This window comes from Pan paniscus, chromosome 14 (assembly GCF_029289425.2).
Source record: "Pan paniscus chromosome 14, NHGRI_mPanPan1-v2.0_pri, whole genome shotgun sequence".
Taxonomy (NCBI): Eukaryota; Metazoa; Chordata; class Mammalia; order Primates; family Hominidae; genus Pan; species Pan paniscus.
This window is the reverse complement of record NC_073263.2, coordinates 55981679-56125857: the sequence shown is the minus strand read 5'-3', so window position 1 is coordinate 56125857 and position 144179 is coordinate 55981679.

The window sequence follows — 144179 nt, the reverse complement described above, 5'->3', positions numbered from 1 at the left end:
ATCCCTTCAGGAGCAGGCTCACAAAATGGTGAAGCTTGTGAGTTCTGGAACCAAACTCAAATCTAGATACCAAGGTTTGAATCTGGGCTACAGCCATTACTAGTCATGTGAATTTGGTTTTGCTGTTTAAATGCTTTCTGCCATGGTTTATTCTGTTGTAAATAAGGATGATGATAATACATACCTTATAGGTGAGTATTATATTAATAAGAAAAAATCAGTTAGGACAGTCATGGCCTATTTTAAGTGACAAATAAATGTTGGCAAATGTCAAAAATGTGAATGTTTAGTATACACAGATAGCTGTGAAACTACATATTCCTTAGACTGAAATTGCCAACAGCATAAAGCGTTCTCTTAATATTCATAGTTTTATTTATTGTAAACACATCCTAGTAATATTCTCTTTAGTTAGTTTTACCTGTTTATAGATGAATTAGAAACTCCTATGTACGTTTTTGAAAAATCAATGAATACTTACCAAGTTGTTTTAAGTGTGTGCCATTTTAAGGTCTAATTATATGAATTATACTGACTAGTATAAATGTGGGCGTCTGTTCCTGTCTTCTCATAACATATTAAGGACTTTTAATTTAAATCTAGCAGTTTGCAATTAATTTAGCTCTTATATTTTCATGAAGCTTTTATCTATTTAGAGTTAAAACATGTACTCTACATATGTTTACTTATTTTCAAATTCCAAAAGCCACATTTTAAAACACCATAAAATATACTTTTTATTTCTGGTTGCTTAATTATATTGTTCTATATTACTGGAAAAAAATAGTAAGAATAAACTAATTTTTTATCACTTCCCAATGATTAAATCATATACTCTTTAATTTTTCCTCATTCTTCATTTAAATGTCATATAATAATTTTGTTTATTTTGAAAAAATTCTAAAAGAGTGACAATAATTTTAAGGCATTTCTAAAATTGGTGGCAGTATTTAGAATATAATGTTACTAATTATTAATGTTTTCACTCAGTGTTGGTTTCTGAGGTTTATGGATACTTCTTGTGTTTATGATAAATGTTTTATTCAATGAAATATGATATGATAAATAATTGTAATGGATACTGTTTAACATTCAATTAATATTAGTTTACTAAAATTACTATGTGCTGTATTTTATGCTTTCATACCAATTTTTAAGTTTTGTACTCATATGTGCATTCCATATTTACCCTGGTTACTTATGTTACTGAACAGAATGTGTATAAAGTTTAATCTCAGGAATAAAAAGTACTTATTATTATTATTTAGCATCTCTATATCTAATATGCAAGCAAGCCTATGTTATCCATGGTCTTAGCCTAAGTTTTAAAATTTAGTTAGAGAGCATAGCCATGTAGCAGTAAAAACCGAATGACCTGGGGCCCAGCAACCCATTTAATCCTCACAAGTAAGCTATGCAGAAAACAAGCCATGCATTCATTTTACTATTTAGGATTTGGGAAAACTGAGGCACAGAGAAGTTCAGTGAATTTTAAATCTCAACCCAGTAGACAAAGTGCATTTATTCAATTGAACAATAAGAGATAGTTTTTTTAAAAAGTTTTAAGCAGAAAATATCCAACAAGAAAGCAAAAGTTAATATTAGTACAAGAGTAATTACAATATAAGTCCATGAGGTGTATTAGTTTCTTAGGACTGCCATGACAAAGTGCCACAACCTTAGCAAAACAACAGAAATTTATTCCCTCACAATTCTGGAAGCTCAAAGTCTGAAATCAAGGTGTCAACAGGGTGGTGCTCCCTCCAAAGGGTGTAGGAGAGAATTCCTTTCTTTCCTCTCCTAGGTTCCCATGGATTCAGGCATTCCTTGACTCATGGCCATATCACTCCAATTGTCTCTTTTATACATGTCTTCTCATCTATGTATCTGGCTCTGGAGTTCCTGAGGCTCTCTCTTATTAGGGTACATATGGTTGCATTTGGGGCCCACCCGGATAATTCAGTATAAGCTCCTCCTTTCAAGAGCTTTAGTTTAATCACATCTTTGGCCACACAAAGTAATATTCAATCTTTTGCCACATAAGGTACACAGATTCTGGGGATTAGGAAAGCAGCATGTCTTTTTGGGGGCCACCCTTTACAATATGGAATAATCACATCAATCAAAAAAGACAAGAATCCAAGAATAATCCAAGCATATCTTAATAATCAAAGAATATCTTGTCTATAAGAAATTCACTGAACTAAAAAGCATATAAAACTCTGAAACTAAATTGTTAAAGCCAGATATTACAGGCAATGTGAACCTGAAAATAATTCAATATAAAAATTTTAATGTAAAATAATATATAACATAAGCCAAAATTATCATGAGTAGTAACAATTTAAATACTAATAGAGAATAGATAAAAAAAGTTATAAAAATTTAAAACCCCCAATTTTATATAGCCCTTAATTTTGTAAAGAAGAACTAAAAAATTAGGGAAAAAGACCAAATAAACTATTGTAGCTGGATATTTTAAATGTACCTCTCCCAAAGATATGCCAAACACATAATATAAAAGAAATATATATATATGTGTGTGTGTATATATATATAATTAGAATAATGTGATTAATATGCTTAAAACCAGAAAATAAGTAAAATAATGAAATTTTCTTATTTTGACCTATCTGCACATTAAAAATTAATACCTAACATGATTCTCAGTGGAAAACTGTTAGAAATACTTTCTTTAGAATATGAAACATGATAAGCATCTTCACTATTGTAATTACTGATAAGCACAGGATAGAAATTCATAGCCAACAAGATTATTAAAAGACAAGCTATATTAGTTATGAGGATTGGTAGGGAAAAAGCAAAGTGCTGTTATTTGAAGATTTGATTATCTGCATAAAGAAATAATAAATCAAAAGACATTTATAGAATTATGGAAAAAATTAGTAGATTTATTGTATGCAAGATTAACCTACAAAGACATCTGTGTTTACTATCAATGGTCACTAAAAAGTATAATAGAAAATAAAATATTATTATTCATAACATCACAAAAATAGATAGTAAAGATGAGTGGTTTTTCTTACCAAATACTAAAGAAAACTGCAATGCCATGCTTCAAACACAGCAGTGATGTTGAGTAGTGCAGAATCTTAGGAGTTTAGTGGACTGAATGGTGACCTGCCCCCAAATACATGTCATGTCCAAATCCCTGGACCTGTAAATATTACCTCATAGGGTAAAATAGTTAATATTATCTTACATGGCAAAAGATGTGTTTTAGATGCTAGATTATCAGGGTAGGCTCTCCATGCCATCACAAGTGAGAGCAACGCAGAGTGAAATTTTATGCACAGACTCACAGAGGAGAAAACAATATGAAGATGGAGGAGCAAGCCATGTGGCCAAGAGTGAAGGAAATCAACAGCAACAAGAAGCTGTAAAAGGCAAGAAATATAGAATCCCCTAGAGCTTCCAGAGGGAGAGTGCCTCTGCCAGCACCTTGGTTTCAGATCTCTGGGCCTCCAGAACTGTGAGATAATAAATGTCTCTTAAGTGACCTTTTTGGTGCTAATTTGTTACAGCTGCTACAGGAAAAGAGTAAATATTTCAATACCAAACATTGTTCTAGAGGAATACAATATTAAAGATAAATTTTCTTATTTTGTACTGGGTTTTCTGGAATTTGGTCTTAAAACTGATTAAATGTCCCTATTTCCAGTGATAAAGAGGAAACTAGTAGCCCAAGGTAAGGTATTACAATAGAAATATACAGGATATCACCATTAAATTATTCTAACCAAATATATATATTTATATATCTATATATTTACATATAAAATATGTTTGTATATAAAAATATATCTATATATACAAATATATATAGTATGTGTGTATGTGTATGTATATATAAAATTTTGGATTACCATTTTTTTCCTACCTTAGAATATTTTTATTTAAAGTAATGAGCACAATGTGATTAGCTGGTTGCTCTAGGGGAGAAATTCGGGGTAAAAAAGACAGCACATCAGAATCTCAGCACAAGCTCTGAATAAATGACCTAAAATCTTTTGTATCTTCCCTGAAAGAAACCCTATTTCCTGCAGCTGCAGGATGGAGATTCTGAAATATAAACACAGAGTCTCATCCTGAGAGTGGATGGATCACAAAACAAATTGAATTCTCAACCATCTCAACAGGATGTCTTCTGTTAAACTGAGGCCACTGATAGGAAAGGAATGGGATCCTGAAAATTGCACTGAGGAAATATAGTCAGATTCTGGTAAAGCTGGAGACATCAACTCCCTAGATTCTGCTGAATTTTCCTTTTCGGTAGTAGAAGTCTTTCCATCACTCCTGCCTGAAAAGATTAACCCTGCTTTGCCTGGAGAAATTGTAATAGCCTCCCTTGAGGTTGTTGCCTTTCAAGGCACTGCTGATTATTCTCAGCATCTCTCTTTGGGTGAAGCAAAAAGTGAGACCTCTCTTTGGTTGAAGCAAAACATGAGCATACTGTACACTAAAAGAACTGCATGATTTTTTTCCAGTGTATAGAGACAGAAATCTGGGGAATATGTGTGAGAATACATATTAAGAATGAAGGATAATGGTGGAACATAAAGTTGGATCAAGATGAATTTATTGCTATGGGTCAACTGAGCAAGAGCATTCTATTTTGTAGATTGAAGGGTTAAAAAAGCTCTAACAGTTTGATTGGTTGTCTGAAACATGGAACACATGGTGTTAAGTCTGCAGGCACCCAAAATACAAGAGTGGTGAAGGCTTAGGGGCTTTTACCTAGATTTCAGAGGATGGATGGGAAAGCCTGGGTACCCAGGCAGAAGCCTGCCTCAGGGGCAGAGCTCTTGCAGAGTCTACTAAGGCAATGCCAAGCAGAAATGTGGAGTTGGAGCCCCTACATAGGGTCCCTACTAGGGGACTGCCCAGTGGATCTGTGGAAACAGGGCCAAAGCCCTCCCGATCCTAGAATTATAGAGCCACCAGCAGCTTGAAACCTGGACAAGCTGCAGGCATTGGACTTCAACCCATGAGAGAAGTAAAGACATGGGAATGGGACTGCCTGAGGCCCTGAGAGTCTACCCCTTGCACCAGTGTCCCTAGGATGCAGGACATGGAGTCAGTGGGGAGCTTTAAGATTTAATGTCTGCCCTGCTGGGTTTCAGATTTGTGTGGGGCCTGCTAGCCCTTTCGTTTGGCAGATTTCTTCCTTTTGGAATGGGAATGTTTACCCAATGCCTGTACCACCATTGTATCTTGGAAATAAACAACTTGTTTTTGATTTTATAGGCTTATAGCTGGAGGGAACTTGCCTTGAGTCTCAGATGAAACATTGGATTTCAAAGTAGTAAGTTGATGCTTGAACAAGTTAAGACTCTTAGGAACTACTGAGATAGAATCATTGTATTTTGTATGTGAGAAGGACATGAGATTTGGGTGGTGGCATTGGCTAGGGGCAGAATGCTGTAGTTTGGTTTGTTGGACCCCTCTAAACCTCATGTTGAAATTTGATCCCTAATGCTGGAGGAGGGACCTAAAGGGAGGTGTTTGTGCATGGGAGCAGATTCGTCATGAATGGCTTGATACCATCCTTGTGGTAATGAGTGAGTTCCCATTATATTAGTTTCTGCAAGGCCTGATTGCTAAAAAGAATCAGGCACCTCCCTCCCCTCTATTTCTTCTTCTCACCATGTGATCTCTACAAGTTGCTCCCCTTCACCTTCTGCTATAAGTGGAAGCAACTTGAAGCCCTCGCCAGAAATAGATGTTGGTGTCATGCTTCTTGTACAGCCTGCAGAAACATGAGCCATATAATCCTATTTTTGTTATAAATTACCCAGCCTCAGGTATTCCTTTATAGAAAAATAAATGGACTAAGACTTTGGTCATTGACATTAATTTTAGGAGATCCAAATGACACTGTGGTCCATTATTCTGAAAAGAGGCGTATGCAGGTCAGATGATTAATGGACTTTTAGCTCAGATCCATCCCATAGTGGTCTAGTGGATCCCCAAACCCATTATATGGTTATTTTTCCAGTTCTAGAATGTATAATTGGAATATGTATACTCAGAAACGAGTATACTCCATACGGCAGACTGCATACATTGGTTCTGTGGATTGAGGGTATTATGGTAGGAAAAGTCATGAAGCAAGAGACATACTCATAACTACTGTTGGAAATTTAAAAATTTGATAGCATGTTTATATATTTAACAATTAAATATTTTAAATTATCCAACAATGTATTTAGAGCTATTTATTACAAGTAAATAAGGGTGTGGTCAAAGCTTGTGTTACATGACACTAAGTAATACACTATTCAAAAAACTGGAAAGGTTAAAAATAAAACTAAACCAATATGGGATTGGTTAAACATGGGAGTAGTTAAATAATATATGAGAGCTATTGAAAGAAAAGCTTATAAATTATTTGTAGAGATACTAACAAGAAAAAAAGCCAATAGGTTTTATTTTTATTCTATAAAACAGATTATAAACTACAATATGTAGAGTATACACATATGTGCAACGTACATTGAAAATTATTGAATGTACAGAGTAAAATTCCGATAGTTGTTTTCTCTTACATACATTTAATAAGAACCTGTTTTCTTTTGTAATAGGGGCACAGTTGGAAGAACTGGTTATTTTCCCAGGGCTTTGACTGGAATAGCCTTGTGAGAGGTTCATCAAGTCCAATTTAGGAGAGCTTTTGTGGACAATGATTCTTACTGCACTTTATGTGAGTAATCAGGCCAAGTATATGGGACTGAAGCTTATTTTGCAGGTAATTTGGTGATGGTGTGATTTGTCTTTGGTGCAAGTGGGAGACCATAGGGAGAAATGTTGTGTTTCAGAAGAAAACTTTTTATTAGATTAACCTTTGATTCCTCAGTGGCCACATGGTCCCTCATGGTATGGAGCTGCCAACAACACCCCTCCTCAGTGTGAAGCAGCCAGAATGAGCCACAACTGGATTCCTAATGATTGAGGAACTGATAAATAGAAAGGAGGGACTGAAACTGGGCCAATAATCCCATAGGCTGTTCTTTTTGATAAACATAGAAAATGAACCTTCTGCTGTTAAAGCTTGAAACTTGCATTTGTTTTACCTGTGTTCCTTCCTCAGGAAAGGACCTTCAGGCCTCTCAAAAAAAGTGTCAAACAACTGAAACTCACCAGGTCACGGCACCAGATGCCTCTTTGCCCCTCCCTAATTGTTGTTTTCTTAAACATGGTTACATTACTTCCCTGCTGTATAAACTCCTAGTTTTAGTCAGTTAGGAAGATGGATTTCAGACTGAGCTGCTGTCTCCTCAGCTGCAGCACCTGATTAAAGAAAGCCTTCTTCCTTGGCAATACGTGTCATCTCAGCGATTGGCTTTCTGCGTAGTCAGCAGCAGGACCTACACCAAGCACCTGGTGTTTCGTTAACATGTTCTTGCCAGAAAAATAAGGCCAAGAGCAGGTACAGCTTACACTTATAAATGATTAATATATCCATGAAAAATGTCTTAAAAAAGAAGAAAAGTTGTATTACCTTGAGCTTAAAGATTTCATAATAAGTTATTCATGGATACATGGATTTGTCACAGGAAATGTGGGAAAAGAGATTTTGTAAAAGAAAGGGAAGCAAATTAAAGGGTAAAAATACAACAAGAAGGTAAAGAAGGATGCCAAGTGAAAAACAATGGAAACAACAAATTAGTACAGAATTTAAAAGATACTCTATTGAAATAGAAGAGAGTAAAAAAAAGCTCTAGCTATTTACATAAAGTATAGAACATGGACAAATAAAGATGCTAGTTTTTAATACATTACAAAAAAATAGCTTTGATTAGTATGTGAGTTTGGGGAATAGTTGTCAGCAGTTGCTCAGTAATCTCAGTAATTTCTAAGTTCTAGTGGGTGAATGTTTTGCAATCCAGTAAACCCCCTGATATCAATGGGGTTTTCCAATCATAAGTAGATGAGATAGCAGGTTATAGTAAATGAGGATAATTGGCAATCTATTTTGAGTTATAATTAATCCTTATGCTGACTGAAGAGGTTGTGAGTAAACCAGGAACTGGAGATGTTTAGCATAGTAATAACAATTTCAACCAAGTCTCTGGCATAAATTCAAATTAAGGGAAACAAATAATATTCATGCCTGAGGTAGCTAAGCTTATGCCAAAGTACCAACATCTCTTCAGCAAAAGCAAAGTGAGAATGAAAATAAATAATTAACAATAAAATTTTAATTATAGAAATTCACTAATTTGGGGTCAAGAAAGGGCTTATGAGTTCACCCAATATAGAACTATGAACCAATGTAATTTATTTTGCCATTAATACAAGAGACCTTTAATCAGCAAAATACATGTTTCCTTAAAAACATCTCCTTGAAATATAGAACAATTAAAAATATAAGCTTAATAGAAAAATAAAAAATTTTCAGAGTTGCGCTATTTCTACAATGTTCTATCTGATTTTTAAGTGAAGAATAAAAATCAGTACTAACATGTATTTCCAAAAGAAAAATCCAAAAATATATCTACTAAAAGTTGTTAATTTTGAGAGATGACAATGTGCTAGCAGCCCTGGCTCACTCTTGGCGGCTCAGCCTCAGCTGCGCTGTGGGGGCCCCTCTCTGGGGTTGGCCGAGGCCAGAGCCAGTTTCCTCTGCTCACGGGGAGGTGTGGAGGGAGAGGTGCAGGCAGGAGTTGGGGCTGTGCATGGCGCTCGTGGGCTGGTGCAGGTGCCAGGTGGGCGCGGGCTTGGCGGACCCCGCACTCAGCACGGCCAGCTGGTGCCTGCTGGGCTTGACTGGGGGATGAGCTCCCTCTGGGCTGCTGGAGTGCCTGGGCTAGGTGCCACAAAGTCCCATGGCAAGTGCCATCGAGAGGTGAAGCCGGCTGGGCTTCTGGGTCAGGTGGGGACTTGGATAACTTTTCTGTCTAGTTAATGCATTGTAAATGCACCAATCAGCACTCTGTGTCTAGCTAAAGGATTGTAAACACACCAATCAGCACTCTGTGTCTAGCTAATCTGGTGGGGACTTGGAGAACTTTTGTGTCTAGCTAAAGGATTGTAAACGCACCAATCAGCACTCTGTGTGTAGCTAAAGTTTTGTAAATGCACCAATCAGCGCTCTGTGTCTAGCTAATCTGGTAGAGACTTGGAGAACTTTTGTGTCTGGCTGAAGGATTGTAAACGTACCAATCAGCACTCTGTGTCTTGCTAAAGGATTGTAAATGCACCAATCAGCACTCTGTCAAAATGGACCAATCAGCTCTCTGTGAAACGGACCAATCAGCTCTCTGTAAAATGGAACAATCAGCTCTCTGTAAAATGGAACAATCAGCTCTCTGTAAAATGGAACAATCAGCAGGATGTGGGAGGGGCCAGATAAGAGAATAAAAGCAGGCCACCTGGGACAGCAGCGGCAACCTCCTCGGGTCACCTTCCACAGTGTGGAAGCTTTGTTCTTTCACTCTTTGCAATAAATCTTGCTGCTGCTCACTGTTTGGGTCCACACCACCTTTATGAACTGTAACACTCACTGTGAAGGGCTGCAGCTTCACTCCTGAAGCCAGCGAGACCCCAAACCCACCAGGAGGGACGAACAACTCCGGACAGGAGAAACAAACAACTCCGGACATGCCACCTTTATGAACTGTAACACTCACCACGAAGGTCTGCAGCTTCGCTCCTGAGGTCAGCGAGACCACGAACCCACCAGAAGGAAGGAACAACTCCAGATGCGTCGCCTTTAAGAGCTGTAACACCCACCGTGAAGGTCTGCAGCTTCACTCCTGAAGTCAGCGAGACCACAAACCCACCAGAAGGAAAAAACTCTGGACACATCTGAAGGAACAAACTCCAGACACACCATCTTTAAGAACTGTAACACTGTGAGGGTCTGCGGCTTCATTCTTGAAGTCAGCAAGACCAAGAACCAGACACAATTCCGGACACAATTTGACCCAGGGGAAAACCAGTTTTATATATTTTTAAAATATGTTTATGTCTTAATATTATATGAGGAATTTCTATGGACTAGAAAAGAAAGCCTGGGCCAACATTCTAATGATGATTAACCTTGACAACATAGTAAAGAAAATCCATGATTTGTGTTAAGACAGAGCTGATTACAATTTTATCATTTACTCTGTAATAAAGTTTGCAAAGTTACTTCGTTTCTTTGAAACATGTTTTCCTGTTTCTAAAATGTTGATAAGATGCCTAACAATAGGGGTATTTTGAAGACTGCATTAAATTATATAGCAAATATAACAATCTAGTTGTTGAGCAGTCCACTGTGGACTCAGTTGTCAGTTCCAGGGAAGGACTCTTGGTATCAGAGTTCCCAAGGAAAACACTACATGATTAATCACTGGTTGGACCAAGGCTTTACTTACATGTAGAGGCAGAACAACATCTGCTCCAATAGTCTGCACTGGTCCATCAGGGCTAGTGGGTTCCCTGGGAGCCCAAGCAGGGCGATTTGCTTACAAGTACACCTCTAGTGCTGCAGTGGAAGAAATCTCTCCCACTCTGTGGAATATAAAATACTGAAAGCTAGGGGTAAGTCAGAAGCCCCGAGGTACGTGCTTAAGCAGAACAAGGGAGTGCACATTGAGCTTGAAACAGGGAAAGATATTCCTGCTCAAGGTGATAAGTTCATCACAGACTATGTATCACTTGATAATGAAGTGTACCAGGACCAAGACCCATTCTTCTATGGCTGATTGGGGATGAAAAGATACATAAGACTGCCTTTCCTGGCACAGGAGTTCTGCCTATATGGAGTAATTATTCAAAATGCAAATTATAATCATCATCATTTTCTGAAAGCAAAACACCAACTTCACTCCAATATAATCTTAAAGCTTCTTCAGTCCCTCTTCTATATATCCCAACAAGGAGCAATTTTTTTTTTCCTAATGAGCTCAACTTCCATGCCTGCAGCCAAGCCCCACCAAAATCTCTTGATATCTGTTTTATGAAGTCTATCTTTAGTCTTAAACAAACTTCTTATTGCAACTTTTTGCAACTTTTCGAAGTTTAAAAACCTATTTTTTTGTCTGTCTCTTCACTCTGGTTTTACCACTTATCTTTTCTGAAACACTGTTGTTTAATATGAGGAAATCTATAAAACAGAAAGTCTGTCAAACAAAAATTGGGAGGATAGAAATAAAAATTCTCATCCAGAAGTCATCTTAGTCACTCTTCTGTTATTATCTTATTTGAAGTAGTTGGCTCTTCCTAGCCATGTTATGGTTTATTTCATGGAAATCTTACTTGCTCAATACTTTTTATGTGTGTTTGAAAAATCTGATTTGAAAAATTCAGCATTTATACTGAATTAGCTTTGCAAGTTATAGATTAGCAAAAGAAAGGATTAGCGGTTCACGATGACATCATAAAATTTGAGTGAAATGAATGCAAATGTCTTGGACAAACTGGGCTTTCATGTACATGATTTGCTTTATAATGTGTCTATAGAAGAATGTGGCTAGGCACGGTAGCACGTGCCTGTAATCCCGGCACTTTGGGAGGCTGGGGCGGGTGGATTGCCTGAGTTCAGCAGTTTGAGACCAGCCTGGGAAACATAGTAAAACCCTGACTGACTATATCAAAAAATACTAAAAATTAGCCAGGCATGGTGGTGCATGCCTGTGGTCCCAGCTCTTCAGGAGGCTGAAGCAGGAGGATTTCTTCAGCTTGGGAGGCAGAGGTTGCAGTAAGCCAAGATCATGCCTGAACTCCAAACTGGGCGACAGAGTAAGATCCCGTCTAACAACAACCATAACAACAGCAAAAGAATGTGTAATCTCTTATGCTGTTCTGTTCTGGTGCATTCCATTTTGTTTTACGTTGTCTAATCGTGTAGGAAAGGCTGTGTCTTATGGAAGCATATGATTCAGCAAACTTGTACTAGAGGTCTTGGTGAATTTGTGGAAGTGGACATGTTAAAATGAGAATAACTGAAGTATCAACATTTTGAGATATCAGTTAGTTTGTGGTGCCTTTTCAATGATGCCAGCAATGTCAGAATCCAACTTGTAGCACAGGCAATATGAATTAAATTCCAAAGACAGATACATTATGAAAGGGAAAAGTCTTTCAGAATTATTAAGCACACTAATTCTACAAGAGTATCCCTGGAAAGGGTGGGGAATATTTATTATTGTAAAATTTCTGCTTTTAAAATTATTTTCTAATGCCTGAATAGGCAGTTATCTTGCTCTTTCCTTTTCAAAAGCATTCCTATGTGTACAATGTCATAGTTGTTAATAATATACTTTCTTGTGATAGCACTTTATTCTTGTCTCACAGTGTTAATTAGCTTTACAAGTCAGTTTTCTTGAGGCAGGAGCAGTGAATAATACCAATTCATTCAATAAATACTTTTGATGAAGGAATGAATACATGGATAGTAAATATGCAAATAATGCGGAGGTAAATACACAAAAAATAGAAAAGTTAACCAAAAGCCAATAGTCCAATTAATACTGTTTTTCCAACATTTGCCTTATTGAGGTATTATGTTAAAGAACATGAGGTGCAGGGAACAGTGGAAAACACACGAATAATGAAGGTTATCAGACCTCACTCCAAACACTGGCTCTGCCACTTGCTGATTTTGTGATACTAGGGTAATTATTAATTCTTTGGTGTTGTCAATTCTCTCATTGGTATGATGTGTAGACTAGCATAGATCTCATTTTTCTCCAATGGGAATTTGATAACATTAAGGTACTTTAAATTTCTCTCTCAAAAACTATTGTTTATGTATGAACATATAGTAGATGTTAAATAAAGGTAAGTCTTTTTACTACTAATTTATCAATTGCTCTATAACTCCTCATTATGGGGATGGCATGATAGATGGACATGATTGTTATACAGAGCATTAGGACCTACTAAAAATGTAAGTTTCTCTATTAATTTGTTCAATTACATAGTAGACTATTAACTAAATCTATTTACTATATTCATTTTAATTCATATTTTCCTTATCAAGATTATGTTTATATTTTAAGTGATACAATATTTTTGAATTGTTTATTGCCAGAAACATTTCTACTTTCTACATTTTTAAATCAACTATTATTATTATTATTATTATTTTTTTTTTTTTTTTTTTTGAGACGGAGTCTCGCTCTGTCGCCCAGGCTGGAGTGCAGTGGCGCAATCTCGGCTCACTGCAAGCTCCGCCTCCCGGGTTCACGCCATTCTCCTGCCTCAGCCTCCCGAGTAGCTGGGACTACAGGCGCCCGCTACCACGCCCGGCTAATTTTTTGTATTTTTAGTAGAGACGGGGTTTCACCGTGTTAGCCAGGATGGTCTCGATCTCCTGACCTCGTGATCCGCCCGCCTCGGCCTCCCAAAGAACTATTATTATTGTTTCAACTTTTTTATAGAGATGGAGTCTCACTACATTGGCCAGGTTGATCTTAAATTCCTGGCCTCAAGCAGTCCTCCCAACATGTTGGGATTACAAGTGTGAGCCACCACACCCTGCCGTATCATTTTTAAGAGAAATGACATTTTCATGAAGTTATGAAGTTGCATATGACAGTTTAGAGAATGAGGTAATTTTTACAAGTAAAGTCATTAAAATTGTTAATTTGTAGTTTCACAACCTGTGGCAATTGTAGATTCTTTACTGCTGCTTACATTGTAGATCTATGCTTAATGACTGAAGCATCATCACCTAGAAACACGCTAAGAAAATTGTGACCACCAGAAAGTGTTCTTGACATCCTATCATGATTCATTCAAAGTTGTTCTTCCAACAATCAGATTAAGAGATTAAACAGATTAAACTATGAATCACTGAGAATTTTAGTAATCAGATAAACTTATTCTTCAATTGCTGCTGGCAATATGTAAGAGATAGAAAGTTGATTTAATTTTAAGCATGAAGATAAGTGAAAATGGGAAACAATAGAAAGTATCCTTATTTTACCCAATTGTCTAATTATGCATTATTAAAATGATAGTGCTGATAGGTCTAATTTTTTCTGTCCTCAGTGCTACAATTCTATTAGGTGCCTCCAAAATATTTAGCCTAGATTACATCATTACCTTCTAATATCTCTTACCTTTATTAATGACTTTTTCCACCTGACCCCAGTGCACTTCAGCTTAGAGGAATGCCCCATTTCCCATAATAACTATTAAAGTACCTTCACATTAATTTTAAGGCACTGAGTGTCTGACCTCTGCTTACCTCTTCATGCTTCTCACCTAACTTGTATCTGAATCCCAGTTCCCATAAGCCGTATACTAAACTTACTTTATTTCTTTGTATGCACTGTGCTTTCTCTCTGCCTCAAGTCTTCCCATGCTTCTGCTGTGACATTCTTCCCTTCTCAAATTAACCTGGCTACATTCAGATGTCATCTTAGACATCATTTTCTGCACTAGGTGCTAACCCTTGCTTGACCCCATAATTCTGAAACAGATGTTGTTCTTAAAAGCTCCCACAAAACACTGTTTACACTACTGTGTAATTGTCTGTTTAATTATCTGCACCTCTTACCACACAGTAAAAAATTGTATTCACCCTTGACTCTCAAGTCAACAGCATAATGCCTGGCACATTAGTAAAAAAATAGCCATTGAATGAATGAACTCATGAAGGGGCTTTTGGTTTACTTATTTTGGAGGGACAAGAAAACTTTTAAATGGAATGTATTTTTTATTTTTATTGTTAGTTCTACAAAACAATGTAAAAGCAGCTAAATATTGATAGCAATGGGAGGCAGATAAATTCCTAGGCAGACAAGCATGGGTCCCCAGAGAAACCTGACCTTCAAGCCAAAGACAGTCTGAAGTCTGAACACCAAACTACCAGTTCTGGATAGAGTCTGTAAACTGGAGTGAGAACTTCCATTCCTGTTTGGTGTGCTGATTGGTCCTGGACGAAGGTCCTGGGCCAAGACTTCACTTCAGCCCTTGATTAGTTCTTTACACTGTTGTACCTCTTTCTGAATGGTGTTTTTTCCCCAAGCCTACCCATCAGCACACATTTCCCCATTCTAAGTTCATAAAAACCTTGGACTCAGCCTTGCAGCCAGCAACCCTCTTTTGAGTACCCACTTGATGCTATGAGCTTTCTTTATGTTGCTCAATAAAATTCAGCTCTGACTTACTCATTCTCCAGTGTCTGTGTACCTCATTTCTCTTGGTCATGAAACAAGAACTCGGAACTCAACAAACTGCAAGAGTGGTAACGCTCTCTCCCACTTGCCAAACTACAGGAGTGAAGAAGCCACAAAAATAACACTTTACTGATTATACTTTAAAAAAACTCAGCTGTCTTTGTTGATATTAAATAATTCCTGGGCTCCAAAATCATTTACAAGTAATAAAGCAAGCCAGAAACAGTAAAATAGCATGGTGTTCAAATTCAACAAATCTGGACTATATTTGTAACCTTTATGTGAAGAACAAAAGTGGATAAATGAAGTTGCCCATGATCACACAAAGAATAAAATTGTTTCACGTTACAAAAATTAAGAAAATTTCAGAAATTAGAGGTAAAAACTTCTGTGGAATACACGGTTGTGATGGAGAGAGGTTCAGAAAAGAAGGGATTGTTTTTGAATGCCTTTTAATGGATTACAATTGGGGCCAGATCCCCGACAACACCTGTCCCCTCACCACCAACTTTCCTAGGCAACTGGTTTACCAAGATGAACCTTGGAGGCTTCATAGGGGAGTAGAGATAAAGAATGGGGCAATATATAATAAGAATGAATAAAACTCAACAGAATACATTGTGTGGAAACAGTCAGGTTCCCTCACTAAATACCCACAAGGTGGGTGAGATTATTTCCTGCTGTTCTTACTCCCAATTTTTTCCACTCTTTCTGTCTTCTCACAATAGAGGAGGGGATTTCCTGTTGTGGAAATAGAATGGGTTTAGAGAATAACTGCCAGAAACTAACAATCTGTGAAGAAGAGCACCAACTACAAAACAGAAAGTACAAATTATCTTGCCACTTGACAAACCAGGTCCATCCACCCTTAAGAAATGTTTCTCCTTTTTAAAAAACTTTTTTAGTAATTAAAAAAATTTATTATTATTATTATCTTTTAAACTTTTATTTTAGGTTCGGGGGAACATGTGCAGGTTTGTTACATAGATAAATTTGTGTCACAGTTTGTTGTACAGATTATTTCATCACCCATGTGCTAATCCCAGTACCCAGTAATTATTTTTTCTGATCCTCTCCCTTCTCATGCCCTTCTCCCTCAGGTAGGCCCCAGTGTCTACTGTTTCCCTCTTTGTGTCCGTGACTTCATCATTTAGCTCCTACTCATAGATGAGAATATGTGGCATTTGATTTGCTGTTCCTGCATTAGTTTGGTAAGTTTGATGGCCTCCATCCATGTTCTTGCAAAGAATAAGATCTCATTCTTTTTTATGGCTGCATAGTATTCCATGGTGTGTATGTACCACATTTTCTTTACCCAATCTGCCTTTGATGGGCATTTAGGTTGATTTCATGTCTTGGCTATTGTGAATAGTGTTGCAATGAACATTTGCCTGTTGTGTCTTTATGGTAAAACAATGTATTTCCTTTAGGTATATACCCATTAAAGGGATTACTGGGTCAAATGGTAGTTCTGTTTTCAGCTCTTTGAGGAATCACTGCACTACTTTCCACAATGGTTGAACTAATTTACACTTCCACCAAGAGAGTGTAAACATTCTCTTTTCTCCACTGCCTTGCTTTGCTAGGATTAGTTATTATTTGACTTTTTAATATAGCCATTCTGACTGGTGTGAGATGGTATCTCATTGTGGTTTTGATTTGCATTTCTCTAATGATTAGTGATATTAAACTTTTTTCCATATGCTTGCTGGATACATGTAAGTCTTCTTTTGAAAAGTGTTCATGTCCTTTGCCCAATTGTAATTAGGTTGTTTTTTTTTTTGTCTTACAAATGTGTTAATTGCTATAGATGCTGGATATTACACCTTTGTCAGATGCATAGTTTGCAAATATTTTCTCCCATTCTGTGTGGTTGTCTGTTTACTCTGTTGAACTTTCTTTTGCTGTGCAGAAGCTCTTTAGTTTAATTAGATCCCATTAGTCAATTATGCTTTTCTTATGATTAATTTTGGCATCTTCATCATGAAATATTTTCCAGTTCTTATGTCCAGAAAGGTATTGCTTAGGTTGTCTTTCAGGATATTTATAGTTTTGGGTTTTACATTTGAGGCTTTAATTCATCTTGAGTTGATTTTTGTATATGGTGTAAGGAAGAGGTCCATTTTCAATCTTCTGCATATGGCTAGCCAGTTACTTCAGTATTTATTGAGTAGGAAGTTCTTTCTGTATTGCTCGTTTTTGTCAACTTTGTCAAAAATCAGATTGTTGTAGGTGTGCAGCCCTATTTCTGGGCTCTCTATTCTGTTCCATTGGTTTATCTGTCTGGTTCTATAGCAGTACCATGCTATTTTCATTGCTGAAGTAGCCCTGTAGTATAGTTTGAAGTTGGGTAACATGCTGCCTCCAGCTTTGTTCTTTTTGCTTCAGATTTCCTTCAATATTCAGGCTCTTTTTTTGGTTCCATATAAATTTTAAAATAGATTTTTTAAACTCTGTGAAGAATGTCAATGGTAGTTTGATAGGAATGATATTGAATCTGTAAACTGTTTTGGGCCATATCATCATTTTAATGATACTGATTCTTCTAAACTATGAACATGGAATGTTTTTCCATTGGTTTATGTCATCTCTGATTTCTTAGAGCAATGTTTTGTAATTATTGTAGTGATATTTTACCTCCCTGGTTAGCTGTATTCCTAGGTATTTTATTCTTTTTTGTGGCAATTGTGAATGGAATTGTGCTCCTTATTTGGCCCTTGGCTTGACAGTTGTTGGTTTATAGGAATGTTAGTGATATTTTGTACATTGATTTTGTATCCTGAAGTTGTTTATTAGCAGCTGAAGTTGTTTATTAGCAGAAGGATATTTTGGGCTGAAACTATGGGGTCTTTTTGATATAGAATCATGTCATCTACCAACAGGGATAGTTTGACATCCTCTTTTCCTATTTGGATTTCCAGGATTTCCAATACCATGTTGAATAGGAGTGGTGAGAGAGGGCATGCTCATCTTATGCCAGTTTTCAAGGGGAATGCTTCTAGCTTTTGCTTATTCAGTATGATATTGGCTGTGGGTTTGTCATAATAAGAAGACTCATTATTTTTAGGCATATTCCTTCAATACCTAGGTTTTTTTTTAGAGTTTTAACATGAAGTGATGTTGAATGTTATCAAAAGCCTTTTCAACATCTATTGAAATAATCGTGGTTTTTGTCTTTAGGTCTGTTTATGTGATAAATCACATTTATTGATTTGCATATGTTGAACCAACCTTGCATCCCAGTGATCGTGGTAGATAGCTTTTTGATGTGCTGCTGTATTCAGTTTGCCAGTATTTTGTTGAAGATATTTTGCATCAGTGTTCATCAAAGTTATTGGCCCAAAGTTTTCTTTTTCTATTGTGTCTCTGTCAGGTTTTGGTATACAAATGATTTTGGCCTCACAGAATGAGTTGGGGATGAATCCCTCCATCTGAATGTTTTGAAATAGTTTCAATAAGAATGGCATGAGCTGTTCTTTGTACATCCAGTAGAATTCAGCTGTAAATCCATCTGGTCCCAGGCTTTTTTTGGCTGGTAGGCTATTTTTTACTGATTCAATTTTGAAGCTCATTATTGGTATGTTCAGGGAATCAATTTTTTCCTGGCTCAGTCTTGGGAGGGTATATATGTCTAAGAATTTATTCATCTCTTCTAGGTTTTCTAGTTTGTGTGCACAGAGGTATTTGTAGTAGTCTTTGAGGATTATTTGTATTTCTGTAGGGTCAGTGGTAACATCTCCTTTGTCATTTCTAATTTTTTATTTCAATATTCTCTCTTTTCTTCTTTATTAGTGTAGCTAGTGGCCTATCTTATTTATTTTTTCAAAAATCGAACTCCTGGATTCCTTGATCTTTTGGATGGTTTTTTGAGTCTCATTTTTTTTTTAGTTTGGCTCTGATTTTGATTATTTCTTGTCTTCTGCTACCTTTGGGGTTGGTTTGCTCACCCTTAAGAAATTGTCAACTTTCTAGATACTTAATTTTAAAAAGTCATCAGACATTTTGAAGTGAAAGACTCTAAATAAAGGGAGAAGATAGTGCAAACTGTGAGAAACATTAAGCAGAGAGCATTTCAAAGAAAGTTTAATTATCAGAGGGATAATATAATATATTGCATTGTGAAAAAGAATGAGCTTCTACAAAAAGAAATGATAGAAAATAAGAAATATTAATCAGCACTTAAAATCATGAAAGCTGAAATTTGATAAAATTAGCGACAGGTTGCAAGTTGAAGTTTATCTCCCAAAGAGTATAATAAAGTGAAGAGTTGAGAAGATAGAAATTTTAGAAAATTAAGGAAGCATTCACAAAGTTAGAGGAAATTTCCAATAAAATATTACAAAAATATTTACTGGAACTCGAGGACATAAAACTCAAGATAGAAAAAGGCTTCCAAGTTCAAATATTACAAAATAAAAACAAATGCAGGATTTAATATAATTTTTAAAGTTTAGATATCCAAGAATAAGCAGCCAATTCCAGAATTTTCCAGGGTAAAAACAAGATCATGATAAAAGAATCAAGTACAGTGTTAAATTCCTCAACAACATTGAGAATCAAGTTTGATCCCCCCTCCCTCCCTCCCTCCCTCCCTCCCTCCCTCCCTCCCTCCCTCCCTCCCTCCCTCCCTCCCTCCCTCCCTCCCTTCCTTCCTCCTTCTTCCTTCTCTCTCACTCTGAAACTGCAGTATGGGAATCAGGTTTGACTGGAGCACTGCCTTCATAAGTCTGAGGTGAAATTATTTTAATCTTAAAACCTTAAAACTACAGAAACCTTAAACCTAGGAAAAGAAAGAAATAAAGCTAATTTCAGGAAAATGAATTATCAAAAATTTATTCCCTAGTACCCTTCTTGAAAAACTCTTAAAAGATGGCTTGACAAAAAGTGAGATTAAATGAATAGAAATAAATCTAGGGGTTCTCAAAAATAATATGTGGGACTATACAACTGTAATAATAACAAAGAATCAATAGATAATATCAAAATAATATTAATGACTGACTATAGGAACATTGAAATTATAAATAAATAGAAAAGTAAAAGCCAGCCACTCTCTTGAACAATTTTTTAAAAGGGTTGAAAGCAGTGGACTGAAAAGCAGAATCCAATTTCCTTGTGTGAAAGAGGGGAATGGAGAACCGAAATAATGCTCTGTTATAAGCTTTTAAACAAAAGTTTGCATTTAAAATATATACGTGTTAATATAAAAAATAAAAATTAATTACAAATAAAATCATTCTTGTCATTTTTCCTTTAGTATTCAAAAGAGTCAGAAATAATATAAAGACATGATGCTTTCTAAAGAAAACTTCAAAATCCATGAAAGTAATTACAGTCCCAGTACTCCATACCTTTAAAACACAGCAAGTAGCTAGGCACAGTGGCTTATGCTTGTAGTCCCAGCACTTTGGAAGGTCGAGGCAGGAGCATCACTTGAGTCCAGGAGTTCAAGACCAGTCAGGCCAAATATAGCAAGAGCCCATTTCTAAAAAAAGAAAAAAAAATGCAGCATGTTAACAAATAGTAAAAGTTAAAATTTCCAGAATGTTGTTTTCTGTGATGTAGTTGTTGATTAATAAAGCTTACACGACTTCTTTTGTTGAATATATTAATAAAATTCCTTTGACTCAGGTATTTTACTTTTGATATAAGAATTCCATTAACTCCTGAGAAAACTGTAAATTCAATTAACATTTAAAACTATATATTGAATGGATTTTGAATATAGCAAAAGTAATCTTGAATTTTATCTGTTAATTGTGCATAAAAACCTAACATTTTCAACATTAACTTCAATGACTTTGATGCAGCAGTGGACTGTCTGGAGCGGCTGCTGCAAAGATTCCAGCTGCATTGGGGGGAGCCGCGGCCATGGCTGTACATTCTGTGGAGTCCGTGGGAGCTGGGAACAGGCGGGAGCCCTGCCCCTTTCAGAGTTGGCAGGGTAGGAGCCGGGTCCATGCTCCCAGTCACAGTTGCAGCCACCCGGCCATGGCTGCGGATCCAGGCATCCCTGTGCTCTTGGGGGCCTGGGAAGCCCCTCTGCCCTGCAGGCTTGAAAGTGCCTGCTCCCACTGCCTGGCCTCTCCCAGCTCCCAGAACCCACTTCGATTCTGGAGCAAAGTTGTGGCCAACCTTGGGTGCTGTCCAGGTGTGCACACACTTGGGGTGGTGCTGACACACCACCCTCCTGTTGCCTCGGCTACCTCTGGATTTTGGGCAGCAATGAGCATGGGAGAGAGGCTGAAGTGGCCTGAGGGCAGCTCAGCATAGGCCTGCAGGTTCCCCTCCACGGGGAATGGCCTGGGCACTGGGGATGGCAGGCTGATGGTGGCGGGAGGCAGACAGGCTCCTGGACAGAAAAGCACAGGTCACTGGTGAAGCCCCAACTTCAGGCTTGAGAAGACCTGGAGCTGGGAGCTAGGCTGCCAGTTCCATGAACCAAAGTGAGAAGATATGGTGCTTTTTCAGGGCCCACCCATAGCCTCCCATAGACAAATCAGCATGTACTTCCTCCCATTTAAAGCCCATAATAACCCTGGACTCAGCCAGATTCAGGTAGATGATGGAACATCCTGCCTGTGGAGAAGAGCTACCTACTGTGGGCCTCCTCTCTGCTGAGAGCTGTACACTCATCAGGAGGACCTGCCTGCAGAAAGGAGCTATCCAGTCTCAGACTCCTCTCTAGGGAGGGCTACACACTTGATGCAATCTCCTCTCTGCTGAGAGCTGCACTCATCAGGACAATCTTCCTGAAGAAAGAGAGAACTACTTTGGGTCTCCTGAGAGCTGTACTGTTGCTTAATAAAGCACCTCTTTGCCTTGCTCACCCTCCAATTGTTCATGTACCTCACTCTTCCTGGATGTGGGACAAGAAATTGGGACCTGCCAGACTGAAAGAGCTGTAACACAAACAGGGCTGAAACACCTCCCTGCCTCATCACATTACAGGCAATGAGAAAAATAAGAGAGGAGGAGAGAAGAGCTGCAGCCCTTCAGGGAGCCCAGACTTAGGAGCTCCCTAAGCCAGGGCAGTGACGCTGTCTTTGGGGCTCTGCAGTTCCTTGTATCTCCAAGTTTCTGGGCACCACTGCATTCCCTGGTGCTGGCACCAGTGCTGGTGCCTGTAGCTGCCTGCCCCACCACAGCCAGCGTGCCTGGCTGTGCACAGTGGCCAGACCCCACACTTGCTTGCTCACATACCCCCTCATTCTGTGCCTGGCTTACCTTTGGCAGGCATGGGATCTAGGTTGGTAGTGAAAGCCAAGCACAGTCTGCCAGCCCATGTGGGCAGAACAAGCCCAGCGGGCCCAAGCAAAACTTGGGCAAAGGGGCCACTGGCCACAGACATTTCCAGCTGGTAAAGCAACATCCTAAGGATCCCGTGACAACTTGAGACAGGCTTATATTTTAAAATCTCATTTCTACATAATTCAACATAGTTAAAATTCTAAACTTGTCATTATATATATTTATATATACACACACATATATATGTATGTATGTATATAAATTATATATATACACACACATATATATGTATGTATATAAATTATATATATACACACACATCTAAAGGAGAGTATAATGGAGAGAATTTAGTAATTTAAAAATGTAAACAGCAGTGTAAATCAGGAACACCAGTAATACATGTTTTCTAAACCAAGGTAAATTTTAAGCCACATGCTCTTCTGCTCCTAGAGGGACATTTATAATATTCTTAATAACAAGACAGAATAATTCCACTTTTCACAGCAAAGAAGCATTCTATAAAAGACTGTGCCACATATATTTCAGGGTTCATTGCCTGAAAGTGGAATGTAACAAAGTGCAATATCTTGAGGCAAATTTATTCAAACCAAAGGAAACTTATACTTCCTCCATTGCATTAATGTCTTTTATCAAAGAACAAGTTGAATCAACTGTCTCCCACTTCAACCCTCCAACTGCTGATTTTAGGTTCCACACAGGGTGAAATATTTTGATTACAGTGAGGGCTACTTATATCACAACACTACCACAAATAATAATGGCTTATTTCCTTATGTGTGTGACAGAGACAAAGAATAATTTTGGGTGGTGAATTGCTTTAATAAATGGCTCATAGAAACAGATGTCATAGAAGTCACCTTACCTTGGGCAACTTTTTTCCCTCCACCATTACTTCTACAAACTAAGCTGGAGAAATATCCATTTAATTATCCATTGTAACCCATCAAACCACTTTGTACTAAGAAATTGTTTGTGAACTTTAGAGAAACTTAAGTTGTTATTGTTATTGCCTTTTGATTGTTATAGCAGAAGAAAAATACAAATTAATGATTTAATATAATAACACATATGACAAACTATTTCACCCTTCTAGCATTATTGCTAAAAAAAATAATGGCTATGGAGATGTTGGTATACCATTCTATGTAGTTTGTATTTTATCCTGTTATTTTTGTCAGGAGCTAATAGAATAGAAAGGACTAGGATTTGAGTTCATATATCACTAATTTTCTCTGAAATATCTATTCCCTCTTTTTTCCTTCAGTAACAGAAAACCCCTGCCCACACCCTAGCCTTTTAAAGTGGGTTATTGGCTGAAAAGTCAGAAGACTATTTCTTTGCCTCTCTTTACCCAGATATATTTATGAAATTAGATTTGTGACAATGGGATATGAGCAAAAATTGACATGTATAAGTTTCAAACGATGGCCTTAAAAAGCAGTTGCTCACCTCCACTCCCTTTCCCCCTTCCTAAAGACCGTAATGTTATGCTGGTCATAGTGAATCAACTATAATCATGTATATGAATCCCATTCCTGAGAAGAATGCAGAGCAAGAAGACAAGGAATTTATGTCCCTTGGTTAATTCTGGAAGGAAAAGCCTGACTTTTTCTGGACTATTCACCAACTCCCGAATTGTTGTGTAAGAAAGATATTAATATCTACTTTCTTAAACCTCTATATTTGGAGGGGTAGGCTATTGGTTACAGAAACTTAGTGCATACCCTGTGCATAAAAAAAAAACAAAACTAGCAATAAGATGCATGGGGAATAAAATCCTAACCTATGTGACACTGGCTTCATAACCAGGGACTGGGAAGCAATAAAAGAAACAGCACAGAATGGAAATCTTCTGATCCTGTTCACGTTGTGGGGAGCATTAAGTAAAATAACCTCCTATGACAATTGGAATGCAGGTCACATTTACACAGAATCTGTAGCTCTAGAAATGGCTAGAAATATATTAGACCATCATTCTTATTTTTCCACAGCCTCACCAGCATCTATTGTTTCCTGACTTTTTAATAATTCCCATTCTGATTGGCATGAGATGGTATCTCATTGTGGTTTTGATTTACATTTCTCTAATGACCAGTGATGATGAGCTTTTTTTCATATGTTTGTTGGCCACATAAATGTCTTCTTTTGAGAAGTGTCCGTTCATATCTTTTGCCTACTTTTTGATGGCATTGTTTGTTTTTTTCTTGTAAATTTGTTTCAGTTCCTTGTAGATTCTGGATATTAGACCTTTGTCATATGAGTAGATTGCAAAACTTTTCTCCCATTCTGTAGGTTACCTGTTCACTCTAATGATAGTTTATTTTGCTGTGCAGAAGCTCTTACACTGTTGGTGAGAGTGTAAATTAGTTCAACCATTGTGGAAGACAGTGTGGCGATTCCTCAAGGATCTAGAACCAGAAATACCATTTGACCCAGCAATCCCATTACTGGGTACATATCCAAAGGATTATAAATCATTCTACTATAGAGACACATGCACATGTATGTTTATTGCGACACTATTTACAATAGCAAAGACCTGGAACCAACGCAAATGCCCATCAATGATAGACTGGATAAAGAAAATGTGGCACATATACACCATGGAATATTATGCAGCCATAAAACAGAATGAGATTATGTCCTTTCCAGGGACATGGATGAAGCTAGAAGCCATCATTCTAAGCAAACTAACACAGGAACAGAAAACCAAACACTCATGTTCTCACTCATAAGTGGGCATTAACAATGAGAACACATGGACACAGGGAGAGGAACAACACACACTGGGGCCTGCCAGGGGGTGGAGGGCAAGGGGAGGGAGAGCATTAGGACAAATACCTAATGCAAGCAGAGCTTAAAACCTAGATGACAGGTTGATAGGTGCGGCAAACCACCATGGCACATGTATACCTATGTAACAAACCTGCACATTCTGCACATGTATCCTGACACTTAAAGGGAAAAAATATATATTAGAATATCTCTGTTTGTTGCTTTTAATTCTGTAGCTCTTAACAAGGTAACATGATAAATATGAGCTCAGAAAGGAATTAATTTCAAGCAGAAAGAGCAAGGAATATTGTCCTACTGTAGAGACTTCTTTCTGATCATATCAATATAAACTGACCAAGGATTAAATTATGTGGGGTTTTTCAGTGTTGTAATGACCACCACTGCTTAACCTCCAACAGCATGACAATTGAGGCCTCAAGCTTGTTTCAGAGTTTCCATTTAAATGTCCCTTGTTACCCAGTGCTAATGGGAATTAGCCTAGTGGCAAGTATTAGATTCATGTTGTTCCATTTTTAAGAATATATTGGTAGAGATCACATTAAGGTAATCACAAATAGCCTGAAGGAGAAGGATATTCTGGAACATAGAGATGCAAACCATGTAAAAACCATGTCTAGAAGTATTTGTCTATAGGTACTGGTACAAGAAACTAACTGGAAGCATAAAAAAAATCCTACAAAGTTGAAGCATGTGGTCAAAGAAACCACATCCTGGCTAGAAAACGTCTATGTCCTTTCAAGCCCCAAAGAAAAATTAGTACTATAAATTCTGTGCCAGCACAAAGCTGGGCAGGCCTTAGTAGGGCATACCTTCCAATACCAACATTAGTAATGGCCATAGAAAATAATAAATGAGGAGATCCTTCCAAAGGGCAGAGCCCAGGACCATGAATCCAAAGCAGAGAAAGTTATGTCCAGCATGCAAAAATTAAAGTGGCAGATGGACTTAGGAGTTGCCAAAGAATGATCTTCACAATTTTTGCCAAGTACAATTTGATAACTACTATAGAAGAATGATTATTATGTATTCTTCATTCCTCTTTTTCTGAATGAATAATGTCATTATTCTGCTCCTACTCTACTGTTATATATTGAGCATATAGGCGAGCAAATAAATCCATGTGTTTACGTACAAGTTGCTGTAACACAAGGAGCCACATTTGATGTACTGGAAAGACGCTCATTCAGAGATCCGGGACTGACTTTGAGCTGGGTACAGAATAGGATTTTGAGCTATTTTCCTAGAGCGTGTCAGTATTTTGGGGGATATGTTTTGTGCATGAGAAAAAGGATACTCATCTTTTCATGATTTTTTCTAGCTGATGGAATGGCCATCAGCTAGAGACAGTATTCCTTAACTTTGCTAGCATTCGAGTTTTGCTGTGTGATTAAGTTCTGATCAAAAGTAAAGAGCAGATATGTGTGCAAATTATAGGTCAGGTCTTAATAGGGAGCTGCCTAATCTCCATGCTCTTTTTCTCTCTTCCTGTTGTCAGGAATAAAGGCATGGTGATATGAATGAAGAGGCACCCTAAGGAACAGTGAACAGCAAAGTACTTAGGACCAAAGTTGCTAGATTGCCCTGGAGCAGAAAAACCTATCTTCCCTATTGTTGGAAAAAGAAATGAATTTTTATCTTATATCTTCTTACTAATATATGAGAGAATAAATATGAGCAGATTTACAATTTAGAATTATACCCTTATTATTCTAGAATGTTATCTGTGGCCTGCATGACAGACTAGAAAGAGATCGAGGGTCCAATTAGATGTGTAGAAATAGTCCTTGTAAGAAGAGATGGCATAAAAATGTAACACAATGGCAATAGCAATAAAGATGGTGAATCTGCTTTGACAGATGTTTGAGAAGTAAAAGTGACCACACACCTTAAACTAATTAAATATGAAAATAGAGAAATGGAGTAAGTCTTAGATAAGTCCTCAATTTTTCAGTTAATGCCTGTGATATGCTAGGAACTTGGTTATTTGCTGTGAGTAAAGAAACGAAAAAGCCCCATTAAAGAAATGTATAACTTTGCTTAGAAGACAAGAACATTTTATTTTTTGTATATGTTTCTATGTGTGTATACATGTGTATGGGTATATGTGTGTGTATATACAGGTAATATTTGTTTAATTATAAGTGAAGAACAGTCTGTAATGGCTATCAGCTTTCAGGAGAGAAAGCCATCTTATTACAGAAGGGGACTTCATAAAGAATATTCTCCTTAGCCAATCATAAAATGATGAATCAAATTTAGATAGAAAACAGATGGAAAAGATAAACTAGCCATATGATTAGTGGTTAATTTTAGCCATTTAGAAAGCCCAGTTCTGTTCAGTTCAGACTTAAAGAAGAAAAGAACCCCCACAAAAGCCCCAGTTTGAAAACTTGTATTTGTCAGAGATTGACCATTTTTTAATCCATGAGTTATTTCTTTTAAATAGTTTATACAGATAAAAAATTATTTTTCTTGTTAACATATATAAGCATGCACACAAACGTATTAACTAGAATAATTTGTATATATTTCTATTCTATTATATATTTCATATAACATATCCTATTACATAATACATAGTACATATTTCATTTCTGAATATTTAAATTCTTAAATTTTATAACCACATAGGTTAAAAAAGTAAATTTCTTCAGATGACTGGTTTAGGTTTATTTTAACATTTGGCACGATGCTTACCACGGTGTGGACCATTACCAAAGATCTTTAAATATCAAACTGTCGACGTGTTTCTTTATTCTGCTTCCATCGGGATAGTGAAAGATTCTTTACATTGTATTTTAAAGACTTAATAATGTAATGATGTATGCAATTTATTGAATGCTTATTACATGTCAGATCTTGTTCTAATAACATTATGTTCATTCATTTAAGAAAGAAAGACAAAGAAGAGTGGGAAGAAGGAAGGAATGAAGGAAGGAGGGAGGGAAGGAATAAGGAGGGAGAGTGGGAGAAAACAAAGCAAGGGAAGGGAAGGGAGGAAGGAGGGAAGATAGGTAGGTAAAGGTGTGTTTCATAAGATTATCTCATAAGATTCTAAGATTTTGGGATGACTATGCATTCTTCAATGTTTGCAGTAATCACACAATTGACATTGCTGACATGTGTATTCTGAAATCCCCAAAAGAGAAACACATTCATTGTTCTATTATTTTTATCATCTTTCCTATGAATTCACTATGTCTTTAGAGTATGTGTAGATAACCCAGTCTCTTAGTAATTCCCCTCCCAACTCAGCACCTCCATCTGTATTCTCTCTGTATTCACCCTCTACTTCTACCACTCTATTTTCTTCACTATTTTTCTCTCTCCTACCAGTTATGTTCTGCCTATAAAAATATAAAATCCTTCTATATCTCCACTTCTGTAGCACAACTTTGTCCCCAACCCCTTTCCCATAAGGTATTATTAGCCTGCTAAACCAGGATAAGGATTCTAAGGCAAATCAGACAATGTCAGCATATTCTACAGAGGCTTTGAGAAAAGGAAAAGAGACCAATGAACATTTACGAGTTAAATTTTGTATTATTCCTAACACAATTATAAGCGTGCTATGCAAAAACTTCTGGAAATAAAACTCTTTTTATAACTTGAGGATTTAGTGTCCAGGGCATTCATAACATTAAAATCGTCTGACTGTAGAAAGTTGTTAATAAATCCCTGAAGGTATATCCCATATTCTGGGAAACCGAGCACATACAATAGCAAGCAGTGTAATTCTATCTGGTTCCAGTAATTGCACCAATTTGTTTGAAAGATAGAAATGTGCCCTTTACTCTAAGAAAAACAAAATTGAACATCTATACTCAGTGCCTGTAGCCGATTGACTTTGTTCTGGGGAAGATCTTTTCAAAATCTAATATTGCCCAAAGATATCAGCACTGTCCACTTTGCTTCTGTAAATGCTCAGTCATTTGCTAAGTTTTTCTTTTGTTCAGTAGAATTCCTTCATCATTTGCTAATTTAACAAACATTTATTGCATCTCGATTCTCAAGTGTATTAATCCATTCTCACGCTGCCATGAAGAAATACCCGAAACTGTGTGATTTATAAAGAAAAGTGGTTTAATTGACTCACAGTTTTGCATGGATGGTAGCCCTCAGGAAACTTATAATCATGGCAGAAGACACCTCTTCACAGGATAGCAGGAGAAAGAATAAGTGCCAAGCAGAAGGGGAAGGCCCTTGTAAAACCATCAGCTCTAATGAGAACTCAGCCACTATCACGAGAACACCATGGGGGTAACCACCCCCATAATTCAATTATCGCCACCTGGTCCCACCCTTGGCACATGGGGATTATTACAATTCAAGGTGAGATTTGGGTGGGGATACAGAGAAAAACCCTATCAAGAATGTTCTAGACATTATACCTGCTTCTAGGAATACTAATGTATATTAGATAACACGGCTTTGTTTCCTGTAAATTTATGATCTTTACATGTGTAAATATATATGGATCACAGCATGAAACAAGAGGCTCAATAGAAGTATATTCAGGGTAGGAAGAGAAACAAAAAGGAAACACTGGGCTGGGCGAAGTGGCTCACGCCTGTAGTCCCAGCACTTTGGTAGGCCGAGGTGGGCGGATCACAAGGTCAGGAAATCGAGACCATCCTGGCTAACACAGTGAAACCCCATCTCTGCTAAAAATACGAAAACAAAATTAGCCGGGCGTGGTGGCAGGTGCCTGTAGTCCCAGCTACTTGGGAGGCTGAGACAGGAGAATGGCCTGAACCCCGGAGGCGGAGCTTGCAGAGAGACGAGCCTGGGCGACAGAGCGAGACTCCATCTCAAAGCAAAAACAAACAAACAAACAACAACAAAAAACTAAACAAAGAAAGAAACAAAAAAACAAAGAACACTGAGTTCAATCCATGAAATGCAAGAAGACTACAGAATGCTAAATTTTGAAGTTTAGTAGATATTTGACAAGTGAAAATCATAGGAGGTCATTCTCAGTAGAGAGAATATCATCAGACAGTGTACATGTAAACCAGCATAATATATAGGGGAACTGCAAGTCTAACTAGAGCACATAGTCTCAGCTGTTAGAGGATATCAGACAGTTTTGTAAGGAATCTTTACTTTGATTTAATTTTGGTTAAGCCATTTTACATTACTCCCAACACTTTGAATTTTGAATTCATCTTACTTTCTAGGTGTCATGTATTAATATTAACAATTTTCTCATTATGGATCCAAAAGAAGATGAACCCATGGAAATTCCTTAGAGAATTCTATGTTTTTGTCATTCTTTTTCTTTTATGTTTTAAGCAAATAAATATTTATTGCTTACTACAATCCAGCCATTATATGTATTTCTTCATATATCGTATTGGAGCCAAAAACATATGAAAATATCATAGTGCAATCATTGATAATTTGTTTATTTTCTACTGAGCTAACAAACACAAAAGAATACAATTTAAAATCTCAAATTTCAATGTTAACAGATTACAATAAATATAGGACAATGTTTCATTAAGATGTGATCTCACCTTACATATGAATTTATCCATATTTTCAAAGTATTTCAATGGAATTAGACATGGATTGCATATCCTTGAAAACTAGGCATATCTAAAACATTTTGAGGGTATTAATAAAAATGTTTCAAACTTATAATAAATGCGTACACAATCCCTCATGTTTACATAGATAGGTTATAGAGAAACAATAGATAAATAGATGGATAGCTGGATAGATAGATGTAAATATAAATACATAGATATCCAGATAGTTGAGACTATTAGTTATCTGTCCATACAGCTTATTTTTATTTTTGTTTATCTATTTTCTTTGAGACAGGGTCTCACTCTGTTGCCCAGTCTAGAGTGAAGCAGAGTGATCATGGCTCACTGCAGCTTCAACCTCCTGGGCTCAGCCTTCTGAGTAACTAGGTCTACAGACATATGCCACCAAGAACCAGGTGATTTTTTTTTTTCTTTTTGTAAAGATGGTGTCTTGCTTTATCCCAGAGGCTGGTCTCAGACTCCTGATCTTAAAGAGTCTGCCAGCTTTGGCCTCACAAAGTGCTGAGATTACTATACTTTTAATAATAAAACCTCCTGAAATTTAGATGGATGCCATCCAGCTAGAAATATACTGTACTTTCCAGTCTTCTTCCAGCTACGTACAACCACATGCCCCAGTTCAGGCCAGTGTGAAGTTAGCAGCCATGCCCTTTAAAAAGCCCATGTACCCTCATACCCTACACTTCCACTTTCCTCCTTTTTCATATCCAAGATGTGGAAAAGAATGTGATTAGCCAGTGTTAGCCAAGCAGAGAAAAACAGCAGGGTTTGTGGGGAGGGTGAAACAACACAATATAGGGGACTTGCGACCTGGAGGATGACCAGGAGAAGCTGTGTTCATCATCTCTATAGAGTAGCTCAGCATTTTATTTTCTACAGCTTTATTGAAATATAATTTACAGAAATGAAATTCACCCTTTCATTGTACAGTTTGATAAGCTTTGATAAATGCACGCAATTGTGCAACCACCATCAACATCAAGTTTTGGAACACTCCCATCACCCTAAAAAGTTTCCTTATGTCCCTTTGTAGTAAATCCCTTCCCTCAGCCCAGCTTCAGGCAACTGCTGCTACATCCCTAGTTTTGTCTTTCATAAAATCTCATATGAATAGTATCATACTGTATGTAACATGATGTTTTTAAGATCTATCCATATTGTTTCACCTATAACTATTTTGTTCCTTTTTGCTGTTGTGTAGATTCCATTGTATGAATATATCCACTCCCCTTTTTTTAATCCATTCACCAGATGATTGGCATTTGGGTTGTGTCCATTTGGAGGCTATTAATAATGATTTTATGGAGATTTGTGAGCAAGTCTTGGTAGAAACACATGCTTCGTTTCTTTTTGATAGGTAACTAAGAGAAATTTCTGGGTCACATTGTAAATATATGTTTACATTTTCGCTATCTGACAAACAGTTTTCCGAAGTAGTTGCAGCATTTCACATTCCCTATAGCAATATATGAAAACTTCAGTTTTTCTAGTTTGCCAGCTTTGGTATTATAAATCTTGTGTGTGTGTGTGTGTGTGTGTGTGTGTGTGTGTGTGTGTGTGGCTGTTCTTATGTGTTTGTAGTGCTATTTCATCATGGTTTTAATTTATACCTCCCTAATGACTACTGATTTTGAGCCATTTTTATATACTCATGGCTCTTCAAATCTTTTTTTGCTGGGTATGGTGGCTCCTGCCTATAATCCCAGCTACTAGGGAGGCCAAGGTGAGAGGATCGATTGAGTTCAGGAGTTAGAGTCTGTAGTGAGGGTAACAGTGTGACACTTCCATCTCTAGAACACAAAAATAAAAGTGAATTTTTAAAATTCTTTGATCAATTTTAAAATTGGGTTGTCTTCTTTTTTTTTTTTTTCTTTTTTGAGACGGAGTCTTGCTCTGTCACCCAGGATGGAGTGCAGTGGCGCGATCTCGGCTCACTGCAAGCTCCGCCTCCCGAGTTCACGCCATTCTCCTGCCACAGCCTCCCGAGTAGCTGGGACTACAAGTGCCTGCCACCATGCCTGGCTAATTTTGTTTTTGTGTTTTTAGTAGAGACATGGTTTCACCGTGTTAGCCAGGATGGTCTCGATTTCCTAAACTTGTGATCCGCCCACATCGGCCTCCCAAAGTTCTGGGATTAAAGGCGTAAGCCACCTCGTCCGGCCAAAATTGAGTTGTCTTCTTATTAAACTGTAAGTACTTTTCACATAAAAAAAATCTTTTGCCATATTCATAGATATATAGTCAGAGATATATGTCTGTTATATGACATAGTAATATACATACATATAGGTAGATATAGAAACATCTATATACTACTACAATGGAATTGTCAGATACTTTCTCCCAATATAAAGCTTGTCTCTTCATATACTTGCATCTTTAAATCAGCAAGGGTTTTAAGTTTTGAGAAAGTTCTCTTTATCTGACCACCTCTACCTTTTATTTTAGGAAGAAATAAAATCCCTCTTTTGTTAAAACTTCATTTATTTTAGTCTTATTGGATGTCTTTTCTTCACTCTACATTGGTGATATCTTAAAATCATGACATCAGTAAGTTTTCCCCTCAGAAAAAGACAATATTCCTAATATTTTATGAACATCTCCAACAGGATGTTCATTAGGTATATCCCCACCAATCCGCTAAAAACTTCCAGCTTCTCCCCTTTGCTTTCATATGCTTTTGTAAATGATTTCTTTAATGAATTTTGTTTGAAAACAACCAAATTAATTTTCTTCCTCATTGCAATATATTGGGAACATTAGTTTTACACAGATCTGAAATATATCCTGTTTTTAATTCCCACTGACACCAGCATCGCATCATCTAACATTGCCTTACCTCAAATGTGCATCCTTGGCTAAGTCTGTTATCTTGTCCTGATATATGACTACTTCTCAGGGCATCCCAGATAGTATTGTTTGGTTGGTCTTGTGAAACCACAATTAAACCACATGACTCATGTTAATAGGATTTAAACACTACTCATAGCCTGTAAAATTAAATTTGAATTACCCCTATAAGCATTGTGTTTAAGCATCTGTTCTATGTCTCATATTGAAACACTTCTTTTTGAGTCGTGTGGTACCACATATTCTTGTTTTCTTTGTTCTCTTACATGAATGGCAACTCCTTTTCAATCTTTTTTCATTTTACACACTCTGTCTAAATCATCTACTTTATTCTCATGACATTTAGTTTATCAATATGCTAAAAGTTTCAAATAAATATCTCTAGCCTGATCCTCTAGAAGGGCACACATTTGGTTGCCTACTTGCCATTCCTATGTCAATTTCTTATCAATATGTAAGAACTAAGTTGACCAAAAAGAGCATTTTTCTTTTTCTTTGATATGTTTGTTTCCCTCTCCAAGTGATTCTTACTGCAGTAAATAATACCACCAACTTACCATTTTCTGAAACCAGAAACCCATATTTATTGTTGGTTTTATTCTTCTATCTCAGCCCCCAAAGCCCATTTATCAGTACATTTATTTTCATATATGCTGCCACCAATCTGCTTTAGATAATCATCTCTTCTTGCTTAAACTATGACAGCACCTTTTTAACTATCATATATTTTTTCATTCTTCTCATCCTTCAAACCATTCTTTACTGGGCAACTACAGGGATGATACTGTATTTGGAGCATGTCAATTCCTATTTGTAATTTGTCAATGGCTTCATTATACATGGAATAAAATTAAAAATCTCCAACACAGTTTTAAAAGCCCTGTGTGATCTTGGTCCTGCTACCCTCCTCTTCCTCATTTTACTTTTTTTTTTTTTTTGAGTTGGAGTCTCGCCCTGTTGTCCAGGTTGGAATGGAGTGGCATGATCTCGGCTCACTGCAACCTCTGCCTCCCAGGTTCAAGAGATTCTCCTGCCTCTGCCTCCTGAGTAGCTGGGACTACAGGCATGTGCCACCAAGCCTGGCTAATTTTTTGTACTTTTAGTAGAGACAGGATTTCACTGTGTTAGCCAGGATGGTCTCCATCTCCTGACCTCGTGATCTGCCCACCTCGGCCTCCCAAAGTGCTGGGACTACAGGCGTAAGCCACCACACTCGGCCTTCTTCCTCATCTTATGCTGTTCTTGCAGGCTGCTCTAATTCCCTCTGCTATACCATGCTTTGACCAAATCCAGGACCTTCACACTTGCATTTACTTCTACACAGAGTCCCATTTCACCCATAATCCCATAATAAGTCCTTCAACACTCACCATAAATAATTCATTATCAGAGAAACATTCCATGAAAGCATAATAAGATAGTCAACCCTTTCTTAATTTTTAATTCTTATTTTAAGTCCCTAGTTGATTCCCTTTTCAGCCCTTATTATAATGTACAATTATTTAATATATTTATTAATATGTATTTACTTGCTTGCTTTATTATCCTTGCTAAACATAAACTCTCTGAGCACATGGATTTGGCCAGTAACCTTCTTGGTTCCACAGCATGGGCATGGAAGTCAATACAGTACATGAAAAATAGTAGGTATTTGGATATATCTAATAAATGGATAAAACTCTCATTCATCTGTCTGGTCTACTTGATATTCATCAGCATATTTAAAGGTATTTTATTTCTAATGTTTGGTTTTACTCTTCTTATTTTCCTTGAAATCCTATTATACTTTCTTTTAATTTTAATTTAATTTTATTCTTAGAGAAAATTCTCATTCTGTTACCTAGGCTAAAGTACTGTGGTGTGATCATATAGCTCAGTGCAGTCTCAAACTCCTGGGCTCAAGCAATCCTCCCACCTCAGCCTCCCAAATAGGTAGGACTACAGGCATCACCACCAACCACACCCAGTTGGTAGAGATGGAGTTTCACTATATTGTCCAGGGTGGTCTTGAACTCCTGGCCTCAAGTGCTCCTCCCACAAAGTATTGGGATTACAGGCATGAACCACACCATTCCTGGCTCCTATTATATTTTCAGAGCTCCACAGGAACCTTGTTCATAATGTCTTTCTTGAGATACTGCTGTCCCTTTCCCCAAAAGCCAATTACCCAACTAGTTAAAAAGCAATCAATTCAATAAACTGGTCATAATTTATTTCTCTGTGAAATTTCACAGAATTCTGATAAGGCATCTTTTCCTAAGGAACTCTTATAAAACATTGCTCTGGGGATTAGGTTTGTGTCTTATAAATTTTATATTTTTAAATTCTATATCAGAGTGGTATGCTGTTCAACATTTGTTAAGAGTAATTCCTAACTTGGAATATTTGTATTAAAAAAATCCTTCTAAATGTTAACTACTAACACATTAATAAGTTATGTTGGCTGTGAGTCAGGCATACGATACATTGCAAAGACTCTTGAGATTTACTATTACTGTTTTGTTTGTTAGTATCAATAAAAAACATGAACAATTATGTTCTTTATGTGTTGTATGGGTATATATATAAATATATATAAATAAATATATATAAATATATATATATAAATATATATAAATATATAAATATATATATATATATATATATCTCAGAATGCTGATTATGCTTAGACTTCTACCAAGGCTAATAACTACAATCCTTCATAGTGTGAAGTAAAATGAATTCATGGTTGAATAATTTGATCCAAAAATCTAGATTTTATATGTATATATAATCTAGCGTCATTAGAGAGAAAGTCTCGGTTGAAAGAAATCCTACTTCTGCAGAATTCTTGAGGTTAAACCTACGGTTATTGGAGGGGTTTGAATGTCTATGGATGTGCGTTATGTTTGTGTGGGTTGCATCTTTTTAGGGAACTGGGGTATTGGAAACTCATCCAGGATATGTACTCATCAATACAACATAACCTTGAAAGTGGTAGGGATACTGATTTGAGGTTAACATGAAACGTAAACATTATTATAAAGAAAAGTTACCCTTTTCTTTATTATGTAAACATAATTTTCTTTTATTGTTTTCTTTTTTAAAAAATAAATAGGGCACTCCTAAGAACTTTAAATACAAATAGAGGGTGGATTCAACTCATAAAATAGTATGCTGCTTAATAACACGGATCTAGTAAAAAAAAATTTATTTTGTACATGAAAACCCATTTAGGAGACAGAGCTAATAAATCTTTACATTATAAATTATGATTTTACCGGGATCCACATTTATGATTAGTTGAGGGCAACATAAATTCTAGCTTTTCCTACACAAAAATACTGTAGCCAGCTGTCATGGTAAACTAAAATTTCTGAGGAATGCCATAAGTCAGAAAAGAGTGATCACTTTTTTATGAGGTAATATTAGGCAAAGTCTGCATAAAAATTATGCTATATTGAAAGAGCCAGTCCTGAGATCTCAGAATGCTAATTATGTTGAGTCTTCTACCAAGGCTAATAACTACAACCCTTCATCATATGCAGTAAAATGAATTCATGGTTGAATAATTTGATCCAAAAATCTGAATAAAGTCTTAACTGTCTCTCAATTGCAAGTTTGCTATTTAATTTAATTGTTTCACTTTGGCTTATTCTGTTTATTCATTAGGACTTTCTTTCCTGATTTCATATGGCAATTACTAATTATATCTAACCTGTTGACTTCTAGTATTAAATTCTTTATTAGTTCTAGTTTTCTTCTAAGCTGGGGCATCATTAATTCTCTTATATTCTGTATGCTGTTTTTTTGTGAGTTTTCTTTATAAGCATCACCAGAAAACATGAATAATTATGATTCCCATGATTTCCATTGGTATGTTTAAAGCAAAATCTACTCAATAGAGAGACTAGGCTGAGGAAAATATAATATATATAATTGTTTTGTAACAATTTGGCAAGTTTATTATCTACCTTTGTTACTTCTAAAAATACATTGTAAGTATAAGAGTTCTGTATCTGTCCATGTAGTTCACAACTATGGTTGGAGTTTAAGTGAGAAGCCAAATGTGAAAGAAGTCTAAATATTCAGAAAGGAAGAAAAAACTCTAATATTTGAATATGTCCAGAAAACAAGTGCCTTCTCTTATTCTCCGTGGACATTTTTAATCTTCCTTTTATGGATTCATATAGTTTTGATGTTATAATTTTTATTATATTCTCATATTTGTTTAAGCCTTTAATATTCAAATTTAACATAGTAAATTTGTTTTCAGGAATTTATCAATATTTCCATTTTATAATCATAGCCTGCCTTGTATGACTTTACAACCTCCCCTAGACTCTTCACTTCAATCAGGTCAAGACTGCTGAAACATCAGACATATTGCTTTTCCAAAGCAATCTGTCTTCTATCTGTAGTTTTCAGAATTAAATTGTTAATCTAGTGCAAGAGAGAGATAGTTTCCAGAAAGAAGAGAGTGCAGTGGCAGAATAACTGAGAGGGAGAGGCAGAGGGCTTGGGCTTTCTGTGTCTGCATCTGATGACTACACAGGGAGGACAGACAGCAAGGGGAAGAACACCACAGACCCCTATTGCTCATCTAGTGAGCATGCAGCTAGAAAATCGGGGGAGCGGAATGAAGAGAGATGGCCTAAGCATATGGGAACTCATGGTTTTGTTTCCAAATATACTGATTTGGAATTTAAACCAGGTAATTTAAACATTATACAGAGCATTAAGTACTTAGATTTTAAAAGAGGGAAGAATTGAAATAATTAGAAGTAAAACCTTTGAATTTAGACCTAATTTTAAATTCCATTTCAACTTCTTGATTTGCAAAAGACTATTCCTTTGCTAACTTGTAAAATGTAAATAGTAATAGTTCTTCACGTGGTTGTTGGCAGCAAATGGGGTGACAGTAATTTCTGCCTAGAACAAACATAGGAAACTCTTATGAAGGAAGCATCACTATCATTTTGATGTAGTGAAAAGGTACTTTGATATTAGATATATTAACTGAGCAAAATCTATGGTGTAGATGTCCCTCCCCCACCGCCAGGCTTTTCTAATGAAAAGAAGCTTATCTATTGCAGAGTATTTTGTTAAAAGTCTAGGAGGACATCATCTTTACACTGCAATATTTTTTCTAAATATTGCACATGGGAAATAACAAAATGCTGAAGAAGAGGAACTGGGTCTTTGTCTACTTTGCCTTTTCTATTAGTTAGTGTTAAAAAAAGGAAGAGATGACACATGAGAAAGAAGAGTGTTTATTTAAAAAGGAACTGCATAGGTTAGTGCCATAATCTGGGCTGCAAGGGTTAGAGCTGCTAGCGCCCATAGGCATGACGGTATAAAGGGAGTGACCATCGACTAGGCATTACATTTTGTAATGTCTCCTGGCTTGTGGAAAAAGAGGCAGAACAAAAAGTAGACTCTACCATACCATCCAAAAATTGAGTTCCTTGGTATTTGCTAAAATGAGTTAAATTCTTATATCCACACAAAACCTGCACACAGATATTTATGGTAGCTTTATTCATAATTGCTAAAACTTAGAAGCAACCAAAATATCCTTAATTAGGTGAGTGGATAAATAAATTGTGGTCCATCAAGACAATAGAATATTATTCAGTGCTAAAAGGAAATCAGGTATTGAGTCACAAAAATACATGGAGAATATTTATTTGCATATTACTAAAAGCCATTCTGCAAATGCTGTATATTATATGATTCCAATTATATGCTACTCTGGTAAAGGAAAGTCTATGGAGGTAGTAAACTGATAAGTTATTGGTAGCACTTAGGGGAGGGAGAGATGAATAAGTGGAGTGGGGGAATTTTTAGAACAGTGAGACTACTCTGTGTGATATTGTAATGGTGGACACATGTCATTATACATTTGTGGAAATCACATAGAATTTACACCAAGATTGAACACTAATGTAAACTATGAGCATTGGATGATAATGATGTCTCAATGTACATGCATTGATTGTAACAAGGTACCTTTGTGGTTCAAGATCTTGATGGTGGGAGAGGTTGTGTTTTTGGAAGACAGAAGGTATATGGGAACTCTGAGTACTTTCTGCTCAACAGCTATGAACCTAAAATTGATCTAAATAATAAAGTCAATTTAAAAAATGTAACTAAGCTCACTGTCCTCCATCCCTCTAATCTCTTGCCTGTTTACCTGTGAGCTAAAAAATAAGAAGTACTTAGGGTAAAAGTGCCCTGTTAACATAATCCATGGAGTCCAACCAATCAGATCAGAGGGCAGGAGGAGATGGAGAAGGAACAAACCTGGAGGGATAAATGGAAGACATCTAGCTTAGACTTGTTATGAATGTTTCAACTACTACCAGATTTCTTAACACTGTTTTAGAAACAACATTTGGAATTATCAGGAAGTTTGAGCGTTCTCTTAGAGTTTGTTGGGAAAACTTGATATATGCTAAGTGTCCTTGATGCCTCTTGTTAAAAAAAAATAAAAACAGAAAATACCACTGGATTATACGTATCATATTTAAATATATCCTATCAGAATAAGAAAAATATTGATACATATTATAGCATAATAGATAGAGTTCTAACAAATATTAAATGACTAGTAATATTTGGATAAAATAGAATTTTCAAGAGAATAACATAAAATAAATCCTAGGAATGGTGACCTAAGATGAACTTAGTATCCTTAAAAGAGTATAGTATAGTGACGAGGAACATGGATGTGACCGACGAATAGTATGAAAAACAGATTTGAAAATTTCTAGCTAGATAATTCAGATAATTTTTTTTCCTCTTAAAAAGAAATAAGTAATAAATTATCTACCTTAGAGATATTATAGTGAAGCTTAATATATAAAAAATAACTCACCACAATGGTTATAAAAACCATCATTAAATATTGATTATACTACTCCTACTACTAAAATTATTAATATTAATATAATTAGATTTGTTTTTATCAGTCTGATGTACTGTTATTTTTCTAAATGATCATGTATTTCTGCATTAGAACATGGTTAATGTCGTTGTAAAAAATAAGGGTCTGTGTTGATCTTTCTGAGTATGTTTTCAGTGTTTAACTTATGGGAAGAGCACATTTAGTGTCTTAAAGATAGTATTGGCTAGTCAGTACCTGGGGAAAGCTGATATTTATTATCTGTTTTATCACATGCAAGGGAAACATTGCTACTAAAATCTTTATATTGCTGCCAGTATATTGGCACTGTAGTGAGAGTAGCTGAGAAAGAGAGCTTAATCCAAGGTCGTCTACTTAAATTACATTTGTGCTGAAGAACTCATTGCTAAAGAGAGAACCAAAAACAAAGATAATTTGACATTTGACAATCAGTACCAAAGCATGAAGTATAGAAAACCTGTAGCTTTAGGGATTGAAAAGTATCTAGAATTTTAGCCATAGCGATCAAAATACTTTAGTACACATTATTTAATTATGATACCAACATTTTTATTATGATTAGTTTTCTGAAGACATTACTATTTCAAGATAATAACAGTCTCAAAATTATATAAATCCCAAGAATCAAGTTTTATTATAATTAGCAAAAAATATCAATCATAAATGAATTATAATGCAGGTATCAGTTAACTAATTTAGTATTCTTCTTACATAACAATAACACTCTAGAGAATGTGAAGAATTGTCATTCATTCAAATTTTTTCTGGGATACTTAAGCCTTTTGTGGATGTGTAAGCTACTGGGATATGGACATTTATCTTTGATTGAAGCAGCTTTTCCAGAAAACAGGTACATCAGTAGCAGTGTTTGAAAGAAGAGAATGTACTCAGGTCAGAAGCAAGAAACCAAACAAGGAATGTTCATTGTGTCAAACATTTTCTCTAGAGACAAATGAAAAGGGTACTGACCAAACCTGTTACACTGATCTCAATTGTTGACTGATATATCGTTCTATTTAAGCTAGAATATAAGAAATATTCTGCATTTAAATATAATGTGTTCTAGATTCCAAAGGAAAGGAAAATCCATGAATAATGTATATATACATATAAAAAAGCATTCTCAGAAGAGACAAGAAAAAAAAATGATGTTCAATCATCTGTAGGCTGAAACTGCAACTTCGTTCCGTGAAGTTTTGACAGGGTGGAGTGACAAGAATATTGAAAAAATGTGAAATCTTAAATTGTAAAACTGAAAATAGGAAAAAATTCCTTTAAGTTCATTATTCTTTTATGGAAGTAGAAAAACAAAATGAGGATTACTAGCTCGGATTGTTTCAAACAATGTCAGTTTCACAACATTTTATTATTTTGGGGATTTTGTTAAATATTTTATTTTTATAGGGATTTTAGAATTTAACACAGACTTTGAGCAATGAAGGGCCATGCTAGATCCATGATCTATACAATATCACATTACATAAAGTATTTTAAATTGGGGAGGAGGGAGAGCAGTGCAACCAAATACTTAAAAGCCATGTGAAGTTTCAACCCAGTGATAGAGGATGGACATCACATTATCTTCAGTGTTAATGTTTTGGCTTTGAGAAAATAAATATGCCACCAGAAACTAATTTTAGTGAATCCACTAGCATGGGTTATGATTCAAGGAAGAGTTGGATTAATTTTCTAGTATATAGAAATAGCCTAGAAAGAAATAAAAGGCAGTACAGGAAAATGTGGCAGCAGAATTGGATCTCAGTATTTGCCAATTTTGTCTTTGGCATTAAAGGAACATTTCAGAGAAGAGAGCTCCTAGTTGTTATTAATGTTTGTGTTCTCTTTCACTCTTTACAAATATACGGGGAGACTTTCTTTGTCTTGAGGAACAATAGTCCACTTACTTCAGTAAGAATGAGGGCATCACTGTTTGGTCTATGTGGGAATGCCACAAGCCACAGTCAAAAGCCGCCTGCATTTGATACTGAAGGCCTCTACTTTGTCTAAATCAGAAAGTCTTTCTGTTGATAATGGGTGACTGAGAATCATAAACCAATGATTAAATATATTAGAACATGTAAATCCATTAAGCCATGTTCTTTTGTTTCTCTGAAAGTGATTTTGTTTTAAATCACAGTCCACTACACATCTTTTCAAGCTATGTGTTTCTCACTTATTAGCAATTTTATATCTTAAAAATACAGTGAACAATATTCTCTAAGTGGAAGTTATTCTTTCATAGAAGTCCTGAAACAAAAAGGCATTTGTTCAGATTCTTGTTGGACTATGAGGGAGTGATGAAGTTGGGCCGGTATAAATATAACTAATGCAATCCCTGTTTCCCATACTGAGATCACCCTGATGACTTTCCATTTTCTCTTCATGTTGTATTTTTTCACACATTTCTTACCTGACTTGTAGGGTGGCTAATCAACAAAACCACCCAAAAATAAATTCATAAAAGGTGAAATAAGACATTTTTGGCTTGTAAAAAGTATCTAAAGGTTAGTACCGAGCTTTGCATGAGTTGTTCTTCCCATAGCCAGAAAAATGCCACAAAGTGATAAATGGAATAACATATCAGAAATAAGCTATTTTTAAAATGTTAAAAAATAGGAAAGATATTTATCAAGTCCTAGAAAGTAAAAGGTTAAACAGTCATAAGATTGGGATGAGATGGAGAGGATAAAGACAGTAATCAAGTAGAAGGAAAAATCGAGCTTTCCCTATACTCTTTTTGTTTCCTATGGGTTGTTTCAAGGAAAGGACATAGAAAGAGAATATTGCTGATATTGAATACTGATGTCTAATTTATCAAATCCACAGAGTAAGTTAGTCAATAATTTTTTATGTTTTTTCCTTTATGCAAGATTGCAGTGTACATTTTGCTTAGTCTGTTAAATGAATAGGAAGAACAGAAGGCAAAAATAGTATATCGAATTTTCATTTGGAGTCACTAGATGCCCAAGGATTTCAATTAGTTAGATTTTCATTTTGGAGGGCAGCATTTCTGTCTTGAAGTTTTATTCACTGGAAAGATTTATCCTGTGATTCTTTTCATTCTTCTTCAAAAGGCAACATTTTAAAAATTACTTTCTTTTCTACTATAATTTTACTTTAATAAAATGAATCAAAGTATTAAAGTGTTGTTGCCTTTCCATTTTGTTTGCATTCATGAGAAGAAAAGAAATAAAAGGACACATTTTATAGTCCCCACGATTGGATAAATAATTTGAAATATAATTCGGAAATATAGGAAAAAAATTACTAGGCAGAAAAAATTCTGAGACTAGAAACAACATTATTTCTTGAAGTGAAAAGTAAGGTCTGCAACAATTGATGTGATCTTCCTAAAAAGAATCTATTAGCCATGTTGAGGGAAAACTACAGAAAAATTCTCCAAGGCAATGCAAGGAAGCTTGAATATTGCCTCAAGGATGACTTCCTTGGTGAAGCTTACCTGAATATACTATGAAGAAAACAAGAAGCCCATATTCTATTTTTTAATAATAGTTCAATGTTAGAAATAAGACGTAAAATACAGACTAGTTAAACTAATTCAGTTCTTACTAGCTAGTCTATATAAATGGAAACAAACCAGAATTCACTATGCATTAAGGTTGCTAGTTCCATGAGCTTATTAAGATTGTTACAATGTGACAGATATTGAAATAAAAACAACAAAATAAGGCTTTTAGGAGTTGGATGGTAGTAGTGTTCTTTCAGAGGAAAATGTTCAGAAGAGATGATATCATGCATAAGCTTGATTGATTTTTGCTGAAATATATTATTTTTCTATATTTATATTTATATTGACTAAAACAGACATTGATGATTTGTGGTATCAGTACCTCCAGATAGAACAAAGTTAAGATAATGGCAGTACTAGCTGTAAGTATTATAGGATAGAACTCTAGAAGTCAAATAAAAGATACATTATTATTTAAGTGCAGGACTTTTAAAGAGACTAGAATAACTGTAAAAAGAAATTTTGATTTAATGTATTTGGGGATTAGTGAATTTATAATTGTGGTTAAGTGAGAAGGTGCTTGAAAATAAAGGGAATCGTAGGGAATTAAGAAAAAATTCAGGGGATTATGCCAGTAGTTAGTCTTTTGGACAGTAGGCAAGGATATATGAGTAAAATGGATTCTTATGTATAGCAATTGGTTTTGTAATTTCCTTCATCTCTCCCTGAATGTGGAGTTCTACTGAATAAGGCAGTTAGCAGGAAGCCATCCACCATTCTCTCTACTTATAAGAGAAAGTAAAAAGAACAAAATTATTGATAGGTTTATTGACACTACCTGACTTAGTCAAGGAGAGTTAATGTACATTCAGAAAACTCTGACCTGGAAATAGGTTTTTGTTAGATTTCAGAAACAATTTATCTGAAATGGCCCTTTGACTGATTTACAGAAGGAGATCTGGGTCTGGTTTATCTCTACTGTGAATATTTGGTTGGTCTGATTAGCTGGTGGAGCATAAGAATGAATGAAGATCTGGCATTTATGTAGATAAATCATCTGAACTTTTTTAGGGAAAAAGGGGGAAAAGGAAAATAAAGGGGAAAAAGTTATGTAGTGAGAAACAAAATTAAATATTGTGGATTATGCTGATATGCAATCTACAGTTGCACAAGTTGGCTAGCACACAGGATCCTTTAGAACAGCAGAGGATCTGCAAAATATTTTGAAGGAGCTAATTTATTAATTTTTTCAAAAAAATTCAGTCACACTATAGTTATAAAATATTTGAAACAATTGGGTTCTGGTCCAACTATTACTCTAGACTAACTAGTTGTGCCATGTAACTTCCCTGACTATTTCCGCCTTAGTATATTCACAGATACTTATGAGTAAAACAGATTTTTATGTATAGCAATTGGTTTTGCAATTTCCTTCATCTCTCCCTTAGTATACTTTTTTGCTTGCTTGAAGTGACTACTGCAAGAACCAGATAAAATAATGTATGTTAACTTTGAAATATGTAAAAATATCATGTATTAATTATTCATGTTCTTTAAGTGTTATCGATATTATTTCTTATAGTCCTCTCACTTTACAAACAAGGGTATATCAATGAGTAGCTACAGAAAAAAATACATTTTCTTCTCATAAGGAGCATGTGATGTTCTGATATTTTTAAGTTTAAGTATCTGTGAACTAAGTATCTGAATATGTTGGCCAGTTGAAGATGAGTAAAAAAGTGAAAGCAATACATATATAGTTTTCCTCAAAGACACATTTTGTGATTTATCTTTATTGATAAATTTAGTTTTAATTTAATTGATGTTTTTAATAACTTTTTTATTTTGGAATAATTTTAGTATTATAGGAAAGTAGCAAAGATAATTCACATAGTGTCCATAACCTTCTTGCCCTTTCCTCTTAATATTAACATCTCACATTACCATGGTACATTTGTCAAAACCAATACACCAACATAGATATATTACTATTCACTAAACTTCAGGATTTATTTGGATTTTATTATTATATTCTTCACTAACACACCTTTTCTGTTCCAGGATTCATTCCAGGATACCACATTGAATTTACAGTTAATTAATTTCAATCATGTAGTGTGTTTTAATCACACAATTATATCAGAATGTACTTGTTAATACTCCTGCGGATTACTATTATTTATAATTTTTGTTATGAAAAATATAAATATCAGAGAAGCTGAACACAGTTGCATTCTTGAAGCAATCTGCTCTTTCTCCCATTGTTTTTTCAATCTGACCTTGGGTGGAAATCTAAGACCAGTTCCATAATGTTTTGTTTCCCTTTCATTCTCAAAATCAGTCTCCTTTTAACAACTGAAATACATAATCCAGTATACTTGTAAAAGCCTTGAATGTTGTTCAGATTACACTGTCTGCCTTTCTTCCCTTTACGGTTGGCTTCAGGCTTGGAAGCGTGCCATGGAAAGTGGATCATGTCATCAGGGTGATGTTTTTAATCCTGGGGGTTGGTTAGAATGAAGGGAGTTTAAAATGAGGCTGTGTTAAGAAAAATTTTCCCAAACTTGAAACCAGTGCTAAAAGATGGGCAATATGTCATTTTAAGATCATATGGGGGCATTGTTTAATACGCTTATTTGATAATTATCCAAGGGAATGCACTTTGACTCAATATTGACTTTTGTAAACTAAGTTCCACACTTAGTGAAGTTCCATGTTAATTTATATATTTTTGTATAAGAAATGATAACCCAAGAGGTAACTGTTGTTCCAGACACAGTCCGCCAGCTTTGTAAATAACAGAGTAATCTTATTTGAATATTTCTTTATTAAATTGCCTACAAACCTCATGTGTTTAAATATTCTTTGAACTAGGTATGCCATCCTATTGGTTTCTTCATTAATTACTTTCTCTTTGACAAATGTTTGTTTTGCATTTGTTTGACTCATATTTTTCTAACATTTTGAAAATCAGACTTTAAGAGGTAAAAGGACCCTGTTTTTCAGGAGAGCTGCTATTTTTTTTTTTTTCTTTAAGATTCTCTTTTGGCAGCTTCTTACTTCAGCCCCTTGGCAAATGATGCCTGTCCTCTAAAAGGTTGCTTTACACTTTTCTCCACTTACGGCTTCTAGAGAACCCATCCAGGTCTTCTGTTAGAGTTCCACTACCTCTGCAGATTCAAGTAACCATATATGCATCCTTTCCCCACCCCTACTACAGCACAGCTAGAACTGAATGTAGTTCGTAAGCAAACTGTTCCAACTATAGCCTTTCTTTTTTACCCCTCCCCAAATGAGGATGAGATATCAGGCCCCATAAGTCCCAAACCACACAGAATGCTTTTTTAACTCGTAGTCTACCTGAAATCTCCCCACTTAGCTTGAAATGAGAAGGGAACAGCCCCCTTCTTTTTTATTTTCTTCTTCTCCCATGGGGGCTTGTTATATTAGCATCTCTCTCTGAAGAGATTTCCTGTTTTTTTAGCGTACACTCTTTTATAAAGTAGTTCTTGCCACCTTTTCTTTTTCCATATTTCTTTGCCTATTCTTCACACTTGTACACATACAGTCTGTCCCTTTGCATGTATAGTTTCAAATCAGCTAGTCCAGTACTGTAAAAATGTTGTTGATATTCTGTATGGAAAGTTATAAATTTATTTTTGATAATAAGAATCTTCATACTTTTAAGCAGTCCTGTTTATGAACATGGCATGTTTTTCCATTCATTTAGATCTTTCATGTACTTCAGTATAACTTCATAATTTTTAATAAAAGTCTTACATATCATTTAGTAGCTTCATTCCTGTGTGCTTTATAGTTTTAGGTTTATATGGAATCTTTCAAAATTAACTCTCTCACTTAAACATAATCGTAAATTATTCTGACATTGAAATATTAATTTATGCTGAAGAACTTTGCTGTTAACTGCTTTATTTCTAATAATTTCTAGATTCTCTAAGATTTTTCTGTCATTCATAGATAATAATAAATTTGTTTTTTTAATTCTTGTACCATGCATTTATTTTTTCAGATTTATTAAAATTGGCCAGAATCTGCTACCCATCCCCTCCCTTCAAAGTTAAAGGGAAATTATGCTACTGAGTATCATTGTATTTCTGATTCTATTAAAAATATGTCTGAAATATTACCTGTAAATTAAATGACACTTTGAGTTTGTTTATTGTTATGTTTGCTTCATTTCCTTAATCAATTAAAGATTAATTTTTAACCTGTTTTGCTAAGGCAAAATTTTTTACCTTACTTTTTGCTAAGGTAAATTTTTCTTTTGATCACAAATGAGTTTTATTAGGAGTATTTTTTTCTAAGTTTTAAAATATGATCATATGCTTTTTCTTTAAATATCAATTTACATTGTGATGAATATTGTATTAAATTAATCACTGTTTTTACATTAATACACTTTACATTCTTGCAATGGAGTTTTATTGTCTTATGCATAGATATATTGATAAATAGGATTGAACAAAATGTAAAAATAATTGTGAGAGGAAAATGAGTTTAGGATAGCTGGCTTTTTAGAATATTGTGTTCTATACAAATTCTCTCACAACTCAGTCTCCCTCCGTTGTTGCATTAAATATATATCTTTTACTTTAAAAATATATATTTACTTCAAATGCATAAAACCATTCTATATAATAGATAACCTACTTTTATTCAAGCACTTGAGATTGACATAGGTCAAACACTCAATACTTGGATTTTAAACTTGGATATTGATTATGGATTAGCCGTTTAGATCATTTTCTTTAATTGCCTCAATTGGAATAACATTATGTCTTTTTCTCTATGGATATCAGGGAATTAAAAGATTCAGACAAGTTATAAATATACAATGCAGTTGCATTATGAAGGCAGAATTTTATGATTATGTTAATTAATGAAATATACTGTCAGTAAGTTTGACCAGCTTCGCTGAATGCAGCAGCGTTTGCCAGGGATAGCATGACCATATTAGCAGCCTTGCTACCCACTCATTATCTAAAATATAAGGTTTGAATATGATTCATACAATTAATTGTCAATTCATTCCAAGTTATTTTTATTTATATATAATGTTAACAGAAGTATAACTGTTCTACCTATAAATTTTCTCTGAAACTCTTAGCATGTCGCAAAGAATCTTGCACATTTTGGACGTTCGATAAATACTTGTTGAATGTTTGGCATGCTTCTTTCCTTTGTTCTTATTAATAGTTAGCATCCATATTAATTGACCATCTACTTAGACAAATAGCCTTTAGGGAAAATTTTAGGTAAATAAAATTTACACTAGAAATGAGAAAATTCAGAATTAACAAAATATTACATAAAAAATACAAAAGTTTTTTTCAGAGAGGATATACATTATTCTAACATGTGAGTTTATTGTTATAAAAATAGAAATGTTGGATAATAAGCATTAAGTGATGGTCACTGAAATCATTAGGTAATACATTTTCTATTTTGTTCTGTCTTCATTTGTTAGGTATTTGTTTTCGTAGTAGAGAACAATATATGTTGTACCTCCTGATTATTATTGACAATGAAGCAGGTCATGCCCAGGCAAATGTCTATTAATATCCTTCTGTATATCCAATATCACTGTAAAATGAAACAAAACAATAAAAAATATAAGGTGGATTAGCCCCAGTTCCTGACAAACTAATCCAATTTCTAACTTTTAACATTGGATTTCACAGCTTTCACAGAGAATACTTGAACTGGTTCATCAAAAATCATCTGTGCTACTGTAGCCAGGAGATATTTACAGTGTTACAAAGAAACTAGCAAACAGAACCTTCTGATAAAAATCTAAGTGGGGCATAACCCTTCACATGGTTAGAATCTATGGCAGTTCAAAAGGAAAAAAGAAAAACTGAGAGCTATCAACACTATCAACACACACACACACACACACACACACACCATTCTCACACACTTTGCTCCTTCCTCTATCCCAAATAAAAATACAAAAACAAACACAAATCAGAATGACAGGTGGCTAGTAATTTACAGTTTTGAGTAGTAAATATTTTCAGTACTCTGGAACCCTGAATGCAAATAAATGATAACATGCTAAATGAAATAGTGTCTAATAAAACATATCTATCTCGTGTTATTATGCACATGTTGAAATTAATTTGTGCCCATGAATACAAAACGTTGAAAATGTATAGATTAAATTAACAATTGTTTATCAGGTGGGTAATATTAACCAACTTTCTGAACAAAAATCAAGTCAGATCACTATTTTATACCATATGTAAAAATAAATCCCATAAAGAGTAAAATCCAAATTAAAAAAAAATGTTTAGAATGATATTTTGTAAAATGGGAGAAAGAAAAAAAAATCAATAACTCTTGGAGTGTAAAAAATTTTAAATGTCCAATGGGAGAACAAGCCAGAAAAATATAGAGTAACTAGGAGAAAGTGTCTGAAACATATTCAGGAAAAAAAGAAGTGGAATGATATTTTAAAATACCAATAGTTACTACAAATTCATAAGTAAAAGACCATAACCAAATAGAAAAGATGATAAAGGCTATCACAAGAATATAAAGAGTAAAAGCGATTGTCGTTTTAAATGTTCAATAAGTACTATATATGAAAATATGTTCAACCATGTTATTTATCAGGGAAAAGCTAATCAATGGTAAATAATTTCCATAGATCACATGGGAAAATAGATAAAAGATTAGTAACACCAATGCTGGTGACAGTGGTCAAGATGACTCTCATACATTTCTGATTAATGTGCTAATTACAAAGATCTTCTAGAAAATAATCTGGCAGAATCTAAAATTGAAATATTCCATTAGACTCAGCAATCTCACCTTGTAATAAAAATATGGAAAAACATCTCTAACATATAAAGACATGTATTTAAGCATATTTTCTGCAGAATTCATTGAAGTGACAAAAATAAAAACATCCTAAGTACTCATTAATAGAAGAATAGCTAAATAAATGATAGCATTATCCACAAATATCTGGTACTATACAGATGTTAAAGAAAAAATAGATTTATACATACATATGCATTTAAAAGAAGCAAAATGCAGGGTAATATATATCATAAATGGCATGTTTGTGAAATTAAACTTCTATACATGTATAGTTTAATGGACACAGAAAATTATTATATTTGGCAATATGCATCATATACAGTTAATATGTTCTCAATGTGAAGTGGAAGAGGAGGGATTGAGCGCTGAGTTTTATTGTTTACTTATTTTTGTTATTCATTGAAATAAGAATATTATGCTTTGGTAGTTTGAAAGGATAGTCCAACAGAACATAATTTTTACTGAAATATTCATACAATTTTTATGCCTAAATATTGTAGGATACAAGGCCTACTTTCTTGGGCAAAAGAGAGAAAATTTTTCATTCTCTACTTCGCAATTAATTCAATATCAGTCCAAGAGCTGATATTGAACTTCACCAATGTTTATGAAATCTCTTAAAATGCTAGGGAACCTTCAGAGGCAAGTAATGCTTCCTTTAAGGGCATTTTAGCTATTTGGATGCGAGTTAACAGATTGTAGCTGTTGGAACATTGTGATCTAGTCTGAGTGATAAAGTGAAGTACTATAGTTCATGGCAATAAATGCCAACTGCAGTGACTTTATCAGTCAACTAATATTAAGAACACATTTGAGGGCATACTATCATTTCTTAGTACTTGACATCCAGGCACAAAATATTTTCTAATGTTTATTAGCACCATATCACTTGATAAAAGAAGGTGGCTTTGGTGGTTTCAAAAGTGCTTTAACCAGGCCTATAGCACACAGCTGCCTTTGACAATACAGACCTTCAGATTTTGTAGATCTATAAAACGTTTAAATTGAGTTGTGTGCATTTACAGAATATTCCAATGTCCTTGCAACCTTATAAAATAGTGAGACATCTGCATTAAAATAATTTTCATTTAATTGTCCCCAGAATAGAAATTAAAATCATTAGAATATTTAAAATAATCAAATAAAATAGTAATCGTATAAAATTGACCATTCTGATTAGATGTTACTATTTATATTGCCATCGGTTAATAAAATTCAAAATCATTCAACAGCAAGAGAAAATACATACAAGTCTCATTAAATTTAAACAAATCCCATAGGACAAAAGAGAAAATACTTTGAAAAATATGTGCTTGTCAAAGCTGTATGGTCAGAAGCTTAATTGAAAATAAACATTGACAATGATGTCATAAAATAGTTTTGGATCCTTATTCAGTTTAGATATTGACTTTAGAAAAGTGCTTCCTTCAGAATCTTCCTGTATATATTTTGTCTTTTTTGCACCACTTTTATCAATTACTAAACATCTTCTATTGAGTGTAAATTGTTGAATATATGCTTTGGTGAGTTAAAACAGCTTTCCATGCAATATTTCCCTCTGGGCTTCTGATTTCTCTTATTCCTATTTTTTTCTTCTCTTTCTTTTTTTTCTTACAGCCTTATTGAAGTATAACTGAAATACAAAGAGCTACACATATTTAATGTTTGCAATTTGATAAGTTTGAACCAATGCAAACATCTATGATGCCATTACCACAATCAAAGTAATAGAAATAGCCAACACCTCCAAAAGTTTTCTTGCGGTCCCCCCTCATCTTTGTAAGAACACAATGTGAGATCTACGTTCTTGACAAATTTTGAAGTGCACAACACTGTATAATTAACTATATATTGTAGGTACTGCAGACCTCTAGAACTTACGACTCTAGCATACTTGAGACTTTGTGTCCATTAAACAACAATTCCCCATTTCCTTTACCTCCCAACATCTGGCAACCACTGTCTACTGTTGGTTTCTCTGCTTCTATGAGTTTGACTATGCTAGATGCCTCATTAAAATGGAATCCTCCATTGTTCATCTTTCTGTGTCTGGCTTACTTTACTTAGCATATTGTCCTCCAGGTTCATTAATGCTGTGGCAAGTGCCATAATTTCTTTTTTTTTTAAAGAGTGAATAATATTCTGTTGGATGTATATGCCACATTTTCTTTCATCATTCATCTGCTTTTGTATACTTTCAATTCTTTCCACCAATATTTGCAGCAAAGTTAACTCAAATCTCTCTCAGTGGCTGACAGTGTTTATTTTCATCTGTTTTTGTGCCACAGATAAGAATTTTACCCTATAAAGTTTATTCATTCAAATCATTTTTGTTGATTTCTGTAAATTTGTCCCATATTTATATTCTCTCAGTTGTATACTTGTATTCCAGTTTTACTTGTTTCCCAGTTTCCTTGCTTGTTGGTATGTACTCTACATTTCATGGAGAAGATATAGTTTAACTTACATACTCTTCCTTTATTTGTGTTTGCTTGCTTGCATGTTGTAAAATATACTCAGGTAATCATAAATAATTATGTAGATAGGGAGTATAAACCATGTACAGAGCATAAAAATGTTCTTAAATAAGTTCCTTTTATCAGTTTATTCATCATATTGTAGAATGACAGTTCAAATGCAGGTGCAGTTCTTTAGCTATCAAAAATGTTAGTGTCCCCATTTCTGGTTTGAATGAAAAAAGTAAAAAATCCTAAAAAATGTGCTCTGATTAATTTCCCTAAAGGCTGTTGCCTCCTTTTGTGTTTCGACCATAATTTATTTTGCTTTGTTTCTAAGATATCCAGATTGATACACCAATTAATATTTATATATTTCAACCAATCTGTATAACTAAAAGCCCAAGGCTATTCTGAAAGAGTCCACTAGGAATCCGTTTTACTTGTCTAGTTATAAGATACATGCATTTCAGTTTAATCAATTTACAAATGCATTTCTGAGGCTACAAGAATAAAATACGGCCTCTAGTCATTGCTTCTCAATAAAATAAACCCTCAGGGCAAGTTGCCAGTTGACATTGTGGTTAAGAAAAAGTTTCAGAAGCATCAGCCTCCAAGTAATAAGCACATAAAAAACTGTAATATACACCCATATCACAGAATTATCTTGATTTATGTAAGTAGCACAGGCAGAATTACCTAGGGGAATGTGCAGCACAATTGAAGTGGAAAATGCTAAATCTCAAATTGGGTCTCACAGTAGTTTGCAGCAGAGATGTGTTGCTCAAGAGGGTCATAAACTGACTTTAATGGAAGTCAGTAATTTGTCTACTGCATGTTGAACCATCTAATTGTTGTTTATGTTGATGTAATTGCTATGATGAAAGTGGGGAATAGGGTCCAAAACATATTTTCAAAGTATTAGTTCTCTGAATTTAGAGTGATATTTGATTAAATAAAAAATAAATAATAAATTGATTTGACTGGCTAGTAAATCACTTTTTAAAAAATATTTTGCACTATAGAATATGCTTTATACTAAGAGACAACAGAGAGAGAGAACAATGGTAAATGATGATTACGGCTATTTAGAAGGCTGATTACCACTGATAGGTCTTTTCTTTATTCTTTCCTGATTCCTTACCCATAATTTAGGTTCACTTAAAAATATTTTATGTGATGCTATTGAATCAAAATTATGACTATGAAAAATGAGATTGCATGCATGGAAAGCTGAATAGGAAATATGACAATATTACAGCAGCAATCTCCTTTTCAACATCACCATCAAAAATGCTTATGAAATGTGAACTTCAATATAATAATTAGATAAAGCCAATAGTAATAAGAAAAACCAGAAATGAATGATATTCACACAATGAAATTAACCAAATTGTTTGTACAACTGGAATCATATACCAATTTTTAAGAATTTTTAAGAATTTAAGAATAAATCTTTAAGAAAATCCCTCAGACATAAGTTCAGAAGACAAAATTCTGTTCTATTATTTCAAGATGTCTAATTCCATGAGACACAATGTTGAATTTGTAGCCTCAATAGTTATATAATAGTCATGAAGCTCTTTGCTTTTAGTAATAAATCATGGAATTAAATAAGACAAAGTATATAATGAGTACAAGAAGATCAACATAAACAATCATTTAAAAAGACTAATAAATTACTCTGACTTTGAAATAAGTAATTTACAATGCATAAGGATAAATCTTCAAATAATATAATCCATGACATTTATATGTATATTAAAATTATTTATATACAGAAATACATGAAATGATTTATTTAAATATTTGCATTTAAGTAGAAGATAATTTCTTTACACAATAAAACTCAAGAAATAGGACTGCAATCATATTCCAAATTAAAGTGAAAACAATACAATATATATATACACACACGTACATATACATATATATACACATATATACATACATATACATATATACATATATACACACATATATACATATATACACACACACCTATATATATAAACTTTTAGGTTCAGGGGTACATGTGCAGGTTAGTTATATAAAAAATGGTGTGTCAAACCTGAGAAAAACAAGCAATGGGGAAAGCATTCCCTATTTAATAAATGGTGCTGGGAAAACTGGCTAGCCATATGTAGAAAGCTGAAACTGGATCCCTTCCTTACACCTTATACAAAAATCAATTCAAGATGGATTAAAGGCTTAAACGTTAGACCTAAAACCATAAAAACCCTAGAAGAAAACCTAGGCATTACCATTCAGGACATAGGCATGGGCAAGGACTTCATGTCTAAAACACCAAAAGCAATGGCAACAAAAGCCAAAATTGACAAATGGGATCTAATTAAACTAAAGAGCTTCTGCACAGCAAAAGAAACTACCATTAGAGTGAACAGGCAACCTACAAAATGGGAGAAAATTTTCGCAACCTACTCATCTGACAAAGGGCTAATATCCAGAATCTACAATGAACTCAAACAAATTTACAAGAAAAAAACAAACAACCCCATCAAAAAGTGGGCAAATGACATGAACAGACACTTCTCAAAGGAAAACATTTGTGCAGCCAAAAAACACATGAAAAAATGCTCACCATCACTGGCCATCAGAGAAATGCAAATCAAAACCACAGTGAGATACCATCTCACACCAGTTAGAATGGCAATCATTAACAAGTCAGGAAACAACAGGGGCTGGAGAGGATGTGGAGAAATAGGAATGCTTTTACACTGTTGGTGGGACTGTAAACTAGTTCAACCATTGTGGAAGTCAGTGTGGCGATTCCTCAGGGATCTAGAACTAGAAATACCATTTGACCCAGCCATCCCATTACTGGGTATATACCCAAAGGACTATAAATCATGCTGCTATAAAGACACATGCACACGTATGTTTATTGCGGCATTATTCACAATAGCAAAGACTTGGAACCAACCCAAATGTCCAACAATGATAGACTGGATTAAGAAAATGTGGCACATATACACCACGGAATACTATGCAGCCATAAAAAATGATGAGTTCATGTCCTTTGTAGTGACATGGATGAAATTGGAAGTCATCATTCTCAGTAAACTATCGCAAGAACAAAAAACCAAACACCGCATATTCTCACTCATAGGTGGGAGTTGAACAGTGAGAACACATGGACACAGGAAGGGGAACATCACACTCTGGGGACTGTTGTGGGGTGGGTGGGGGAGGGATAGCTTTGGGAGATATACCTAATGCTAGATGACGAGTTAGTGGGTGCAGCGCACCAGCATGGCACATGTATACATATGTAACTAACCTGCACATTATGCACATGTACCCTAAAACTTAAAGTATAATAATAATAAATTTAAAAATAATAATAAAAATAAATAAATAAATAAAAAATGGTGTGTCATAGGAGTTTGGTGTACAAACTATTTCATCACCCAGGTAATAATCATATACCTCATAGATCATTTTTTGATCATTACCCTTTTCCCACCCACCAATCTCAAGTAGGGTCCAGTCTACTCTTCCCTTCTTTGTGTCTGGGCATACTCAAAGTTTAGCTCCCACTTGTAAGTGAGAACATGTGGGATTTGGTTTTCTGTCCTGTGGTAGTTCACTTAGGATGATGGCCTCTAGCTTCATCCATGTTTCTGCAAAGCACATGATCTTTTTTATGGATGATTACTATTCCATGATGTATATGTAAGAGTTTCAAAATTGAATTAGTAATAAAAAGCTTACCAACCAGAAAAAGCCCAGGACCAGATGGATTCAAGTTGAATTCTACCAGACGTATAAGGAAGAGCTGGTACCGTTCCTACTGAAACTATTACAAAAACCAAGGAGGAAGAACTACACCATAACACACTCTATGAGGCCAGCATCATTCTAATACCAAAACCTGGCAGAAACACAACGGGAAAACTCTAGGCCAATATCCTTGATGAACATAGATGCAAAAATCCTCAGCGAAATTCTTGCAAACAAAATCTGGCAGCACATTGAAATCAATATTTAAAGGACATATTCTTGAGCTGCATTGCAATAAAATTACATTTCAATTGTTAACAATTAACCATAAATCCAAAAGTTATTGAACAATATATATAGCTGAATAGATCAACAGCTTAAAGAACATTTAAAATATTTTAATATAGAATTATATTAGTTTGTTCTCACACTGCTATGAAAAAAATACTGAAGATGGGGCAATTTATAAAGCAAAGAGGTTTAATTGACTCACAGTTCCACATAGTTGGGGAGGCCTCAGGAAACTTACAATCATGGCAGAAGGGGAAAAAACTCCTCCTTCTTCACATGATGGCAGGAGAGAGAAGTGCAGAGTGAAGAGGGGGAAAGTCCCTTATAAAACCATCGGATCTTGTGAGAGCTCATTCACTGTCATGAGAACAGCATGGGGGAAATGCCCCTATGATCTAAACACCTCCCACGATGTCCTTCCCCCAACACATGGGGATTACAATTCATATTACAATTCAAAATGAGATTTGGGTGGGGACACAGAGATCTCAATAATCCTTCAAAACTGTTGGGCTTAATTTTTAGTGAGCCTGAACTTTTAAAGTGTTCATAATACCTACCCGTTTAAACATTTCAAAAACATTGGTGGAAAAAAGTGTACCAGATTTATGAAATGATCACAATTTCAACTTTAGTGAGGGGCAAAAAAAAAGCAGTTGCTCACCCATCTTGTTTATCTGTAGAGTCTAAAGTTTTGAACAGTGAGGACTGTGACTTGAACTACTACTATTACTCTTCCTCCTACTCTTAGGGGGATGCCCCTGGCTGCTGTATGGAGGATAGTATGAGTGTAAGTGAAGGGCAGGGCAATGATGAAGCTGTTGAGGTCATGTTGTCTGGGAAGAAGATAGTAATGGTAGAGATCATAAATATGATTTGGTACTAGATATATTTTAAAGAAAATGCTAAATTTTATTCCCTGAGTAAATGTATATAAGGTTTTCGAGAAATAAAGAGCTAATGGCTTTCCATGGCTTGTAGAATAAAATCTAATTTTCTTAGCTCTGGGGTACACATGATTAGAACTCACTTAACTGGTCAAAATTAGCTTCTTTTTTGGAACTGGTAAATTAAACAACAAGTTTGTGTTATTCACTTCTCAGATTGCAGTCTTAAATCTTTCCCCACCTGGAAGCCTTTGGCATAACACTTATCAAATGTTTTTTTCAGTTCTAGCTAGTTCTATGCTAGCTGTTTTTGTTGTTAAATCATCTCATAGATCTCAGCTTAAACGTGCTCTTTAATGAAGACTTGTCACTTCCTCTCCTCCTTCACTCTCTATCAAAATTGCTCTCCATTGCAACACATTTTTTTAAATTTTCTTTGTAGAACTTTTTAAAAATTTTAAAATCATTTTAAAATCATTTTTGTATTGGTTTGATTTTTTTACCTTATTTGGTCTGCTTTATCAAAGTTCCAGAAGTTTCATGAAAGCAGGGACTAATTCTGAATTAATTTCAAATGTCAGTTGAGCACCTGTTAAGGGCTTGTCTGTAATTTGCCCTCAAAAGAGACATAAATTAATGAATAAGCCCACAGAAATTGAAAAAAGTGAATATCTATTCCTGATCAATTAAAATAGTTAATTAGTAACAATTAATAATAGCAATTAATGAAACTCCTTTAAGTGATAGAGAAGCTTTATCTTAATATCATAATTATCTGTGAAAATGTAGAAATGTACCAAACAATATCGGGATGTGACAACAATGCCCTCAGTTGGCTAATTTTCACTGTTCCCTCCGAGACACCCTTTGCTCTGTGCCCTTCAAAGCCAACCCAAATGAACAATATCAAGGATTTATTTATCTTCAGGCTTCCTCATGGTTTTATACAAAGGTCAATACCAGCAGAATTTCTAGAGAAGGGAAAAAAGTTAAGTTGGCGTATATATTACCTTGGTTCCCTCCATTTAGAGTTATTGTAGTCTGATTGCATTTCTCAACATAACTCTGTCTCCAGGTCCAAGTGACTGTGCTCTTGAGAGGTGACAGCGTGCTGGCAGTCCTCAGAGCCCTCGCTTGCTCTCGGCACCTCCCCTGCCTGGGCTCCCACTTTGGCGGCATTTGAGGAGCCCTTCAGTCCCCCACTGCACTGTGGGAGCCCCTTTCTGGGCTGGCCAAGGCCGGAGCCCACTCCCTCAGCTTGCAGGGAGGTGTGGAGGGAGAGACACGAGCGGGAACCGGGGCTGTGTGCAGCACTTGCGGGCCAGCTGGAGTTCCGGGTGGGCGTGGGCTTGGTGGGCCCCGCACTCGGAGCAGCCAGCCAGCCCTGCTGACCCCGGGCAATGGGGGACTTAGCACCCGGGCCAGTGGCTGCGGAGGGTGTACTGAGTCCCCCAGCAGTGCTAGCCCACCGGCACTGTGCTCGATTTCTCGCCGGGCCTTGCCTGCCTTCCCACGGGACCGGGCTCGAGACCTGCAGCCCGCCATGCCTGAGCCTCCCACCCACTCCATGGGCTCCTATGCGGCCGGAGCCTCCCCGACAAGCGCCACCCCCTGCTCCAGGGCGCCCAGTCCCATCGACCACCCAAGGGCTGAGGAATGCGAGCGCACGGCGCAGGACTGGCAGGCAGCTCCACCTGCAGCCCCGGTGCGGGATCCACTAGGTGAAGCCAGCTGGGCTCCTGAGTCTGGTGGGGACGTGGAGAGTCTTTATATCTAGCTCAGGAATTGTAAACATACCAATCAGCACCCTGTGTTTAGCTCAAGGTTTGCGAATGCACCAATTGACACCCTGTATCTAGCTGCTCTGGTGGGGCCTTGGAGAACCTGTGTGTGGGAACTCTGTATCTAACTAATCTGATGGGGAGGTGGAGAACCTTTGCATCTAGCTCAGGGATTGTAAAGGCACCAATCAGCGCCCTGACAAAACAGGCCACTCGGCTGTACCAATCAGTAGGATGTGGGTGGGGCCAGATAAGAGAATAAAAGCAGGCTGCCCGAGCCAGCATTGGCAACCCCCTCCGGTCCCCTTCCACACTGTGGAAGCTTTGTTCTTTTGCTCTTTGTAATAAATCTTGTTACTGCTCACTCTTTGGGTCAACGCTGCTTTTATGAGCTGTAACACTCACCGCGAAGATCTGCAGCTTCACTCCCGAGCCCAGCAAGACCACGAGCCCACCGGGAGGAATAAACAACTCCAGACGCGCCACCTTAAGAGCTGTAACACTCACCGCGAAGGTCTGCAGCTTCACTCCTGAGCCAGCGAGACCACGAACCCACCAGAAGGAAGAAACTCTGAACACATCTGAACATCAGAAAGGACAGACTCCAGACGCGCCACCTTAAGAGCTGTAACACTCACCGCGAGGGTCTGCGGCTTCATTCTTGAAGTCAGTGAGACCAAGAACCCACCAATTCTGGACACACTCTCACTTTTGTCCTTAGTAGTAGTAGTACTTATAGTATATAAGCACCCCATTCTTACCAGACTTGCTGTTTCACTGTATCTTGTTTTGCTACACCTCATCCATCTATTTGTAAGTAGTCTCTGAATTAATCCTTGCTAAATACTCAATTTCAGTTGCCATTTTTTTTTTTCTCCTGTCAGGACCCCAATTGAAAAGCCACTATTAAGGCTGCGCATGATGGCTTATGTCTGTAATCCCAGCACTTTGGTTTGGGAGGCTGAGGCAAGAGGATTGCTTGAGCCCAGGGGTTTGAGCTCAGTCTGGGCAAACAGTAAGTCTCTACCTCTATTGAAAGAGAGAGAGAGAGAAAGAAGGAAGGAAGGAAGTGAGGGAAGGGAGAGGGAACTATTAAAACTAGTAAATACTGAATTTTATGAAACTTCTAGAGATGAACAGTGCTATGTAGATATCAGAAATAAAGGTATAACTGTTGGAAATAGAAATAAGAACATTATATGTAGATAGAAATATTAAACATGAGTGAATTTTCAAAAACCTTATAACTAAAAAAAATCAATCAATCCAGTATGAAAATACACACACACAATAATAGAAAGCTTTTCCTGTGTATTTTTCAACTTCTATTGAGTGCTTCATAGAAGATATGTACTTTTCTAAGCCCTTTGCATGATATAAACTCATCTAATCCATACCACAATTTAATGAGGTGGTTATTATTATTATATTACCTTAATTTTACAGATGAGTTAAATTATACTCAGAGATTATGTGATTTTTGCCTGAGTGAAAAGCAGGAGAACCAAGATTTGAACTTAGTCTGAGGTTTGGGTGGTTTAAACTCTTAGCCTCTACCCTATAGAGCTTCCTGCTACAACCCCTGGTATAAAAAATAAAACAACTAGAAAATAGAAGGGAAAAAATGCTCGCAAAATAGTATCTATAATAAAATAAACAAATGTAAACCTACAAAGAAATATAACATCACTTTGAAAAAAATTGCAAAATTTTATCTAGGGAAACTTTCAAAAATATAAATAAATTAAAAGGTTTAGCATGTTACTAACTGAAAAACTCATTTTATAAAGAGTTTAATTATTTCCAATTTATTTGGTAAATTAAGACCAAGTCAATTCAGGTTCACCAAAGGAAATTTTCATCCCGAATTTGACAAATGATTTTCAAGTTCAGAATAGTGGACAAAAGTATATATCAAACAATATGAGGAAAAAAAGTGTAAAAAAAAGCTTGCCAGATAATAAAGTATATACAAAGATATAATAATTAAACTATGATACACATGAAAGAAAAACAATAAAAAGAAATAGATCATGGTATGTTTTAGTATTTAATAAAGAAAACTTCAATCTTTGGTTTATTTTCAACAAAAGTTGCTGCATTGATAGCTCATCTATATCAAAGCTAATAAAGTTGGATACTTAAATAGTTTTTTAAAGTCTGAAAGTTAAATATGAAATGTACAAATCAATAAAACTAGATTATTAATATGATTTATCAGTGCAATGGACTTGGCTGAAGCAATAAATTACACATACAGACACTATATATGTTATTTATAAATCTAAACATTACATATAATATTTTGCAACCAGCACACTTGGTAAACAATAGAAATGGATATGACAGATAAAGGGTTAATTTTCATGGGCTATGAATGAATGGTTTTAAAAATTTGAAGACAAACTTCCTAAAATAAAGATGATAGGTAACATTCATAACCAATTCAGAAAATTAGATTTAAATATCAAATGTCTAGACCATAAACACTGTACTTAACTAGTAGGCAAATACATGCAAATTAAAATGAGATACTTCTTTTATACACAAGTGGCGAAAATCAAAGATAATGACATTACACCTTTAGCAAGAGAATAACAAGTTTTTTCTTCTAATAACACATACATAACAAAGTTGTCTTCATCTGCACTATATCTAAAGTGAGGCACTGAAAGAAAAAAACATTTCTAATAGTACTTTACTGTAAAGGACAATATCAAATATAAAAACAAAACTTCTTTTAATACCAAAACCCATGTTCTTAAGCATTATCTTTTGTAATGTTTATAATTTTTCCAGAAAATTTTATTAGAATGCTTCAAAATATTAGCAGTGCTTATATTCAGAGTATAGGGGGGATGATAATTGGTGAAATATAAATATGTATCTCATATTATATTTATAAAAATTTAAAGCTACAAAATGTATTTTTTTCTAAATATTATAAATATAATTAAGTAAAATAAAGAGTAGAATTTATCATGGATATATTTTCAATCATTAGATGGTAGAAATATGGGTTTTTATTTTTGGTGGAAATATGAGTTTTAATTTTTGATCCTTTAAATGTTGCTTTAAAATTTTTTCATAAACATAATATTTTAAAACATGTTTAAAGAAAACTTGTACATTAAACAATTTGTTTCTTAATTTAAAATTATAGGTTAATGTGTAGGAGTCACTATAAATACCCAAGTACAGGCATATGCCTAAGACAGTTTCTATTTGAGTTTAAATTTCCGAGAGCTGTTTGAATCATTTTGGCTGCAACCTCAAGCACAGGAGTAGGACAAGGAGAAGCAGCAAGAGCTCCACATGCTATTTATTGACCTTTGCAAGAGCAGTGACACCATCAGGTGAACTGAGATCTGGCAGCTTCTAAGCATGTTTCCATCACAGAATTACACCAAGATTGTAAGGTTTCATTAAGACGGGTTTGACAGCTGTCTTAACTACAGGAATCCTTCTATCACCTTCGTCTTTCATGTTTGAGCCTCATTCCTCTCCTCACCCTTCCATGGATCTTTAGCTTGGAATTTAAGCCTTTGAACTAATAATGTTCATTTTATTTCCCCCGTCGTATATCTTCTAACTATAGAACAAGAAACTGCTATTAGAGCAGTCATCTCCTGAGTCTCCAAATATTGTATCAAAAACCTTGACACCAAGTACTTTTCCTCCTTTCCTCAGTAATATTCCAACACTTTTCCAAAGTCCAGAAGTAAACTACCTGTTTGACTTTCATTGTGATTTTGATAACCTTAATACCTGACTCCTAAAATAGTAGTATAGCACAATAATTAAAGTATTTAATGCAAGACTCACTAAGGCTGAAAACATTTGTGATTATTGTTACTTTAAATATGTTGGACAATCTCACATTAAATACAAACAAAAAACGGCAACAAATAAGCTAATAAAAAGAGACTACTTATCATTACACTTTCTCTTATACCTCCCTGATTTTTATTTATGCCTTTTCAGTCACATTTCTCAAGAATAGTCTTTACTTCCGTGTTTATTTCTTACATACATACTCGGTGGGCTACTTCAACAAAGACTGATTTATTCCCTTACTTTAATTAAACCAGTCCTTGGAAAAGTTAACCGAAAGGAGCTTTTTAAAATTTTTTCTTTCATGTGACATCACTGTAGAATTGAATAAAGTAGGACGTTCCTTCCTTCCTTAAACCCACTCTTTGCCTGCACTCTGACACTTCCCCTTTCATTCCAGTTACTCATTAGCACATTCACAGAGTTGTCCTCTCTATAATCTCTTAGTATTAGACCTTTAACTCTTCACTTCTCTCTCATAAAGCAGTGTCTTTTAAGCCCACAAATATAATTTCTACATATAATTAAAGGTCTGCAATTTTAATTTTAGCTGAACTTTCTTCCCCAAGCTTCAGATTCATATTTCCAATGTCCTCTTGATCTCACAACTTGAGTCCCTCAAAATGTCTCCAAAGTAAACAGTCAAGAATAGAGATTATGATCCGTCCACTTTCTTTTCCAGAACCAATTCTTTTCCAGTATTTCTTGTCACAATAAAAGGCACATGCTCTTAGATGAACCAGGAACCAAAGAGTTATCATTAACTTTTCCTTCACTCCCCCACATCTAATCTATAACATTTTCCATTAATTATATTTTCTAATTACATGTTGAATCCATCTAATTGTTTCCATCCCTGATATTAAACTCAAATCAATTATGCCTTATATGTGCAATATTTCAGTAGCCTCACAATCATTTTAACCTTGCGTCTGCTCATGTCCTATTTTCACTTAGATATAATGCTGTTCTTACAAAGGCACCTGCAGTCATTTAAAGTTGCTACTTATAGTAGTGCAGATTGTTTTCTGAATGGCTTTTGAAGTTGTGTTTTTTAAATGTTACAGACAATAGAGTAAGTTAACTACTTAACACAATAAATGTTTTACACATATTCCCATTGTGTATACCTATTTATTTTATACAAAGTTTCCTAAGAAGACTTTCATTAAAATGTTACATTTCAGTAAATGCAACATGAATAACTTGTGAATATATATTTTTATTATCTATTTTGGTTTCATAAAATTAATGAGACTGTTATATTTACATAATTTTTAATTTTGGCAGATGTTAATAAAATAAAAATTTAAACTTCCTGTGACTTAATTTTCCTTTATTATGTGTAAATAATATGTTAAAAATAAATGTTATCCAAATTCATTTTCTTTGATTTAAAACCTATGAAATTCAAAAGATAGGATGATAACATTCATTAAATAGATTGATTCAATTTCCTTTAGCCAAATGTACCAGAATGTGGTACATTAATACATTATTCAATTGCTCTATTAATAAAATAGATAAATACATGATAAAATGAATCTACAATATGCTATGTCTTATAGTAGATATATTTTATTCAGTTATGACATAGCATATAGTAGATACAATTGGTTGAGACATAGTCCTTCTTCTAACAGAGCTTAGCTTCATGAAAAAGACAGGAAAAAAATATGATAGCTAGTAATAAGTATGAAGACAAAATACTCTAAATGTTTATGGAAGAAATTCCAGTCATTTGAGTTTAAACAAGGATTAATGGAAGAAAAGACATTTAGAGAAAAAAAGAGCTAATAAAATGAGAAAGATCATACCAGGTTAGATATGATCAATTCAATTAAATCTGATTTTTGGGAGGACTAGGGAAAATGTTTGAAAATTAATGTTATACATAAGAAATGGATAATAGTTTGCTTTGATGCTAATAAAAAGTTGAAGGAGAAAGCCAGTGTGGGATGAAGCTGGAAATTTTAAGGTTGAACGAAATATTGGCTTTGATTTATGAATTAGACAAGTTGAATTTGATTTGTAAATGACTCTTAAATAGAGACTTGGAAAAAATTGTAGCAAAATGCAACTTTCTTTTTAAAAGGTGATGATAGTTCTATGCCATTCTTAAAACGAGAAGAAAAGTAAAATTATAGTATTAAGTTTAAACAGAAACATACTGAACAGTACCAGAATTATAAGAGGTAATTGCTTATCAATCATGAACACTAATAGATCTCTCTTGAAGAAATCTGAGCTAATCATAATCTTCAAATTTTAAGCCAATGTGTAAATTCTTTTTTTTTTAGTAAACAAATATTTATTTTATATATAAAATGTTTACAAAATGGTGTTTTTCTAGTCCCTGGTGACACTAGAGTGAACGAAACAAACAATATTCTCTGCCATCACAAAGTATACATTCTATTCAGTGAGATAGAAAATAAACACAAGTAAAACAAAGAATGTTGGGTTATGGCAGTGATGGATAATGTTATTTGTCAACTTGACTGTGCCACAGTATGTCCTGGTTAAACATTATTTCTGGAAAAATCTGTTAGGGTATTCCTGGATGAGATTAATAGTTAAATCTGTGGACTCAATAATGGAGATTGCCCTTCCTAATATGACTGAACATTATATGCAATCCATTGAGGTCCAGAATAGAATAAAAAGACAGAGGGAGGATGACGAGGATTTGTACCATTGGCTCCACTTGCTCTCAGGTCTTTGAACTTGGAATGAAATTACACCCCCAGCTTTTCTTAGTCTCCAACCTACAGATGGCAGATATAAAAATTATCAGCCTCCTTACTCATGAAGGTCAATTCCTCATTATAAATCTCTCCGTCTGTCTCTGTTCTTGGCCAATAGAAGAAGACAAACAACACACATACACACAACATACACACACGTGTGTGTGTGTATGTAAATATATATATGATTGAAGTAGCAGAGATGAAGACAAGTAGCAGATCAGGTTATTTTATGGGCATATTAGGCAGTAGTCAGATGACCAGCCTCTAGAATTCATTATGGCCTAAAGTTCTAAAGACTGTCTACTGAAACATACGAGAGATGAGAAAGAAACAGAAAAAGGGAATAAAAAAATGAAAAAGAAAAAAGAAAATAAAATATAAAAAATCAGATGAATGTAACCAAACCCTGAAAATGCTTGTAATAATTTGAAATAAAAATGAAGGGTATTTAAAGGCTAAGAGAGTCACTAACTGTATTAGTTCAATTTCATGCTGCTATGAACCAATACCAGAGACCGGGTAATTTATAAAGGAAAGAGATTTAATTGATTCACAGTTCAGCATGATTAGGGAGGCCTCAGGAAACTTATAATCATGGCAGAAGTAGAAGCAAACATGTCCTTATTCACATGGCAGTAGGGAGAGAGAAGTGCAGAATGAAGCTGCAAAAAAGCTCCTTGTAAAACCATCAGGTCTCATGAGAACTCACTATCATAAGAACAGCATGGGGCAACTACTCCCATGATCTAGTCACTGCCCACAAGGTCCCTCCTCCAACACATGGAGATTACAATTCAGATTACAATTCAAGATGAGATTTATTTGGGGACACAGAGCCAGACCACATCACTAACACTTCAAATGCTGCTGATAATCAAGTAGAATGAACACTGAGAAATGGACATTGGATGTAGCAATTTCGCAGTGATTGTTGCCCTGGTCAAGAGTTTCAGTGGAGCAGTGGGAACAAACACCTTACTGTAATGGATTCAGGAGAGAATAAAAGGAGAGTAAGATCATCTGCAATGAAAATGTGAGAAATGAGACATTAATGGTGGAGAAAGCATAGTCAAGAGGACTTACTGGTTTATTGTTTTAGTTTTTGAAACTGCATGATGTATCAGAATATTTGCATGTTTACATGACTGGTTCAGGAAAAATAAATAATTCAATGCAGAGTACACAGGGTAAACTTGCCAGAGCATTATGCTAAGGTAGATCAGAAAGGAGAAATAAAGTGAAAAGTGGAGAGATTGGTCTAAGCAAGAAGCATGAGTACTTTATCTGTAGAAGTAGGAGAGAATGTAAGGCATATAGACAAAAACGTAAGAAGGTAAGTAGAAAATTGTGAATTTTTTTGTGGTTACATCAATTATCTCAGTTAAAGAAGATACCATGTTATCAGCAAAGCATATTAATGAAAAGGATGTAATATGGTATGAAATAGTCATGTAGGAGAGTAAAAGGAACATATATATGCATAAAAACGTACATATGTAGATATGCATTTAAATATATATTTATATTTATATAAACGTGCATAAACATATGTAGGGATCAAGGAAGATAAATATACATTTAATTATATATGCATGTATATATATGTATGTATGTGTATAAACAAATATTAAAACTGGTGCATATGTATGATATATTGTATTAGTCTATTTTCATACTGCTATGAGAAAATACCCAAGACCAAGTAATTTATAAAGAAAAAGAATTTTAATGGACCCACAGTTCCACGTGGCTGGGGAGGTGTCACAATCATGGCAGAATGTGGAGGAGGAGCAAGGGCGTGTCTTATATGGTGGAACACAAGAAAGCATGTGAAAGGGAACTACCCTTTATAAAAGCAGCAGATCTCATGAGACTTATTCACTATCATGAGAACAGCATGCGAAAAACCTGCCACCATGATTCAATTACCTCCCAAAAATGTCCCTCCCACAACACCTGGTCATTATGGGAGCTACAATTAAAGATGAAATTTGGGTGGGGACACAGCCAAACCATATTACTCCTCCCCTCCAAAATCTCATGTCCTCACATTTCAAAAACAATTATGACTTCCCAACAGTCCCCCAAAGTCTTAACTCATTTAAGAATTAACTCAAAAGTCCACAGTCCAAGTCTAATCTGAGACAAAGCAAGTCCCTTTCACCTATGAGCCTGCAAAATCAAAATAAAGTGAGTTATTTCCTAGACACAATGGAGTACGGGCATTGGTTAAACATGCACATTCCAAATGGAAGAAACTGGCCAAAACCAAGTGGCTACAGGCCCCATGCAATTCTGAATTTCAGTTGGGCAGTCTAATCTTAAAGCTCCAGAATGATCTCCTATGACTCCATGTCACACATCCAGGTCACACTGATGCAAAAGGTGGGCTCCCATGTTCTTGGACAGCTCTGCCTCTGTAGCTTTGCAGGGTACAGCTCACCTCTTGGCTGTTTTCACGGGCTGGCTTTGAGTGTCTGTGGCTTTTCCAGGTGAATAGTGCAAGCTGTCAGTGGATCTACCATTCTGGATTTGGAGGATGGTGGCCCTTTTCTCACAGTTTCACTAGGTAGTGCCCCAGTGGGGACTCTGTGTGGGGGTTCCAACCTCACATTTCTCTTCTATACTGCCACAGTAGAGGTTCTCCATGAGGGCTCTGCCCCTGCAGTAAAAGTCTGCCTGGACATCCAGGCATTTCCATACGTACTCTGAATCCTAGGCAGAGGTTCCCAAACCTAAATTCTTGACTTCTGTGTACCCACAGGCTCAACACCACGTGGAAGCCACAAAGGCTGCTGTGAAGGTTTCTGACATGCCTGAAGACATTTTCCCCTTCTTGGTGATTAACATTTGGCTCTTCATTACTTATGCAAATTTCTGCAGCCTGCTTGAATTTCTCTGCAGAAATAGTTTTCTTTCATATTCCATTGTCAGCCTGTAAATTTTCTCTGCTTCCTCTTGAATGCTTTGCTGCTTAGAAATGTCTCCTACCAGCTACCTTAAATCATCTTTCTCAAGTTCAAAGCTCCCCCCATCTCTAGGGCAGTAGCAAAATGCCACCAGTATCTTTGCATAAGCAAGAGTGACCTTTACTCCAGTTCCCAAGAAGTTCCTCATCTCCATCTGAGACTACCTCACCCTGGAGTTTATTGTTCATATCACTACCAGCATTTTGATCAAAGCCATTTAACAAGTTTCTAAGGAGTTTCAAACTTTTCTATATTTTCCTATCTTCTTCTGAGCCCTCCAAATTGTTCCAACCTCTGCCTGTTACCCAGTTCCAAAGTCACTTTCACATTTTTGGGTATCCTTATGGCAGCACCCCACTCTACTAGTACCAATTTACTCTATTAGTCCATTTTCATACTGCTATGAAGAAACACATGAGAACGGGTAATTTATAAAGCAAAAGAGGTTTAATGGACTCACAGTTCCACATGGCTTGGGTGGCCTCACAATCATGGCAGAAAGTGAAGGGGAAGCAAGGGCATATCTTACATGGCAGCAGAGAAGAAAGCATGTGCAGGGGAACTACCCTTTATAAAACCAGCAGAGCTCATGAGACTTATTCACTATTACAAGAACAGCATGGAAAAACTCATCACCATGATTCAATTACCTCCCACCAGTTCCCTTCCATGACATATGGGCATGATGGGAACTACAGTTCAAGATGAAATTTTCGTGGGGGCACAGACAAGCCATATCTTATGTATTTTGATATGTACAAATATACGTAAACTTGATTATTTTGTTTCGCTGGTACTACTTTTAAATGCTATTTTATTGTGGTCAGAAAAGATACTTGGTATGATTTCAATCTTCTAAAATTTGTTAAGACTTGTTTTATGATGAAATACATAATTGATCTCAGAAAACATTTCATGTGTCTTTAAGCGAATATATGTTTTTCTGCTGCTGGGTGAAAAGTTTTGTATATATCTGTTAGGTCTATTTGATCTATTGTACTATTCACATGCATTTTTTTTCTTATTTCTGTCAAGATGTTCTAGTCATTATTTAAAATGGGGTATTGAAGTCTACTAGTATTGTATTGACTGTCAGGTTCAATTTCTTTCAGTTCTGTCAATATTTGCTTTAGATACTTACATGCTCTAAATATCAATGCATATATATTTATAGTTTTTATTCCTGTTGAATTGACAAGTTTATCTTTTAAAAATGTCATTTTTTAATGTTAAATGACAAATGACATCTTTGTCTCTAGAGACAGTTTTTGACCTAAAGTCTATTTTGTCTAGTATACATATAGACACTTATCTTTTTTTAACTTTGGTCATTTACATGGAATATCTTATTCCATCCCTTCACTTACAGCTTATGTGTGTCCTTGAATATAAAGTGAGTTTCCTGTAGACAGCATACAGTAATATTAAAAAATATCCATTTGGGTCCTACATGTCTTTTTATTGAGGAATTTAATACATTTATGTTTAAAGTCATTATCGATAAGAAAAGGCTTACTATTGGCATTTGGTCTTTTTTTGTCTGTCTTTTACTCTCTTGCTATCTTTCTTCATCTTTCTATTACTGTTATTGATAAGTTTTGATTCCATTCTCTTTTTCTTTGGGGTAAAAGACATTCTATAGGTATTCTATAGGGCTTTTTGTGGTTAACATAAGTATCAAATTAAATATCTTATAGTTATAGCATACTATTTTAACCTGATAACAACTTAACTTCACTTGCATATAAAAACTCTGCACTTTTACCAATGAAATGAAACTAAAAATCAACAACAATAAGAAAATGGGAAAATTCAGAACTATGTATAGGCTAAAGAACACACTCTTGAATGAGTGTTGGACCAAAGAAAAAATCAAAAGGAAATTAAAAATTATCTTGAGACAAATGAAAACCAAAACACAAGACACTAAAATGTGCAAGGTACAGCAAATGCTGTACTAAAAGGGAAGTTCATAGCAATAAAACTCTACATTAAAAAAGAAAAGGTATCTCAAATAAACAACCTAGCTTTATGCCCTAAGGAACTAAAAAAAGAACAAACTAAGCCCAAACTTAGTAGAAGGAAAGAAGTAATGACTATCAGAGAAGAAACAAGCAGAGAATAGAAAAAATATGAATAAAGTAATAGTTTTTTTTATTTGAAGAGAAAAACAAAATTAACAAATTATTAGCTGGACTAAAAAGAAAGAAGGCTCCAATGAAATCAGAAATGAAAAATGAGACATTACAATGAATGACTCAGAAATAAAAATAATCATAAGGAAAAATTATATACCAACAAATTGAAAAGAATTAAGTACATTTCTGGAAACATACAACATATCAAGACTGAATAAAAATGAAATAGAAAGTGTAAACACACTAATAACAATGAAATTAAAGTAGTAATCAAAAACCACTCAATAAAGACAAGCCTAGGACTAAATGACTTTATAAAATGTCTTCATGGATATTCTACAAATCATTCAAACAGTAATTAATACTAATCTATCTTAAACTCTTCTGAAAAACAGAATAAGAGGGAGCACTTCAAATTCATTTTATAAAGCCAGCATTATCCTGATACCAAAGCAAACAAAAACACCACAAGGAAAAACAAAAAGAAAAGAGAAACTACAGGGTAATATCTGTGGTGAATATAGATGCAAAAATCATCAGTAAAATACTAGCAAAGCAATTTCAACAGTACATTTAAAAGATTATACACCATGACCAAGTGAGATATATCCCTGAATGCACTGTTGGCTCAACATGTGCAAATTCATCAATATAATACACTGCATTAACAGAATGTAAGCTAAACATTATATGATTATCTTAGTAGATGCAAAAACAAAAGTATTTGACAAAGTTCAACATTTATAGATGATCAAAAGTTACAAACATAATTAGTATGGAAGGAATTTACCTCAACATATAAAAGCCATTTGTGAAAAAAAAAGTAACATAATCAATGTGGCTTTTAGATTTTCATCAGAGATCCAGTAAAGGCAAGAATGTCCATTTTCACATCACTTCTATTTAGCATAATAGTGGAAGTTCTTACCAGAGTGATTAGATGAGAAAAATAAATAAAAAGCATCTAAGCTGGAAAGAATGAAGCAAAATTATCTATGTACAGATGACATGATCCTATATGAATAAAACCCCAAAGATTCCATTTTTAAAAAATGGTTAGAACTACTAAATGATTTTATGATAACACAAAACTCACCTACAAAATCAGTAGTGTTTCTTTACACCAATAGTGAACTTTCCAAAAAGGAAATAAAATAATACCATTTACATAGCATCAAAAGGAGTAAAATACATAGAAATAAATGTAACCAAAATAATAAAAATGTACACAGAAAACTATTAAAACATTGATGAAAGAAATTTAAAACAACACAACTAAGTGGAAAGTTATCACATATTCACGGACTAGAAGAACAAATATTGTTAAAATGTCCATACTGCTAAAAACAATCTATAGATTCAATGTAATTCCTATCAGAATTCCAATGGGATATTTTTATGGAAACAGAAAATAAAACCCTAAAATTCATATGAAATCACGAAGACCTAAAATAGCCAAAGGAATCTTGAGAAAGAAGAATGAAATTAGAGGTATTACACTTCCTGAATTCAAATTATGTTACAAATCTATAGTAATCAAAATAGCACGGCACTGAAATAAAAACAGACAAATGGACAAATGGAAGAGAATAGACAGCCCAGAAATAAATCCATGTATATATGGCCAACTAATCTTCAACCAAGGTTCCTGGAATCTATAATGGTAAAGGATAATCTCTTCAACAAATAGTGATGGGAAAACTAGATATCCCATGGGACTAGTTACCTTAATCACACATAAACTTTAACTCAAAATGGATTAAAAAAAAACAACTAAGTAAGATCTGAAACCCTAAAACTCCTAAACAAATACATAGGTGAAAAGCTCTTGGCCATGAATTTTTAGATATGACACCTAAAGCATGGGTGACAAAAGCAAAAATAAAAGTGGCCATATGAAAGTAAAAAGCTTCTGCAGAGTTAAAAATAAAAATAGAGAGGCAGCATATGGATTGGCAGAAGATATTTTCAAACCCCTGATAAGGGGTTAATGTCCAAAATTTATGAGGAACTCATACAACTCAACAGCGAAAAAAAAAATCTAATTAAAAATGGGTAAAGGACTTGAGTGGACATTTTCCTAAGAAGACATACAAATAGCCAACAGATATATGAAAAACTGTGCAGCATCCCTATTCATCAGGGAGATGCAAATCAAAACTACAATGAAAGATTCCCTCACATCTGTTAGGTTGGCTATTATCAAAAGGACAAAAGCAAACAAGTGCTGGCAAGGATGTGGGTAAAAGGCAACCTTTGTAGACTGTTGGTGGTTCTGTAAATTGCTACAGCCATTATAAAAAGAGTATGGAGGTGCCTGAAAAAATTAAACATAAAAACTATACATGATGCAGAAATCCCACTTCTAGTTACATAGCTAAAAAAGTAAAATAAAATCAGTATCTCAAAGAGATTTATGAACATTCATGTTCATTGCAGCATTATTCACAATAGCTATGATATGGAAGCAACCGAAATGCCCCAGGGTCTGTCAACAGATAAGTGTATAAAGAAATTTTAGGGGAAAAATATACATACACCATCATTCAGCCTTGAAAAAGAATGAAATCTTGGGAGGCCAAGGCGGGCGGATCACGAGTTCAGGAGATTGAGACCATCTTGGCTAACACGGTGAAACCCTGTCTCTACTAAAATACAAAAAATTAGCCGGGCGCGGTGGCGGGCGCCTGTAGTCCCAGCTACTGGGGAGGCTGAGGCAGGAGAATGGCGTGAACCCCGGAGGCGGAAGATAGCGCCACTGCAGTCCGGCCTGGGTGAAAGAGTGAGACTCCGTCTCAAAAAAAAAAAAAAAAGAAAGAAAAAAAAGAAAGAAAGAAAAGAATGAAATCTCGCTATTTGCCACAACATGGGCTAACCTGGAGAACACTATGCTAAATGAAATAAGTCAGACACAGAAAAGAAAAGTACTGCATAAACTCGCTTAAATTTGGAATATTAAAAAATATCTAATTGATAGAAGCACACAGTAGACTGGTGGTTATCAAGCGCGCATGCAGGGGTGGGAGGAGAATAGGGAGATATTAGTTAAAAGGTACAAAGTTTCAGTTATGTAGGATGAGTAAATTCTAGAGATCTAATTTACAGCAAGGTTACTATAGTTAATAATATTGTATTATAATACTTGACATTTGCTAAGAGAGGAGATCCTAAATGTTGTCACTATAAAAAAAAGCAACTGTGTAAGGAGACAAATGTTAACTAGCTTTACTGTAGTAATCATCTCACAGTGTATATGTACATCAAGATTATCAAGGCATTATGTTGTAAACCTCAAATACATACAATATTTATAAATAAACACTATTCTAGAGAAGTCAGCAAAGGCCCTCAAGTGGATAGTTTCCAAAGGTAGGACAAGTTGTCTATAGTGACTAATACTGGCTATCCATATAACAGCTATACCCCTTTTTTCTGAAGTATTGAAAACCCAACTTCATTTAAATTCTGATATTTAAGAGTGGACCCAAAACAGCACTGAACTCACATACTAGGTCTTGAGTATAAATCATACTTGTTAAAAGCAATAGTAATAAAACTATTTTCCAATGACTGGATAGGGGTATCTGAGTGACCTAATTTTGGCCAAACAAAAAAATTTCAAAGTCTCTTCATGAATTTTGGGGAATATTCTCCTATGATAAAATTGTCTTGCAGGGAGAGTTGCTTTCTCTTTGTCCCCATTTGGGATGCTATGACATGAACATGTGCTATTTAGATATTTGCATACAACTTTTAACAATGAAGAAAGAGCAAAATGAATTGCAGAGATGCCAACACAAAATTCTAATGCCATAAAGCAACTAAATAAATTCTGGTGCTACACTCTTCCAGTTTTGAGAGGCAAAAATTAAATATCATTGTGACTTAATATAATTCAAGTTTTATTTTACTTGAAGACAAGTATGTCCTAACTGACATACTGCCTATGGCAAAGTAAATGGCCAATAAATTGAAGTAAACTCATTCTAAGATTCTTGGAAATTCACGTTACCCACTTGAGCCTAGAGGTCTTTATTGTTCTAGAATGATATATTTATTTTTTGGGTGGCGTGCAATGGTTTGGTGCAAGAAGATTTATAGATAAAAGACCTTAATAGAAAACAGAGATAAAACCTTAGTTCAAGGCAAGGGGTAAGAAAATATTTAAGAAAAGTGTAAACTTTGTATTTACATTTAAATACAGAAAGCAAGAGTAGGCCGAGCGCAGTGGCTCACACCTGTAATTCCAACACTTTGGGATGCCAAGGAGGGTGGATCACCAGAGGTCAGGAGTTTGCGTCCAGCCTGGCCAACATGGTGAAACCCCGTCTCTACTAAAAATACAAAAATTAGCCAGACCCAGTGACGCACACCTGTAATCCCAGCTACTTGGGAGTCTGAGGCAGGAGAATCACTTGAACCCAGGAGGCAGAGGTTGCAGTGAGCCGAGATCGCACCACTGCACTCCAGCCTGGGTGACAGGGTGAGACTCCTCAAAAAAAAAAAAAAAAAAAAAAAGAAACCAAGAGTAAAATTTCTAAGCTAAATTCTCTTAAATAAAAAACCTTAAATACAAGAGAAAACAAGAGGTAGATACCAGGGGCTGAGCTTGTATGGATTCTCAGGAATCCAGATTATTTGTAACATATCCTATAAGTGAAGAAAGAAATTAAGAATACAATTTTAAAATTGCTTGGTGATTTGGGAGGCCAAGGTGGGAGAATCATTTGAGGCCAGGAGTTTAAGACCAACCTGAACAACATAGTGAGAACTTGTCTCTACAAAAAGGTTTAAAAACAACAAAAAAATTGCTTGAAAAAAATGCAAATGAAAACACAGGTACTAAAACCTATGGGACAAATACAGGAAAAGCAGTATTAAGGGGAATGTTTATAGCAATAAATGCCTATATTAAAAAAAAAACTAGAGACATTTCAAATAAACAACCCAATGATGTACCTCAAGGAACCAAAAATGCAAGAATAAGCCAAAGCCAAAAATTAGTAGAAGAAAAAAAATAACAAAGATCTGAGCAGAAATAAATCGAATTGAGACCAAACAGGTACAAAAGATCAAACGACATGTAGTTTTTTGAAAAGATGTTTGATGTTTGAAACTTGACAAGACATTAGCTAGATGAACTAAGAAAAAAAAAGGGAGAAGACACAAATAAATAAAATCGGAAACAAAAAAGATATATCACAACAGATACCTTAAAAATACAAAAAATAGGCCAGGCGCAGTGGCTCAAGTCTATAATCCCAGCACTTTGGGAGGCCAAGGCAGGCAGATCACAAGTTCAGGAGATGGAGACCATCCTGGCAAATACAGTGAAACCCCGTCTCTACTAAAAACACACAAAAAATATTAGCTGGGGGTGGTGGCAGGCACCTAGAATCCCAGCTACTCAGGAGGCTGAGGCAGGAGAATGGCTTGAACCCAGGAGGCAGAGCTTTCAGTGAGCCGAGATTGCGCCACTGCACTCTAGCCTGGGCGACAGAGTGAGACTCCATCAAAAAAAAAACAAAAGTACAAAGAATAATTAGAGACTACTATGAAGAACTATATGACAATAAATTTTAAACCTAGAATTTAAATGAGTACATTCCCACACATAGAATGAAAGATAAAGATCATATGATCATTTCAATAGATGCAGAAAAAGCATTTGATAAAACTCAACATTGCTGCATGATGAACAAACTCTCAATAAATTAGGGATAGAAAGAAAGTATCTCAATGCAATAAAGGCCATACATGACAAACCCACAGCTAACATCATACTGAATAGAGAAACCTGAAAGCTTCTTCAAACTAGAAGACAAGGATGCCCACTCTCACTGCTCTCATTCAACTTAGTGCTGGAAGTCCTAGCCAGACCAATTAGGCAAAAGAAAGAAATAAAATATACCCAAACTGGAAAGTAGGAAGTCAAATCATCCCTGTTTACAGATGTCATGATCTTTTATAAAGTAAAATGGAAATATTCTTCCAAAAAACTCTCAAAACTGATAAATTCAGTAATGTTTCAGAATACAAAACCAACATATAAATATCCATGCTGTTTCTGTACATAAACAATAAACTAGCTGAAAAATAAACCAATAAGGCAGGGATTCCCAGGCAAGATGGCCAAATAGGAACAGCTCCGGTCTGCAGCTCCCAGCAAGACCAATGCAGAAGGCAGGTGATTTCTGCATTCCCAAGTGAGGTACCCAGTTCATCTGGTTGGGACCTGTTAGACAGTGAGTGCAGCCCACAGAGGATGAGCAGAAGCAGGGTGGGGTGTAGCCTAACCCAGGAAGCATAAGGGGTCGGGGAAGTCCCTCTGCTAGCCAAGGGAAGCTGTGAGGGACAGTGCCATGAAAGACAGTGCCATAAAGGACAGGGCCCAGATACTACACTTTTCCCACGGTTTTTGCAACCCACAGACCAGGAGATTCCCTTGGGTGCCTACACCACAAGGGCCCTGGATTTCAAGCACAGAACTGGGTGGACCTTTGGGCAAGCACCTAGCTAGCTGCAGGATTTTTTGTGTGTGTGTGCCCCAGTGGCACCTGGAAGGCCAGCAAGACAGAACCATTCACTCTCCCGGAAAGGGGGCTGAAGCCAAAGAGCCAAGTGGTCTTGCTCAGCAGATACCACCTACACTGAGCCCAGCAAGCTAAGATCCACTGGCTTGAAGCTCTAGCTGCCAGCATAGCAGTCTGAAAACCAGGGATGCTCAAGCTTGGTGGGGGGAAGGGGGTTTGCCATTACTAAAGCTTCAGTAGGCAGTTTTCCCTTCACAGTGTAAACAAAGCTTCCAGGAAGTTCAGACTGGGTGGAGATAACAACAGTGCCACAAAGTCTCTGTAGCCAGACTGTCTGTCTAGATTCTTCCTCTCTGGCCGGGGCATCTCTGAAAAAATGGCAGCAGCCCCAGCCAGGAGCTTATAGATAAAACTCCCATCTCTCTAGGATGGAGCACCTGGGGGAAGGGGTGGCTGTGGGCGCAGCTTCCGCAGACTTAAACGTTCCTGCCTGCTGGCTCTGAAGAGAGCAGTGGATCTCCCAGCACATCACTCAAGCTCTACTAAGTAACAGACAGCCTCCTCAAGTGGGTCCCTGACCCCCGTGCCTCCTGACTGGGAGACACCTCCAAGCAGGGGTTGACAGACACTCATACAGGAGAGCTCCGGTTGGCATCTGACAGGTGCCCCTCTGGGACAAAGCTTCCAGAGGAAGGAGCAGGCAGCAATCGTTGCTGTTCTGCAGCTTCCACTGGTGATACCCAGGCAAATAGGGTCTGGAGTGGACACCCAGCAAATACCAGCAGACCTGCAGAAGAGGGGCCTGTTAGAAGAAAAACTAACAAACAGAAAGCAATAGCACTAACATCGACAAAAAGGATGACCACACAAAAACTCCATCCAAAGTTCACTTAGAGCAAAGATCAAAGGTAGATAAATCGAAGAAGATGAAGAAAAACCAGCACAAAAAGCCTTAAAATTCCCAAAACCAGAATGCCTGTTCTCTTCAAAGGGATCACAACTCCTCGCCAGCAAGGAAACAAAACTGGACAGAGAATGAGTTTAATGAAATGACAGAAGTAGGCTTCAGAAGGTGGGTAATAATAAACTCCTCTGAGGGAAAGGAGCATGTTCTAACCCAATGCAAGGAAGCTATGAACCTTGATAAAAGGTTAGAGGAATTGCTAACTAGAATAACCAGTTTAGAAATAAAAACATAAATGACCTGATGGAGCTGAAAAACACAGCATGAGAACTTCTTGAAGCATACACAAGTATCAATAGCAAAATTGATCAAATGGAAAAAAGATATCAGAGATTGAAGATCAATTTAATGAAATAAAGCATGAAGACAAGATTAGAGAACAAAGAATGAAAAGGAATGAACCAAACCTCCAAGAAATATGGAGCTATGTGAAAAGACCAAACCTACATTTGATTGGTGTACCTAAAAGTGATGGGGAGAATGGAACCAAGTTGGAAAACACACTTCAGGATATTATTCAGAATGTCCCCAACCTAGCAAGACAGGCCAACATTCAAATTCAGGAAATACAGAGAATACAACAAAGATACTCCTCAAGAAGAGCAACCCCAATCGTCAGATTCACCAAGGTTGAAATAAAGGAAAAAATGTTAAGGGCAGCCAGAGAGAAAGGTCGGGTTACCCACAAAGTGAAGCCCATCAGACTAACAGCAGATCTCTCTGCAGAAACCCTAAAAGCCAGAATAGAGTGGAGGCCAATATTCAATATTCTTAAAGAAAATAATTTTCAATCCAGAATTTCATATCTAGCTAAACTATGTTTTATAAGTGAAGGAGAAATAAAAACCTTTAGAGATAAGCAAATGCTGAGGGATTTTACCACTAGGATTGCCTTACAAGAGCTCCTGAAGGAAGCACTAAATATGGAAAGGAAAAACAGTTATCTGTCAGTCCAAAAACAAGCCAAAATGTAAAGACCATCGACCCTATGAAAAAACTGCATCAACTACTGGGAAAAATAAGCAGCTAGCATCATAATGAAAGGATCGAATTCACACAAAACAAAATTAATCTTAAATGTAAACTAGCTAAGTACCCCAATTAAAAGGCACAGACTGGCTAACTGGATAAAGATTCAAAACCCAATGGTGTGCTCTATTCAGGAGACCTATATTATGTGCAAAGACACATATAGGCTCAAAATAAAGGGATGGAGGAAGATTTACCAAGCAAATGGAAAGCAAAAAAAAAGAAGGGGTTGCAATCCTAGTCTCTGATAAAACAGACATTAAACCAACAAAGATTAAAAAAAAAAAAAAGAAAGGCATTACATAATGGAAAAGGGATCAGTGCAATAAGAAGAGCTAACTTTCCTAAATATATATACACCCAGTACAGGAGCACCCAGATTCATAAAGCAAGTACTTAGAGACCTATAAAGAGACTTAGACTCCCACACAATAATAGTGAGAGACTTTAACATCCCACTTTCAATATTAGACAGATCAACAAGACAGAAAACTAAAAAGGATATTCAGGACTTGAACTCAGCTCTCTACCAGGTGGATGTAATTGACATTTACAGAACTCTCCACCGCAAATCAACAGAATATACATTCTTCTCAGCACCACACTGCACTTATTCTAAAATTGACCACTTAACTGGTAGTAAGACATTCCTCAGCAAATGCAAAAAAAACAGATTTCATAACAGTCTCTCAGATAACAGTGGAATCAAATTAGAACTCAGGATTAAGAAACTCTCTCAAAACCACACAACTACATGGAAACAGAACAACCTGATCCTGAATGACTACTAGGTAAATAACAAAATTAAGGCAGAAATACATAAATTCTTTGAAACCAATGAGAACAAAGAGACAACATACCAGAATCTCTGGGACACAGATAAAGCAGTGTTTAGAGGGAAATTTATAGCACTAAATGCCCACAGGAGAAAGTGGGAAATATCAAAAATCGACACCCTAACATCAGAATTAAAAGAACTAGAGAAGCAAAAGCAAACAAATTCAAAAGCTAGCAGAAGATGAGAAATAACTAAGATCAGTGCAGAACTGAAGGAGATAAAGACATGAAAAACACTTCAAAAACAATGAACCCAGGAGCTAGTTTTTTGAAAAGATTAGCAAAACAGATAGACAGCTAGCCAGACTAATAAAGAAGAAAAAAGAATCAAATAAGCACAATAAAAAATGATAAAGGGGGGATCACACTGACCCCACAGAAGTATAAACTACCATCAGAGAATGCTATAAACACCTCTATGCAAAGAAACTAGAAAATCTAGAATAAATGGATAAATTCCTGAACACACACACCCTCCCAAGTCTAAGCCAGGAAGAAGTTGAATCCCTGAATAGACCAATAACAGGTTCTGAAATTGCAGCAGTAATTAAAATCCTACCAACCAAAAAAAGCCAAGGACCAGATGGATTCACAGCAGAATTCTACCAGAGGTACAAATAGGAGCTGGTACCTATCCTTCTGAAACTATTCCAAAAAATAGAAAAAGAGGGACTCCTCCCTAGCTCATTATATGAGGCCAGCATTATCCTGATACCAAAACCTGGCAGAGACACAACAAAAAAAAGAAAATTTCAGGCCAATATCCCTGATGAACATCGATGTGAAAATTCTCAATAAAATACTGACAAAACGAATCCAGAGCACATTAAAAAGCTTATCCACCAAGATCAAGTAGGCTTCATCCTTGAGATGCAAGGCTGGTTCAACATATGCAAATCAATAAATGTAACCCATCACATAAACAGAACCAAAGACAAAAAACATGTGATTATCTCAATAGATGCAGGAAAGACCTTTGATAAAATTCAACAACACTTCATGCTAAAAGCTCTCAATAAATTAGGTATTGATGGGACGTCTCTCAAAATAATAAGAGCTATCTATGACAAACCCACAGCCGATATCATACTGAATGGGCAAAAGCTGGAAGCATTCCCTTTGAAAACATGCACAAAATAAGGATGTCCTCTCTCACCACTCCAATTCAACACAGAATTGGAAGTCCTGGCCAGGGCAATCAGGAAAGAGAAAGAAATAAAGCGTATTCAAATAGGAAAAGAGGAAGTCAAATTATCTCTGTTTGCAGATGACATGATTGTATATTTAGAAAATCCCATAGTCTCAGCCCAAAAACTCCTTAAGCTGATAAGCAACTTCAGCAAACTCTCAGGATACAAAATCAATGTGCAAAAATTACAAGCATTCCTATACACCAATAATAGACAAACAAAAAGCCAAATCCTGAGCAAACTTCCATTCACAATTGCTACAAAGAAAATAAAATATCTAGGAATACAAGTTACCTGTAATGTGAAGGGCCTCTTCAAGGAGAACTACAAACCACTGCTCAAGGAAATAAGAAAAGACACAAACAAACAGAAAAACATTCCATTCTCACGGATAGAAAGAATCAATATCGTGAAAATGGCCATACTGCCCAAAGTAATTTGTGCATTCAATGCTATTCCCATCAAGCTATCATTGACTTTCTCCACAGAATTAAAAAAAACTACTATACATTTCATAAGGAACCAAAAAGGAGCCCATATAGCCAAGACAATCCTAAGCAAAAAGAACAAAGCTGGAGGCATCGTGCTACCTGACTTCAAACTATACTACAAGCCTACAGTAACCAAAACAGCATAGTACTGGTACCAAAACAGATATATGGACCAATTGGACAGAACAGAGACCTCTGAAATAACACCACACATCAACAACCATCTGATCTTTGACAAACTTGACAAAAACAGGCAATGGGGAAATGATTCCCTGTTTAATAAATGGTGTTGGGAAAACTGTCTAGCCATATGCAGAAAACTGATACTGGACCTTTTCCTTATATCTTACACAAAAATTAACTCAAGATGGACTTAAGATTTAAAACTAAAATTATAAAAACCCTAGAAGAAAACCTAGGCAATACCATTCAGGGCATACGCATCGGCAAAGACTTCATGACTAAAACACCAAAAGCATTTGCAACAAAAGCCAAAATTGACAAATGGGATCTAATTAAACTAAAGAGCTTTTGCACAGCAAAAGAAACTATCATCAGAGTGAACAGGCAACCTAGAGATTGTGAGAAAAGTTTTGCAATCTATCCATCTGACAAAGGGCCAATATCCAGAATCTACAAGGAACTTGAACAAATTTACAAGAAAATAAACAACCCCATCAAAAAGTGGGTGAAGGATATCAACAGACGCTTCTCAAAAAAAGACATTTATGTGGACAAAAAACATAAAAAAGCTCATCATCACTGATCATTATATAAATGCAAATCAAAACAACGATGAGGTACCATCTCATTCCAGTTAGAATGGCAATCATTAAAAAGTCAGGAAACAACAGATGCTGGAGAAGATGTGCAGAAATAGGAATGCTTTTACACTGTTGGTGGGAATGTAAATTACTTCAACTATTGTGGAAGACAGTATGGCAATTCCTCAAGTATCTAGAAATAGAAATACCATTTGATAAAGCAATCCCATTACTTGGTATATACCCAAATGATTATAAGTCATTCTACTATAAAGACACATGCACATGTATGCTTATTGCAGCACTATTCACAATAGCAAAGACTTGGAACCAACCCAAATACCCATCAATGTTAGACTGGATAAAGAAAATGTGGCACATATACGCCATGGAATACTATGCGGCCATGAAAATCAATGAGCTTATGTCCTTTGCAGGGACATGGATGAAGCTGGAAACCATCATTCTCAGCAAAGTAACACAGGAACAGAAAACCAAACACTGTATGTTCTCACTCATAAGTGGGAGTTTAACAGTGAGAACATATGGGCACAGGGAGGGGAACATCACACACTGGGGCCTGTCAGGGTTGGGGGGAAAGGGGAGGGATAACATTAGGAGAAATACCTAATGTAGATGATGGGTTGATGGGTGCAGCAAACCACCATGGCACATGTATACCTATGTAACAAACCTGCACAATCTGCACATGAGTCCCAATACTTAAAGTATAATAATAAAAAAAGAAACCAATAAGGCAATCCTAGTTATAATCACTACAAAAAATAGAATACTTAGGAATCAATTTAACCAGGAGGTGAATGATCTCTGCAATGAAAACTACAGAACATTGATTTAAAAACTGAAGTGGGGACAAATAGAAAAACATCAAATGCTCATGGACCAAAAGAACCAACATTGCTAAAATAACCAAACTACCTCCAAACAATCTGCAGATTCAATACAATTGTTATGAAAATACCAATGGAATTCTTTACAGAATAGGAAAAATATCCTAAAATTTATATAGAGCTATGAAAGCTCCCAAATAGTCAAAGCAATGCTGAACAAAAAGAACAAAGCTGGAATCATCACACTACCATACTTCAAAATACACTGCAAAGCTATAGTAACTGAAGCAGCATGATACTGGCGTAAAAAAGAAACATAGACCAATGGAACAGAAATAAATCCCAGCATTTATAGCCAGCTGATTTTTGACAAAGGTGCCAAGAACACACTGTGGCAAGCATATCCTTTTCAATAACTCGTTCTGAGAAACTGGATATTCATAGGCAGAAGAATGTAACTAGACCTCCACCTCTCATTTTATACAAAATAAACTCAACATGAATCAAAGGCCTAAACGTAATACCTGAAACTACAAAACTACTAAAGGAAAACACAGGGGAAATACTTCAGGATATTTGTCTGAGGAAAGATTTTATGAATAAGACCTCAAAAGCACAGGAAACAAAAGCAATTAAAAAAATGACATATCATACTAAAATTTTTTTGCAAAGGAAACAATCAACAGAAAGAAAAGACAACATACAAGAAGAAAGAAAATATTTTTAAAGTATTTATCTGAAAGGGGATTAATATCCAGAATATATAAGGAACTCAAACATCTCAATAGCAAAACAAACAACAAACAAACCAACAAAAAACCATAGCCAAATAATAAAATTTAAAAATTTGCAAATGATCTGAGCAGTCATTTCTCAAAAGAAGATGTGCAAATGGCTGAAAAATATATGAATAATGCTCAACATCACTAATCATCAGGGAAATGTAAATTAAAATCACAATGAGGTATCATAAATTGTTTATTATCAAAGATACAGAAAAATTTGAAAGACAAAAATAACAAATACAGGCAAGGATGTAGAGAAAATAAACCTCTTCTACAGTTGGTAAATGTAAACTAGTATAGCTACTACGAAAAACAGTATGGAGATTTTTCAAAAATCTGAAAATAGTACTACCATATGGTTCCACAATCCCACTACTAGGCATTTATTCAAAGAAAACAAAGTCAGTATATCAAAGAGACATGTGCAGCCCCATGTTTATTGCAGCACTATTCACATAGCCAAGACATAGATCAGCCTACGTGTCCAACAACAGATTAATGATAAAGATGCACTGTGGTATATATACACAATGGGCACAATGGAATACTAGTTTATCATAAAAAAGAATGAAATTCTGGTATTTGTGGCAACATGGATGAAACTGGAGGATGTTCAGTGAAATAAGTCGGGAAAAGTTAAACACCACATTCTCACTTATATGATGAAGGTAAAAAAAAAAGTTGCTCTCACAGAACTAAGAAGTAGAATAGAGGCTACTAGAGGCTGGGAAGGGTAGGAGAAAGGACAAAATAGGGAGAGATTTGTCAGCAACTACAAAATTGCAGCTAGTTAGGAGAAATAAGTTCTAGTATTCTATAGCATTGTAGAATGACTATAGTTAACAATAATACATAGTTTCACATAGCTAGAGGGAGGATATTGACTGTTCCCAACACAAAGAAATGATCAATGTTTGAGATGATGGGTATGCTAATTACCCTAATCTGCTCACTGTGCATTAGATTTATTGCAACATCACCATATATTCTATAAATATGCACAATATTGTGCTGAATAGACTTTTTTTAAAAGAAATTTTAAAAATGTGTCATGCCCTAACCACTCCTTTGTAATAAGAATTTATACTAGTAGGACTTATTAGTAGGTTAGTAAAATATTGTCTTTAGAGACAATAACAATAAAAAAGAGAAGTATTGAAAAAAGAATTATCTAAGAAAATATAAAATGATGGTTGCTTTAAAGGGGGGGAAAGGCAGCTTTGGCAAAGAAATAAATAGAGTATGTATTGCTACCCTGGGGCTAAGAAGTAGCTCTTGGGCTTACAAGTATATAAATCTACAAGATTAGGTAATGCAAAGACAAATAGCTCCTTGAAGGTTATAAAGGTTATAGAGAGTTGTAGACAGCCAAGGTAAGAACTATTCATGAATGATTATCAATGCTCTTGAAGAAGATACACTAATTGACAGAGGAGAAGGGAAATTGTGAGCACTTTTTTTTGGGGGGGCAGCATGGCATCTGATGAGCTAGTGAGCACTGAAATTTAAAAAAAAAAAAAGGTCAATATAACTGGAGCACAATCCACCAATCATACAAATGTCAGATTCAAAAGACCACTACTGTAACTTTAAATTAAGTGTCAAGGAAAATCCTGTGAATTTAAAGTATCTGAGTGTGAGCATACATGTAATATATCGCTTTTGCATTATTACAAAATCAATACATTTTGAGAATACGTTATGTACACCATAGGGCATATAAACAATCTTAAAACCCTAAGATTTTATTTTATAAAAGCTAATCATAAGAAAGTCTTAGAAACCCAACAGAAGACCACATATTAGAACAAATTAACAGAACATTTGTCTGATTGCTGATATATTTTAATTCGATCTTTGCATTTAGAAACTGTTAATAAAGTAAAAATCAAATGAAAGGGGTAAGTTTTATGTAAAGATTTTTTTAAGACAGTCTCACTCTGGTTGCCCAGGCTGGATTGCAGTGGCATGATCTGCACTCACTGCAACCTTGACCTCCCAGGCTCAGGGACGAAGTACCTGGGATAATAGGTGCACACTACCATGACTGGCTAATTTTTTGTCTTTTTAGTAGAGAAGGGGTTTCACTATGTTGCCCAGGCTGGTCTCAAACTCCTGGGCTCAAGCAATTTTCCTGTCTCAGCCTCCCAGAATGCTGGGATTACAGGCGTGAGCCACCATGCCTGGTCTACGTAAAGTTATGAAGAATTATTGTTTGAACTGTATTTGGAAATACACACATATGAATTTTACTCATACAGTAAACATATCATGATAAACTAAAAACAAAGTAATGGACAAAAACAAAATATTGCCTCCACTTGAAAACAGTCTTGAAAAATAGAAAAACCAATGGCCAGAATCCTCTTATTAGAATATGGAAAAATAGATTTCATTTTGTTTCAAAAAAAAAAACAGTCTCACACTTTTCCCCTTTAGAAGAGTCTTTTTTGCTGAGTAATATTTTCATATTGTTAACCTGTTAAAAAAATAAAATCATACATTATTTTTCTGTTTTCTTTTTGTATTCATTCATTGGTTCTAGCATGTTTTGGATTTTATTGAGATGTGGAATATAGTAAGGCAGGTGTTCCCAACCCCCAGGCTACAGACCAGTGTCAGTCCATGCCCTGCTAGGAACTGGGCCTCACAGCAAGAGGGGAGTGGTGGGCAAGACAGCATCACCACCTGAGCTCCACCTCCTGTCAGATCAGAAGCAGCATTAGATTCTCATAGAAGCACTATTGTGAACTGTGCATGCAAGCAATCTATGTTTCACACTTTTTATGAGAATCTAAAGCCTGATGATCTGAGGTGGAACAGTTTCATCCCACCACCATCCCTCCTGCTCCACCCAACCCCCTGCCACCCCCCCAACCCCCCAACTGTGAAAAAATTGTCTTCCATGAAATCAGCCAAAATGTTTGGGGACTTCTGTAGTAGAGCATCATTTGAGTAATCACCTTTCTTAGAAACACTTGCTAATGCTTTTTGATTTGTACTAATAGTATCAGAATTAGAAACTTTATCTTCATCATGAAGCAAATCTCACTCAACACCAAGGATTTTGCCAGAGACCTCTCTCTGATGTGCCTGTGTGCCTGTGTGGGCACCACAGCATTGTTCTTTTATTCTTACAACACTTTATGTGCTTATTTCTCATTGCACAGAAATTTTCTTGACTTCTGATTTGTATGCTGTAGCCCATTCATGCAGTCTTTACACTTTCTGCCTTTTCAGGTTCTGTCAGGGAACAAGAATTTCCAAACATTTTTGGGAATTGGTTGAATGTTACTTGTGCTGAAAACTGGTTTATTTTTAGCTATCCAACAGTTGACTGTTTATACTACATTTGTGACTCATCTATTTCTATGTAACTCTCATCAAATGATGTCATGCCCCTTGAAAACTATGATCTGGAAAGTGGACCTGGCTGTCTCCAAGAAGGCTGGTCAATCCCACAGTCATGTTTGTTTACCTGAGAGTCAGCCTTAATCATTCCCAGATTACTCCAACTTTAAACGATTTTGCTTCACAGGTAAAGACAGAGTACAATAATATGTTTCCAGAATTTAAAAAAACACTAGAACCATGTTTCGATGCTGAGTCTTTGTGTTGCAGTATTGTGTAATTTATCTTTTCATGTTTGCATGTAATTTATTTATAAATTTATATTTTTAATTTACTTAAAGTTAAAATTTAAGTTTAATTCAATTTAAATTTAAATTTTTAATTTGTTAAAATTTAAAATTTATAAATTATGTAATTTACCTATTTATCAAGTTATGACATAATATGTCACTGCTAATGGCTTCTCTAAGATTGAGATATCTTTTTCTCTTAGTTTCCTTGCTACAAAATAGACAATGTAGGTATTTAATAACCTGCTAAAAGGATAAATGACTGAAGTTCGCAGTAATTATATTAATTTTAGATGAAGTCAGGTAAGGTCCTTATTTTAAAAGTATTTAGATGTAATAACAGTTTGCATCTTGAAGTAATTGCTGGTTGTTGATGAGACACATATGTCAGAATTGTTTTTTTCTTTCATTGAATAGTTGTGTTTTTTCATTGAATACTTAATACATGTTTGCCTCATTTCATAACTGACAAACACATTGCCATGAATTAAGAATATTCACAAATAGTTTACAAGACTTTAGGCAGAGAGAGAAATGTGACTCAAATTCTGTTTACAAAAGTATACTCAATATACTTAACTATATTTCAAGGCTATAAATAGATCAAAAGAAAAAGATCTCCAAGACTGTGAAAAACAAAACAAAAAGAATCAGTAATATTTCAAACAACAAACACAATAAAACGTTTTTTCCTTTCTCCATTAGTTCAATCCATGCAATCAACTCCTGCTCTGCTTCATATTGGGTTAGCAATATTTACAAACACATCAGTTTTTCAGTTAGTGCCCTGAATGTTTTCTCTCCAATCCAATGGCACAATCTCCAAAGTTATCAAAATCTGCATTCAAGAGTCCTTTTCATGAACTCATCCAAAGAAGCAAGCCTTGGAGTGTGCTGATTATAAGTCACTTTTTTTTGAGGAGGATCAAAGCAAAATATTATTTTTGAATGACAAATTCTTAAGACAGCTATAGTTAAAGACAGAGCTGATAAGGAAATTTGACTATTCTGTGGCATACAACAATTTAATGTAATAATTACCGGCTGGGCGTGGTGGCTCACGCCTGTAATCCCAGCACTTTGGGAGGCTGAGGCGGGCGGATCACGAGGTCAGGAGATCGAGACCATCCTGGCTAACACGGTGAAACCCCGTCTCTACTAAAAATACAAAAAATTAGCCGGGCGTGGTAGCGGGCGCCTGTAGTCCCAGCTACTCGGGAGGCTGAGGCAGGAGAATGGCGTGAACCCAGGAGGCGGAGCTTGCAGTGAGCCGAGATCGCGCCACTGCACTCCAGCCTGGGCGACAGAGCGAGACTCCATCTCAAAAAAAAAAAAAAAAAAAAATTACCAACAACATATATTAGGACACATCAGATATTCAGGAATGCCATACAGTCATGGAACACATATTGATAGCTGCAGGAGGCAGGCAAATTCCTGGGCAGAGAGGAGCAGGTCTGCAGTGAAACCCAACTGAAGTCAGAGACATCCTGAAGCCTGAAAACCAGGCTGCCAGTTCTGAGTAGAGTCCACAACCCAGAGTAGGAACTTCCTTGATGCCTTCAGGCCAATCAGATGATGCTTTTTCCATGTCCACCCATGGACCAATCAGCATGCACTTCTTCCACTCTGAGACCATAAAAACCCTAGGCTCAGCTGAACTCAGATACATGTCAGGACTACATGCCTGTGAGTAGAAAGTACCCACACCTCAGGTCTCCTCTCTGGTGAGAGCTGTTCTGTCACTCAATAAAACTTGTCTCCACCTTGCTCACTCTATAGTTGTCTGTGTAACCTTATTCTTCCTGGACACAGGACAAGAACTCAGGACCCGCTGAACTGTGGGCATGAAAAGGTCTGTAACACTTTCCTAGCTGCCTCACTGAGCTGTGGGTAGGAGTGAAAAAGGGCTGTATGTAACACTTTCCTGGCCAGATCACCAAGCTGTGGGCAGGTGCAAAGGGGGTGGTAACACTTCCTGGCTGGTTCACCAAGCTGTTGGTGGGACAAAAAGTAGCTGTGAAAAGTTCCTGGCTGGCTTACTGAGCTGTGGGTATTGACACACTCCCATTCACTAGACTGAGGGAGTAAAGAATGGTGACACTTACAGGTGCCCAGACCTCAGGATTCCCTGAAGCAGAGCTCTAACACTATAGCCCTCTCGCCTTCCAACAGCGTCAGGCAGCCACCCAACATGACAATGTGTCTGGAGTTTGTCCCTTCTGGTGGGTTCCTGGTCTCAATGACTTCAAGAATGAAGCCATGGACCTTCACAGTGAGTGTTACAGCTCATAAAGGTGGCACGGACCAAAAGCCTGAGCAGCATCAAGATTTATAGTGAGGAGCAAAAGAACAAAGCTTCCACAGCTTGGAAGGGGACCTGAGCAGGTTGCCACTGTTGGCTGGGGTGGCTAGCTTTTATCCTCTTATTTGTCCCCACCCATGTCCTGCTGATTGGTGCATTTTACAGAGTGCTGATGGGTCCATTTTACAGAGTGTGATTCGTCCATTTTACAAACCTCTGGCTAGCTACAGAGCACTATTTGGTGCTTTTTTACAGAGCACTGATTGGTGCATTTTACAAACCTCTTGTAAGACAGAAAAGTTCTCCAAGTCCCCACTCGAACCAGGAAGTCCAGCTGGCTTCATCTCTCAATTTCCCCTCTAAACAGGACATCCCAACATTCCCTGCTGTTGGGAATTGAGCAATGACAACTCTAGCTACTCCCTGCTGGATAGGGGTAAAGAAGGGGCCCTGCAGTGGTAGTGTCCTCCAGAGGGGAACTCTCTAGGCTAGCCAAAGGGCCAGTGGGTCGGTTCAGGGGTCCTCGGCAGAAGTTGTTAGTTGACCTCATTTGGGGTTCCATTTGTAAGACCATCTGTAGCTTGATGGCCTTGATCCTGGAGGAAACAAATTTGACAAGGAGGTTAAAAATACAGGGCCTGAAGGCGAGTAATAGCAAGATGGCTGTCATGGGAACTAGAAAGGGGAGAAGCCATGTCACCCAACTCCAAAGGTTGGTAGAAGAGTTTGAAAGGTGTTGTCTGATTTCAGAAACCTTTTCCTGTACACGCCGGGTGGTGTCTCATACTAACCCTGACTGGTGAGTATAAAAGCAACAATCTTCCCCTAAGAAGGTGCAAAGTTCTCCTTTCTCAGCAGTGAGGAGGTCTAGGCCTTGGTGGTTTTGGAGAGTCACTCCTGCCAAAGAGTCTATTTCGGATTGTAGAGTAAGGATAGATTTTATTATTTCTCACAAACTGTTTGAGAAATTCTTTGAGAGTGTGTGGTAGTAAGAGTGAAGTGGACAAACCTGCTATTCCAGTTCCTGTAGCAGTGGCCATTCCTAACCGATCAATCAGCATGCACTTCCTCCATTCTGAGTCCATAAAAACCCCAGACTCAGCTAGACTCAGACACATGTCAGGACTACATGCCTGAGAATAGGAGCTACCCACTTTGGGTCTCCTCTTCACTGACAGCTGTTCTTTCACTCAATAAAATTCTTCTCTGCCTTGCTCACCCTCCAGTTGTCCATGTAGCCTCATTCTTCCTGGACATGGAACAATAACTCAGGACCTGCTGAACAGTGGGCATTAAAAGGATGTAACATGTTCCTGGCTGGCTTGCCAAGCTACGAGTGGTGACATGCTCTGTAACCCTTCTGGGAGCCCAGACATTAGGATTCACTGAGCCAGAGCTCATCCTCAGTGGGCATGGGATACTGGTAGTGTGGGCCAAGCACAGCCTGCCTGGCCAAGTGGGTGGAATGAGCCCAGCGAGTGTAAATGAAACTCAAGTAGAGGCACCACCAGCCACAGAGGATTCTGGCTGATGAAATGACACCCAAAGGATTCTGTGATGATATTAACAACATATGTATATAAATATAACACAAAGAAAGTAAAATACCGCCTCACATTTGACAACACTTCCTGTATAATTCTAACATAACAAATAAGTTAAATAAGCCTAATATATCTCTCGGACTTCAAGAAACCTAATATCAAAAAAAATAGTTTGATGTCAAAAATATTGAATTTAGAACTTGAAATTTTGCTTTTCAAAAGTTGGCCAAATATCAACATTTTTCAGCACAAAATAGTATCATAGCTTACTATAAAAATAGTCATTCATTAAGCAGAAGTGATAAAACAAAAGCATTTATCTTTTGATAGAGAGAAAACTCAGTGTCCCAAACAACAAGATCTAAAAAAGACAGCATGAGGCCCAACTAAAACTGCCTGTGCCCTGCTTCCATTTTCTCCCTGCAGTTTACTCAGAAGATAAACAAAATATTTTATCTCTTCATAAAACACAAATATTTTGTTCAAAAGAGAAAACCTTTCTTAGTTTGGTTAATAGGATATTTATACTACAGAAAGTCTTACCATTTTCTCTAATATGTTACAATTTTACCTTTCTATGGTGTATTACTAATGTTAAAGCTAATTTTAATAAAATCTTATAAACAAATCTGTCTACTTTTAATCAGTTTGATCATAAAGTAAGATTTCCATAATTTCTTTAATAATCTTTTCTAATTTTCTATTTATGGGTAGATCTAGGCTCCAAGAAAACCCAGTTATTCCAACACTTGGGCCCAGACACTGGCCTTGAATCAGTGGGCTTTTTATATTAATGTTTAACTTACACAAATTCTCTGAAATAATCTTGTCCTTCAAAATTAGCCCTTACAATCTCACATGCCCACCTCTTCTGCAATAGTCCCCAGGCCTAGAGAGATTGAATTGTTTTGATTTCTAGCCTTCTGTCTCACAAAACCAGTTCATTTTGAGTGTCACCTTCTCCCAAGTCTGAAGATGAGGCTTCAACTTGTGTCAATGTTCAAAATTTACCTGGGGTTTGTGCCTCCTTCAGACCCAAGAGTCCAAGCCCTGTAATTTAACACCACAAGGATTGGTTAATAGGATATTTACACTATAGAAAGTCTTATCATTTTCTCTAACATGTTACAATTAAAAGTGTAATTGGGTGTTCAGGAGTTACTGCCTGCAGAACTTCAAACCACTGTATTAAAGTAGTTAGGTTACTCATTGCATATTTCTAATTGTTAGTGTTCTAGTGACAGAACTATGACCAAAAGCATAAAAAATGCGCTAAGTCCTGTGCCAAACTTATCAAAGACAATTAACTTTTTTCTCCACTATTAAAAAATGATAAATGCAAATGCAGTTTAGGAAATTCAATATGAGAAATAATCTCCATTCACTTAAATAGTGTAACAATTTCTTTTCAGCTATTTTAAAAGCATTTCATTACACATTTCCAAGATTTGTTTCTAGATACAATACAGACAACTGATTAGGGAATTTTCACCCCAAAATCTTCAAACCAGTGCAGAACCTGCACATATTTTGTTTTTAAGTACACAATGAAGCCCCATCTATGATAAACAGTGTGAGATCAAAAATCACAAGAAGGTTTTACCTTTTTTTAATTGCTACTCAGTCCAAGTGAATGTCACTTTAATTTAATAGTAGTAAACACAACTAAATTACCTTGAGAGAAATTCTAATCAATATAATTTCCTTAAGGACAAGGCCAATCTTTCCTGAACATTAAAACATTGTACCCATATCACAGTTTTTCCTCATCAAAGGAAACAATCTGAAATCAACCCAAACTATTGATTAGATTGACTCACCCTAGAAACAAACACAACTCAAACATTTCCACTCTCATCCACCTCTCCAAACAATGAAATATATAATGTACTATTTTTGTTCAGAATTTATAAATATAAGTACTTCTTTGATATTTTTTAGCTTCCTAGAACATCAGAGGCAAGAAAAACCAGCCAAATTCCAAATGTGTGGGGGTACTCCTTCAATTCCTACAGGCCTGACAAAGGTAGCCTAGAATTTCAGATAAATAGAACAAATGATGACTTGCTAAAAATGCACAGGAAACAAAATAACTATTCACAGAACCAAATAAAAACCTTCCACTAGAAACTAAATAACATCAATGATTTTATATAAATGCATATACAAGCAAAACCCAAAAAAGAGCAAACAGCAAACAACTGAAAACTAGAAGGAAAAACAAATAAAACAGGAAACCAATCCCCAACCTTTCCCACACTCAGTCTATCCTGGAGGCTACAGTGTTACCCAGAGCACCCCCCTGCCAAAACACATGATGAATATTTTATTCCTGATGCTTAATTCAATATCCTAAGTCCATCAATATCACCAGATATCCTGTGAAATCAATAAATTCACTCTAGACACATGACCACTAACTACTCCAGTGCCAGCACCATCCATAAAAATCCAAAAATAGTGTGAAGCAATGCAAGCATGTATGTGAAATTTGCCTTCACACTAAATCTGGCTTCATGCTTAACTCTATTAAAAAAGAATGCCAAATTGCCAATGCATTTCTTTACAATATTTTTTATTTTACCTTCATCAAGGCTAAGAGTTTTAACTATAAAAATGTTAATTAGCCAATTTTCTCCAATTCTTTATTAGGTTTTAAAGACTATTTCATTATCTAAACTTTTTCAACTTTCTATTTTCTCTGTATATCCATGAAGATGGACACAGAGAAATATGAAAAACTTCATATGACTTACACAGACTGTCCACAGACATGTCTGGGCTTTCTGTTCAGTCCCAGAATTTTTTCTTCTTTTTTCTTTAAATAATCAGTCATTTTACCCAGGATGAAAAATTTACCACACAAGGTCTTTTTTCATACAAAATTACTCTTTTTTTCAACCTTCCTTACCAAAATCATATTTTCATATCTATAACTTTCTTCATATTTCTCTCCCCTTCTAACTACCTTGTTTCATAAATCACCTTTTTCAAGTCCATAATTTAACTTTTAGATAACTTCTAAATTAGACAAAACTATTTCTTCTCACTAGTAACATATCTTTTTTGGCCCAGTTTATATACAGAATTATATGTTAACTATAATTCTTATCCTTAGTAGACTTAAATTATAGTGAAATCCTAGGAAGCAAAAACCCTGAGCTTCCTACCAGATATTAGCATTTCATAAATGAGAACAATTCCACAATTTTAAGAAATACATTGCCCCATATCATAACCCTTCCTTAACTGGAAATAACCCAGATATCCAGTGAGCATCAAAAATAATTTTAAGATTTTAAATTACACAAAAAGTTCATCTATAGTGTTTACCCATTTACATTATATTTATTTTAAGAAGTTGGATTATTTATGCATTATTTATTTCCTTATTAAGTATTTTATAGACTGTGAATTTCAGATGTTCACCTAAATAACCTAAATAAGAGCCTTAATGTTAACTACACGGGTATTTTTACCAATGACACAGAAGATTTGGCGGTTTTCATTAAACCAACAACGTTAAATTTGTCTTGCTTATCGAAAAATTCACAAAGATCATTTAGTTTTGGCTGGGTTTACAGTTTAATAATCTTCTGTGCCAAACCCTGATATTTTAAAATATCTAGCAAAGATAAATATAAAACCCAGATCAAAGTGTATGCTGACAATTCTGAAAACATTTCTATTTTTTATTTTACCAATAATTTTAAAGTCAGTTTGTTTAATAAAGATTTACTCAAGTCACATAAATTTAAAAATTGCTTGGACTCATTTACTTAATTTATGAGCACAATTTTATTTACAAGCCAGTTTGGTAGACACAACATATAACAATAAATGTGAATACAAATAAACACATCTAGACATATATAAACACACAAACAAAAATTCAATAGCTTTTATCTTGGAACTTTATCCATGAGATAGCAATACAAACTCACGGTTTCACATGGTTACACTTTGTTTGCCAAATGATTCATTGGATTAGGTAATCCAATGAACACTGTGAACCAAAATTTTGTGTAAAGCAGTTTTCATGGCAGTTTCATTTTTAAAGGCCAAACTTCCCCAGATTCCATAGAACAGTGAGGCCAAACAGTACCAAAGGAGAACATCACATACAACCCAGGCCCAACCCTGCTTTAAAAAGCAGTGCAAAAGCCTGAATACATGCAACTCCATCCCACTTTCCTATTAAACAGCAAACTCCAGATTCCAAGCAATATTGGGGCAAACAGTGTTGCAAAAGAATATCAAGTTTACTGAATTCTAATTCCTCATGACTATAATATAGCAAACACACACACAATCACCAAAACACAATCCTACTGCTGCAGCAACAAAGAAGCCCCAAGAGTGTCCAAACTGAAACAGTCAGGGTGCTTCCTCTCTCCATCAGTTGGGCTTGATCAAGTGCAAACAAAAATTCCTTAGGAATTTCCTATATTGAGAAGAGCTGACCCTGTTGTCTGGTACCCATAAAAGAAACTCACTTGCCCAGACACAACACACAATTACAGAAAACCCCCAAGACTGTCCACACTAAAACAGGTTGTTCTCCTCTCTCAATTAGTTGGGCTTGTTTTGCAAATGGAAATTCCTTTAAAAATTTCCCAAATAGGGAGGAGTATATCCTGCTGTCTGGACCCACAAAAGACACTCACCTATTGGGATGCAGATGTCAAATTTCAAAGGCAGTTCAACCAAGGCAATCAGGAACGTGGTTAGGGTCAGCGGTTGTGGAGCCAGAGAGAGACAGAAACTCACCTCCAGCCAAAATTGGGTGGGCAACTGCTTAGGAGCACTTCTGGGACTTCTGGCCCACAGCAACCAAGCCACAAGCAATGTCTTCCCAATCAAGGAACCAAAATCTGTTACCAAAACACAGGGGGTTTGGTCTAGTCCTGCTGCTCGGAGCACAGAAAGCCAATCACTGAGACTGTAAGTATTGCCAAGGAAGAAGGCTTTCTTTAATCAGGTGTTGCAGCCAAGGAGATGGGAGCTCAGTCTCAAATTCATCTCCCTGAATGACTAAAACTGGGGGTTTATGTAGCAGAGAAGAAATGTAACAATGTGTAAGAAAACAGGAACTAGGGAGAGGCAAGGAGTCATCTGGTGCAGTGATCTGGTGAGTTTCAGTTCTTTGATACTTTTTTTGAGAGGCCTGAAGGTCTTTCCCTGAGGAAGGAACTCAGATAAAACAAATACAGGTTTTAAGCTTTAACAGCAGAAGGTTCAATTTCAATGTTTATCAAAAAGAACAGTCTATGGGAGTATTGGGCCAGTTTCAAAGAGATTCTGATACTTCAGAACCTACTGACAAATGTTGTTACCCAATCCTGAAGAAAATCCTCCACTTCTTTTCTTTTGGCCTCTTTCATATTTATTTTGAGCTTCCAACAGAACAGAAAAGATACCTAGTCTGCTTGGCACTGTAGTCTTCAGGACTGTTCAATTTCTTGTAGATATTTTTAACTTAATTCTTTCAAATGCATCATTAAACTTTATGATTTCAAATCAGAGGGGAAGATCTGAATAACTCAAATTTAATTTAATCAGGGAAATTTGTTGAAGTCTTTTCCAAATGCACTCTAAAAAAGGTTTTTCCAAAGCTTTCTTATCCAAAAAGAGTTATTAGTTTTGGAATAAATATGGATGATTTCACCACTAAATATATTTTAGGGATTTACCACAGGTCAATTTAGACAATTATACCCTACAAGACTCTATGGTGAATAATGAACACATACTGCATGCTTTCTCTCTAGGCTGCTCACAATGATTGTGTCCAGAATTTATTCCTTCTGGCGGGTTCTTGGTCTCACTGACTTCAAGAATGAAGTCATGGACCTTCATGGTGGGTGTTACAGCTCTTAAAGATGGTGTGTCCGGAGCTTGTCCCTTCAGATGTGTCCAGAGTTTCTTCCTTCTGGTGAGTTCGTGGTCTCACTGACTTCAAGAATGAAGCTGCTGACCTTTGCAGCGAGTGTTACAGCTCTTAAAGGTGGTGCGGACTCAAAGAGTGAGCAGCAGCAAGATTTATTGTGAAGAGCAAAAGAACAAACCTTCCACAGCGTGGAAGGGGACCCAACCAGGTTGCCGCTGCTGGCGCAGTGGCCAGCTTTTATTCCCTTATTTGGCCCCGCCCACATCCTGCTGATTGGTCCATTTTACAGAGTGCTGATTGGTCCATTTTACAGAGTGCTGATTTGCACGTTTACAATCCTGTAGCTAGACACAGAGGGATGCTTGGTACGTTTACAATCCTTTAGCTAGACACAAAAGTTCTCCAAGTCTCCACCAGACCTAGAAGCCCAGCTGGCTTCACCTCTCATGATGACCTATTAAGATGAGAATTACAAATATGGCAATATCCCCTACAGAGTAAATATCCAGAAAATCACCATGCATTTTCTCTTCTTTAGAGCAAAAATATTAAGTTTCTTAAATTTTAGAAAGACTATGATATCAAATATTATAAACAGACAACTTCCACAATTTTAAAATAGAATGTTGATTTATAAATTTAGATATGGAAAAGGCATTAAGCATGATCATATCCAATCATTTATTTTCACTTATTAAATGGTTGATATTTGGTAGTTGAGATATATATATAGCCAATGAATTCTTGCAATTTTCCTTGTAAACATATTTTGGGATTCTCTGGAAATGCGATGTTAGCACAACTGAACAAATGGGTTTGTTGTGATATTTCTGTATGGATACATGCAGAGGAAAAGTAATACTAAAATCTAGGACAGATTGAGGAATATTTATAATTACATTTACATTTTTACTAATAATTACATTTATATGTATTTACTTGCTATCTTTAGTGGGATAAAATATGAAAAGATACAAGTGCCTCTTACTTGGCTATGAGATACATGGGCTTGGGCCTTTAAGCTGCTCTCTTAATATTATGTGTATTAAAGAAAAACAAGCAATACCAATATTTAGTGATTTTTGCTTTATCCTAAATTTATAAGTATAGATAATTTATCACTATCATATTTATCCATAACCTAAATATTGTAGTGTATTTTATTTTTTCACATAAAAATGAAAATGGCATATTTCAAATTGACAGAAACTGCAGAACAATTCATTTTGAAAGAAAAATTTGATTTAATAAGAATATTAATAACACTTGTGAATTTTTTTTTTTTGAGACAGAGTCTTGCTCTGTCACCCAGACTGGAGTGCAATGGCTCGATATCAGCTCACTGCAACCTCTGCCTCCCAGTTCCAAGTCATTCTCCTGCCTCCACCTCCCGAGTAGCTGGAATTACAGGTGCCCACCACCATGCCTGGCTAGTTTTTGTATTTTTAGTAGAGATGGGGTTTCACCATGTTGGCCAGGCTGGTTTCAGACTCCTAACTTCAGGTGATCTGCCTGCCTCAGCCTCCCAAAGTGCTGAGAGTACAGGCGTGAGCCACTGTGCCAAACCTAAATTCTTTTGGTATACTAGGAAGTATGCTACTCACAGTGAACGAATGAGCCTACTTCAACCTCAGAATTACATTGAAATTTATATACTATTATCAACTCAATTTTACAGATAAGAAAACTGAGGCTAGTGTAGTAACTTTTCTAAGTTTAGATATTTTGTAAGGACTGGAGTAGGATTGTAATTCAAGCAGCCTGCCTCAGGTTTCATGATCTGGACTTTATGAAATGTAAATTAATATAAACATTGCTTTTTATAATTTTGTGAAAGTCATCACTTTTTCAATGGACATGTATTATTTTGAAATTAGAGATCAACAGTAACACAAACTATTTTCAGGAAATAAAGGGAAACCTTTCTCAGTTCATAAAACTCCAGATATTTAGATTCAAACTGAAAATGTGTATTGAACAGATGGCCCTGTAAAACTATTCTTATTTCTCTTTGCTAAAATGCCCTGAGTTAGAAGAAATAATAGATTTTAAGGAATTGCACAGCTCTTGCCAGAAAATGAATTCAGAATTTCAAAAGTGGTTAGTGAATATGAATCGTGCTTTATTTTTTGTGGCTATGTTTTGGAGTGTAAACTTCAAGAAGTGTATTAGTTATAAAGAATCGGAATCTTCAACATGGCTTTGTTTCCTGAGAAGCTAAAAATGAAATATGTCCATGAAGAAAGCACTATAAAATGATAATTTTGGAGCAAGCTGGTATGTTCCCGTGATGATAAACAGTATACAAATCTATCAATAATGTATGAGTCCACCTGGTTCTGTAAATTATCCTTCATGAAATTCCCTTTTCTCATCTAATTTTAGAAAATAATAATGTAAGGCTGGAAATAGAAATGAAATTTAGATGTACCTAAATTCACCTTTCTGGTTTTAAGACGAATTCTCGAATATCAGGATATTTGTTGAGTTGATTATCTGTGATCAGTGATTAGCATTTTGCCATTCGTTTTCGCTCAAAGAACAAATTTTACTGTATGTTTGTAAAAATACAATAACATAAACATAGTACGTTTTATACACACATTTGACATTTAATGGTTAGATATTGTGTAGTTAGAAAATTCAAAATTGAAATACCATGTAATGGTAATCAGATGGATGATTTACAATTTACCATACACACACACACACACACACACACACAAACACACACAACTTCATATAATAAAACATCTGAAAATAAGATTACAAATACAGTTTGGTTACATATCTGTGCTTAAAGTATAATTCAAACTGATAGAGACACTCTGAATTCGTGTCTTAAAGAACTACACGTGTTAATTATTTACATGCTTTGATTAAAAAAGAAAATATTCCACTAGGGCTATTAGGATAGACTGAGACATACAATGTTGCACTATGTAGTAAAAAGCTTTGGTAGAAAGTAAGTAAACATGGAGGCTGCAGGGAAGATGAAGAGAGAAATAAAAAGAGCAAATAGAGACAGTGAAAGAGGTTCCCAAGTTTAATGGTGTGCATGTGTGTTTGCAATAAGGAGGGAAAGAACCACATTTCCTGTTATTTCTCCATACAAGCCCATTGCTCATTCCCAAAGCTTTCTCCTGCCCAATTTATATTCCCTACAAAAAATAAATCTTGTTACCATGATATGAATGTTAACAAGTGCTCCAGGCATCTACAGAAAATACCACCAAATTAAAATCTCAGGAAGGAAACCCATTTTCTACCCTCACATAACTCTACCAACTCTCGTCGATATTCCTATCCGATAGTTCACATTTTTGTTTTAATATATTTAAAACTTTGGTTTTTTTCCAACATCCCCTAAGGGCTGTTAAAGAGAAGCAAGATTTAAATTACTTGCATTTTATAGGATCTCTGGTCCAATGTATCTGAAGGCAGAAAGGTAAGAAAAAAGAGGAGTTGTGGAAAAGACAAACATGCAGAAAGGCAATTATGCAATTTTTAATAATGCTGTGATAAATCCTTATTAAAGTAATATATTTATTTTCAAATAAAGACACACAAAACATGAGAAAAGCGAGTGCTTACTTTTCATACACATTTAACAGAGATTTTTATATCATAGCTCACATTTCTCAACTCCAAAATATTTTTCTTTTTCTTGGCTTTTTCCTGGGAAAATAATGAGGCAACCTAAGTGTTCCAGGTTATCAGAATACAAACAAGGTATAGTATTAACATGCAATAACAGAGATACAAAATAGTAGCCATAAAGCACCAAAATGATATTTTGTGAGTCCCTGCTTTTGCAAAGGAGTCATTCCTAATAGTAGGGAGTGATAAATCTTCTATTATTATATTTTTAAACAGTAGACCAAATAGTAAACATGGAGTGAATTTTTAAAAAATAAATTATTGTCATGTTCTGGATTGGGTATATTGTCTAAATTTGAAAAAATATATAATTCAGCTTTGTGAATCTGGTAGGGGGAAGTCATAACAAAGGAAAATATAGTGTCCTATTATGCTTTTGGTTGTATAATAATGGTTATTTTTGGCTCATAGCATTGAGGAAAACTGAACAAATCTGACAACACGCTGCTTATTCTAGACGTTGAAGACTGAATTTAACAGATAGAGGAATTACTCTGGTTAAGGAAGATTAAATGCTTCTAACTCCAAACTTAAGGATCCAGTCTTCTGTTAGTTTTAAGTAAGTCATCTGCTAGAGCAGTGTGACATTTAGGGGTGTGTGGGACACTTTCTCCAAGGGCAAGAATTAATGAATGGCAGCATGTCACTTAGGAAATCTGCATGTTGGCTCAAAGGAAATTTCCGGGCTTCTTTAAAGAAGTCACTGAACCAGGACACCTGTAAGAAAGGTGATGCAGAGTTCAACTTCAGCCCTTTGTTATAGTCCTTACTCCCTGGGTTTATATTTCTTCTTGGGTTTATATTTCATATTCACAAATTTCTGGCTTACATGAGAACATTGGCTTCCCCTTCACAGGTTACAATCTTCAAATCCCAGATGCTTACAGCCAAAATAATCTTCAGAAAATTTTTTTTAATGATCAAAGAGGTATTTAATTTTTTTAACTTTTCTAATTATCAAAGATATATTTAAGTGAAATAACCCAGACTTACCCAAATTGAAGGTAAATTATTATGTTATTTTTCTATTGCTGCATAATAAATTGCCACAAACATTGCTTGAAAACTATATATATAAAATCTCACAATTTCTGCAGCCTCAAGTTCAGACACACCATAGCCTGGTGCTCTGTTCAAGGTCTACCAAGTCTGCAACCAAGGTGTTAGTGAAGTTGTATTCCCACTGGAAGCTACACTGGGGAGACAGTTTCCAAGCTCATTCAAATTATTGGTAGAATTCATTTCCTTAAAGCTCTGTTTCTAAGACACTGGCTTTTTGCTATTCCTAGGGGCTGCCTGCAGTTCTCTGACACATGGGATTCTCAAACATGGCCATTTGGTTTATTAAGCTGCATGTTGATCTCTGGTTCCAGTTTGTTAGGAGTGAGTAGCACATATTTTAAAACAATCACGAGTAACATCCCATCACCTTTGTCAAATACTATTAATTAGAAGCAAGTCACAGATTCCTTCCACACACAAGCGGACAGGATTACATGTAAAACTGAAATGGGAGAGTTTCCTGACCACCCTCCCAGGACATGTGATGGGGTGTGGCTAGTCTGTTGGGTCACCGCCACTGCTCAAACCCCATACGGAAGTGAGAGCATGCAGTTGGACAGGTGCAGGAGTTGGGCACTGGGCTCTAACCCCATAGCAGCATTCAGGGGTGGGAGCCTGTGACTCCTGGAGCCCAAGTGGGCATGTGTTACAGTGTGTTATTTTATCCTTGCTGTCCTCAGACAGTTTAAGTGTTAACTGGCTCAGCAGACCCTCTGCAAGGACAGAGGGCCAGTGTGACAGCTTTCTGTACCCCAAGCTCTTGTCCAGTATCACGGAAGAATTGGGTCACACATAGATTTGAAGGATGCTGAATGTGGGGTTTTATTGGGTGGTAGAGGTGGCTCTCAGTGAGAAGGATGTGGAGCTGGACAGGGGATGGAGTGGAAAAATGATCTTCCCCTGGAGTTTGGGAGTTTGGCCACCCAGTGCCTAATTCTCCGACCTTCCCCTGGAGTTTGGCCACCCAGTGCCCAATTCTCCGACCAGCCTTAGCCAAAATCCTCCCGACTTTCAGACGCTCCTTCTCTTCTCTCTTTTTCTGCTGCAGCATTCTGCTATTTGTCTGCTCATCTGCTTGTCTCCTCGTCTGCTTCTGAAGCTTGGGGTTTGGGGCTTATATGGGTACAAGATAGGGTGCATGGCAGGCCAAAAGGCAACTTTTGGGCACAAAAACAAGAATGGCTGTCCTCATTTTGGGCCGCAGTTATCCAGGCTTGAGGGTGGGGCCTTTGCGGGGGAACCACCCTCTTCTTCTCAGTATTTCCTTGTCTCCTGTTTGTATCATAACCACTTGATGAGTTCTTCCTGCCTGCTGCACAAACAAAATCAATTCATGGAGACCATGTCATTGCAGTAAGGAAATAGTTTAATAGACAGGAGGCTGGCCACGCCTTGTGGGAGAGGCTTATTACTCAAATCAATCTCACCAAAGGCTCAGAGGTTAGGGGTTTTTCCAAAGATAGTTTGGTGGGTAGGGGGCCAAGGAGTGGGGAGTGCTGATTTTTTAGGTGGGAGATGAAATAATAGGGAGTTGATGCTGTCCTCTTGCACTGAGTTGGTTCCTGGGTGAGGGCCACCGGACCCATTGGCAAGTCTGGGTTGGGTCATCTGGTCGTCAGAAATGCAAAAACCTGAAAAGAAGACATCTCAAAAGTCCAGCCTTAGGTTTTGCAATGGAATAATTTTACAAAAGAATAATTGAGAAAGTTGCAAATCTTGTGACCTCTGGAATAATGGCTGGTAATTATTTATGCCTACATCTTAGTAAAATTTGGGCCCCTCTCATCCTCCGAATTTGGTGGGCTTTCCTTAGTTTTGCAAGGGCAGTTCAGTTTTTTGGAAGGGTTATTATCATTTAAACTATAAACTAAATTTCCTCCAAAGTTAGTTGTCCCACGCCCAGCAATGAGCAAAGACGGCCAGCCTGTGAGGCTAGAAGATGGAGGCAGCCATGTCAGATTTCTCTTACTGTCATAATTTTTCAAAAGTGGTTTCACATGAAGGTGATGAGGCTAAAGGAAAACTTCCTCTGCCTTCTGAAGGTTAACTGAAAATCAACCGACAAAGGGCAGATTAATAGGAGAAAAGGCATACAAAATGTATCAAGGTGCATATATGTGCCCAGGAGTCATACAAAACATGAACTCAAACAGAGGACAGATGGTTGATGCTGAAATACTCCCCTCACAGGGGGAGACATATATGGGTCCGGAACATGGGAGACAGATCACACAGGAGGCTGAGGGGCAGAGCTGCACAGGAACAAAGATTGTCTTATTAAGTAAATAAAGTCCCCCAGGTAAGCTCTTGGAGCTGCCCTTGGAAGAATAGAGGAAAAGTCTCGGTGTAGTGAGGACTCTCAGTCTCTTCTCAGGTGTTCTGATGGTTGATCTTTCCTGGTTATTTGATGAGATTCTCTAGGAAGGGGGTTTAAGACAATTGCACTTCTTTTGAAAAGAAGTTTTCCTTGTCAGATAAAAAATTCCCAGAGAGAGTCCCAAGTCCCTCCCTGTGCTTGCTGAGGGGTTGGAGAGAGGGAAGGATAAAGTAAGGATAGAGAGACCTTGGATCTGAGGCAGCTTCTAAGCCACCTTGGCATGTCAAAGTGCCAATTTTGGGGGTATTGACTAACAGTAGGAGAAAAATTAAAACAAATGAAATAAATTAGGTTCAGGTTGTATTTCTTAATCTACTTCAGTAAACGGGCACTGAAAATCACTGAAATTGAATTAGGAGAGTGTTGGCCTTCTTTTCACTATATTTTCTCCTATTCCTATAGTATTGAAAATGAGATGCCCCATTATATCCGGAATTGGTGGGTTCTTGATCTCACTGACTTCAAGAATGAAGCTGTAGACCCTCGTGGTGTTACAGTTCTTAAAGATGGTGTGTCTGGAGTTTGTTCCTTCAGATGTTCAGATTTGTCTGGAATTTATTCCTTCTGGTGGGTTTGTGGTCTCGTTGGCTTCAGGAGTGAAACCGCAGACCTTCGCGATGAGTGTTACAGCTCTTAAAGGCAGCGTGCCTGGAGTTGTTTGTTCCTCTATCCAGAGTTGGTCATCCCTCCCAGTGGGTTTGTGGTCTCCCTGGTTTCAGGAGTGAAGCTGCAGACCCTCATGGTGAGTGTTACAGCTCATAAAGGCCGTGGGGACCCGAAGAGCAAGCAGCAGCAACATTTATTGCGAAGAGTAAAAGAACAAAGCTTCCACACCATGGAAGGAGACCCAAGCGGGTAGCAGTTTGCCGCTGGCTGCTCAGGCAGCCTGCTTTTATTCCCTTATCTGACCCCACCCACATCCTGATGATTGGTCCATTTTACAGAGAGCTGATTGGTCCATTTTACAGAGAGCTGATTGGTCCGTTTACAATCCTTTAGCTAGATACAAAAGTTCTCCAAGTCCCCACTAGATTAGCTAGACACAGAGCACTGATCGGTGCTTTTACAAACCTTGAGCTAGACACAGGGGGCTGATTGGTGCATTTACAAACCTTGAGCTAGGCACAGAGTGCTGACTGGTCATTTACAAACCTTGAGCTAGACACAAACTGCTGATTGGTGCATTTACAATCCTCCAGCTAGACATAAAAGTTCTCCAAATCCCCACTAGATTAGCTAGATACAGAGTGTTGATTGGTGCATCCACGAACCCTGAGCTAGACACAGAGTGCTGACTGGTGCATATGCAATCCTCCAGCTACACATAAAAGTTCTCCAAGTCCCCACCCGACTCAGGAGCCCAGCTGGCTTTGCGTAGTGGATCCCGTGCCAGGGCCACGGGCAGAGCTGCCTGCCAGTCCCGTGCCACATACCCACATTCTTCAGCCCTTGGGTGGTCAGCCCTTGGGTGGTCGATGGGACCGGGCACCACAAAGCAGGAGGTGGTGCCCATCAGGGAGGTTTGGGCTGTGCAGGAGCCCACTGGGGGGGGGGGGGCTAGGGCATGGCAGGCTGCAGCTCCCGAGCCCTGCCCCGTGGGGAGGTGGCTGAGGCCCGGCAAGAATTCAAGCATGGCGTGGGCGGGCTGGCAGTGCTGGGGGACCCAGCGCACCCTCCACAGCTGCCGGGCCCAGGTGCTAAGCCTCTCACTGCCTGGGGCCAGCGGCGCTGGTGGGCCGCTCCGAGTGTGGGGCCCACCAAGCCCATGCCCACCCGGAACTCGCGCTGGCAGCCCAGGTTCCTGCCGGTGCCTCTCCCTCCACACCTCCCCGCAAGCAGAGGGCGCCTACTCTGGCCTTGGCCAGCCCAGAGAGGGGTTCCCACAGTGCAGCAGCAGGCTGAAGGGCTCCTCAAGCATGGAGAGAGTGGATGCCCTCGGCGCCGAGAGTGAGCAAGGGCTGCTAGCATGTTGTCACCTCTCACCGTTATAAGTTGTGAATTTGAAATCTACTGCCATCAGGCTGAGGGACCTCTTACAAGTCTTTTACTTGTTTTAAGCTTCTATTTCTGTCAATAAAATGGGGCAGTAATGTACATTCCATAAAGTTGCTTTTAAGATTAAATGTTTCACTATTGAAGTGGTTGCTTTATTATTTTTTCCTTGTATGTATATTTTTTCTTCATGTGTATATGAGAAAGACTGAACTGCACTACTACTAAATTTTTTTGCAGCTTCAATTTTTCATACTTCTATAGGAATAAAGATTGATACCCAGGATCTCTCCTGAGATTGATAAAGGTCTTCCAAAATTTCTTCAACAATGTCAAGTGTTCTGAGTGTATTTTCATGGAAACTGGGAAATGCCAAAATAGAGATTGGGGCTTTCAGGAGTATATTGATAGCCTTTTTCATTTTGTAAATAGAATCAACATAATTCTGAACCATTCATTAATCTATTTTTGTGTTTTCAGATTTTTTTGTCTGTGTGGAAAAATATTTGATTAGCTTTATCTTTGGAAGGATACATATCACTTCTAGCTTATAGAAGCTCTTATATAAGAGAAATTATTTAATTTTTATCTATAATGCTCAAAACCTTGCTTAGATTGTTTTAGTCAAAGTTAATATCTTTTTCTTTAAGAATGTATCATATATTTCTTTATATATGACTTTTTTCTGCCCACTTTTAAATTATTTGAACCTCTGTATATCATCACATTAGCCCCAATCTTAAAAACCTTTAACCAGTTTAATTTTTTCTAACTTAATCTTTTATAGCCCATTCATATCCTATTTTTTAAGATTTGTCTATAGTATTTGGAAGGTTTTTGAAAAAAAAAAAGTCTTAAGAGGTTATGGCTTAAAGTAATAAAAATTTTCTTTGAATATGATACCTCATTCCTATTAAATCCCCTAAAACCCATTTGCTGTTTTCTGTCAACTGTGTTTTGCCTGAAAGGAAGAAAATAATTACTATAAACAGGATTAGATTAGTTTGGGAAATATTTTCATGGCACCCTTGTAAGCATTTTAGTTGACTTTGAAACTAAAGCAAAAATAAATTACCTTTGTTTCTCTTCCTGATTTTGTACTGTTGTTGCTCCTAGAGAATTTTGACATAGTGAGTATTGTTGCTTACAGAGATATTGGCTTTCATTGAGTGGCAGATCATACCATTCTTTTTTAACCATGTTGCTTTGATAGATGATTTGCCCTACTGTAAAATCATTAAGGATATTCATTAAACATGCCACTCTTTTGTAGGGGATCAATATTTCTAAAATAAAAGGCACCGTTGTTTGCATTTAATTTCAGTCATGCTGTCTTTTAGGCTTTCAGTATTTTGTTTGTAATATGCTAGAGTAGCTCCTTGTATAATGAGATGGCACTGTGTTTAATGAGCTACCGTTTATTGTTATGCCTGGCAATAGACCATACAGGTGCAAGACTTGCTAAATACAAGTACATCTATGAGATGCTCCTTCAACCTATAGTGAGGCCCATTTGAACAGAAGAAAGACAATATTTTGCTTTCTGTTTAATCTCCAGGCAAATGATAGTGGCTCCAGTCTTTCTCTCGAGAGTCCTGGATCTGCTTTGCCCATTGATTCTTTCCCATGAAAGTTCACTGATATTTTCCAATCCTCACAACTTAAAAATACAAGGCAAAAAACATTTATTTCTTATTATGTTAAGTCAAATAGAAAAGGTAGAACCAGACTTAAGTCAGCTTAACCATGAAATTAACTTATACCATAATAAAGCAGTACAGGAGTTTTAGCTAAACAGCTTATGCTTAATCAAACTGATTCTTAAATTTCACTTCAATCACTTTTTCTAAGCATTATAGCTTGTCCTTAATTTTGGTTATGTGAAATATGAATTTTTAAAAAAAAAATTATTAAGCACAATGTTAATTAGACCTCAAAAGTATTCAAAATATTCAAATTATTTAAGTTATCCATTAGCAATTGACCATCCACCAACTGCCTAAGCTAAATGAGGATCAATTTTTGGTAAATTAAAATGAATGCAGCAGAATGGGTAAAAGGAACTATGAAGACACTACTCAAAATAAATTTAAACAGAAAATAAATTTGCATATGCAAAATAGAAATCATTTGATTTGAAAAGAAATATAATTCATAGCAAAACAGCTATTTATGGTATCTAAAATTTTATAAAATGCTATTTTGTATTTTGAAGATTTGACAAAATGGTTTAAAAAATCTGATTACTATTGTTTTTGGCCAGGGAAAAAATAGAAACAAGGTGGGAAATTTATTTCTTTGCTCAAATAAATTTGATATCACGTACTCTCAGTGCCCTTAAATATACGTACAATTTAGCAAAAACATATTCTATTGATATTCAATTAGGAAGCATCACATATGGGTATTGAGCATGGATCTTAAGTAATACTTAGCATTTCCAATTCTATGTCTCTCTCAAGTGAAGACTTGTAATAGTTTCTAAGATCCACTATAGATATAAAATTCTGCAAGCATAGTGCTATTGTTATCTGTAAATATATATTCAAACACAAAAATCAAGTTGGATTCTCAATTTGATGCTTTGAGAGCTGCTTTCTGCATAGTAGAGTGATCACATTGTTTAAAAATCCCAATGAAACACTTGAAAATGAATACAACTTTATTTAATTTAGTTCAACAAGCAAAACAAGCATATGCAACATTTGCATCTTTTATAACTTTTCCTCCTAGACTTTTCTAAATTAAAAATAGTTGTAATTGGTTAACTGACTTTAATCCTACATATTTTAATGTTGTTGCTATCATATGAATCAATATAAAATTTAGGATGTCTTTATACATGCTAAGCAGAACTCCCTGTTAGCTACATCTAGCATCTTTCTGTCAAAGAAAAAAAATAAGTGTCAGCAATGTTACATGTATAACATCTGTCCTCTAGAAATGTAACAAATATTCTTACAATACATTTTTAATTACAGAAAGGTAAAACTAGAATTATTAGAGCCTCTCATACAGTATGTGTTGGTTAATGTTATTTATAAGTATTATGTAGACAGTGACAAATATGTCAGTATGTGGGATTTGGCAAAGAGGATAGGAACTTCATTGTCAGGAAATGAAAATGAGTAATAAAGTTTTTGTCCTTGCTTTAAATATATATAATATTTTACAATAAAAATTATTTCTTCTTATATAGTCATTGTCTAATTTATAGTTTACTATTCCATTTTAAAAGTTATATTTTAGATTTTGAAATATGTTAATAGAATTATTTTTCATATTGAAAAAAGGTATGTCAGAATTTTGTGTATCTGAAGTACTTCCTTGAGAACAAAAGGTTTTAGGGATTAAGTAAGTAAAATGGTAAAATGAACATAGATAAAAGGAAAATTTACCACAACTATAGTACATTAAGAATTGCATTAGCCGGCTAGGCGCAGTGGCTCACGCCTGTAATCCCAACACTTTGGGAGGCCAAGGCGGGTGGATCACGAGGCCAGGAGACCGTACCCATCCTGGCTAACACGGTGAAACCCCGTCTCTACTAAAAATACAAAAAGAAATTAGCTGGGCGTGGTGGCGGGCGCCTGTGGTCCCAGCTACTCGGGAGGCTGAGGCAGGAGAATGGCGTGAACCTGGGAGGCGGAGCTTGCAGTGAGCTGAGATCGCGCCACTGCATTCCAGCCGGGGTGACAGAGTGAGACTCCATTTCAAAAAAAAGAAAAAAAGAAGAAAAAAAAAAGAATTGCATTAGCCATATTAAAGTATTATTTTATTTATAATGTAGTAACTATATCTTTATTGAGACTTTTTTTAAAAAGACATACCAAGACTCCAGATTAAAAAAAATTAACAGTGCTGCTCTTGCTTTTTATGACAGTAGTCAACAAAAAGAAGTCTTTTCTTTTAACAAATTATACTATTATGGCTTAACAGATGCAAAACATCTTTCGCTAAATTCCCTAATATAACTATTACTTTAATGTTTTCTTGATAAAATTTATTACAAATATACTGTGTATTTATCACTATTGTTTGGAAACATGTAGAAAATAAATGAAAACTACATGTCACGATGATCCTTTCAGAGATAATATATGTTTTGTTCTTTATTTTTGTCTTTTTAACATACATGTATGTACACAGAAAGAAAATGTTTTGCTTCTAATCTTGTGCATGTATGTAGCTTCTAATTATAGAAATTATATACATATGAACTTTCATGGTTGTTAATTTAGACAATTCAAAACACTGTAAGGCATATATGATCGATCCATTTATCCACTTTTTCTCCCTCCAGAGGTAAAGATAGTTAATAGTTTTGTGCCTTTTTTTATTTCATTTTATGTAGATGTACATGATAGAAACACAGCATATTTTAACATACATTTGATCACATAATTGTGTTTTTCATGGTTATAATTTTTATTCACTACTATAGTGGTTTATATAAATGTCTGTCTCACCCACAACTCCAAATTTTGTAAGGGCGTAACCCAAATCTCTTTTGTTATATTTGTAGCACATGTCTGCGCACCACCTGGCATATAGTGGGTAATCAGTTATCATTTGTGAATTCAGGTAAGCAAGTGAATCATTGAGTGAACATATATATGTTATATATATATATATATATGTGTATATATATATATATAAAGTCATATCCACTCCTATATATGACATATATATATACACACATATATATATGTCAATGTGTCTTAAAGTTATTTGAAGACACTCTATAAATGTCCACAGCAGTCCAGGCATGATGGCTCATGCCTGTAATACCAGCACTTTGGGAGGCCGAGGCAGGTGGATCACTTGAGGTCAAGAGTTCAAGACCAGCCTGGCCAACATGGTAAAACCCCTTCTCTACTAAAAATACAAAATTATTCAGGTGTAGTGGTGCACACCTATAGTCCCAGCTACTTGGGTGACTGAGGCACAAGAATCACTTGAACCCGGGAGGCAGAGGTTGCAGTGAGCCCTGATCACACCACCACATTCCAGCCTGGGTGACAAGAGCAAAACTCTGTCTCAAAAAAAAAAATAGAAAATAAAAAATAAATAAAATGTCCACAGCATGTTTGTAGCAGCTACATAATTTTACATAAAACTGAGACAACATAAGTTATTTAACTTTTACCTGCTGGTGGACATTTTGTTTTAAATTTTTACAAACATAATACATTAAATACCTCATCTTTATGTCCATGCGTATGTATTTATGCAAACATATGGACAAGATACTATTACTTGGTCAAAGTTATACATTTAATTTTAGATAGATACTGACAAATGTCCTTTTAAAATGGCTTTACCAATCAATATTCACTTTAATTTCATCAATGTGGCATAAAAAATTTCTTTTACTTTTCATTCTCTAAAACACTCGATGTATCATCTGTTTAATTTTATAAAAATATTGGGTGAAAAAGGATATCTTATTGTTTGTTTAATTTACAATCTACTGATTTCTACTTAGAGAACCTTTTCATTATTCACTGGTCATTTGAATTGTCTTGTTTTAAATCATCTGTCCTTATTTTTATATACCCCCTTAATGGAAAAAAATATTTTTTAATGAGATTGTGGAAATTATACATAACGTAGCTCCTAATCACTTTAAAATATTCTAAAACTTATTTTATTGGTCATTAAATGTTGGACTCTTTAAAAAAAGTTTGAAGGACTTTGAAAATGGATATATTCAACTTGGTGTGGAAAACAATTAAAATTACTTTATACAGGTTAGAAAATGTTGGATAATTTCTCAAAGAAAATAGGATTATATATATAGAAAACAAAACAAGAGGAAATCACAGCTCAAACATAATGCTGGAGAAACATCCTGGGAGGCAGGAAGGGTGGCATTCTCAGTAGGGAGGTCAAGAAAGACCTCCATGATCAGATTAATTAAATGCCAGATTGAGCCATGAAGGGATAGGAATAAGGCTTCAGGAAGAGGCATGTGTCACTCTGCTGTTCCCTAGGAGACATCCCTGCTCCTGCCCTTCCCTGGCTCTTGTAAATGTCTAAAACTGAGTTCTTGAACTTTTCTGTGGCTTCTTTGAGGACTAGGTATCTATCTAATACATGCCTCTCTTTCTGTTTAACCAGCTAATCACGAGTCCTGCCTTGTTTTTTCCCTTATTGAATGGTGCCACATTAACTAAACTTTCAGTACTTATTCTAGCTACTAAAAACCTTCTTTATGAATGTTTCAGTGGAAGGCTAATAGCTTTTGAAAAGCAGATTGTATGGTCGAGAGATGAACTTTTAAAATTATTTTCAGAGTACAGACATGTTCTATCAATCTCAGCCTGACTGTTGCATCAATATTTCTCCAGAGGCCTAGAAGTTAATTTCAATTCTTCCTATATATGTCACTGAATTTACTCTGTGTTTTTAAATTGCTTAATTTTTGTGTGTTTACTTTGTACTGAACACATTTCAACTTTTCTAAGCCTTAAATATTAACTAAAAAGTATATATGTTAGTGTATAATTTAGAAAAGGATGCACTCTGAGTTGCTAAATGCCCTGCTAGCTCATATACATAATTTGCCCTGTATTTCTTTATTCGGATACAAGAATTACCAAGAAAATAAATGTTAGTAGTTACAAGGGCTAAAGCAAATTATTGCTTTTTAATTTAAGGTCTTAGAACAGCAACCCCCAACCTTTTTGGCACCAAGGACCACTTTTGTGGAAGACAATTTTTCCATGGATGGATGGTGGGGTGTGGGGAGGGAATGGTTTTGGAATGAAACTGTTCCACCTCAGATCATCAGGCTTTAGATTCTCATAAGGAGTGCACAAACTAGATCCCTCACATGCTCAGTCCACAATAGGGTTTGCGCTTCTATGGCAATCCAATACTGCCACTGATCTGACAGGAGATAGAGCTCAGACAGTAACTAACCTGACAGGAGATAGAGCTCAGACAGTAACTAACCTGACAGGAGATAGAGCTCAGGCTGTAATGCTCACTTGCCTGCTGCTCACTTCCTGTGTGTTGCAGCCCAGTTTCTAAGAGCCCACAGACTGGTAGTGGTCCAGAGACCGGGGCTGGGGACTCCTGTCTTAGAAGAGTAGTCAAGAGATATCGCTTCTGAAAATTAAACCAGTTATTTCTATTTTTTTATTCTTTTTACTGTCCTCCTTTTATCTAGTTTCCTAGATGTATGTCTTTGAAACTGATCAGATATTTCCATTGCATGCTGTAATTCTTCCTTCATAATGCTCAACACATTTCTAATTATTCATTGATAATCTGTGTCCCCACTAGACAGTAATTACAAGAAATCAGAGACAATACTGAGTTTTCTTACCTTTGTATGCATTGCACCTAAAAATCTGCTTGACACATAAATGTTTGACCATAACACTGCCACCCTTGGGTACTGTGCTTAATCTTCTTGATCTGTACTTCCTAGCCAAGAAAAAGTAATCATGTAAAACTGGAAAATCAGGAGGTATAGATAGTACACTTTACATATTTACCAGTATACAAGCATACACCTTTTTACTGTGGTTTGCCTTATTATGCTTTGTAGATATTGTCCTTTTTACAAATTGCAGGTTTGTGTCAACCCTTTGTTGATGAGTCTATTGGCACCATTTTGATTTTTTTTTTAATGCATGTGCTCACTTCATGTCTCTTTGTCTCATTTTGGTAATTTCAATATTCCAAACTTCTTTATTATTCTTATATCTGTAATGATGATCTGTGATCAGTGATCTTTGATATTACTATTGTAATTGTTTTGGGGTACCACAAATTATGCCCATATAACACCACAAACCTAACTATAAATGTTGTGTGTGTTCTGACTGCTCCACTGACTGAATTCCCTTTCTGCCCTCTCTTTTCTCTGAGACACCATAGTAGTGAAATTCAGCCAACTGCTAACCCTACAATGGCCTCTAAGCATTCAAGGGAAAGAAAGAGTTGCATCTCTCACTTTATCACAGGTGTCCAGCCCTTTGAATGTGAGGATGCTTTTGCCTACCTATATCTGGCTATTAGCCACACATAGCTAATGAGATATCATAAAAGTTATGCTCATTAGCTATCGTTAGTGTTAGTGTATTTTATGCGTGGTGCAAGATAATTCTGTTTCCAATGTGGCCCAGGGAAGCCAAAAGTTTGGACACTTGTGCTTTAAATCAAAAGCTGGAAATAAATAAGAATAGTGAGGAAGGCATATTGAATGCTCAGACGGGCCCAAATCTAGGCTTCCTGCACCAAACAGCTAAGTTTTGAATGCAAAGGAAATGATCTTGAAAAAAATAAAAATAAAAATGTGACTCTAGCAAATATATGAATAATAAGAAAACAAAACAGTCGTATTTTTGACATGGAGAAAGTTTTCTAGTGGTCTGGATAAAAGATCAAACCAGCCACCATATTTCCTTGAGCCAAAACCTAATCTGGAGCAAGGCCTTAACTCACTTCAATTCTATGAAGGCTAAGACCGGTGAGGAAGATGCAGAAGTAAAATCTGAAGCTGGCAGAGGCTGACTCGTAAGCTTTAAGGAAAATAGACATCTATATAACATAAAAGTGCAAGGTGAAGCAGAAAGTGCCAATGTAGTAGCTGCATAAATTTATCCAGAAGATCTAGATAACTGATGAAGATGGCTACACTAAACAACAGATTTTCATTGTAGTCTAAATAGCTTTATATTGGAAGAAGGTGTTATCTTGGTCTTTGAAAGCTTGAGAAGAGAAGTCAATGCCTGGATTTAAAGCATTGACTGACTTCAAAAGACAGGTTGATTGCATTGCTGGAGTCTGACTATAATGTAGCTGCTAATGCAGCTGGTGACTTTAAATTGAAGCCCATGCTCACTTACCATTCCAAAAATCCTAGAGCCCTAACAAATTATGCTAAATTCACTCTGCCTATGCTCTGTAAGTGGAACAAATGTTGTATGGCAGCACATCTTTTCACAGAATGGTTTACTGAATCTTTTAATCCTACTGTTGAGACCTACTCCTCAGAAATAACATTTCCTTTCAAAATATTACTGCTCATTGTGCCTGTGGATTAAGGAGTATTTTCAACTTTCAAGTCTTAATATTTAAGAAATTCATTTTATAGCTGGGCACGGTGGCTCATGCCTGTAATCCCAGCACTTTTTGGGAAGCCGAGGCAGGTGGATTGCCTGAGGTCAGGAGTTTGAGACCAGCCTGGGCAACATGGTGAAACCCCATCTCTACTAAAAATACAAAATTTAGCTGGGTGTGGTTGCACATGCCTGTAGTCCCAGCTACTCAGGAGGCTAAGACAGGAGAATTGCTTAAACCCAGGAAGCAGAGGTTGCAGTGACCGAGATTGTGCCACTGCATCTCAGCCTGGGTGACAGAGCGAGACTCCATCTCAAAACAAAACAAACAACAACAACAACAAAAACATTTCATAAACCTATAGCTAACATAGTAATTCCTCTGATGGATATGGACAAAGTAAATTGAAAGCCTTCTAGAAGCAATTTACCATTATAGATGCTGATATGGTTTACATCTGTGTCTCCATCTAAATCTCACATTGAAATGTAATCGTCAATGCTGGATGTGGGGCCTGGTGGGAGGTGATTGGATCATGGGGGCAATTTCCCGTGAATGAGTTAGCACCATCTCCCTGTGCTGCTCTAATGATAGTGAGTGCTCATGAGTTCTGGTTATTTAAAAGTGTATAGCACCTCTTCCAGCTTTCTGTTTTTCCTGCTCCTGCCATGTTAGATGTCTGTTCCTGCTTTGTCTTCTACTATGAGTTAAAGCTCCCTGAAGTCTCCCCAGGAGCAGATGTCACTGTGCTTCCTGTACAGTCTGCAGAACCATGAACCAATTAATTCTCTTTTCCTTATAAATTACCCGGTCTCAGGTATTTCTTTATAGCAATGCAAAAACAGACCAATACAGATGTCATTAAGAACATTTATGATTCATGGAATGATGTTAAAATATCAGTATTTATAGGAGCTTTGAAGAAGTTGATTATATCCCTCATGGATGACTTTGAGGGATTTAAGACTTCGGTGGAGGAAGTAGCTACAGATGTGGTGGAAATAGTAAGAGAACTAGAATGAGAAGTAGAACCTGAAAATGTGACTGAATCGTTGTAATCATGATAAAATTTGAGCAGATAAGGAGTTGCTTCGTATGGATGAGCAAAGAGAGTGGTATCTTGAGATGGAATCTACACCTGGTGAGGATTCTATGAATATTGTTGAAATGACAAAGGATTTAGAATATTACATAAACTTAGTTGCTAAAACTGCAGTAGGGTTTGAGAGGGTTGACTCCACTTTTGAAAGAAGCTCTACTGTGGATTAAATGCTATTAGATAGTATCACATTCTACAAAGAAATCATTCACAAAAGCACCAACCTGTGCAGCAAACATCATTGTTGTCTTATTTTAAGAAATTGCCACAGCCAGCCCAACCTTCAGCAATCACCATCCTGATCAGTCAGCAGCCATCAACATTGAGGCAAGACCTTTCACTAGCAAAAAATTATTACTTGCTGACGGTTCACATGATACTTGGTAGTTTTAAACAATAAAGTATTTTTAAATTAAAGTGTGTACTTTTTAAAGACATATTGCTATTGCATACTTAATAGACTACAGTATAGTGTAAACATAACTTTTATATCCACCAGGACACCAAAAAATGTGTTTGGCTCACTTTATTATGATATTAACTTTATTGACATGGTCAGAAATCAAACTCAAAGTATATGCAAAGTATGCCTGTATATGTTTTAAACTTCATGTGAATCTGCCATGACATGCCAACTGACACATAATTGGATGCTTAATAAGAATTTATTATATGATGTATAAATTATTGAATGAGTACATAAATAGGTAGATAGATAGATAGATAGATAGATGATAGATAGATAAATGCACATGTTAGTCAGAGAAGAAACCAGTCAGGAGACATTATCTCTGTATTGAGTCTTTCCTGTTACTTTGTTGGTTATGACCTAGCTTAAATTACTTACAAAGGTTCCCTCATGTGGAATATTAAAACAATACTTGTATTACTAGGTGGTTATGAATTTTTAATAAGATTATGCCTGTGAAAGTCCCTAGTGGTATGTCTGTACATAATAAATACTAGACACACATTCTGATGAATGATGACTCTGTCATTCATAACCATAAGAAATCCATTCCTTTCCTGGCATGGGTTTTAAAAATTCAAAATTTGTTTGTGGGTTCATTTGCCTTTAAAAGGAGCAAGTTGGCATTTTTTATGTGTATGCAATACCTAACATGACTAATACTCACAAATTTGAAAAAATAATATTATTGTTATAACAATTGAGACAGTGTCTTGCTCTGTTGCCCAGGCTGGTCCTGAACTCTTGGACTCAAGCAATCTTCCTGCCTCAGCTTCCCAAGAAGCTAGGATTACAGGCACATGCCACTGTGCCCAGCTATTATTTTTATTAATATGTTTAGAAAATGCTGTAAGCTGCATCTTACAGGGTCATTTTTATCTTATAAGTTTTAAAAAAATTTGCCATACTATAAAGAAAATGTGGTGTATATATATACCATAGAATACTACGCAGCCAGAAAAAAGAATAAAATTATGTCCTTTACAGCAACACAGATGCAGCTAAAGACCATTATCCTACGTGGGATAATGCAGAAACACAAAACCAAATACCACGTTTTCACTCATAAGTGGTAGCTTAATATTGGGCGGACGTGAACATAAATATTATAATAATTGACACTGGGGACTATAAAAGGAAGATAAAAAGGAAGAGTGCAAGGGTTAAATAACTGCTTATTGGGTACTATGCTCACTACCTGGGCAATGGATTCAATCATACCTCAAACCTCAGCATTACACAATATACTCTTGTAACAAAAATTCACATGTACCCACCAAATGAATCTAAAACAAAATTTAAAATTAGAAAATAAATAACCTAAAATTTGCCTTGGAAAGTTCTCTAATTACATAAGTTTACAATGGAACATAGTATTTCTAAGCAAAGACAGGTTTCTGATTCTTTTTTTCTAGTAACTAAATTTTCTGCTAAATTTCCATTCTTCAATAATCAATAATTTCTAACTACTTATTGATTTATTTATAACAGTTTGACTATTTGAAATATTGAAGATCAAGGTTGTAGGTATTATGCATAGGTAGTATTTGACTGAAAATCTACTGCTTTACAATTAAAATATTTATTGTTTTAATTCTATTTAAGGAGATTTCAAGTTCAAAACATAGATTATTGACATTTTACTATCATACAGAATACTTAAAAAAGAAACAAAGTTGGAATTATCTGCTTTCCTTTATCACCAAACTTCTTGAAAGAAGTATGTTGCCCAATTTCTCTACTCATCATTCACTTATAACAAAATTTCCAATACACCTTCCAATGTGTCACCCTGATGAAAGTGGTTTTTTAAAGACAACAAATGCCCATGTGAGTATCAGGGCCCAAAGGATTTCACATTTTTCTATTTTATTTAATGATGTTTCAAAGCTCTCATTGAAACCCCCTTTTGCATTCACTCCTGTGTTATTACAATATCTCATTCTCTCTCCTAAATTTCTAATTCCTTCCTTTTTCTTCTTCATTGTGAGTTCATATTCTGTCGGCACTCCCTTAGTCTCTTCTTAATATCCTAATGTAGGAAGGATACTTTGAGAAACCTACCCTACCCAAGAGTCTATAATTCTATTTTTTAAGAATTATATTTCTTATATTGTCAGAGGCATGTGAACCAGAGCAACTCCATCTTAAACAGGAGCTGAGGTAAATGAGGCTAAAACCTACTAGGCTGCATTCCCAGATGGTTAAAGTATTCTAAGTCCCAGGATGAGATAAGAGGTCAACACAAGATATAGGTCATGAAGACCTTGCTGATAAAACGAGTTGCAGTAAAGAAGCCGGCTAAAACCCACCAAAACCAAGATGGCTCCGAGAGTGACTTCTGGTCGTCCTCGCTGCTACACTCCCACCAGTGCCTTGGCAGTTTACAAATGCCATGGCAATGTCAGGAAGTTACCTTATGTGGTCTAAAAAGTGGAGATGTAAATAATCCACCCCTTGTTTAGCATAAAATCAAGAAATAATCATAAAAATAGGCAACTGGCAGCCCTAGGGCTGCTCTGTCTGTGGAGTAGCCATTCTTTTATTCCTCTACTTTCTTAATAAATTTATGTTCACTTTACTCTGTGGACTCACCCTGAATTCTTTCTTGCACGACATCCTAGAACTCTCTCTTGGGGTCGGGATCAGGACCACTTTCCTGTAGCAATATCATTTTCTAAACATATCTATTTCCCAAAGTTTATTCCTGAATTTTCTCTCCTCTGCTCTGAGCAAATAGGCAACTTCTGCTTTAAAACTTACCTCCATGGAATCTCCTAAATTGGTATCTCTAGGTTTAATGCTTAACTACATTCTTTCTTAACTGAAACCCTTCAACCTGCTGTGCGTCTGAAGCTCTTCAGGTAACTGAAAGTTAGGTGGACCACATGAGACCTCTCAGTGTTCTGAACATGTTTGCTGAATTTTCTATTTTCGTTTACAGTATTTTTTCCACCTAGTAGAATAAGCCCATGTGAATAAATCTAACCTGGCCTTCAGCACTAGACTAAAGCCACCATTTCCACAAAGATTTTGTTCTTTCACTATTCAGCTAAAATATTTCCAAGCCTTTGTAAGGTGCTTGGAAGATAATTCAAATAAAAATACAGCAGTCCCCTCTTCTTATAAAAGGCATAGTCTAGTTCTTTTCTTACTCTCAATCACATTTGGAAGAAACTCGCTCTCCTTTCTGTTCTCAAATTTAGTACAGGCATCTTTTTTGTGACACTTATCCAACCCTACATTCCTTGCAGTGCATTTTACATACTAGGCATTATGGTAAATGAAAACAAGTGTCTAATTTAAGACAGTCTGTGAAACAGAAAACAAATTGTTTAACGTGTCTGAGTTGTATAAAACAAATTAAAAAAAAATAAAAACAGTTCACATGTTTGGACCTAGATGAGCATGCTATGAGGATAGAGAGTAAAATAGGAGAAAGATGGACCCCCACAGGGCACGAGGCAACTAGCATGTGCAGTTGGAGAAAGGTAGAGGAAAGAGCCAGATAACAGGAGTCTCCATTACTACCAGCATGTTTTCAAAGAAGAAGGCTTGTATTTAGATTCGTCAGGATATAACATCAGTGATAGGATGGTCCTAAGAGTAGCCATAATAATCCCAGGATACAAAGAGACAAATCTATTTAGTTTCCAAATAGCAAGTAACATTGAGGATATGTGCCAGAAGTGAGTCTCCAGGCCCAGGGCTGATATTCAGGAATATATTTTAGTCTTTAGAAAGGAGAGTGTGAGAACCAAATAGAGCACCAAGCCTCAGGACTAGTGTACTTAGCATGCGGCCAAGACAGGAACCCAGGCATTGTGAATTAAGGCCAAAATCCACTTATCAAACTCTCAATCAAAAGTATAGATGTTTTTAGTACAAGATGTATGTCCTGTTTGGGGACAGTGGGTGGTTGGGATCTAACAGCAGCAGAAGTGATTTGATGTTGAGTCCATGAAAGCTGACCTGTAGTTTCTTAAGTCCTTCCTGTCAAGTGTGGGGGTTGGTCTGTAAACCTGAGGCCTCTAGTTGTGGTCGTTTTTTCCAAAGGATGAAATAAAAGGAATACACATGTTACAAGCAATAGAGAAAAATCTATATGTTTATAATCAAAGTAGGCAAACATTTTAGCTAATAATTTTTAGAGGCTAAGCATTATGTAAGTTCAAAGAAAATGTTATTGTCATCTAGTATAACATAAATTTGTTAATATTAATTAAAGTTATATGATTTAACAAAAAAGCTTTATACAAAATGTAAAGTTTCAAGTTGGAGTAGATCCATGTAAAGTAGAATAAAACATATTTGTATTTGAGAAAATAGTCTTACATTTTAATTTATTCTAACCTTTTTTCAATGATGTGTATTTAATAGAAAATAAATAATTTAGCTTTCTATCAGTATCTAGAATCATACCCAGAGAAGTTCACAATAATACTACATATCATGTTTGCACTTATTTTGTGTTAAAGTCTGTGCTAAGACTTCTTTATATTAATACATCCTTTCACTTAATCCCTCTTATATTAGTATATGGTAGAAATTATTTTCCATTTTTAAAAGATGAGAACTCCGAAGCTCAAATGGATTAAATAATTTGTTCAGAGTCTCAACATTAGTACTTGATACAGTTGGGAATTCACTATACATCTTGTGGATTTCCAAAGTCCGCGGTATTTTAAGAAACGCACTGTTAAAAATAAGTCAATGAAAACACTCACAGTATCTTTGCAGGTTGCTGTCATACAATTCATCAGAGGGAGTCAAAGATTCTGAAAATCTAGCAGTGAGCAGTCTTAAAGACAACGCACACTTATTTATCGAGGAAACAGTGAGGTAAAATTATGGTATATCTTCAGAGTTGGACTATTTCAGCACATTTGCCCAGATGCCTGAGGTGTTTTTTACTCTTTGCAGGGACTAACACATACTGATGAGGGGATGTATAGGAAGGTAAGGCTATTTTTTTAGTCTCTACCAGAGGCTCCAGTAACATTACTTCTATCTCCATAACTTCTCTTCAGTGGCATGGCCTACTGGGGATGTAAATTACGTATTTTAATAAAATAATTTGAACTTGCTACCTACTGACGCCAGCGCAGGCCCATCTGGAGCAGCCACTGAGAAGACGCCCCTGCAGTGGGAGAGGCGTGGCCGGGGCTGTGCACTCCAGGGAACCAAGCGGGTGGGAGACAGGAACAAGTGGGGGCCCCGCCCCCTTCCGAGTTGGTAGGGCAGGAACCCTGCACTTCTGGTCGCAGCTGCAGTCACCCAGCCATGGCTGCAGACCCAGGCATCCTGCACTCTCAGGGGCTCCGGAAGACCCTTGCCCCTGCAGTCTCAGAAGTGCCTGCTCCTGCTGCCTGACCTTCCCCTGCTCCCAGCTTCCACTTCTATTTTGGAGCAAAGTTGAGGCTGAGTCCAAGCACTGTTGCCACTGGACCAGGTGTGCACACGCTCAGGGCAGCGCTGACATGCCAGCACCCTGCCGCCTCAGCCCCCTCTGAACTTTGGGTGCCGATGAGCATGTGAGGGAGACTGAGGGAGGGCTGAGGGTGGCTCAGCATGGGCCTGCAGACGCCCCTCAGCATGAACAGCCTGGGTGGTGTGGGCACTGTGGATGGCAGATTGATGGCAGCAAGAGGCAGACAGGCCCTTGGGCAGAAAAAGGTAGGTCCCCCATGAAATCCCGCCTTCAAGTTGGGGATGACCTGAAGCACAGGGGCTGGCTGTCAGTTATGGGTGGAGTTTGTGGCCCAGGGAGAGAACTTATGGTACTTTTTCTGGGCTGCCATGGCTGCGCATGGATCAATCAGCACACACTTCCTCCCTTCTGAAGCACATGAAATCCATGGGCTCCCATGGAATACTATGCAGCCATAAAAGAGAATAAGATCATCTCCTTTGCAGGGACATGGATGAAGTTGGAAGCCATCATCCTCAGCAAACTAACACTGGAACAGAAAACCAAACGCCGCATGTTCTCACTCATAAGTGGGAGTTGAACAATGAGAACACATGGACACAGGGAGGGGAACAACACACACTGGGGCTTGTCAGGGAGTGGGAGACAAGCAGAGGGAGTGCATTAGGACAAACACCTAACGCATGCGGGGCTTAAAACCTAGATGACAGGTTGATAGGTGCAGCAAGCCACCATGGCACATGTATACCTATGTAACAAATCTGCACATGTATCACAGAACTTAAAGTAAAACAAAACAAAAACCCTGGACTCAGCCAGACTTGGGAGGACAGCACGACCTGCCTGCAGATAGGAGCTACCTACTCCAGATCTCCTCTCTGCTGAGGGCTGGCTGCACACTCGATGGGATGACCTGCCTGCGGATAGCTACCCACTCCGAATTTCCTGAGAGCTATACTGTTGTTCAATAAGGCACCTCTTCGCCTTGCTCACTCTCTAGTTGTCTGTGTACCTCGTTCTTCCTGGGCAAGAATTTGGGACCTGCTGAATGGAGGAACTGAACCAGCTGTAACACACACAGGGCTGAAACACGCCTTCCAGCTTGCCATATTGCAAGCGATGAAAAGGAGAGAAGAGCTGCAGCCCTTCAGAGAGCCCAGACTTAAGGGCTCCCCGAGCCAGGGCGGTGACACCCTCTTTGAAGCACTGCGGTTCCCGCTGTCTCCAAGCTTCTGGGTGCCACCGTGTTCCCCGGAGCCCACAGTGGAAGCTGCTTGCGGTATGCCTGGTCCAGCCACAGCCTCACACCGAGCTGGTGCCTGCGCTGATGCCTGGAGCTGCCCGCCCCACTGCAGCATCTGGAGTACCTGGCTATGTGTAGTGGCCGAACCCCACACTTATTCACTCATGCACCCCTGCCACTCCACGCCCTTGGCAGGCCTGGGATCCAGGTTGATAGAACGAGCGGAGCACAGCCTGACAGGCAGAGTAGGCAGAACAAGACCAGCAGGCCAGAGCAAAACTTGGGCAAAGGCGCCATCAGCTGCAGAGGCTTCTGGCTGGAAGAGGGACACCCCAGGGATCCCATGACACTACCATTGTATGATACATTTATACCCTTTGAACAATGCATTGAAAATAAGAAAGGAGAAAATATTATGTAAGTGAGGAACAGTGAAGACCTTGCAAAAAATAGTGATGATCTAATTTGGTAAATAAACCTATAATTAAATTAATAACAATTAGTATGATATGCAAAGCAATTTTATACAACTGTATGCAAAATTTTGGAGGTAATAGTATATCTTTAGATAGTAGAAAGATACAGAAAATGTAAACATAAATTTGCTTAGTTTAAACTTGTGAACAGGAAAAACAGAAAAGAGATATTTTTTCTAATAAATATGTTAGGCTCTACTTATTCAAAGAAAAAGGTTCATCCTAATCACAATGTTGTCAATTGCATGAAGAAAAGCATCTTACAAATATAAATAATACTCATTCCAAAATATTATGCAATTTTATGAAATATAAGTCCTGTTATCATTTGCACCTCTAATTCCAGGAAAATACAGGCAATACAGGGACATTGGTCAACAGACATTTGTAATTTCTTCAGTGTTTTTCAACTTCTGAGCCAGAGATATTCCTTAGAACTGAAGATTTCACAAGCATACATTTTTAAAATTATAAATTCAGATAAATGTTCTTTTCCTTGAAACAAAGAAAAGTTAAACAATGAACAAAAATACCCTCATGGTTGAACATTTAATTAGATTGAGCAGAAGACTTTCTAATGGTAACACTCATAATCATTTCTGACTCTCCTTAGAAGATTTGTTGAAGGTTTATTAACTGCCTATACTATTATTTATTTTTATTTCTGTCCCAGCTTTATCCTCATGTGGTCCAAACCACACAAAAGTTTAACTGCATGAGTGAGAACATAACTAAGTTTGTATTGTTAGCACCTAGTGATTTGTTTCGATTTGATTATCACATGAGCCCAAGGAAAGTGAAAGAATTAAATTATGAATATAGATGTATAGGAAAAAAATTATTATGAGTTATGCATTGCACAGGCTTTAGAGTCAGAAATAACAGGTTCAGAGGCCAAGAGCCACATTTACTAACAGTTTGGACTCTGATAAGCTCCTTATTTTCTCTAAGCCTCAGTTTCTTTATATGAGAAATGGCATAAATCACACCTCAGGGTTGTACTGAGGATTAAAAGACATAACATACGTAAATCACCCTGCAAAATGTCTGGCTTATAGTAGGCATTCAAAATTTTTAGATCTCTTACTGTATGATGAATTAAAAGGTTTGGGGATTATATGCTGATAAAACAAGGTCTCATTTTGGTTTTAAAAATCAATGGAGGCCCCGTGTGGTGGCTCACACCTGTAATCCCAGCAATTTGGGAAGCCGAGGCAGGGAGATTGCTTAAGCCCAGGAGTTGGAGACCAGCCTGGGCAACATAGTGAGACTATGTCTCTACAAAAATTTTAAAAATTTAGCCCAGTGTCGTGGCACAAACCTGTAGTTCCCACTACTTGGGAGGCTGAGGTGGGAGGATCACATGAGCCTGGCAAGTCGAGGCTGCAGTTAGCCATGATTGAGCCACTGCATTCCATCCTGGGTGACACAGTGAGACCATGTCTCAAAAAAAAAAAAAAAAAAAAAGGAAATTGATCATTTATCATTATGAATATCTGAGAGGAAAACTAACCAACTGCATGAAGGTTGCCAGACAGCAATATCTACCCAACTCCCGTTTCCCCGTATGCCCATGCATTTTGCTTTCACTCTTGTAGATAGATTAAATCTCAGAGTAATCATTTAAAGCCAGACTCTCCTCTTGAGCATAAGATCACACACCCTCTTACCTACCCAGAAGTATACCCAAGCCTTCTTTCTACTTTCTTAGATTGTGAATTTTCTCCTTATATGCTGGATCACCCCTATTGGGCACACATCGTAAAACGTTAAAACATTGACATACCAACTTAAAACAAAATTTAAAAGCCTTCCCTTGACCATGGTGGTGTACCTAAGGTGGAACTGTGGAAGTGGTCCGTTCAGAGCTCATACAGCATTAGGAGGTGATTGTGCATAGGCAATTTTTTAAAACGTAATAAAAACAAGTAAAACTCATTATTTATTGTAATTGTCATGTCCTGGTGATTTTAATCAAGGTCAGTGAGAAAATGTTCTTCCCCAACAACAACAACAACAACAACAAACATTTTTGTGACATAAGTTTTAAACAATTGTTCTGGTTATTGTGGAATTTTAATACTGTAATGTAGGATTGTATAATATAATATTATGTATATGTTATCTAATATATATGTGTATGTGTGGTAGAAATGAAAATATCTATAACTTTTCCTTAACAAACATTGTATTTACATGGAAGTGAATTTCTAAATTCTAGTTATACATTCTTTACCAGACACATGAGAACTCAGGTACACACATTGATTCTGAGGATTAATAAATAAAAGTTTGGCATTGTTTGAGCTTGCTTCAGGTGAAATTCTCTTTTCATACCCCAGTGCTCTGATATATCCCTGAGTTTAAACAGGAGATTCAAAATGAACAATGAGAGGAAAGTGATTGTAAACATGAAAAACAGAACTTGAGTTACATAAATTCTGTCGTTCTATGTTATGTACAAATCATTTTTAAGCCTTGCATAAGCCTTTCTTTATCTGCTTTTTTCTTGAAAAACTGATTACAATGATTAAAGAACATTAATTCATTATTTCCCCCAACCTTTTTGTACTATAATGTTTACTTATTTATGTATTTAGTTATGGTGTTAGATACAAATTTTTCTTAGAGACTTTTTTTTGTAATTATAGCCTCAACATTACTATTTGTTTCACTTCATTATTACTGAAAATAAATTATTTTGTAGAAGAAGGGAGTGTTTCAAAATAATACCCGCTGAGTGTCAAATATTCTTCAGTACTCCACCGCTTGGTAACACATTTCTTTCCAGTGACAGCACCGTTTCTCTGTTCCTCATTGCTGTAAACCATTTACTTTCTCTTTCTTCTTTTCTTATACTGTATAAGTATTTAAAACTATATATTTCCTCATATGCACTGGGTTAGCTGCATCTCATACATTTTGATAGGTTGTGTTCTCTCATTCAGTTTCAATATTTCCTAAATTATATTGTTATTTCATCTTGACCTGTGAATTATTTAATAGAATTTTGTTAAGTTACCAAATATGTTCAGCTTTTCTGATTATCTTACTGTCATTGACATGTTTCATAACAGCTTTAATGAGGTACATTCACATACCATAAAGTTTACTCTTGTATGCTGGAAGTGTGGAATTCAGTGTTGTTTTTGTTTGATTTTAGTATACTCAGAGCTGTATATCCATGAAAGCTATCAAAATCCTGCTGTGGTCAAATAACATATTAAGTAAGATTAAAGTATTTTAAATAATATTTAGACATTTGTTATGCTCTGGCATAGGACTATACTGAATATCTTATGTACATAAACAATGTGTATTCTGCAGTTATTAATAGTCCTATACATTATAATTAAAATAGGGTGTTTGATAATGTGTTTATATCTTCTAAAATTTGAAATGGTATACAGTTCTATCAAATGGTATTTCCTAGGTTATCCTCCAGGGTTTTTATAGTTTTAGGTTTTATATTTAAGTCTTTAATTTCATCTTGTGTTGATTTTCTTATATGGTATAAGGGATCCAGTTTCAATATTCTGCATATGGATAGTCAGTTATTCTAGCATCATTTATTGAATAGGAAGTCCTTTCCTGATTGCCTATTTTTATCAACTTTGGCAAAGATCAGATGATTGTAGATGTGTGGCATTACTTCTCGGCTCTCAATTCTGTTCTTTTGGTCTATGTTTCTGTTTTTGTGCCAGTACCATGCTGTTTTGGTTATTGGAGCACTGTAGTATACTTTGAAGTCAGGTGACATAATGCCTCCAGCTTTGTTCCTTTTGCTAAGGATCACTTTGGCTATTTGGGCTCTCTTTTGTTTCTGTATAAATTTTAAGATAGTTTTTTTCCTAATTCTGTGAAAAATGATGATGACAGCTTGGTAGGAATAACATTGACTCTGTACATTGCTTTGGGCAGTATGGGCATTTTCATGATATTGATTCTTCCAATCCATGAGCATGGAATGTTTTTCCATTTATTTGTGTCATCTTCGATTTTCTTTCAACAGTGTTTTGTAGTTCTCCTTGTAGGGATCTTTCACATCCTTGGCTAGATGCAGCCCTAGGTATTTCATTTTGTGTGTGTTTTGCTATTGTAAATGTGATTGCGTTTTGATTTGACTGTCAGTTAGAACTTTATTGGTGTATAGAAATGCTACTAATTTTGTATCTTGAAACTTTCCTGAAGGCATTTATCAGTTCCAGGAGCCTTTTGGTGGAGTATTTAGGGTTTTCTAGGTATAGAATCATATTGTTCATGAAGAGAGATTGTTTGACTTCTTCTTTTCCTATTTGGATGCCTTTTATTTTTTTTCCTGCCTGATTGCTCTGGCCAGGACTTCCAGTACTATGTTGTATAGGAGTGGTGAGAGTGGGCATCCTTGTCTTGTTCCAGTCCTCAAGGTGAATGGTTCCAGCTTTTGCCTATTCAGCATGATGTTGGTTGTGAGTTTGTTATAGATAGCTCTTACTGTTTTGAGGTGTGTTCCTTTGATGTCTAGTTTGTTGAGGATTTTAATCATGAAAGGATGTTGGATTTTGTCAAGAGCTTTTGCTGCATCTATTAAGATAATCGTATGGTTTTTGTTTTAAATTCTGTTTTTGGGTTGAAGCACATTTATTGATTTGTGTATGTTGAACCAGCCTTGCATCCCAGGAATAAAGCCTACTTGATGGTGGTGAATTAATTTAATTTATAAAGAAATTCTTTATAATTAACTCACTAAGGAAAGAGGTTTAATTGATTCGTGGTTCCACAGGCTGTACAGGCTTCTACTTCTGGTGAGGCCTTAGGAAACTCACAATCATGACAGAAGGTGAAAAAGAATCAGGCACATTTTACATGGCTAAAGCAAGAGGAATAGAGTGAGAGGGGAGAGGTGCTACACACTTTTAAACAACCAGATCTTGCAATAACTCACTATCACAAGAACAGCACCAAGGGGAAATTCACTCCCATGATCTAATCACTTCCCACCAGGCCCCACCTCCAACATTAGGGATTAAAATTTGACATGAGATTTGGGTGGGAACACAGATCCAACCCATATTGCCTGATAAAATCTTAAAGACCACCATCATTTTAATGGCTAGGTACGGGAGAGTAAGCTTTAAAGGAAACAAAGTGTCAGAGAAAACAATTATAAAATGGACATGTGGTGTTATGGAAGGCAATGAAAGGAAATATCTGGAGAAGCAGTTGGTCAACAACTTCATATAAAAGGTTGAGTCGACACGGACTGAAAAATGATGCTTAGGTGTAGTGAATGAAGGTTACAAGGAGTTATTGTAATGGATCAATAGGAGAGGAGCCATGCTGGGAGTGAATATTCAGCAATAGTTGAGAAAGAGACAGTGCTCATTGGCCACTAATTTGACAGTGAAAAAAGAAGTCCAGGAGAGCAGTAAAGGACAGGTAGCATTAAGATTAGTAACTCTAATGAGAATTAAATATATTTTAAGTTAAAACAAAATAAAATAAAACAGTTGAGAAGACAGACTGTGTCTGGGAAGAGAGACAAAAATCAATTTATTATACTAGATTCCTAAGAAATTTCAAGGGTATAGAATTTAAATCTCATGTAGAAGTATTAACTTTAGTGGAAGAAGGGGCTATTCTTATGAATCACTCAAGAGAAGAGGGTGGATGAATGCCAGAATAAAATAAATTGAGAGTTTGTGAAAGCACATGAAGCATATTTGTTGGCCAAAAAATGCATCCCACAGACACCAAGTATGGGTGGATAACTGATTAAGCATCCAGTCATTGTATTATGAAATCCATCACTGTGTTTATGGCAAAGTCATGCTCCCCATGGGCTTGACTTGAGTCAGTCTCTCCAAAGATTGAGCATAGCAGGTCTGTCACCCCAAAGACAGAGCTGTTCCTGAGAGACACAGTACTCCTCTGATGGCTGCTTTGGCTCAAGGATGCCCCAGTGGCCTGGCAGTCTAGCTTGCTTCCCAATAACCTTCCCTCCTTCTCTTCTTTGCTAGAAGTCTTCCAGAATAAACTGCAGTTTGATGATTCTCCTGGCCTTCCCAATACCTCCTCCATTTTCTCTCACACAGATGTTTCCTCTAATAGAAGTCTTTCCTACTTAAGTCTATTCTTGTCTCTCCTCACATTAAAAAAAAAAAAAAATGGTACTAGGTCTGCTCCAAGAAATAGAACTCAGTAATACAGGTATTTGGCAAAGGCTCATGTTTTATCTAGCAGCTAAGAAGACATCATCTTCATTCGCAGGGAGGACAAAGATCTACTGTCCCAGGAGGTGCAACACGGTGGCCCAACTGCTTGAAACTTTAGTGATGGTGACTAGAGAAAATGTCCCAGGGATGGCTGGGTGCGATGGCTCACGCCTGTAATTCCAGCACGTTGGGAGGCCAAGCTGGGAGGATCGCATGAGGTCAGGATTTCGAGACCAGCCTGGCCAACATGGCAAAACCCCATCCATCTCTACTAAAAATACAAAAATTAGCTGGCCATGGTGGCACTTGCCTGTAATCCCAGCTACTTGGGAGGCTGAGGAAGGAGAATTTCTTGAACCCTGGAGGCGGAGGTTGCAATGAGCCAAGATCACGCCACTGCACTCCAGCCTGGGCAACAGAGCGAGACTCCGTCTCAAAAAAAAAAAAAAAAAAAAGAAAGAAAAGAAAAGAAAAGAAAAGAAAAGAAAAAAGAAAATGTCCCAGGGATATAGCTGTTGTGGCAGAGGTGATAAAAAAATATGGGGAAAAAACCTCACAATACCTACAAAGACAGCTGGTTTCTGCTACGTTGTACTGATGTTCTACAGAATGATAAGAGACTAAAGACTGATAGCAGGCTGTTAATGGCCAAGTGTGAGAACCAGTGGTAGCTGAAAAGCAGGCTCTTATCACTTGTAATGAAAGAGCAGACAGAGACAAGTAGCAGGCACTGAAGTCCTAATAATACCACCTGAAGATTTCATAAGCTCAGCCAAGGCAGGTGTGTTAAGCAAAGATAAGGCCTTGTAGGAAAAACTTAGGTTCCTGAAAACAGCAACATCTGAGTCAATATCCTGGAAGATGTCTCTATAAAACCCCTGTTATGAGTTGAATTATTTGCCCTAAAATATATGTTCAAGCTCTAATCAGGAGCACTGCAGAATATGACCTTATGTAGAAATAGGGTTACTTTTGATGTAATTAGTTAAGAGGAATCATACTGCAGTAGGGTGGGCTCTTAAGCTAATATGCCTGGTGTTCTTAGAAGAGAAGAGACATGGGCACATGAGGGGAGAGTGCTATGTTATGATGAAGACAGACTGAAATGCAGCTACAAGCCAAGGAACACCAAAGATTGCTGGCAAACCACTGGAAGCTAGGAAGAGGCTGGAAAGGATGATTTTCTATAGGCTTCAGGGTAAGCATGCTTCTGTTGGCACCTTCATTTAGGACTTCTAGCCTCCAGAATTGTGAGACAATATATTTCTGTTGTTTCAAGCCACCCAGTTTGTGGTACTTTACTACAACAGCCCTAGCTCTATATCTCTCTAAACTCTCTGTTTTAGATGTGGTCCATGGCTCCCTGGTAAGAGCTCACACTTTTGTATTAGAAGATGCTGCAGAAGATGGTCCCCTACAAATTAGCAGATGCCTCCTCAAGAGCAACCTCTACCTCCTCATGGCTGTCATCCCTATATAAAGGGGCGTATGTCAGCAAAAATTGGTTGGGGACCTGCTGACATTATTAATAGAGCAACAAGATTATTTACCAAAGCAGTAGTAAGGGCGAACTAGCACATACTAGCAGGAGCAAGGTGGTACTCCTGGGATTAGATTTTAAGAGTGCTTGTTGAAAGTGTCAAAATGTAAGACTGAGTAAAGAGAAATATATTTACTTGGGGACATTTTCTTAAGACAAGATATTTAACACCCCAGGAAGGACCCTAGATAATGGGGCAAATTCTTTGCTGGAGTTGCTTTTAGGAGTCCAGGGAAAAACATGGCTTACTTGCAGCACATAGAAATACCTGAGATGCTCTGGCAGATAAAAGATTAGTAGGGTAAGGGAAGAGGGTATGCTGGTGTATCATGTAAGAACAGAAGACCCAGTAAAGGATCATGTTTCAAAGAAAGGCACAATAGACTCACCATTCACCAAACCCATCAGGAGAATGCTGAGAGGGCACCAACACCAAACAGAGGGTCATTGCTGGCTCTTCTCTACAGGCTATGTATAATGAAGGAGAGGCAGTCACATGCTTGGACTTGTTAATACCCAATGAGATAAACGTACCCTGAACTAATGGAGTTAGGGTCTATGGCTGTAATGATCAGCAATGTCAACAAGACAGCCAAAGAGATATTAGACACAGGAGATTGTGTAAATGATTAAGGCATGGTGTCTCTAGGAGAAAAAGAGATGGACATCCATTGAGGATTTTATTTAATGTCTATAATTTTTTAAAGAAAAAGAATGGAGAACTGGAGGCTGAGTGCAGTCTCCTTTATAAAAAATGTTTTATCTATCGCTCAGTCTCCTGGCCTGAGTCAATATTCAAATTTAGAACTCATTGATTAAAGAATTTTCCAGGCTCATAGGTGAAAGGACCCTGCAACACTCTGGGTACCATAACAATACCCTGCATTATCCTCAAAGGGAGCCATGGCTTTACTTATGTTACTGTGCACTGGGGAAAGGGGAATTAAGGAAATAACCAGATACTCTGAGGACTATTGTACACAAAGTCTGAGTTGATGTTGCTATTTGGAGACACCAAGGATCATTACAGCCCCTCTGTTCAATTGAAAGCTTATCAAGGCTCGGTAATGAATGGAATCCTAGTTAAATTCTGTCACACAATTGGCTCCTGAGTTTACAAACCCAGTTAATGGCAATTTTTCCAGTCACCAAAGGTATGATTGAATTGAAACACAGTCGTTCTTTGATATCTCTGGGGGATTGGTTCCAGGAGGCCCTATGTATAGCAAAATTTATGGATGTTCAAGTCCCTTGTATAAAATAGCAAAGTATTTGCATATAATCCAGGTACCTCCTCCCATATACTTTGAATCATTTTTAGATTACTGATAAATAATACCTAATACAACATAAATGCTTTATAAATAGTTGTTAGATCAATTGTTTTGAAAATGATGACGAGAAAAAAATCTGTATATGTTCAATACAGATGCTTTTTGTTAAAAATATTTTGGTCCATATTTGGTTGGATCCATGGGTATGGAAATCACAGATATTATGGGCCAACTGCACTAGGTAATTTTGAGTAATCTCTACAATTTTCTGTAGAATAAGAATATCATTGTGGGGAAAGTCAACTAGAAACTTCTGAAAATAGCCATCACTCCTGAAAGATAAATAAACAAATAAATAAAATATTATATCCAAGGGGTATGTATGCCACCATTAAAAAACTAAAGAATGCAGGATTGGTGGTCCCTACAATATCTCCATTTATATTGCTCTATTTATTTATTCATTTATTTTTGAGACATGTCCTCCCTCTGTTGCCCAGTCTGGACTGCAGTGGTGCAGTCACTGCAGGCTTGGCCTCCCAGGCTCAAACGATCCTCTTACCTCCACCTCCAGAGTATCTTAGGATGACAGGCATGCACCACCACACCCAGCTAATTTTTGTATTTTTAGCAGAGATGAGATTTCACCAAGTTTCCCAAGCTGGTCTTGAACTCCTGGGCTCAAGTGATTTGCCTGCCTTACCTCCCAAAATGATGGGATAACAGACCCAGACTGTTCTATTTAACTTAAAGAAATTGGATGAATCCCAAAGAATGAATGTAGACCACCAGGGACTCAACCAACAATTAGCCTAATTTCAGCATGACGTGTTATTATTGTCAGAACAAATTAGTTACTGTGTAGTCATTGATTTGGCAAACACATTCATTATTTACCATTTCAATTAGAAAAGAAACAGTTCACATTGACATGGATTGGACAATAATATTCGTTCATATTTTTGCCTTAAATCTATACTAATCTTCTATCATGTCATGAAACAGTCCCACAAGATCTGGACAAACTGAACATTCCATAGAATATTACAATGACCCATTACCTCAGTGGCATCATACCAATTAGACAGGAAAAGCAAGATGTAGCTTTGGTAAAATACATGTATGTGGTGTGGGAGATAAATTCTACTCTAATAAAACCTTGCAGATTTAATCCCGTCTCAGTCTCTGCTTCTTGGAAGACACAAACTAACACAATGTAAAGGTTACTGTAAAATTATAAGATAATATTATCAAGAATGTATTAAAATTTGTCTTTGGTCCCTGCTAAAATACTCTTTTCATGTTACACAGTAAGAAAAGGATATGAGAATCAAATTGGTTATCTATGTTATTGCTCATTCATCTTAACCACTTTACCTAATGTGATTGTAACTGACCACCTTCTAGGGCACTGTGACTTCACTCAATGGCCACACAAAATAATTTCAGTCTATTGCAAGCAGTCACAAAAATACACATGTATTTATTTATTTAGTGAAACAATTAAATTGAAAAGTTATACATGATATCGAAAAGTATGGGCAAGTTAGAGAGAATTATTCAATATTTCTTTACAACTCTATGGAAGATCACTTTGTTCTCTTTTTAGCTGAGCAGAGTGTTTCAAACTTCACAAAGAAAGAGAACAACTTATCTTGTTAGGCCATCATTGAGAATTATGTTTGTCAGTGATGTGAGTGAACAAGTATGAATCTTCTGAAATTGTTTTACAAGTTCTGCATACAGAAAATATCTCTTGGGAGTACACTGATGATAAACTATACACTTAAGCTCTTTCAGCTCTAGAAGAGTTCATTTATTCTTAGGTTTGTTAATTGATGCATTTCTGCAAGAGTGTCAGGCTGTTCCAACTATTAAAAAAAAACAAAACTCTTACCCATAAGAGTCTTAAGAATGAGCTCAATATCTTTTCCACAAGATGACTATTTTATTCTTATCCATATTTATTATCTGGCCCTTGTACATTTTGTCACTCTAAAACATTTTGCTAGCATGATCTCATTTATCATTTATTGCCTCTCTTATCTTTTTAGCTACTGGCAGGACACTCACTGAATTGTGTACCTTTTCAAAGTAACACATGTTCCATGAGGCAAAGTGCCAAATATCACTCCCCAGGTTACCATCTCTTGCTCAAAATATTGATATCCTTCTCTGAGCTTGATCCAAGAGTTCCATGATATTGGTGGCTGTCTACTGATCTCACCAGCTAGAGGGAGACCACTGAGGGTTCCAGCCATGGCTAACTGTCATGGCTTTAAAAACTGGCAAAATCTCTGTCAGGAAAGAGAGATTAAAGTGTAATCTTGCTGTTTTATACTTCACTGCTATTACCATCACCATTTATTAAAAGTGCTTTTCCTTTGGAGGTGAATACTGCTGTTTATTCTATAACATTACCAGCGTGTTCCTTAAAAATCTTGCGGTGTGGAAAACTGCACACAAAATGATATGATTTGTAGGAAAAATATGACTTGACAGTACCTATGCAACTTTGTAACCAGAAGACTAGCAGCAACTTTTAAAAAACAGAGACAGTACCACAGTTAGAAATACATATTAAAAATACGTATTAAATCACCTATGATCTTCCCTTTAAAGCATCAACCTTTAAGTGATAGTTTTATGAAAGGTATAGAAAGAGAGGATTACAGTTACTGAATTAGGTAAAAAGGAATAACATGTACAAATACAGTGGAGAACCCCTGATAAGCACTTCTAGGATAGACTATGTAGCAAAAGAAGATTGCCAGATAAATGGCATCTTATGTAGCAGAGATTCTTGTATTATTTGTGGCACTAAAACTGTGGTAGATTACTATGGGTTCAGCTGTCCCTCAGTGGGGCAAAATATGAATGTGTTAGGGAAAATCATAAAAGGACCAACACACTTCATTCCTTAAGTGTTGAAATTGAGATTCCTCTGATGAACCAGAGAAAGGTAAGTGGCCCTACCTTCCTATGCCTGTCTCCATGAAGAGTTCTGTTTTCAGGAGGTACCATTATTGGAGGTAAGCAGACCATTACTGGAGATACGTGCCACTATCAATTCTCAAAAAGAAAATAGGAGAAAAATTTATAAAAATTGAATGTTTATTTTTCTTTTTGACTTATATGTATTCATTTATTTAAGTTCCATTTTTATATTATTTCACATTCAGCTCATTAATGGTCTAGTACATTGTATTTTTGATTTAAAGATGGCTGAATATGAGACATTTCTAAATTTTAGCCAAAGTCCAAATGGCTAGAATTATTAACAATGGTTTTTTAACTAAATTGAATATGTATAAATTTCAGAATTATGGATAATTTCAGTGCTAATGTTTTCTTTCCTCTTTCTGAAATATTTACAAAGCTCTCTTACAATGGAAAACAAAAGTTTGGAAGGTCAGATGTCAATAACAGATAATCCCAATTAAGAGAATTTTGAGAGGCAGTAATGTTGTATTGTGGTGATTATATTTTATTTTAAAAGTCACAACTACTCTATTCAGTATTTACTATTAGCTACATTTTACAAATGAGAAAACTGAGGCAAACAAATACTATGTAAAGCTCCTGTGTTACAGCTGGTCTAGTAAGCAGTAGATCTGTGATTGGAATGCTAGCAGTTACAGCCACATAGTATGCCTTGAGGCAATATAACAAATTAAAACATGGAACTAATTACTGATGCTGAGTGTGAATAAAATATAGGAATACAGGAATAAGCCAATGGACTGAAATAGGTCCAAAGGGAGAAGGTGACTACAGAAGTGCTCCAGAGGAAGTAGAAGGCGCGTTGCCCTAGGAAAAGAATAAATTTAGGGAGAGAAAAGAAGAGTATTGAGACCGCAAAAGAAAGGAAATATGTTCTCTCTCCTGTAACACAATCAGCAAGAAATTTGGCACCATATGACCCTGAGATCCAGAATTAGCCTGATTCATTTACAATCAGTATGTCTAGGATTTGCATAGACTGAAATCTGAGATCATCAATATATTTAACAATCTCAACAATCATATCAGAAGAACTATAGCTTGCCCATAAATTCAAGAAATTTTAACTGGAAATGAACTGCATATTGGACTATCACTAGTTATAGATTACACATAATCTGGAAAAAAAGGTTAGTGATGTGGAAACTATGGTGCCTAAAACAGGCTCGTGAGATACATATGTCAATTACTAAATTAATGCTATTTTATATTATTTAAGATATTATTTTATCCGATACGTCTCAAATTTCAAATACTCCTAGAAGTGTTAAAAAAGGGAAATATTTCAGTTATTTAGAGAAATTAATATAAAGATGATTTTTGTAACTATTTTACTTCATATGAGTGTCAATATTTGTATCTTCCCTGGATCAACAATTAGCTGAATCTCACTAAAAAATTCTTGATGGCAAGACATTAAGATAAGCTATAAGAGACGTGATGTGGTATTTGCATTGTTCACATAGAGAATTTCTTAGAATATACATATCACTTGTTATAAGAGTGTTATAATTTAATAACTTTCATTTTTATAAAAAATTAACTTGTTTTTCAATTTATTGATTTTAAAATGGATCTTAATTTCAGAAACATTAAAAGAAAAAGTAAGTTTTCAAAAGAGGAAATATATTAATTGAAAAACTGTTATTATTGCAATCAAGCCCATTTCAGTAATCTTATTAAAATAAAAATTTATATAAACCATCACATCATATATTTCCAAATATATAAATATGAAACAAAGCAACACAAACATTTGCAATGTTTTTTCTATAAATTAGTAGATTAAAATGCTGTAAATCATTGAGGACATATGATTTTCAAATTATTTGTTCTGGTTATAAAATTGATATATATAATTTTATAAAATTTGGAAAATAAAAACAAAATATGAAGTCCAAAACAAAATTTAACCATCATCATCTCACTTAAAATTAGGTGGTCTTCCCATCACTCCTTTTTTATGTCAATAAAGGTTTTTGCACATTATATACAATTTCATAATAATAATGAATGTAATATTGTATCTTAGTTTAACTTTTTAATTATCCCAATAAAATAGTTTTGTATAAAAATGAGAAAATATATAAAGCCACAAATAATTACAAAATTAAAATTAATCAGTACATATTTAAATCTCCATTAATTCCATCTTTAAGGTTTGACATTTTGTTGAGCAATCTTCTAAACACATATTGTAACATAGATGATGATGATAGATATATAGATATATAGCTAGACAGATAGATAAATGGATGGCACATTTGTATTTATCTATTGTCTGTCAGCCTCACACTCTCCCTTCTCCTGTATCTTCTGTATCAGAGGAAGCCGGAAGCCTTAAAATTGCATTTTTCAGATTCCCTTGCCATCTGAATTCTAGTTGGTATTGTCCAATAAAAACTTTGGCAATAGATAAGATGACAGAGAAAAGTCATTCTACTTCTTGCTCTAGTAGTGATGGTGGCAGCAGCAGACCAATGACTTGAACCTGACAGTGGTGGTGGCAGCAGCAGAAACCAGTAACTGAAGGTGACAGAGACCAGTGACTGAAAATAACTCCAGCACAGCTGGTTTTCCCAGCAGGGGTAGTGGGTGAGATGCCTGGCCAGTTGCAGCTGTTGCCCTGCCAGGAACTTGAACATGAGTATAGGTTCCTTCTAATACAGAATAGCAAGAGTAGCAACTTTCTAATATTTGAGCAACAGCTTTTTGATCTTGTTGCTCCTTCATCCTAAGAATGGTGCAATTGTTCAATTCCCACCTATGAATGAGAACATGCAGTGTTTGGTTTTTTGTCCTTGCTATAGTTTACTGAGAATGATGATTTCCCATTTCATTGACGAGTTAATGGGTGCAGCACACCAGCATGGCACATGTATACATATGTAACTAACCTGCACATTGTGTACATGTACCCTAAAACTTAAAGTATAATAATAATAATAAAATAAAATAAAAATTAAAAAAAACAATGGTGCAATTATTTCATTGTATCATTTTCCCTACTGGAAATATCAAGGGCGGATTCTATTTTCATGCCTAGACATTAACTGATGCAAATAATAGAGATGAGAGAGAGAAAGAGAATGGGGGACAGAAAAGACAGAAAGGAAGAAAAAAAGAAAAAAAGGAAGAGAGAAAGAACAAAAGAAAGAGAAAGAAAGAAAGAGAGAGAGAGAGGGAGGGAGGGAGGGAGGGAAAGAAAGAAAGAAAGAAAGAGAAAGAGAGAGAGAGAGAAAAAGAAAGAAAGAAAGAAAGAAAGAAAGAAAGAAAGAAAGAAAAAGAAAGAAAGAAAGAAAGAAAGAAAAAGAGAAAGAAAGAAAGAGAAAGAAAAGAGAAAGAAAGGAAGGAAGGGAGAGAGAGATGGAGGGAGGGAGGGGAGGGAAGGGGAGGAGAAAGAAAAAGAAAGAAAGAGAGAAGAGAAAGAGAGGAAGAGAGGGAAGAGGAAGCAAACATTGTTAATGGTTACTTGCGGCAGCCTTAATGTGGTTTTTTTTTTGTTTTTTTTTTTTTTTGGTTAGTTTTTGTTTTTTGACAGTCTTACTCTGTTTCCCAGGCTGCAGGCTGGAGAGCAGTGGCACAATCTTAGCACACTGCAACTTCCACCTCCTGGGTTCAAGTGATTATCATGCTTCAGCCTCCCGAGTAGCTGGGATTACAGGCGCGTGCCACCACTCCTGGCTAATTTTTGTGTTTTTAGTAGAGACAAGGTTTTACCATGTTGGCCAGACTGCTCTCAAACTCCTGACCTCGGGTGATCTGCTCATCTCAGCCTCCCAAAGTGCTGAGATTACAAGTATGAGCCACCGCGCCTGACCAACCTTTTCATTTTTATTTGTTTTTGTCTGTAGGCTCCTGAGACTTTCCATGTAATCTAGACTTTAGATATGAGGTAAACAGAAAATGCAAAGTTAAGTTAAATTGCCCTACATATTAAAAAGTTGAGCACAGAACATACAGGAAAGTAAAATTAAAGGGCGAACTCAGATGAGCAGGGAGAAAGACAAAAAGAAAGGTGAGAAAGTAATAGGAAACAAGGGCAAAATAGACTAGGTAGAATTTGGGAGAGGAAATGTGGAAAAAATATTGGGAGCAGCTGTTAGGTTTAATACTTTTGGCTTGAATTCTACTTCGTCTGATATCAGAATCACAAGGGTACTTTCTTTTGTTTTTTTTAGACAGAGTCTCCCTCTGTCGCCCAGGCTGGAGTGCAGTGGCGTGATGTCGGCTTACTGCAACCTCCGCCTCCTGGGTTCAAGCGATTATCCTGTCTCAGCCTCCCAAGCAGCTGGGACTACAGGCGCATGCAACCACATCCCGCTAATTTCTGTACTTTCAGTAGAGACAGAGTTTCACCATATTGGCCAGGCTGGTCTGGAACTCCTGACCTTAAGTGATCCACCCGACTTGGCCTCCCATAGTGCTGGGATTACAGGCGTGAGCCACCGCGCCCAGCCGGCTACTTTCTTATTATTTTGATTCGTCTAGCTAAAAAAAAAAAAAAAAGCCTCTTAAAAAATGTTTAGCCTATGTCACTTTGTTTTTACTTATTCATTTATTTATTTTGCTAATGTACAATATATAGCTTGCTCTGGCTTTTGAAATTAGCATCATGCTTTCTTTTTAATAGGTAAATTATGTTGACTTCATTCATTGATAAAACTGTTGTATATAACTTTGTCAATTTTTTGTTATTTTTTGTATATTATATTCGCTGAGTTTGTTTAGTTCCCTTGGAATTAAAAAAAACTGCTTTGGTATTTAGAAAAGTTGTATTTTTTGCTCCTATATTAGCTTTGTGCCATCGTCATTTTTTATCCGTGTTTTTTATCCATGTTTTTAATGCCTTTATAATCTGCTTTTTTAAATAATTGGTTTGACAGGTTTGTTTTGTTTGTTTTTGTTTTGTTTTGTTTTTGAGACAGAGTCTCACTTTGTCACCCAGGCTGGAGTGCAATGGTGCGATCTTGGCTCACTGCAACCTCTGCCTCCCAGGTTCAAGCAAATCTCCCTCCTCAGCCTCCGAATAGCTGGGATTACAGGCACCTGCCATCATGCCCGGCTAATTTTTGTATTTTTACTAGAGACGGGGTTTCATCATGTTGGCCAGGGTGGTCTCGAACTCCTGACCTCAGGTGATCCGCTCGCCTCAGCCTCCCAAAGTCCTGGGATTACAGGCGTAAGCCATGGTGCCTGGCCTGTTGGACGGTTTTTATGCAAATCCTTTAATACCCACTTGTTGCTTAATCAATGGATTAATTCTGTCCTCCTTCCTCCCTACATTTTTATTTCATTTCTTAAATTTAGGCTCTATCTTTCTCATTTTTAGTTATTTTTTAAAAATTATAATATTCTTCTTTATTGCTATTTACATTCATATAGTATTAAGGAACTTTGAAAACATAAGAACTTTTCAGTGGCATAATTTTTTGCCACTTCACTCCTCATCAATTTGCTATACCAATTTATTATTATTATTTTATTTTCAATGAAAAATTGTATTTTAAAATAATCAAAAATAATAAACATTTATTTCACACTTACCCAGATATTTATCCTCTTCAGTTGTCTTCATTACTTTCCACACTGTGGGGAGTCTCTTTCAGTTACAAAATGTCAGGTCTTTTTTGTGTTAATGAGGATCTCTCTTTGCTTTCCAATCTCACCTCCAGCTTTCTTCCATCAGGAATTCTGCCATGCTTCCCAGACACCAGCCTTTCTAAGGCAGGTGCAGTGCATTCAAAGAAGGTCTAGAGAGCCCAGGAGAGATTTTTTTCCAGCTCCCTGCTTCTAGTTTGCACTTGGTGAAGGATGGGCATGTCCTGTAAAAACTGCCCAAGTTCTGCTCCTCAGTCTTTATCTCAAATATGGTGGTGAATATACAGGATCTTGCTAGTAAATATGCTTAGAAACAAACCAGAAGAACTGCTAGATTGAGACTACTTGTATTTCAATTGGCAAATTAAGTAATCAGTCTTGCTAAGGTGGAAAAAAAAAAGGTTGACTCAAAGCTTAAAATAACACATTCTTGATTCAAGCTCAAGTTCTTTAGAGAGCAGTACTTAATTCAGAGTAGGGCCAGACAAATGCATTTTCAGGAAAAGATGCAAAAGTGATGTATAAAGCCTTATGGATGGTGTGGTTACTCTGATTTATGAGAATTTGTTGGCTAATATTGGGGTTCAGTGAACAAAAGAAGAAACATTTTCTGAACTGTTGTATCAATCTGCAGACTAGTAATTACATCTTCTTAGTATGAAATTAATTAATTAATTAATTAATTTATTTGTAACTAGCCATTTCTTTAACATAGTGGTTCTCAAAGGGCAATCCCCATACACTCAGCATCAGTTTCACCTGGAAATGCAAACTTTTGTGCCTCTTCTCAATGTATTGAATCAGCAACTCTAGAAGAGGAAGCTTAGGAATTGGTGTGCGAAAACGCCCTCCAGGTGATTCTGATGAACAATTAAATATTAAGACCATTGAGCTAGTATGGTTTTTTAATTCTTAAATATTTAATTTCTAATGTCATTGAAAGTATAATGTAGAAAATGAGTCACTGAAGTGTTTGGAGTTTAACTACAAGCCTTCAGGTACATAGGAAGTGCTGTTCTCTAATATTTTACCACGAATCCCTAGGAGATTAAAGAAAAATTTCTATTGAATTAGCATATTTCTATCTATATGCCACAAAAAAACTGATAAATTATAACGTTTAAGTCTGACAAACAGTTCTTTCTTTTCTTGAAAGACCCAGAAAGGA